This window comes from Chrysoperla carnea, chromosome 5 (assembly GCF_905475395.1).
Source record: "Chrysoperla carnea chromosome 5, inChrCarn1.1, whole genome shotgun sequence".
NCBI lineage: Eukaryota > Metazoa > Arthropoda > Insecta > Neuroptera > Chrysopidae > Chrysoperla > Chrysoperla carnea.
The window spans coordinates 67106536-67250714 of record NC_058341.1 but is presented as its reverse complement, the minus strand read 5'-3'; the positions used below and the strand labels follow the sequence as shown (position 1 = coordinate 67250714).

At 30.4% G+C, this 144179-nt stretch overlaps 1 protein-coding gene across 1 annotated transcript; it reads right to left on the bottom strand.

The window, feature by feature from the left end:
- Nucleotides 1–50127: 50127 nt before the first annotated feature.
- LOC123301349 lies at nt 50128–134780 on the bottom strand. Its single transcript, XM_044884086.1, has 5 exons — nt 134678–134780; nt 126853–127197; nt 125024–125147; nt 121616–121872; nt 50128–50374 (listed from the first exon to the last, which is right to left on the bottom strand). Exons 1-5 carry the CDS (start codon nt 134767–134769, stop codon nt 50128–50130), a joined length of 1065 nt encoding a protein of 354 aa, XP_044740021.1. The 5' UTR covers nt 134770–134780.
- Between the last annotated feature and the right edge of the window lie 9399 nt (nt 134781–144179).

The following is a 144179-nucleotide window of genomic DNA, read 5'->3' as shown; positions in this document are numbered from 1 at the left end:
AATTTTTCGACGGTTTATCAAATTTCATAAAATTTACAGAAAGTAAGTGCAGCCGTTTAAAAGTTGTGAACTACTTTTTCGAGGGTTTATGAAATTTCATAAAATTTACTAGATGCATCTCATATATTTCTATGCAACCATCATGTCACACAGCGAACGGTGGCAGGGTACAGGGTACTGCCCTAAAATAAGGATTCCGCACCAAAATAATAAAATTGACAAACTTGTGTAACAGAAGAAGTGACGTCATATGAAGTAAAGGAATAACACAATAATATTTAAGCGGGTACTTCACAGCAAGTTATTACTATAAATCAAACTCATACTGAAAAAGAAACTGTTAACGCTATTTCAATTAATTTATCGATAACTGAATTTTAGAATAAGTAATTGAGTTTCCATTTAAAATGAGATAATCTAAACTCAGTCTAAACGACTTTAATCTAAACAGTATAAATGAGATATTTTACAAATTTTATTTCAACAATGTTAGTTTAAAACACTATTTTATTGTAATATTTGTGATATATGCTATGAGCCAAATTTAATATGTAGCTTCACTGGAAGACGATATCATTCATCTTTTGAGCTTACTTTTAAAGGCTTTGGTTCGTATGTTGTAAATTGTTTGACCGATTTCGTTCACTTATGCACCAACAGATAGCATTTCAGCATGGAAACCTTTAAACGAAGTTCTATGATATTTGGTTAGGCTAGGTTATATTGGCTGTCCACAAAAAACATAATTAGGCTATTGAGCCCAATGTGATACCATATATGTGTTTTGCCACCGCTGATAATTTTATTTATCAGCTCCTCGATTATTTTCAAAGGCTGAGTGCACCTCCTTTATGCATCTATCTATTATGCAACTATCCTAGCATATCGCTAGGCATATCGCGGACGGAACAGTCTTAGTAAAAAGAGTACGATGCTCTGACGTACGTTTTGTTTCGTTTTTTGGGCGTGACTTACTGGCGCACTTTTCCACTTACAGTAAGCACTTATCCAAGACTGTTACTGCGAAACTAAAAAGAAACAAAACATACGTCAGAGCATCGTTCGCTTTTTATCGAGTCTGGGCAGATCGCGCTTACTTCTTCAGTCTATTCTTATATGTCTATGTGCATTAATCAACTCTTGACTATGATATTTCATATATGCAAAAAAAAAATGTTTAAGATATCTCATATACACTTTGTTTAATTTATATTTTAAATTCAGACAGTCTTAATGTAAAACCGTTGATAAGACATTACGCATGACTTTCACTATATAATTATTTTCTCCATACCCTTCCCCAACATTGTATGCTCAACTCTGATCCCTCATAGCTATTACACACTTAGTTAATATTATTATAAAGCCTATATTGTATATCGTATGTATAATATGATAACATACATACATATGGATAGGATAGACTCCTTCTATTACATACATATAGTCAATACGATTTGATTATATTATAATCGTATATTTGTGTTCAAGTATGTGTATGTATGTAGTCTCTACCTATTATAAGTATTAGTACAGTAAATACACCCAGATTTTGTTAATTTCTTCGAAAGTTTTCTCCACTACCCATAGACAGTCGTATTACAAAAAAAAAGAAGCTTTATTGGAAAATCCTGCTAAAGGAGACTCTATCAATCAATTTTAATTGGAATCTTTCTACAGGACACTTTATAGACATAGAATGTTATATAGATGTAATGTTCCGCCATAATAATGGTTGCGAGTTATTTGCTATTGATTGTGATTACCTAGGATTAAATAATTTAGGTTGACTATATTTGGATGAATTAGTTTTGGCTTGTTTTAGTGACAACAAATTTTTTTTTGAATATCAAATAAAATGCCTTTGAATAAATATTGCTGAAATTAATTCTGTAAATGTTATTTTACATGAATTTCCTAAGGCAAAACAAAATTAAAAAGAAATGGGAAATTAATCAACCGAAGAGAAATTTGTATGGCTACACTGGGATTTTCTTCAACAACGCACAACTCAAGATTGATCATTCTTTTTAAATAACGAAAGAAATCAGCTGTCGAAAGCACGCTTTAAACACAATAATACAAAATTTCTGCAAAATAAATAAATATGTCAGCGCATTCTATAATTCATCTATAATCATTTTATTCATTGAAAATGATCAGCTCTGGGTGACTTAATTTTTTTACGACCACAATATTCAAGGATAAAAACTGTACTGTATAAAGCAGAGTAAATACTCTTTGAAAAATTTCAAACGTGGGCATATATTGTCTTTCCTAAACTATTCATAAAGGAAGATTCAAATTGAGTTTCCTAACTTTAATTGTTTTTACCCGACTGAACGCAAAGGAGTGGTAATGTGTTTATCAGCTATATATATGATTCAGACGTAAATTGATTTGTGTTAACCTTGAGAGTGTTACTGAAGATATGGCTGTCACGAAAATTCTATGTGGCGACCACCAGACGTCATATTGTGAAAGGAATGTTTTTTTTTTATGTCAATCGATTTGTCTTAACTTTGCGAGTGCTACTGACGATATCGCAGTACCTAATGAAAATTCAACATGACGAGCAACAGACGCCATATTGTGAAAGGAATGTATGTGTGTTCCTATGTGGCCGATGTTTATGTAACGCAGTCGCTTTTTAAAGTGAAACTTTTTATGGGACGTTTTGTCATGAGAGTTAACTCGTAGAGCTAACAACATTGTTAAACTCCTTGTCTCTTTCTTATTACCATTTACTCCAGCAGAGTGAGAGAGGCCGTGGGACTTGATAACTGTACATATACCATTTATTTATTAAACAAGGATAGTTCAAACCTACTTACATTTAAATCTTATATGTCGATCTTTATTTATTAAATGTTATTAAAGTGAAACTTTTTATGGGACACTAGCGTTTTTATTAAACAAGGATAGTTCAAACCTACTTACATTTAAATCTTATATGTCGATCTTTATTTATTAAATGTTATTAAAGTACATATACCATTATAAAGTACTGTACATATACCATTTATTTATTAAACAAGGATAGTTCAAACCTACTTACATTTAAATCTTATATGTCGATCTTTATTTATTAAATGTTATTAAAGTGAAACTTTTTATGGGACACTAGCGTTTTTATTAAACAAGGATAGTTCAAACCTACTTACATTTAAATCTTATATGTCGATCTTTATTGATTTATTAAATGTTATCTGTATATATTGTTTTCTGTATATTGTTTTTATTCTCTATTATTTGTTGTTATCTGTATATCTATTATTTGTTGTTATCTGTATATTGTTTTTATTCTCAGTTATTGTCAATGAAGATACAAAAAATGTATGCGTCAGTCCAAAACTAACAGCGTCAAAAGTGAAACTTTTTATGTAATTCAAAAACTGTCAATGAGTGTACAAAAAAATACATTGCAGCAAAGAAAAATTGACTGGAAATTATAATAAAAATGATTTATAATAAAAATCAAGAAAAATCTACAGACTATCCCGAATTAATTACTACGGAAGTTTCACTTCTACGTATATGTATATAGTTTTATGTATATGTAAATAATAGTACGTACAAGTGAAACTTCCGTAGTAATTAATTCGGGATAGTCTGTAGATTTTTCTTGATTTTTATTATAAATCATTTTTATTATAATTTCCAGTCAATTTTTCTTTGCTGCAATGTATTTTTTTGTACACTCATTGACAGTTTTTGAATTACATAAAAAGTTTCACTTTTAACGCTGTTAGTTTTGGACTGACGATACATTTTTTTTTTAATTATTTATTTTATACTTTTTAGTGTCCCAGCAAAATAATTTATTATTTTAATTAAAGATAATTGAAAAAATACTCTCACACCAAGACTTGAACCCGGACTTCTTGGATTCATACCAAACACCTTATCCAATTGACGCAACCAAAAACCTGGCTTTCTTTGAACACTTTTTGCGCAATAGAACGTAAAACTTTTTTTGAGACAAATTTCAATGTTGTATGTTTAACTAAAAGGTTAATTTACTGTACTATACAGATACTCTCTATTTACAACTAACTTACACATACATATACTTGCCCATATCCATATTATATATTGAACCATATGAAGCGATGCAGTAGCATTTATTAGTCCGGTCGAAGAGTATCAAATGGATGTACGTTGATGGTATTATTGTTGTTACTTGTGATCCGAAAGACACAAAAGTTGCAAGTATATATATGTTTTCATAAAATCAATCAGATAAGTATGACTACATGCACTGGCTGATTTATAAAACTCTATTGCTGTTACTTACGAATCACTTTGCTTAAGAAATTGCAAAGAAGTCGCTCGCAAAAACATTGATCCTAGATAAATGAAACATTATTCCAACCACTTAACTCTATGTTTCGTTATTTCAGGAAGAGTGACAATGTTGCTTTGATCCAATGACTTTATTTCATATGGTGACAACAGATTCAAGTTTAGATTACACTTCTTGTTTTGGTTTTGCTTTGAAACTAGTTAATCTTAATGCACCATTAAGAAAATTCAGTTCTAATTGAGTATGGCAAGACCTTTGAGAAGGATGCTTATTTCAAACAGTCATGATACACGGTCAGTTTTGATTAAGTGGCTTTCCTTTCATAAATTGTGACATTGACCATTTCGGTTTATTGACCAAAGTTTTTTGTGAGTTCTTTTTTAGAAAATATTTTTTTTTTCACGAAAGTCACATAAGGCTGTACTTAAATTACGTAGCCCATTTGGAATGACTTTTCAACCCTACTTCCGACAAATTACGTACAAGTGTTGAAGGACCCCCTCGCCGTACCATAACAAATCAAAATAACATGATTTGATCTACCACCCCTAAAATTCTTATGTAATACGTAAGCACGGCCTCCAACTTGCTTAAGCATGCAATAAAACGAGTGTAGAAGAAGAGCATTTAACATTGCTTTAATCCAGGAATGCACTTGATTTATCATCATTTTCAGTAAAATCAGCCAAGCATTTTTTCTTATTTTTAAAGCTAGCATACAAAAGTTCTTGGTTCTGTGTGCGATTGAAAACGGTGCGGACCACAATTACAAAGATTGGTACTGTGAGTAAAAGAGGTATTACTTCTGGCTGCAGAAAAGATTTGCAATGAAGCACAATAAGGTACTACGAAAAGTACCAAACTGAATAATTCAATAGTCGAAGGTCTAATGCAGGAATAATTTCAAGTTGAGAAAATATTTCACAATGCAATGATTCAATTTAAACGATAATCATATCCTTCGTACTACGAAGCCTTTAATTTTGAAAATGGTTTATCTAATAAGAGATTGTGGGACAACGCGGATTTTTAAATTGATAAGTGCATACTTGTAATTTCGAGAGTCGCTTCCTTTTAATGAATCTACCAAACAAAAGGCTGCGTTTTCAAATGAGCATGATGATGCCATGTTTAAGTTATCGTTATAAAATATTTTATATCAATAAAATATTTTGACCGTCAAAAAAATAGTACAGTTGCATTAAAAATTTTTGAAAAATAAATGGTAAACAGCAGGTTAACGATTGGAAATGATGAAGGAGGTTATAAGGAATATAAAATAAGCCTATTTCCCAACAGGAAAATTGGAAGGTGTTGTTGGGGGGTAAAAGAGGAGGAAATTTGTTTAATTGTGTTTTCTGACTAAAGTTGCGGTTAAAATGAAATGTATCCAATAGAAAAGTGAAAGTTCCTGATCAGTCATTTTTAACATAACCTCAAAATTTCCGAGAAAATGGTGAAAAAGCATCTTTTTTCGTTTTTGTTTTCAAAGTATGGTATGTTTAGCAGAAAGTCTATGTCGCTTTAGCACTACCATAGCTGGGCAGACTTTGACTCTTTTGTGCTCTGAGTGACTTTTAGAAAAAAAGGTATGTTCCGAAGTGATATTCATGATACTCCTTGAGAGTATCTGCTTTTACTTGCAGAGTTGAATTACTCTAAAGAGTAACCGTTTCCAAACTGTGACTTAGAGCACGAACTATGGCTATATTTGATATCAAACCGCCTTGCTTATTTAAGTTGATATGTATATGTATATGTATATGTATGTTTGTGTGTATGTTTTCACATTAATACTTGTATACAATATAAAATGATTGGTTTGTTGTGTAAATATGTGTAGAGAATATTATATGTATAAGTTTAGCGGTGCACATAGCAACAACAACAACACAGAACCAACCAAAACATTACATTATGTAGTGTAGTGTAGTGTAGTCGAGAGAAAACAATTTTGGAATATATTTTTAACATACCATGGGTGCGTTTTCACTTAGTATTCGATGAAAATTGTTTGACAGATACAATCTTCTCGTTAAGTTACTAATACGATAGTTGCCTAATGACGAATTTGCCATATAACGCATATAAACGTAAAACTAGACTTGATTAAAAAACGAAGAAGTGATAAGCATTCAAAGATTGATTGCCCATCTCCTTTAAGCAAAACAAAGTTTTATATTTAATCTATATGGTGATACCGGACACTGACGTCACAAACCTATATCTTCCTCTTTATTTAATTTTAAACGTTCATATTTTGCGTACTTCTATAGATTTTCAAAAACCAACTTCACTATTCTGCCCTTGCAATGAGAATCATTCACCAAAATTTAGTCAACAAGCTTATTGTTGAAGCTCAAGGTATAAGGTAGGTTAGATGTAACCTTAGCCAGTTACGTCTCAGGATTTAAAAGCTTGCTTTACGTCTAATTTTAACTACAATACTAGCCATGGGATTAATTTTGCCTCTATTCTTTTCAAATAACGAATTTACTGCATTATATTAAATCAGCAAATGAAATAATGTGTATGGTGATTCGAATGGGATTAAGTGCGTTAACAACTTCAAGCTATATCTAACGATATAAAAATTTTATTGTGCAGAATATCAGTTTTCGACGACAATAAAGGGTGTACCATTTTAATCGATTATGGCTAACGGCTCGTTTTCGTTGCGAAGTTTGATGGGGGACATCATGTTTTGACATCAGATTGGGCTTTCTCGGCTACTTTAATCGTCAATTTAGATCCTCAAAAGTAATATATAGCAAAACACTTTAAATTAGATAGTTGATCCTCATAAGCGAACTTTTTACTTGCAAAATTTTTTCGAAAATCGTTAGCTTTCGTAGGAAATGCGAAATATGTCATTATAAATATAAATTATTTAGCCAAAAATTGTCAAGGGCAATAAATTACCTAGGCTTAAAAGTTATTAACATATATGAATGACCTTGAATGACGAATAACCTTAGACATAAAGAAAGCGTTGATGTGAAGACTTACTCTTATTTAGGTCTTATTTTTATTTAAAAAATATCTGAATCTAAAGTAAATAATTTTCCGAAACTTTATTTTTGTCTCAATCTTGCTGATGCCATTGATTAAAATTACAAATTTTGAGTTAACTATGAGAATAATCGATGTTTATGAAAAGCATCTTTTTTTTTTATAAACGTTCAACTTCATCTAAATTCCATACTTAAAATCCTTTACCTTCATATACGTAAAAATTTAAGAGATTTTAGCTACCAAGTACCCCACTTTTACGCCGATGAATTGATATTACTTATTTATAAGGTTGCTATGAGTTGTTTCGTATGAAAAGAAAGGTCAGCACACTAAATTTTATCAAAATCGCGCTATCCGTTCTAAAGGTATGGACGAAAACGATTTTAAAATTGCAACTCCAAGCTCCAACAGCTCCAAAGCAGAGCAACTTTCTCTAGGGCATGTTTCGCTAAGTCGACTTATTTTGAGCTAAGCTGTATGTGGTAGCGTGGTGTAGGTAAAGACCTTTTAACGAGACTCTTTATATCTTTTTTTAAAGCTATTTTCAGTAGAAAAACTAAAAAAGTGCAGAAATGTATTCTAAATAATATCAATTCCTATCCTTTACATGTTAAATATCGACAAGTTTGAAAATTTATAGCGGCTAACAGAGACGATCAATTGTCCTAAAAAGATTTGTACAGCTATATGTCGTTGAAAAGTACATTTTTAGAAATTTTCTTGCCAAGCTATTTTTAATCGCATGTCGTTAGAAATAACTTAATTTAAAAGTAAACGTTAAACACCTCCGGTTAGCCATCAACTCATTTGTTTAAAATAAATTCACTTAAACTAAATGTGAAATCTTTTTACGTTGCTCAAACAAACCGTAAAATTTGACGAGAGTTTAACAAGTAAACAAACAACACATCACTGACTCTAACTTCAGTGCGCTCGTACGTATAACCAACCATTAATATTCATCTTTGTATAACCTAACCTCATAATACGTAAGCAACAGTGTATCTTCTTATCCTTATTTACCATTTTATACTAGGTGTATCAGTCAGTATAGTAGTAACGTCCTTGAGGGAATTTGTGGATAAAAACTTTATTCCAAATTTTAGAAGATTCCAGAATAAATTGTTTTTTTTCCTTTTCAAAATTTTGAAAAATCCTTCACAAATTGAAGGGTAATGTGTTTGACCGGTATGTGTGTTCATCTGTTCCCTCCTAACTTCTAAACTGTTGATCATAATTTGACAAATGAGAAATCGTTGAAAGCGTCTTGATCGTCCGGACGTAATATGGAGGACTCATGAGAAGTCATGAACTGAAAACAAATTTTAATTTAATAATACCGACAACTATGCTTATTTTCTTTCTTATTTCTCAGTTTTAGATACCATGTTGGATTGTAACGTTCTGTTTTTTGGAAGACTTTGAAAACTAGGTGATGTGTTTGTAAGCCTAGAAATAATAGCATATGTATTTTTTTTCCACTAATAAAAAAAAGACTCTTGGCATAAATCAAAAAGCTTAGGTACTTTGAAAGCTTGTTTGTTAACGTTTAACAAGTAACTGTTTCTGTTGAGAAAGATAATGGTACATGACTATGACTCTCCAGTACTTCGTCATGGTTTTGAGGGTTGAGAAAACATTTACCATTTCCCTAATCTCTATAAGGAGACGGTGTTATTAATGAAACCTTAGAATTTATGATTTAAACAATATTTGCTTCATTATTACTATTCATGAGAAAATGACGGCTTGGGCTTGATTTTCCAAGTGTTTTACTTTTCGTTGAAAGCTGTATTTTAAATTATTTAGTTTCCAAAATAGTCAGAAACAGCACTTGTTAACTTTTGCACTTTCTCTTTCTAAATTCTCCCCGCTGTGCAAATGATTTAAATCCTACATACCATTGAAATACTTCGTCGATTCGGCATTATCCATTTTAACCGGACATTAAGATTGTACTTTTAGCGAGGAGGCTAAAACTTGCCATAAATCTTTCGACAATGAAATTCAACCAAAACAGGTGTAATTTTTTATGACATAATATAATTTAAAATGGCAATTCTGTTCCATAATAAAATTAATCTAAAACAACTGAAAACAAATAATTGACTGAGTTAATTGTAGAAATACCATGAATAGAAAATGTTGAATGACAGTACTTGCATTGTTTTGCATTAGTAGTTGAAGCTACCTGCAAAATTTCAACTGTCTATTTTTTATAGTTCTGGAGAAAATGGGCACCAAAGTGTTGTCCTAATTTGCGACCTCATGGGTAACAATGATTTTTATAAAAAATGTTTGGTAGAAAAGTTGTTTATATTTTTATAAGGAATATATTTTATATTTAAACTTTTTTTCGATCTCTAACAGTTTACAAGATGGGCCTTAAGGACACAAGACCTTACCCAATGTTGCACCTTTACGTACGTATTCAACCTCATTTCCTACGTCCTGAGCACGCTATTACAATTTCAGCTTGATATCTCTTTTCTTCTTCGAGTCATCGTGGTCGCAGACAAGCAGACAGTCACATTGACTGACGGGGAATCGAAAATGGACTATTTAGGTGAATTTATGAATACCTATACCAAAATTGTGTTCGTAGCACCAATATTTTTAAGTATTACATACTTGAGACTAAACTTAGTATACCTTGATACATAATACATATATATAGGGTATAACTATTTTTTATTGTTTAAAAATTCATTTGTTTCCTCTTGAATTTATCAATTTCAAGACTATTAGACACACATCGACAAAAATCTAACATATGGTATTTAATGGATTTGTAGACATGGAAATATTATAAAGGTTCTTTAGAAAAAAAAAACTGACAGGTAACCCAAAACTAATTTATTTGCAAAAAACAACGAAATATACTACCAGTGTTGTTTAAGTGCATACATAAGACAGTAGTAATATATAATTTTTTGTTAAAGAAGTACGTTTTTTTTGTGGTCATAAATAGTTAAAATGAAAAGGTCTTCTATACAGGGTGATTTGTTACCTTACCGAAAAATATTCACGCATGATAAAGGGTGTATTAAGATTAACGCGACGTTTGATTACTTGCCTATTTTCGTGGGAAAGTGTTGGCAATAATAAAGCAAAAACAGTGTTATAGCTTAAGAGTTAAGAGACAGTTTAAGAGATTTTTTAAATGGAAGGCTTGACGAAAAAACAAACGCTTATATAAACGCCTATGGAGGCAAATTTTAGAAGGCGGCAAATTGTAGGGGGCTCAAAAACAAAAAACAAGGGGGGGGGGAGAAAAAAGTCTCGAAACAAAAATGACAATATTTTAGTACTATACAATAAACCGAATATTCTAACATGATATATATGAAAAATTACTAAAGGCGTTGTAAAGTATACTTCTATGAATATTAAAAATTAGTAATATTAAATTAAGTAATTTTGACAAATGTTATTAGATCCATTCAATCAACATATAATAGGTTCCACCACTTAAATATTGCATGTTTTTTAAGTGCTACTGCGCGGGGACATGTTCATTTGCGCTTATAAATCCAGATCTCAGTGTTTTATTTGGTATACATGCCTTTTTATACCATGCATATATGTAATATGCAAGGCATACTAAGTTTAGTTCCAAGTTTGTAACGCATAAAAATATTGATACTTAGCAAAAAAATTTTATATAGGTGTTCATAAAATCACCTAATTAGTCCATTTCCGGTTGTCTGTCTGTTTCCGGTTGTCTGTCTGTCGTCTGCCGTCTTTCGACTGTCTGTCCGCCTGTCATCACGATTACTCAAAAACGAAAAAAGATATCAAGCTAAATTATAGCGTGCTTAGAACGTAAAAAGTGAGGTAAATGAGCAACATATGTCAATTGGGTCTTAGGTCCGTAGGACCCATCTTGTAAGCCGTTAGAGACAGAACAAAAGTTTAAATGTAAAAATTATTCCTTATAAAAAAATAACCAACTTTTGTTTGAAACATTTTTTCGTAAATATTTAAAGAACAAGCTTTTATTGTACTAAAAAGTAGAAAATATTTATTTCCATTAGTTACTCGTACATGACTATTTTTAAAAGTTAGAGGCGCTTCGTATCACCCTAAATATTTAAAATTGATCGCCTATTGCGTTTAAAAGTAGTCGTGTATGAGTGACTCATAGAAATAAATATTCTTTACTTTTTAGTACAATAAAAGCTTGTACTTTAAAGAGTATTTTTTATTAAAATTTTAGTATTAAAATTTAAAAAAATGAAAACATTCAATTGGCTGATTGAATGTCATTGCTGGAACTATTTCTCATAAATTAGAAGAGTTTACAAAATATTACATTATTACATTTTTTTGTAAACATCACCGTTTACCCGTGAGGGCGTAAATTAGGAAAAAGCGTTGGTGTCCATTTTCTCCAAAACCTGTGAAAATTCTCGAAAAACGAAAAAAAATTTTAGAACGCGGGCGGTGATTGCCATGATTGTGTTGCATCTTAAACTTTTCCAATTTATTAAAAATAATGTAATCACTGCCATTCAACACTTTTTATACAGGGTATTTCCACAATGACCTCAGTCAATTGTTGGGTTTTACTTGTTTTTCAATAGCATGACTGACGTCATTCACGGACTCTAGATAGTCTTCACAATAGATATCATGATGAACAAAATTCGTGATTTCAAAACATAAAATTTTTTTTTAGGTCTTTTATTGAAAGGCTCATTTCAAAACCCAGATCATATCCCAAATACCTATATTTTTTTGATTTTTTTTTCTCCATAAAATACGTTTCAATGTTTCCCCATATGCGTGGTAAACACAGCTTACAGTTTAGGATTTCTTTTAAATGGTAGGTAAGATAAAGAAAGTACGCGTTTTCACTGTGAAGATTTTAAAAAAAATAATAGATTTGGCTAAAGCTCGCCTTTTTCGCACAAACTATGGTTGGAATAGTGATTTAGCTACATCAAATTGGAAAAGATAATTTAAAAAAAAACAAACAAATGACTGAGTTAGTTGTTAAAATACTTTGTCTAGAAAATGTTGAATGTCAGTACTTGCATTATTTTTAACCCTCGAACCAAAAAAGAGGTGTTATCAAAGTTTGACCGCTATGTGTGTGTCTGTTTCTGTCTCTCTGTGGCTTCCTAGTCCCTAAACGGATGAATCGATTTTGAGTTTTTTGTGTCGTTTGAAAGGTACTTTAATGAAGAGTGTTCTTAGCTATGTTTCAAGTGCAAGTTCGTGTCCAGAACCACTAAAAAAATAGGCCATGTTTATCAAAATCGATTCAGTTAGAAGAAAGCTCTAAGGAAAAAGGTAATTTAACGGAGAGTGTTCTAAAATATGTTTCAATTGCGAGTTTCGGGTTCCGTACCCGAAAATTTGTCGAGGGTTTTAAAATTTTGTAAATTACACTGGTTAATAAATTAGAAAAGTTTATTAAGCTAGCACAATGGCTTGGCTCTTAGTATGTTTTTGAAATCGATAAACGAAACTATTTTGCAAAATGTATACCTAATGTTAGATATGAGTATCATTTCCGGTATTAAAAATAATAATTTAAGTCAAATATGTTCCGTGGACAAAATTATTAGTTCGTTTTTAATTTGCATATGTTGCATGCACATACCTATTATGATTTTGAAACTAATAAATATTAGACGAAGTTTGTGGATTAGATAGTCATGTCTTCCCTTACTTACAACTTGCTATTTTAGATTTTAATAATTTTTTCACCTTTCCGATAGAAAGACTTATTTCTTTTACCCGTAAATTGAGATAAAATTTTGATATCTGTAAGTTTTAAGTTGTCTTACAATGATTCAACACTATTTAAAAACAAGTGATAACAAACAATTAACTGAGTTAATTGTTGAAATACCCTGTATAGACAGTGTTGATGACGCAATCCTTTGTTTTTTGACGTCATGTAAATCAAAAAAGATATCCATTTTTAAATAGCCACACACATAAACAAAAATAAATAATAAACAAAAGATGTTTATTTTTTTATAAGAAACATTTTTTACATTTAAACTTTCGTTCTATCTCTAACGGTTTACAAGATGGGTCCTATGGACCCAAGACCCGATTGACCTATATTGCTCATTTACGAACTCGACCTCAGTTTTAACGTGGAGAGTACGCTATAAAAATTTATATTGCCATAATTATAAATACTATAAAATTTGCACCTAATTAGGAAGCTCGTGGGTAAACAGTGATGTTTAAAAAAAATGTTTTAAACAAAAGATGTTTATTTTTTTATAAGAAACATTTTTTACATTTAAACTTTCGTTCTATCTCTAACGGTTTACAAGATGGGTCCTATGGACCCAAGACCCGATTGACCTATATTGCTCATTTACGAACTCGACCTCAGTTTTAACGTGGAGAGTACGCTATAAAAATTTCGTCGAATATACCTTGGTATATTTCATAGTATATTATGGTATAAAAATGTATATGGACTAGGACACTTGACTCTTGTTCCTACTTTTTAGAGCGTAATAATTTGTTTTGGAATAGTTTTTTTTATTTATTTTGTGATTTTTAGTGAATCTGAAGTACACTAAATAAACTAATATTACTAACAACTAATTTGTCACTAAAAAAAGAATCATCGAAATCGGTTAGAGTGATATTGAGTTATTCGTCCATTTTTCGCGCAGATATATGAAAATTTAAGACTTATATGGTTTTCTCATGGATGCCATAGTCAGAACTGGAGCAAATTGAAATGGGATCACACGGGAAGCACCAACTTTCAAATCAAAAAGAAAAAGAAATATCCAAATTGGTTCACCCAGTCGAAAGTTCTGAGGTAACAAACATAAAAAAAATACAGTCGAATTGAGAACCTCCTCCTTTTTTGTTTGAAGTCAGTTAAAAATTTAAAAAAGTGAGATAGATAATATGACTGTATTGAAATAATAATGTTTCTTGCCCAGAACATTATTGATCTGATCGTCAAAACATATACCTACCATATAGGTTTGTTTTTTTTTGTATAAGTTAACCTAAGGCTATATCTATTATACCTAAAATACAGTGATGGATGTGAATATATAAATTGCATGTATGCTATTTACTTCCAATAAGCCCTAAACATGGGTGAGGCTCTCTATTGTAATATATCAAACTTTTGTTGTTATTTTTATTATTCATAGCAAAAAGAAGAAAAGAAACATGTTCTCATCTATAATTTTTAATCTAGTCAAAAATGTTTATAGCGAAAATGGTATGAGCATTAGGTAAGCTGCGGCCAGTCACGATGGCCAAAAGACCCATCTGAGAGCCCGATGAGACATGTTTTCTTTGAAATCTTATAAGTTTTAAATACTTCTATCATAGTTTTTCTATTTTTCTATCGAAAAGTATGACAATTTTAATTAAAATAATTTTATTAAATTTTTTGTTTGAACGGTTTTTTTCAGGCAAGCCTAATCCATTATTTTCCTAGTTAAATTATCTTTCTTCTTCCGTCAATTTCGATTGGTTAACAGATCGGTGTAGTTACCTATATTAACTTTATATCTGTTCATATGATATGAGCAGATCTGTTGGCCAATCGCAATTAGTATAAGAAAAAAGAAAATTTATTTACGAAAATAATGATGTAGGCTTGCCTGAAAAAAACGTTCATGGAACATATTTATTAAAATTATTTTAATTAAAAATAGCCTTGAATACTTTTCGATAGAAAAACTATGATAGGAGTGTTTACAAATAAAAACTTCATAACAAATATGCCTCATCTGGTTATCAGATGAGACCTTATACCGTCTCTTGTACTCAAATGCCTTACTGTGGTTTTAGTAAACTTTGAAAATTTTTCTATAATTTTCTTTCCTTTTGCCTGAATCTTTCACAAAACCACTAGTTGAAGCTTTCCGCAAATTTTCAACACCCTATCTTTGTTTTGTTCTAATTTTAGCCCTCACGGATAACCAGTTTTGTTTATGAGAAATGTTTCAAACAAAAGTTGTTTATTTTTTTTATAAGGCACATTTTTTATGTTAAAACTTTTGTTCTATCTCTAACGGCTTATGAGATTGGTCCTATTGATCCAAAACCTTGATCTATGTTTCTCATATACGAACTCAATTTCACTTTTTACGTCCTGAGCACGCTATAAAATCTTGATATCTCTTTTCGTTTTTGAGTAATCGTGTTGAAATTTGGACAAATAGGCGGACAGCCAACCGGAAATGAATTCGAATCAATTAAATTGTACTATTAGGCCTCGAAAACACACTTACAAGTTGAAAAAGTTGGCCTCGATAAAACAACTCAAGTATAAGTGATTTTATAAACACCTATACCAAAATTTTGTTCGTCGCATCAAAATTTTTAAGCTTGAAAAATTTAGGACTGAATCTAGTATATCTTGATGTATATTACGTATACATAGGGTATAATTATCACTAGCTAATTCTTACTCCATTGTTTTTGTTATTAGATTAAAAGCCATCTTTCAGTATGTAATGACAAAAACGGGAAATTAGTTTACTGTAAATATTTGTTATTTTCCCCATTTGAAAGAGATAGATAACCGTAATGAATGTGACATAACAGGAATGGTTGTAAAACTCTGAGATACAAAGAGCTCTTTTTGAAGGAAGGTATTTTTTGATGTCACTGTAAACAGTTTTCATTGTATACTAATTTTGAATTGTTTGTTATTAAAGTGGTTCGGCTGTCACGTAACTAGTCAGCAAGTCAACTAGTCAACTAGGTAATTTGTATGACGTAAATGTAAGAAAATGCTCTACAAATATCGTAAACTAGGCAATTTGTATGACGTTAATGTAAAAAAATGCTAAGAATATTGAAAAAAGGTCAAAAACCAAAGTTTTTTATGCTTTTTTGTGATAAATAGAATCTGTGAAATTTTCTTCATGATGAAAACATTTTTGAAGCTCATTCACACCGATTAATTTTTGTACAATGAACATTATTGTGAGTTCTTCCATAAGGTACTATGTTAAAAATCACAATTTTAAAATGAAATTCAAAATTCGGCCCACAAGAACCCTCAAAACTATGTTTATTGGGATTAAGACACTTTGAACTCGATTTGCAAATAAAAAAAACTTTTTTACTACATTAACAATATTTTTACTACATTAATTTATAGTTATTTTTTTACTTTTTAGTGCATTTTAATTTGTTTTGGAAAAGATTTTCTTTTGAAGTCGGTTTTCTTTTTGTTAAAAGTTTTTTTTATTTCGTGATTTTTAGTAAATCTGAAGTACACTAACTAATTTTTCAGTAAAAAAGAATCATCGAAATCGGTTAGAGTGATATTGAGTTATTCGTCCTCTTGTCGTGCATAACGAATGCAAATTTAAGTCATTTATGGTTTTCTCGTGGATGTCGTTGTCAGAACTACATTAAAATGAAATGGGACCTCACGGGAAGCACCAGCTTTCAAATGGTTAAAGAATCATTAAAATCGGTTCACCCAGTCAAAAGCTATGAGATAACAAACATAAAAAAAAAAAAATACAGTCGTATTGAGAACCTCCTTTTTTTGTATTTGAAGTCGGTTAAAAAATGGACATTCACCGTACATGCTCAGTCACAGCCGAACTACTTTAACGTTTATTTTATTAATTATTAACTTTACAATATTAGATTTGGTTTTTAATATTTTTTTATTATTTTTTTATATACTAAAAAATGGAAAGTCGTATAAGTATTAGAGTGTGGTTGTCCATTATTCATAGTTGCGTATTTTTTTATTTTTTGCTGACTTTTCTGTGCACATTCAAACACTACTAAACACTTTCTATTTTTTATTAACATTTAAATTCAATAATAGTTTATTTGCTGTATATAAACATTGGCACTCGTTAAAAAAGAAAGAACTGTTGATGTGCAAGTTAATTTATTCAACCATCTCATTCTTTTATTAACATCCCAGTATAGGAAGTTATTGTAATGAGACCGATTTTCGAAACCAAAATTTTCAGCATATCTTTATGCGTTTCATAGCCACGACAAGGTACTAACACCAATTTGGAAAGAGATGTATGTGTGTGTGTGGGTGCGTACGTACGTTCGTGATCATTTTATTCTTAGTTAATATCGCGCGAACAAAAAATGATAACGACTTCGTTGACGTGTCAATCGTTGCATATTAACGGAAATACGGTGCGAAAAGAATTCCATAACATTCGGTCAAGTCGTTTCTGGTTGATCGAGTTTTTTTTTTTAAATGTTTTTCCTGTTCGATAGACTTTGTTGAGGCGTAGACAGATCTCAGACTTCGTTGAGGTGTCGATCGAAGCGTATTAACGACAATATAATCCGAAAAGAATTTCAAAGAATTCGATCGAATCGTTTCGAGTCGGTCGAATTTTGTTTTTTGGATCCTACCTACGGCTTGTTTCTAATAGTTTTTATTTTTCCTAAATATTTTTATCGTAAATTCATATTCACAGTGCAATAATAAACTTAGTTGCGTTTGAAATAGGGATATCGAAAATCTCTATTTAATAGATTTAATTAGTAGGTAATATGAGAATATTGGTAAGTTATTTGTGCTGACAGTGCTGTTAATAAAGCAAGTACCTGAAAATATCACAAAGAAGGTAATTAAGACCTGAATATATCAGTAGTCTCTAACATTATACTCAATGCAATAGGACCCGTAACCTAGATCAATGCTCCATCCACAGATATGATGCTAACAAATAGTTTGAAGCTTTTAGAAAGGCGAGAAATCTTGGCAAATGAACAAAAATCTTCCTCCACATTCTCGCTAAGTATCAGTAAGTGGAGCAAGGCACGCCTGGCCTGGCCTCGCCCGACATCGCTACAACACGTTTTTTTGTGAGTCAATGACAACACGATAAACCGTGGAACGGAGAGGGTGCTTCGTTAAAGGATTAATACATACTTGAAACTTCGTCTACCAAACTTCTCTCTACGACTTTTTTCGAAAGTGCTGCGTTCTCAAATGAGTAAATGAGTACGACAACGTCATATTTAAACTATCGGTATGAAAGAAAAAACACAGCAGGGAATTTGTCGGATAACCACTTAATAACATTAATAATTATTAAAAAATAAGATATTTTACCCGACAAAAATACTGCACCGATGTGCTTATCTAGTTTTTGCAACATTTTTTAATAATTAATTATTAATGTTATCAAGAAGTCATAGTGTCCAACAAATTCTCTGCTGCGTTTTTACAGACCAATGGCTTAAATATCACGCTTTCAAAAAAAAACTCGCAGAGAGAAGTTTGGTAGACTCACTAAAAGTAAGCCACTCACGAAGCATCAAGTATATATTAAGTATTTTACAAAGCATCTTTTCTGTTCAACGGTCTATGGAAACCAGACGAGTACAGACAAGCTTCATCTTCTCATGCTCGTAATTACTTTTGTAGTTTACTAGCTACTGTAGCTTGTTATCCAAAGCAATTTTATTCAAAAGTTCTTGTTAGGTATTGATTGAACGGTTAATGTTTTAACACATTTTTTTCCAATCAACAAAATAATTGTTGCTGTTAAGGTTGATCGAATACGAACATAGTTTATCCTTTTGCTTACTAATTATGTGTCTCTCTACTCTCTATCGTTAGCTCACTTTTACTTGCGAGTATTTATGAATTAAATTCTTTTTATTAAGATAACAAAACCCTTCGACAATTTTTACAAACTCCAACTTAATCTACGAAAATAGATTTATATAAATAAAATTTTTCGTTTTTATCTATAGACGGTTAAGCAAGCAGGTTCAGTAAAACTTCGCTTTTTAATAATTAATGACACAAAAAACCTTCGTTCGATTTTTGTCAAAAAGTTTCCCTTTTTGTCCCATAAACCATAATTTATTAAAAAATTTATAATATTTTTTGTACAAGCTATACTCACAGAGAGATACTAAAGGAGTTGTGCCATTTTGATGTCAACCATAGCAATCAGATACTTGCGAAGTAAGAGAACTTTAGTCAGTATATTCTGCGAGAATAATCCGCGGGGGTGTTAGTTTGAGTCTACACAAACGAAACGGGCCAAAGGTGTATTTTGCATCCCGTAGTTTTTCTTGTTTGTGTTCGTACCGTGTGAAAAACAAAATGGTCAAACACGAACTGGGAAGCCATGGAAGAGGAGGCTGAGGAAAAAATGGAACAAGACATTTAGATCATATACCCTGTGTAATGAGGCAAGAGGTGGAAAACTATACGAAAAGAGAATAATTGACGCTTAAATAAAAATAATGAGGGGGAAAGGGAAATTATTAAAAGGACAGTTGCGCTATCATGGATAAAAACAAAACTGACTGAATCTAAAAATATTACATTTTGATTTTTAAGATTAATTTCTTCAAATAAACTTTCAAATTTACACAATGATTTATATCAGAAAATTATTGTTTTTATTTTGTTATTTCCATTTCTAAATAACTTTGTAATGATATTAATCAATTTCAAAAATATTTTTGGAATGGGTCGTTACAATCGAATCAAACTGTTCTAATAAGCAATATAGCAATGTAAAAGTTGATCAACAAACAGAAAATTTATGTATATTATTGTACTGTAAATAAATGAACAGTTTCATGTTTATGTAATATGATTTTATGTACCCATTATAAAATGATCGTCACAATTTTTAATTAATACCTATACAATGATGCTTAAAAATGATGATATTACACTCACATTTTTGTATCTTTTAGCTTTTGCTATTTAACACAGGCTACAGCGAATTTTGTCTGCATTAAATTACAGGATTTAAAAAATAGGTTCAGTATCACGTAGGTACTGAATGTAAATGCACAAAATCGTTACAAAAAAAGGACGAAAATTCCTCCATTTTAAGAAGAAATTTTGAGATTCAAATGTACCTATTAAGCAAATAGCTTGACACTATTAAAAAATTAATTAGCAAGACCGATCAGTTACTTTAGCAATCCTCTTGTGTAGCATTAAATACTTAATTAAAACCAAAATAAAAAAATAAAAATAAAATCAAGCAAAACAACAACAGATAAAGGAACAATAAACGAACAACAAACAGTTTATTCGCAAAAGTAAATTAAGGTAAATCCAATACAAAATATTTTCTTTTACAAGAATAATAAAAATTGCAAGCGAAGTTATCTGAGAGCCACTGCTTTTAGTAAGATTATATGTTATAAATGGGGAGTACTTTATAATTAATGAAAGGGCGAGCTAATTTTTATTGCTCATGACATTACCTTAAAATGCATATAGACTAGTCGCACAGTAAAAGGCGAATTTTGGAGGACCAAGAAAGAATAAACGAATAATAACTGTAATATATACAACATCATTATTTTTAAACAGCATTGTATACGTAAATAAAGGTATACAAGTTGCTAATAATAATTGATGATTATTTATTTCAAGCATTACTTTTTTACAATTAAAATCACTGTTTTATATCCATTCTAATATTATAAATGCGAAAGTAACTCTGTCTGTCTGTCTGCCTGTCTGTTACTCTTTCACGCACAAACGGCTGAACGGATTTTGATGAAATTTGGTATGGTGATAGATGATAACCTAGAAATGGTCATAGGCTATAAATAATCACACCATCGTTCTTAGGGGGTAGGCAGTAGGCAGATAACTAAATTGAGTTAGTGATTTTTATTCGTTTTTGTTGGGACTTTTGCTCTTTCACGTCTAAACGGCTGAACAGATTTTGATGAAATTTAGTAAGGTAATAGATGGTAACCTAAAAACGGATATAAGATCAAAATGATCACGTCATCGTACTTAGGGGGTAGGAAGTAGGCAGAAAACTGAATTGAGTTAGTGATTTTTTTTATGGTTTTTGCTGGGAGTTTTGCTCTATCATGCCTAAACGGCTGAACGGATTTTGATGAAATTTAGTTAGGTGATAGATAGTAACCTAGAAAAGGATATAGAATATGGGGGGAGGGGTAAAAGTGGGAATGTTTCCCAGCAAAGCGGGTAGTTCACAGCTAGTACTTTATATAAAACAGTGATAACTTTATTAAAATCACTGTATATATGAGGTATATTAAGTATAAAAGGTATATTAAGTTTAGTACCAAGTTTGTAACGCTTAAAAATATTGATGCTATAAACAAAATTTTGGTATTGGTGTTTATAAAATCATTTCCTTTGTCCATTTCCGTCTGCCTGTCTGTCTGTCTGTCGTCTGTCCGTCTGTCATCAGGATTACTCAAAAACGAAAAGAGCAATCAAGCTGAAATTTTTATAGCGTGCTTAGAACGTAAAAAGTGAGGTCAAGTTTGTAAATAAGCAACATAGGTCGCGCTTTTCAATAACGCTTCGCGTTATATTATCCGAACATGATGGTCACAAATCGAATGTAGTTTACTGGCGCGCAATTATCAGCGGAAAGGTGGTAAAATATATATATGGTATCACAACGGACTCTATAGCCTAAGGGTGTCCTTCGTGGACAGCCAATATAATCTAACCTACTGTAATTTTTGTTTCACAAATTTATTTTTCACTTTGAATGTTTGAAATAGGTTATATGAATAAATTGAGCTACTGACGAGGATTGCATTGCAATCGAAATATCGATATTTAGCGAAATGTAAGTTTCTTGTATGTTTTTTAGTTACATTTTTACCCCCGAACTAAAAAAGGGGTGTTAAAAATTTGACCGCTATGCGTGTGCGTCTGTGTGTTTGTCTGTCTGTGGCATCTTTGCGCCCAAACGGATGAACCGATTTTAATTTTTTGGTTTCGTTTGAACGGTAATTTAATGGCTAAGTTTCATGTGCGAGATAAGAGTTTTGCACCCGAAAAAACTAAAAAGTTGGTGATGATCTTCAAAATCGATTCAGTTTGGAAAAAGCATGACATATAATTTTAACATATAAATAATTACTATGGAAATGAATGGTCAAATAAACCTGGCTCAATTCATTTCGAAAAGTGAAATGATAAAATAATTTGGTAATTCCAAACAATAATTCAAAAGACTAAAGTCAACTCAAATATTTCAATTTCAATTAAAACATTCGAAAATTTGTCCCAAAAATGACAGCTCTCTAAGTATCCTTTTCATCTCATCTGATTTGACCATCAATTTGATATTGATTTAAGAAGGAGTGTCATAAGTTTAAAGTGTTTATCTCTGCGTCTATGTGTTTCTCTGTGACATCGTAGCCCTTAAACGGTCGAACCGACTTGATTGAGAATATTTTAAAGCTAAGTTTCCAAAAATCGGTTTGCAAAAAATAAATCGTATTTGTCGGAGTTTTTTTAAATTTTGTAAACGTCACTTGTTAAAATAAAATTTCTTAATATGCAATTTTATTTTGAGTATAGTGATATTTATTTCATTTGCTTTATCTCTTAAGGCTTTCATAGTTCTGACGTCATACAAGTTCAGAAAAATAACTTTTTAATGAGCTCTTTTTGAAGTGATTCTGATTTGCAAGTTGGGGAAGTTTTTAGAAAAAAAATCAGCTTTTGACGCGAAAGCAGAGGTCAAAGTCTTTTATTCATGGTTTTAACAATAATGTTTTTTAGAAACTAAATTTTAAATTAAAATATAAAATTATTTTAAAAAAAATCGTATTTAAATAAAACACAGGAATTTCCTTGAATCAATTTTCAATCAATTTTATTCAATTTTTTTTTATGGGTTATTCCATTGTTATTTTAAATCATAAATAAATTAGGTCATGTCACTGTTACATAACTCGCAATAAAATTCCTATAAAAAAATTTGTTTTTTAAACAAACAAAAATAATTTTTTCATACTCAGTTCGATGAAAAAAAATTATCAATCATTTTATTCATCATTGAAAACAACAAGTTCAGATGACGAAATAACGCGATAGTATTGTTTATTGAGGAAATACACTTTTCAAAAATAACTTTTTTTTGCCGACATAAGTTTATAATAATTATTTTGCCACTTACTTTATTTTAACCTCTATACACAAAAAGACGAAATTTCTTAATACTGAATGTTCCAAAGAGTCTCAAGGTTCCAAAAGTAAAGGATTTAATTTTATTATTTTATAAGTTAATTTTATTATTTTGACCTAAAAACAAGCGTATGACTGCGAAATTTTTCAATCCTAAATCATTTTTTAGAGTTCTGTCATGAAAAATGAAAAAAAAAATCCTTATAGGGTCACTATTGAGGCTGTCTTCTCTAATGTCACAGTCTATTTTCTCTCTGCCGATTTTCTCTGATAAACTAGTTCGTATTTTTGGATCTCTTTTAGCGGTAAATTAGAAGATTTAAAAAAAATATCAAGTTAATTACCATGAAAGACCTCATTTTGATTAATATATGAAACTTGGAGGTTATCCTACGATCCTAAGGAGGCTAAGTTTGTATGGGACAACAAACTTAGTAATTCCTTGGTCTAATTCTACTTATTTTGTAAAAACATTCATTGATGGAAGACGTGTTTCGTATTTTATTGAAACTCATCGAAGAACGGGGTTAAAAAAGGATAGAAAGTTATTTTGGGGGTGATTTGCATCGAAGAAGATATTATTAGTCATTTTTGAATTAAATACTCAACCGATTTTAAAAATTATTTCTCCTGCAGAGATTTACATTATCAGCGAATACCATGGGCTAAATTTGATTTTCAAAAATTAGGCTGCAATTTTTACAGCGTACTCAGGACGAAAAAAGTGAGGTCGAGTTTGTAAATGAGCAACATAAGTTTGTATTATTGGGTCTTGGATCCGTAGGTCCTATCATGTAAAAAATGTTCCTTATAAAAAAATAAACAACTTTTGTTCGAAAATTTTTTTCGAAACTGCACTGTTTACCCGTGAGAGCGCAAATTGTATAGTACATATGGGAATATCATATATATATGTGTGACATGTATGTATGTGTAATGTAACAGAGTAATTAACACTGTCTATATATGGTATTTCAACAATTAACTCAGTCAATTGTTTGTTTTCTCTTATCTTTCAATAATTTTAATTTGACTATATTTTATTTGCTATACAATTTACATGTAAACAATTGAAAATAAGTCTTAACAGCAAACTAGTCTTACGCCAAAATTATCCACTGTAAACGCTATCGTTGATTTGATTGTTCCTAACATTTCAACGCACCCGGCGAGTAGTAACTTTTTTAATGTTCTATTTTTCTGAATAACTGACAAATTTTAAATAAAAATTATCGCTTATTTTCACATTTAAGAGGCCTAGACAAAGTTTGTACGATATACGTGTGATATTGCATCATAAAAGTAAGCCCAATTCGTGAAATATGCTTTCGTTGTACAAATTTCGTATACGTCTTCTTAAACTCAGCTGTCAAATTATTGATTATATCTAAAAAGTTTACAAAGGCATAGTTTTGATTAAATTTGAGGTCGTACGAGTATATCACACCAAAGTTTTTTTAGATAAATGATTTATGATATTTTTATTAAATTTAAATTTAAATGTCCTTCACCAGTTTTTAATACACATACATACAAACACACTACAAACATACATATTATATATTGTGTGACACGTTTAGACATGTTTAAACAATTTTTTTTTCGTTTTGGTAAAGAAAAAGACCCTATTCAATTATGCCTTTTTTTCCACATGCATAATATTTTTTTTCTTCAAAAAGACATTTATCTTAAAATCCACCTGTGTCTATGTGTTGTATTTGTGTGTAAAGTGTATATTACTTCCATAATAATGTTTATTAGAATAATCGCCTGATGTTACACAGAAATATATAAACACGAAGTTGTTTGTGTTACACATGAAGCTAGAGGTTGCTGACAACTGACAGAAATAAGAAAAATGTTTTTTAACATGCAGAAATAGTTTTGATAGATAATTTTACATATAGAGATTTGCATTTAGATATTTTAAGTATAGTATAGTCTCGCCATCTATGGGTGAACTACCCGCTTCGCTGGACAACTTTAATTTTAAATACAACAAGTGAAAACAAACAATTGACTGAGTTAATTGTTGAAATACCATGCATAGTCAGTGTTGATTTCTTTATCACATTACACATACAAACATGTGACACATACATAACTGATAATCAAATATAGTACATATTATAAAATTTCCGCTTAATTGGCGCCCTCACGGGTAAGCAGTGATGTTTACGAAAAAATGTTTCAAACAAAAGTTGTTTAATTTCTGATAAGGAACATTTTTTACATTTAAACTTTTGTTCCATCTCTAACGGTTTACAAGATGGTTCCTACGGACCCAAGACCCAATTGACCTATGATGCTCATTTACGAACTTGTCCTCAATTTTTACGTCCTGAGTACGGTGTAAAAATTTCAGCTCGATATCTTTTTTCGTTTTTGAGTTATCGTGTCCACAGACGGACGGACGGACAACCGGAAATGGACTAATTAGGTGATTTTATGAACACCTATGACAAAATTTTTTTCCTAGCAACATTATTTTTAATCGTTACAAACTAAAATTAACTACTATGTATATATATTTCATATATACATGGTATAAAGATGATTGTGTTATATCCTTCACTTCATATGCCGTCACTTATCCTATTTTTGTTCACAATTTCGCCGATTTTATTATTTTGAAGCGGAATCCTAATTTTAGAGCAAATGTACTACCTGTACCCTACCACGCTTCGCTGAAGTACATTATGGTTGTATAAAAATAGATGAGAAGTATCTAGTAAATTTTATAAAATTTGAAAAACCCCCGATGAAAGAGTCCTGTCAATGGAAGTGAAAATTTAAAATTTTGGATTAACTGCGTTCACGCCTTCGGTCTTTGGCCTGATCTCCGGCCTTTGATGCTTTGGCCTGGCTATCGGCATTTAGCTTTTCGCTGCGCTCGCATATAGCTCTAATAAATACCTATTAACAATACCTCAATATTACCTAAATACTATTAAAATAAAAGTTACCATTACGAAAATAACTTTATTTACATTTACGCTATTATAGTTATTTAAGAACCTAAAAAAATTAGTATTGAACCACTTTTATTGATCAAAATAAACAACACCTCTACAACTTTTTACAGTTAATTCAACTTCCAAAAATTTCCAAATTTTCGAAAGTATTTTCTAGAATTTTTATTTTTCTAGAATATTTCACAAAACCCAACCCAAAAAAACCCAAACCAAAAAAAAAAAATCCAACAAACTTTTATAGTTTTGGAGAAAATAGACACCAAAGCTTTTGTGTAAGTTGTGCCCACATGGGTAAACAGTGATGCTTACGAAAGAATAGTTCAAATAAATGTTGTTTTTTTATAAGGAATAACTTTTATATTAAAACTTTTATTCTATCTCTAACGGTTTACAAGATGAATACTTTTTCATTTGATTGAATGAACCAAAAAATTCCATTTTAAAATGGGCATATCTCGGTCATTTTGAAAGTCGAAAAATAAACGAGAATGTGCACAAATACTTCGGCTAGAACTATTACGTAATTTGTAAAAAAACTTATTACCCCCCCCCCCTCCTAAAAAAAAAGGTTTAGGTACGCCCCTGAGATGTCGACTTTTTTTACGAAGTTTTTACGACCTAATTGTGAAAAATTTTTTATAGTTGCATTCATTTTTTCCTTTTAGATATATATTCTTTATCAATATAGACAAAAAGTTTTGTCTGTAAAAATTATTCCATTAGGTTATGTAAACGTAGGGGGCCATCCATAAATTACGTCACACCGAAAGTCACAACGAAACGTGACATCGTGTGACAAGTGGAAGACTTTCGACAAGTGCCACCTAACGCGCCAAATTAGTTTGAATGGAAAAAAATTTGATTTCTAAATATAAAATTGAAAAATATGTGTCGTCCAAATTTTGATATCTGTCGCGTTTATGCAGAATAAATTGGCTAAATTCTAACCTTCATGGAAGATCAATTGCAAGTACATATTGCAAAAGGGTGGAATGATATGGAATAATTACTATTTCTTTTAATGGAAGTAATATATGAAGATAAACCCTATATATAAAACAAGTTGAATTTTTTTTGTTTGAATTTGAATTTTAGAACGATGAAGATATGAGATGTTGATGGGTCGATTTTTCCGTCCGTCTATCTTACATTAACTATGTCCGTCTACATATACTATAGTATGTTGTTGAATATTGTTCTGTTCTGATGGTTTGTTGGTACCCTAATTTTATTTTTTACAGTATATACATTATACAGTGAATATAATATATGAGTAAATAAATATATACCTGGTTTTGGATTTTTTTTTTTTTGGTTTGTGTTACAACTTTTTGACTTGAACCTTCAAAAAATTATAGTTTGTGTGATTTTAAAATATTTATATTGATAGTATTTTTGTATTTTAGTTATCAAAGTAATCAAAATTCGAAAAATTGTGGTGTGCGATCAAATAATTTTAAGCTGAAACTATGGCGAATCTATCGAGTTAACGAAATCATGTTTGGAAAAAATTTATTTATTTTTTTGTGACACTTTCTATCTAATTCTTTTCTTCCGTACTTAATATTTTTTCTAGTCTGCTACGATTTGAACGATTTTGAGGACCCATCTACCACATTACTGAGTTTGCCGATTTTCGAAGTCAAGCGTAGTGTTTGAGTCAACGCTAAAATAACTTAACATCTCCAAAAAAACTACTGTAACCTCATATTTGCATCTTTCTCTGATAACTCTTCGAAAACGGAAGAAATTGAATTGCAATTCTGGAAAAAAATGTAACTTATAGTCATAAAAAACGTGGTAAATTTGAGAAAAATGAAGAAAGTGAATTGCAATTCTGGAAAAAGACTTATGACCATACAAAATGATGGTGAATTTTAGCCCGAAATTAAATTTACCACCTTTTTTATGATCCTAAGTTACATCTTTTTCCGGAATTGCTACTCAAGTCCATTTTTCGAGAAGAGTTATCAGAGGAAGTTGAAAATATTAGGTTACAGCGGTGGTCTTGAGATTTGAAGGTTATTTTGCTATATTTATTGTTCGATAACAGGCAAAATCGATGCAGAAATTTTTAACAAACAATTCTTTTTTTTTATTCGTCTCAATCCGATCAATATTAGCAGAGATATTAAAGAAAACGCTTCCAAAGGAAACAATGTAGAGATAAAAATTGCGTACAGAAAGCCACGAACAAAGAACAAGTTATAGCAAAACTTTTGAACAACAATGTTGTATTCAAGCCTCAATCAGTGTTGCTAAGTCAGTGGTTTTACCACTAAAGCTAGTGATTTTATTCTTTAAGTGTTTTTAGTGGGCAAATAATTTAATGTCATTTATGCGATTGAAAGTTTCCGGATAAAAATCGAAGAATATTCTGGTAACACTGCTGCCTAGTAGTTTTTTAATGGTTTTCTAACGTCTTCTTAGTGCCCTTGAGAATTGAAAGTTTTCAACACTAGACACAATAGCTACTGAAGGTAATCACGCCTGTACTCGCGTGGGTGCCTCTTCTCGCCTTTGATTCGAAGTCGGACAAGGCAAGTGATGACAGGCGAAACTTCTACATTCTCTTCTACAAGTATCACATCTACATTCTCGTTTCCCGCTGGATTTCGCGCTACTTCGCGAGCGTGCGGAGAGGGCTAAATATTATAGAACAAAGTTTTACAAACTTAAATAAATCTGGTTTTTTGGCCAAACAAAAGCAGTTACACAACGACGAAATTACCTTAATAATTGAGAAATTAATTTTAAAATTGAGAAAAACTCATTATATATAGAATATAACAGAAGGTAGGATAATTATTTTCAAATTAGTTTATAAAAATTAGAATAATTTAAAATTCAATTTTAAATAGCACTCCTTAAAAATATAAATATATATTGATAATATCACCCTTACTATAGATAGGTACTAAGAAGACACCACCCAATTCTTGGTATTAAGTAAATAATTCCTAAAAGTATAAAGTATATTCTAAAAAGAAATATAACTTGACTCAACCACAAGACGTTGAACAAAGGAAATATTATTTTATACATTTTAATATCAAATGTAAGTATAGGTAATGTAGGTATCGTTACAAATCCCTTTAAATAACAAAATGTGGTGAATTTGGTTATTAGGGGCCATATCAGTAGCTTTGTATTAAAGATAGGTAGTACCATTAAAAGCAAAAGCGCATGAGAATGCATACTTGGGTTTCAAGTTTCCAATTTATTCATTAAAAATTTTCTTTAGTCCGACGAATTAAGATTAATGTAGTACGATCGTCAAGGCAAGTAAAGACTTGTGGTTGAAATTATTTGAAATCCCATGCAAAGTCAGTGTTGATTTCTTTATCACATAACACATACATACATGTGACACATACATAACTGATATTCAAGTATGGTACATACTATAAAATTTCCGTCTAATTGACGCCCTCACGGGTAAACAGTGATGTTTACGAAAAAATGTTTCAAATAAAAGTTGTTTATTTTTTGAGAAGGAACATTTTTACATTTACCATCAAAATTTAAAATCAATATTATTTTTAACTTGTTTTCCCACCGTGCTCGTAGCTTGTACACTCTTAATTAGTCGGTAAAAACAGGTTTTTATTTTTTATTTTTTGTTTTCAATAATTATTTTGAATTTATATCGACTAGTTTTTCGATAAGACCAAATTTTTGTATGCCTAATTTTGGAGTCATTTATTTATTTAAATAGTTGGACAGACCCGCCCCCCCTTGTCGGGAACTCCCCTAAAATTTTCAGAATTAATTTAGACTTAGTCTAAATTCGTATAAAAAAATCAAGCCTTTTATCCATTATTGACCTGGCGCTCGTACATCCATAAAAGTTATCAGGAAATTTCAAATTTGTCTCAATGTCTAGATTAATTTTTTGTAATACGTAAAGTTATAGCGTAAAAATTGATCAATAATTGAAATATTCGTCATATTAGCAACAAGTAAAATCTTTCTGGCGAATAATTAAGAATAGCTAATTCATACTGATGTACTTTATAGACGATATACGCATTTATAATACAAAAATTAGTCTAGAAAATGGGGAAAATTTGAAATTTTATGTGCAGTTAAACGATTTGTTCAGAATTTTTTTCTAACTACTGAAATTCAACGCAATACTCTTTTCTTAGTTATATGCAAAGTACACAATGGCACCACCCATGCTAAAATTTTTCAGAATGGTACCACTCATTCTAAAATTTTTCTGGATGACCCACCAGGAATCATGTTGAACAAGTGAAAACAAACAATTGACTTAGTTTATTGTTGAAATACCATGCATAGTCAGTGTTGATTTCTTTATCACATTACACATACAAACATGTGACACATACATAACTGATAATCAAGTATAGTACATATTATTATAAAATTTTCGCCTAATTGGCGCCCTCACGGGTAAACAGTGATGTTTACGAAAAAGTGTTTCAAACAAAAGTTGTTTAATTTTTGATAAAGAACATTTTTTACATTTAAACTTTTGTTTTATCTCTAACGGTTTACAAGATGAGTCCTACGGACCCAAGACCTATGATGCTCATTTACGAACTTGACCTCACTTTTTACGTCTTGAGTATGTACAAATTTCAGCTTGATATCTTTTTTGAGTTATTGTGTCCATAGACGGACGGACGGACGGACAACCGGAAATGGACTAATTAGGTGATTTTATGAACACCTTTGACAAAATTTTTTTCCTAGCATCAATATTTTTAAGCGTTACAAACTTGGGACTAAACTTAATATACTATGTATATTTCATATATACATGGTATAAAAAGATGCTCCTATATGTGAAAGTAAGTTTAAGCACCATAGCGTCAGTTTTTGGCGGTACAGGTGAAAATATGAATGTCTGGTGACTAATGTCCCCACCTGGCAACACTGTAAGTGCAATTAGCCTTCTGAAATTATGTTCAATATTTCGCTTATGATAGATCTGGAAAAATAAAATCGAAAAAAATCGGCAAGAAAAAATAAATCTGGAAAAAATAGAAAACTCACTAGTTAGTTATTTTTTATAGCTAGTACTTATCAGTTAAATCTTCTGTATTTAGTGCCAAAATTTGTCCTACAGTTTTCTTGGGACTATTTTCTTTGCAAAAAAAAATATCGGGTGGATATCGTATACGATAATATCTCCGTTTTCTGTAAAAGTACCCAATGTTTGAGCGTAAGGGTTAAAAATTTCGAAACCCAACTCCTCTATAGTCGAAAAACTCCAACCAACTCCCGGGGTCTATTTTTACCAAGTCTTGTTTTCCGGAGTTCTTCAAAACTATTTTACGTTTTTCCTTTATACGCAGCGTTTTCTTTTATCTGCTGCATACAATACATTGTCTAAATTTGCAGATATTCTAAAGGAGGACCTGTTGAATGGAATTAAAAAGAGACAGAATTTCAACTGCTTTCTTCAAAGTTCACAAAAGTACGTTATCACTCGTTGAGTTAAAGTATCTTCGAATTGAAGTCAACAACATAATTTCAAACTTATTGATTTTCAGAGGGAAAACAATAACTTTCTATCAGAAAATAAAAATGAATCTTTTCAATTCCCTTTAAATAATAAAAATAGTTTTTTTTTATTTAAAAGGCTATAATATTAATGTATCAAATTTTTATTATGGATTTCTTAAAGAAATAAATAACGTTAAGGCTTTTTATTGGGGTGTTATATTTTATTAGAATTAAGGTATTTGAAGTTTACAATTCAACTGTGTAATCTTAAATCTTTTTGATGTTTGTATTTATAAGATGTGCAAAATACCTGTTTTCTAAATAAATAAAAATATTGCTGTAACAATAAAATGACTCCTAGTTTAACACAAATATTAGTTACAAAAATCGAAAATAAAGATCAAGGAGATCCAATTCATTCCAGTCAACATAACAATATAGAATAAACGGTCCGAAACATCGGACAAGACTTTATTATATTATAAAATTGATATATTATTATTCTTGTAATATTTTGATTGAAAGCAGCCAATTGTAAGAATTATTTAAAAACAAGGAAAAGCTTTAGTTTTTTAACTTCACTAATTTGGCTTAATTAAGTTTTATTTATTTCTTTATTTGATTTATTTGATAATGTGAACAATTTGAATAACTATACGATTTTATCATGCGATTTTTGAGGTTTTATCGCACTTGCACTTGAACGAAAACAGTATCAAACCTAGGACCTTGTTGATATAAACCCTTATACGAAGTTTTACTGCTGTCCTCCCAGCCTCTCCATGGAAAATCCTATTTTCCTGTATTTTGAAATGTTTTCCCAAGAGTGTGGGCCTTCTCGAATTTTCCCGAATATGCGGCTTAGACCAAACCTAGGAACACCTTAAGGTCTAGCCTTGTGCCTAGTTTAATCGAAATCGTTTGAGCCGTTTTTGAGAAAACCCCAAATAGAAAAGTTTTTCCCAAGGATGTGGGCCTTCTAGAATTTTCCCGGATATGTGGCTTATACCAATCCTAGGAACACCTTAAGGTCTAGCCTTGTGCCCAGTTTAATCGAAATCGTTAGAGCCGTTTTTGAGAAAACCCCAAAAAAAAAGTTTTTCCATAGGATGTGGGCTTTTTAAAATTTTCCCGGATATGTGGCTTATACCAATCCTAGGAACACCTTAAGGTCTAGCCTTGTGCCCAGTTTAATCGAAATCGTTAGAGCCGTTTTTGATAAAACCCTAAAAACCCTGTTTTGGTCTAGAGAGAAGTACCCTTAAAAAAAATCCTAAGGAAAAAATAAAAAATTTGTCTGGAATTATGACCAAACTGAACCTATGTACCGAGTTTGAGAAAAATCGGTTGAAAATTGAAGGGTCCAGCTTGGTAACAGACATACCGACATACCGACGGACGCAACATTTTTTAAAAACCACTTTTTTGGAATCAGGGACCCTCAAAACGTGTATTTCCGTTGAAACCCCGATATCGATTTTTTTCGATCACAATACTTTATTATATTTATAATATAATAAAGTAAAAAGAGTGTTTTCCTATTTATGTGAACAATATGCAAATTTCAGAGATATCATCCAGGGAATGATTATGCTTATTTGATAATTCAAGACTCCATTGGAAGGGAATTCGAACCATCACTGAAAAAATAAAGTAGACGATCATAAATCTTATAATCGATTTCCGTCAGAAAATGGAAGAGGCCAAGTTTATTGACTTTTTTCTAAATAAAAAAAATTTTTTTTGATGTATCATGTTTTTATAACGGACTGAAAATTATAAAATAGTTAACAGCTATTAAAATACTTGTAAGATTGGAAACGAAAACATAGGGCGCATGGAGCAGACACTACACTCTTTATAGTTTTGTATTGCATGCGCCCCATGTTTTTTTTCCAGTCTTGCAAGTATTTTAATTGCTTATTATTTTATAAGTTTTAGTCCGTTATAAAAACATGGTAAATAAAATTTTCTTTCTGCCTTTAATGTTATGTGAATGCATTGTTATCCACTTCTGAGCTGTCGTCCAAATTTCAAGTCTCTATCGGGAAGAAACCATAATTATTAACAAGGAAGTCGCGGATTTTTACATAAAACATATGTAAATATGTCACTATCGATTCATCTCATTTTTTATATATTATTCGACTCGCTTAATTTAGAATAGAAAGCACAGAAAACAAAACTATTTGACAATCATTTCAGAACGACTAGAAAATTGAGACAGCGTTTTCAATGACATTCCTAACAAACTTTGACGACGAACAAACAAGGACGATATTCAAATAAAAGGATAGTTGAATAAAATATGCAAAAATCACATGAAAAACAAAGCTAGCTATTTCCCGTAGCTTCTCTGCCGATAATGATTCATTTAAATTAAGGAAATGATTAATTCCCTCCAGACGCTCACAATATAAAAAGTAAAAAATTTTAAACACAAATCCACCAAATACTATCATTTAACCCACTTATCTTGGCTTAGCCCCCTGCCTTAGCACATTACTTGTATCCCTTGGACAATATTGGTAGGTGACAAAAATAATTATAAGAAATGTAAAACATGCCTTTGATATTGGGGAAGGAGATTTTTATAATAATCTTGAAATTTTCACGCCAAAAAGAAAAAAACCGCATTTTTCTAGCATATATAGAAGAAAAAAGATAGTTTTGGGAGTATTTTTCCCAATTTCGGATAGTTTCGACGTATATCTTAAAAGATTTCTGTTAATTTGACTATATCATTCGAAAATGAATAGGAAAAGTGAAAAAGATAGTTTGCATAGAAATTTTCATCAGCTAATTAGTTTTTATTTTCGCGAAAAAAGTATCTTATGTCTTTTACGAAATTCCCAATCAATCCAAATCGAAAATTGTTTTAGCGGTTTATGCGTGAAAACTTAACAGACCGACAGACAGACATAGCTAGCTACTTTCTCACTTATAATATTATTTAGAATTTAAATATCGTCCTTACTGATTATTCATCAATTTTAAGCTTGCGGCGAAATAATAAATATTTCAAATATCGCAAACGAGAAGTATTTGCATATGAAATTTTCGTAGAGTGAAATCCACCTACCAAATTTAGGTGGGTTGATAGGGTTTCAACCCACCCTAGACCTATTAATAGAACCGCAAAACAACAGAAGACTCAAATGGCGTCTGTAGACCTGATAGGCCGATGAAGGGGATTTGTCTATAAATTTTTATTTCTGTACCTAAACCTCAAACAGATCACAAAATAATTTTTTGTAGTTCGGTAGAGCTGCCTGGTGTCTTGGCGTCTTTGAATGACCTTAAATTGTTGATTTTGGTGGAAGTAAAAGGACATTTGAATGACCTTAAATTTTTGATGTGAGTGAGAATGACCATGAGCGAGTCCAAATTTGTGAGACTAAACTAAAAAAATGGCTAAATTGTGAATTTTTTGCAGGAAAACTAATTCTTTCATACTTTACTATCATACAAAATGTTGTTAAAAGGTCATTATTGACTTTAAAAAACAATATTTTCAAATTCTTTTTGAAAATTTAATTCTAATAAACAGGTTCATAAAGCTCAAAACTGAAAATTAAAACAATGTTTACATATTCCAGATGATGTTCAAGTTATTATGATCAATATAATACTTTCTTTGTTTGATATGTTTTTTAACTTCCAGAACATAAAACCTTGAGAATAGATTGTTTAAGGGTTTCACCCTTTTAATTCTTTTCTCCAGAGGGGGTTATTAGATATGATAATAAATTTCAGAATAAAAAACCTTTTATTTTATTATTCCTAATTCGTATACGGGTTAGACTGAGTGTGTTTTTTATTGTATGGATTATTTTTTATTTTTTATTCTTCTGTATATTTTTTTGAAAAACAATTTGTTTGTTAATTTATTTACATATATTTTCGCAATTTTTAAATAAAAATAATATCACGTTTCTATGCCGTTTTTAGGTTATATTATTTTAGATTATATACTACAAGTTCATGCTAAAATTTGAAATGACCCACCAGGAATCATGTTGAAAAATATGCTCCTGTTTGTAAAGCTAAGCACAAGGCCGTCAGTTTTGCGTGGTATAGGTGAGAATAGGCTTGTTGACTTAATTTTTTGTTATCACTTCAGGCGTAGAATTCTCACTGCATGGGCAGAAAAGTGAAATTGGTTTTTGAAAATCTCTAGAAGTAGGCAAAATATGAACATTTAAAATACCTTATTAAACAAACAGAAAGATATATAAGTTAGTGACGTCATTGCCCGATATTACCATAAAAATACATATAAAATACATACAAAACTTTGTTTTGCTAAAAGGAGATGGGACAACAATCTTTGAATGCTTATAATTTTACCATTTTTTAATCAATTTTAATTTCACTTTCAAATTTTGGCATGATATCAAATCTAGTTTTACAATTTATGCGTAATATGGAAAATTCGGCATCAGGAAACTGCCCTATTGAATATCACACTCTTTTGTGTATCACCCTTGCATCAGCAATTATGTTCGGTGTTGCTGGATATTAACTCTGCTTAAGTTTTAGAAGCGAATTACATAAATACCGCAAAGCTACTGTGCCGCGAATTAAATAAAACCGTTAACTTCGGTACCGTAAGGTTTTGATATCCTGTAAGTTTCCGAAGCCTTGCATGATTTATTTCTGTACGGTATTTATATAATTCACTTCGAACGGTGCAGATCTGAGACCACAAGGGATGTGACATTCATATTCTCGGCTGTACTCAACTGTACCTTGCAAAACTGACCCCATGGTGCTTAAATTTACTTTTACATACAGGCGCATCTTTTTCCAATTATTTTTGATGCGTCATTTCAACAGGTAATTTTAGCATGGACTTGTAGCCCATTACTAGTTTGAACTGCTATATAATTGAATTCAATTTATTATACTTTCTCTTTACAGATTATCTGGGAGTCCAGTGGTCCAATCTATTTCAAGATTTATCCATTCCAAATGAATAAAGCCTGCTTCGCACTTAATTTGAGGCACATATTGATGAATACTTCATAGATATCGAGCTTGCTCCAGTATTCACCCTTGAACAAACCATGGAGAAGTTTGCGAAGGACAATGTCGATGTCTATTAATTTTCATAAATTTCCGTCTTAGTATGCTATAGTTTCAAGTAGCACAAAACGTTTCCAGTGCCAAACTATTTAAATATACGAAAAAATGGATAAGGAAAATAGTTGCGACTTAAAAAGTTTAACTTTGATCCATTCGACATTAGTTTCTTTGGTTCGACAACTCAAACCGAACCTTATAGCCTAAGAAGGACATACAAGTTTTAGTGTCGAATAAAAGTTCAAGGTATTTATTTAAAATTCATACATGCTTTATTAGGTCAAGTGAAAGAAAAATATATTCCACGTTTTCTTTCAAATTTTATACATATATATATTTTTTTTTTATTGAAACATAAATACGCAAATTTTCTTAAAATAAACAAAAATAAATTTATATTGACAACAATTTAGAAACGTGATTTTCAAAATTATCAAATGAAGAAAGAAATGTAAAATTATATGTAAATAAATTAACAGGCGTTTTGAAAAAAAATAAAAAATTGTAAATACATTATAAGAAACATTCCACTCTATCTAGAGATCTCGGGAAAAACAAGACGAAATAATCCTGATTTTCAATAATTCGAGTTACAGTCGGCGGTCGATATATATATTTCAAGCAATCTCTATGTATTTCTTTTTGTCTTTAGAAATGTACTAATCACAAAACGGTAACTATTGGAACGGTCTTCTACGTTTGTATACCCTGTATATATGAAATATATATCAAGGTATACCAATTTTAGACCCAAGTTTGTAACGTTTTAAAATATTGATGTTATGAACAAAATTTGAGTAAAGGTGTTCATAAAATCACCTTCCAAGTTCCATTCCGTTTGTGTGTCCATCCGTCAACACGATAACTCAAAAACGAGAGAAGTAAAAAATTAAAAACTTTTGACTGAAACATTTTTTCGTCAACATGTGTGTCCATTTTCTCCAAAACTATAAAAACCAAGATTCGATTGACCTATGTTGCTCATTTAGAACTCGGCTTCACTTTTTACGTCCTGATCACGCTTTGAAAATTTCAGCTTGATATCTCTATTCTTTTTTGGTTTATCGAGCTCCCAAATAAACAGGCGGGCGGACAAACGGAAAAGGAGCTAATTAGATAATTTGTTAAACACTTATGCCAAAAATTTGTTTCTAACATCAATATTTTTAAGCGTTACAAATTTGGGACTAAATTTAGTATAACTTGATATATATTACATATATACAGGGTAAAAAAAGGTTTACTGGTTATGTATATAGGCCATTTCTTATGGTCTTTCACTAGAATCGAGTTTTAATGGTTTCAGACCCATCCTAGCGGGCAGTTTTCTAGAACCGGCAATTTATTATATTTTTTATGGTAAATGCAAATTTTGGAAATCTGATTGCAGGAATTACTTTAAAACAATCAAAAATATATTCTTCGAGGCAAAAAACGTAAGAAATTTCTCGCTTAAGCCCATTTCAGACTTACAGAACCCCTCCTTGACCCTGGATGAATAGCACTTTCTCTTCTTGTACTGGCAATCCGAATTGGAAGTGTCTTAAATCAGACATGCAAACAGATCAGAATAAAAAAAAAAGATTCATTCTTTTCTCTCGTTGAGATTAATTGAAAAAAATTTTCTAGTCCACTTCGATCGATTGAATTCACACAATTTCTTTCGAGAAATAGATATTTGATTTATTCAATCTCCTAATTCGATAAAAGTGTTTGATAAAAGGCGTGGTGGATCATTCTAAAAAATGGTTAATTTGTTTTTAAGTTAGCGAAATTATGAAATACTGACCTTTTTGGCATTATTGCAAAGTCAGTGTAGCAAAAAGGACAGACAAAATCGTTCCTAGTTGAATTTTTGAAATAGTTGTTTTATGGTCGATATGTTTTCTTCATTTCATCATAAATAGGCTTAAAAAGCACTTCCAGACAGTGCAAGTTTGTGTGATTTTACACCTATAATCTGAGGTTAACTTGGGGCGTAACATAGACACAATAGACCACTGATACGTTAATATTCGGCTTTTTATAACCTATAAAATGTCTCTGCAAAAATTAAACTTTCAGATTACGGTTGATTTGGACCAACCATGCCCATATGTCCAAGATCGTATTTAAAAACAAATGGTTAAAAATTATCTTTGCAATAGAATTAATGATTAAAAATTATTATTATGCGTCTTAATGAATTTTTAAAATATCTTAAAAAAACCAAGTATTTACTTTTTTCTAATCTCTAAAATATAAATATAATTTCCCCTGCAGATTTCTTTGTTTAAAATGGTTAAGTTCGAAATACATTAAATTTAAAGGAGGTACGATTAATTTTCCAAGCTGATGAGACTTAAAAACTAATAACAAGAATGAAGAATATCATGGGAATTCTGTAATAAAACGAGGAATAATGTGTTCCCTTCAAACAGAAAAGAAGAAAATACCTACGATACAGATTTTATTTAATTTAAAATTTGTATAGACTTTTTGTGTTTTTGTTTATTTAAAAATATTCTAACAATTTTTCTTCATTTCTATTAACAACACGATTGGTATTTTAAAATTGAAAAAATTCCCGTATTTGGTGTTTTTACCTCTATATAGACTACAAGCCCATGCTAAAATTTTTCGGATGCAAAGACCCACCAGGAATCATGTTGAAAAAGATGCTCCTATGTGTAAAAGTATGTTTAAGCACTATGGCGTCAATTTTGCGCGGCACAGGTTCAGTTCAGGTGGGAATTGAATATCACATCCCTTGGTGTGCCACCCTTGCACCAGAAAATATGTACAGAGTTGCTGGATACTAACTCTGCATAAGTATTTTAAGCGAATTACATAAATGCCGTACAGAAATAAATCCGGTAAATTTGGTACCGGAAGTTACAAAAAAATTTTGACCTCTCGTCAATATCCGAAGCCCAATGTGATTATTTATGTACGGCATCAATATAATTCGCTTCGAATAATACTTATGAAGAGTTACTATCCAGCAATGCGGTACATATTGCTAGTGCAAGGGTGAGGTATCGAGGGGTGTGATATTCTATTCTTACCTGTAATCACCTGTACCGCGCAAAACTGACGCAATGGTGCTTAAACTTACTTTTACGTATAAGAGCATTTTTTTCAACATGATTCCTGGTGGGTCATTTCACTTTAAAAATTTTAGTATGGACTTGTAGTCTAATACGTAAATGTATTAATATATTGGCAAAAGAAGAATTGGGCAAGATCAAGTTGTCGTTTTAGTATTAGAATTTGAGGAAAGATAGGAGCATATCAATTTTGAAGGAGCTGTATAAGTATAAGTAGAAGCGAACATGATAAAACTCTGCGCAAAGGTTTCGTGTTTGCTATTTGGTATTGGTACTCTTGAATGTCATATGTATCTTTTTGAGCAAAAATGTTATAAAGGAACGTTCTACTAAAAAGGAAATTCTAGTAGGCTTGTATGGAGTCCATTCGAAAGATTTTTTACTTAAGTATTAGAGACAGACGGCTAATTGAGAGGTACTTCTAACTTCTGTTTAGTTTGCTTAATTTAATATTTAGGAGGTGAAAGGGAGTGATTTTTCCATACTTGGGTTTTTGATCCTGATTTCATACAACCCGATGCCTCAATTAAAGTAGCCAAAGGGAATCATTTCTTGGGAAAATTTTTATCACTTTAAAATTCTTTTAAATGTATATTCCAAAAACGACAAATAATCTTCCTTTTGAGGTAATTTCAAGAGATTTACAGAGGTTTCTTACGAAACTATAATAGATAAAAGGTTTCGAATTGGTAGGTAGACTTGCCACCTTTCCAGATTTGATCGGGAGTTCTCGGAATTCGTTTAATCTAACCCGACTCCCGATATCATCAGAAGTTCAGTAAAAGAAGATTTTTTTGATTATTTGTTTCATATTCAGGTAAATTCCACAATTTTGAGCAGCTTTTATTTTAAATTACTTGAAACATATTTATTTAATTAAATATTTAATTACAGAAAAACGGAGTACACAAAACATCAAAAATATTGAACAGTATATTAATTCAGTTAATAATAATTACATTAATTTCACTATCTCCCATCTTTATGGTTTTTCTGCAACTTTCCAGAACTTTGAGCAGTTTCGGATCCACCCATAAGGGCATGATGGGCATACCCCTCACCTAAATATTCTAATGATTTTATGAGCATGGTGGACATGGCCATCACCTAAATAAACTAATGATTTAATAAAAAAAAAAAAAAAAACAATGACTCGCTTTGAATAGTTGATCTATTATTCTTAATTTTATACTAAACCCCTGGTAATTTTTGGGGGGGAATTTTTTGAATTCGTTTCAAAGTATGTAGGTTTCAAAAATCTAAAAAAATCATAGAAGTCGGTAGAATAGTACTTTTGGAAATCAATTTACATACCCCTATTAGATTCCGCTATCAATGATTTGAGATTGTCTCCGGAGTTACTCGAATAATTTCATTTGGGAATTTACTACCTGAACTAAATGTGGGTGTCAAGGACTAGAATATCGATAGTTACATTCAGTGAAAAAAGTAGTTCAGATATACCGGCGATTCAGTAATGATAGTAAATCAAATGGAAAACAGAATGTAAAAAAAATTCCGCCATACCAGAGTCGGTAGCTCATCTCGTTGAAACATGCGACCAAGGTTTGCACCTTAATATAAAAATGTTCTTACAAATATTAACAACTCTTCCGACCAGCGTAGCTACCGCAGACAGGTCGTTTTCTACACATCGCGGGGTAAATCTTGGTTGCATGACTCAACAGGACAGGGAAGATAATTCGGGCTAGTTCTTCCACACATCTGGATATCGAAGGCATTATCAACGCTTTAGCGAAAAAAAACGAAAGCTTGAATTTGTTATTTAAGTAAGCACCTAAATAAAATTATTTAATGTAAAATGTATACTAGCGTTTAATTAAATTTGAAGTTATAAAAATTTCATCAAAATTTGTTCAGTAGTTTAGAGTCTAAATGCGACGAGACTATGGTGTGCAAACACACATTTACTTTTGTAAGTTTTGTGATCCGACAAACTAACAAATCTTACAGGTTTGTTAAGTTACTAGTGCTCGACCCACGGTTTGGCACACTTGGGCAAATACACTGTACAAAATTTTGGTCAGGGCGTCATAAATTTTGTAAATGTATCCTTTTTAGAAATGGACTATATCGATCATGACCGAGTTCATACTTCGACTCTCATTGAACGATTTTCGAGTGGCTGTGCCCAACACCTTTATTAAAGGCTGGATCCGCGCCTGACTTTGAGGAGGTAGGCCTATTGGTAGATGGGTTCAAGTAATTGGTTGATTACTTCATTTTATAGCATTTTTATCTGATAACATTTAGGAAGAGTTGTGAGCTTAGCAAATTTTTTGAAGAAAATCTTTTCTATTCTTTTAAGCGTACATAGAGGTTGAGTGACATTCACACACAAAATTTTTTCTAAAAGAATTTTCTACCATATTTACATTTATTAGTAATATTTTCCCATATTTTTTGTGTCGACTCCTCGTCGTAACAGTCAGTCAGTTAGGCATAAGTATATACATATGAAAGAAAATATATAACAACAAAAGAAAATTCATGAAACGAAACGCAATATACAACAACGAAAACACGAAGCCCACCCATACCATCAATGTGGAAATAAATTCAAAAGGAAGTTGTAGTAAATATTGAAAATTATTAAAAAGAATTTTTCATATAAAAAAATAAATATGAGAAAATATTAAAAGACAAGTCAGTCAAAAAAAATATTTATACTTGAAATGTTATGATATAATATTTTATATGGTATGGTCTATGGCTCTATGGTACTATACATATATAGAGGGCTTTTCTCGTCATGTCGAGTGAGACCTATTTAAAACATTTATCTATTTACCAATAAATATATTAGTTGAAACCCGTTCGGTAATTGGGAAACCAGAAAAACATTAGTGTACCAGTGTAAAGTGAAAAATAGATTAAACATGCGAAAACAAACAATTGATTAAGTTAATTGTTCAAATACCCTGTATATAAAATGTTGAATGTCAATGCTTGCATTCTTTATAATAAATCAGAAAACTTTAAAAAATCAACACAAGTTTTGGATTTCGAAAATTCCACAAAATTTTTTGTTTTTCGGCACCACTAGTTGAATCTACCCGGCAAATTTTTAACTCCTTTTTTTTTATAGTTTTCGAGAAATTGGACACAATAGTTTTGTTCTAATTTGCATCCTAACGGGCTAACAGAGGTGTTTACGAAAAAACTTTTCAAATAAAAGTTTCAAATTAATTTTTTTATAAGAAAAATTCTTTACATTAAATTTTTCTTTTGCTCAACAGTTTTCAGTACCCAATTGACCTATGTGATTCTTTTACGATCTCAAACTCACTTTTTATAAACTAAGCACGCTATAAAAATTTCGACTAGATATCTCCCTTCCTTTTTAGTTATCTTGCTGACGGGCGGACGGACAAGCGGATATACAGAAATGGACTAATTAGGTGACTTTATGATCATCTATACCAAAATGTTGTTCTTATGATCAATATTCCTAAGCGTTACAAACTTGGGGCTAAAGTTATTATACCTTGAAATATATTTCATATATACAGTATAAAAATAGATATTTGTAAATTGGTTTAAAAAAATAAAGATAGTTTTTTTTTAAACGGTAAACCTATTTTAAAACTTCTTTCATCTATAGAATGCTAAATTTTCAGCAAGTAACGTGGTTGTATTTTTTTTTTCAAAATTGGGGTTCCGCACCAAAAGTTAAAGTCTATTAATTAGTGAACAAAAATGAGGGATTACTTTTGGATGATTTTTTTCCACAACGTGTATTTTAACATAATAACATTCAAAATTAATTTTAACTTTTTACAGCACATGTTAATTGGTGATAATGTAGCATTCTATAGGTGAAATAATTTTTGATATCGATTCAGTAGTGAACTAAAAATGATGGTTTGTATATATTTTCATACAAAATTTCATCCCCTATTTCTCCCCTTTCAGGGATAAGTTTCTAAAAGTTCTTTCTTAAATGACACCTACAATATAAAATCAATATCCTCTCGAAAATTCAAACTGATATTATTAGCGATTTAAGCTGGGCGTTGATAAATCAATCGGGACATTGCCTTTTCGCCACTCAGATTATTTCCTCCCTCTGAAAGGCTTCTCATTTGAAATCTGATATATATTATAATCGTAAAAGTTTGGATGGATGGATGTTTGTTACTCAATCACGACCAAACGGCTGAACGGATCTGGATGCAATTTAGCACAGAGATAGGTTATAGTCTGGAAAAGAAACTTTTTACCCTGGTATAATATATAGTTCCCGTGGAATAGATTTGTTTTAAGTTTTCATACAGCACAGTATTGATATGATTTTTTACATATAATAGGTAGTGGTGATTTAGGGGTCAGAAAATGACATAGGCTACTTTTTATCCAGACAAAATGCACGTTTCCTATGGCATAGTATACAGGAGCCGTGTTTTTAAATGGGTTTGATAAAAGGTCGTGAAATAGATTTTTAGAGCACTTTTCTCAATAAGGCTTCATTAGTTTACACAGTAACGATAAAAACTCTCAAAATCTTTTTTAATCGCGGAAACAATGTGAGCTCCAGCTAGTGATATATAAAAACAAACATTTTTTACAAAAATCCACAAAATCGAAGCTACTGCTATTGAGGACTTCCGAGTAAAACCATTAATTGATGCAACTAATTGGTTGGACAGAGGACATGAATGTTACTTTTTAATATACAATGACAGTATTGGTATAAAATACACTCAATATAGTATACGTGTGATTTCCCCCCCAGATACACACACATGCAGCACTGAGTACATACATACATATTATAGACATGAACACACAGACAGACAGAGGAATGGATCGTCATGATATCAATTTTGTGAAGATAGATGATAACTTTTTACTAATGACACACTGTATATATGTATAATATTTATTTTATACCTTTTTACTAAATATATAAAATATGTATGGTACATTATGTTTTCAGGGATATCATTTTACTTAAAGCTTAAAAAAGCATCCTTTAAGCCTTCAACAATCTCTCCGTATTGTTTTGTTGGTCAAAATCAGGCATGGGAAAGGAGTGATTTACAGAGGAGACGTAAAACTGAAAACATCGAAACTAAGCCGGCACAAAGATGCAGAGAAAAAGATTTTGTTGCCGGTTGTCGTAAGCTGTTATATAGAAAAAATAACAAATGCCGTGAAAATATAACCATTAATAATTAGGACCATCAAAAAACATTCAGAACCGGAACATTTGTTGAAACAAAATGTCCAATTTATAAAGACAATCATGTTTCATTGTTAGCTGCGAGATCATGGAGTTGCAAAATTTTTTGTTGTTTTTAAGATCGCGCTATAATCAACTGCAAAGTTTGTGATTTCGAGGATCAAAGCATGTAAAACTTACTGTCCCTTCCAGTTATTTTTTACGATATTAAAAAATTCTATCGATAGAATTAAAAAAAAAGTAAAAGAGTTTAAAGGAATGTTTTTAGAAAAAAAAAAACATAGTACTACTAGTCTAAGATCCCAATTAGGATCGACCTTCACCCATCTGTTTACCGGATGAAAGTTATTTTTTATGAAATATAAAATGTTAACAAATATCCCTGCAATGGGTTGCCTATAAAAATGTGGTCCAGACTACTTTTAGTGAAAATATCAAGAGTAAAATTTTTAGAAATTTTTCACTGACTTGCATATCTTACGAATTTTGATCTACTCGAAAGTAAAAGCCATAAAGAATATGCAGCAGCTATGTTGTTTGCCTTTTTTCGTTCACTATTATCGCATTTATACAAGTTGAAAATAGTAATTACGTGCATCTGTTAATTCATTGACTCGCATATCTAAATAAAGATAATTTTGTTACAATTACGGTGGCATATGATTGGCCACAAAATATTGGTCAAAAATAATGTTTACAAGCTTTCCAAGTTTTGATATTTGTATTAAAAATGGTCTGGACCATATTTTTTAAGGCAACCCGTTACAGGAATATTTGTTAATATTTTACATTTCATAAAAAATAACTTTCATTCGGTAAACAGATGGGTGAAGGTCGACCCTAATTCGGATCTTGTACTATACGTTGTTTTGTTTTCCAGATCTTTTTTGACGTAAATTAGTCAAAATTGGGAGCTGAGGCATTAATTATCTCTTGTTTTAAACGGTCAAAATTTCTTAAACTTTGGGATGTAATAGCAAACCTTATTAAGTTCTTAAATTTAATTTCTCGTCAAAGTCTGTTGAAAATAAATTTTACTGTAGTAAAACATAGTTATTTCAAATACCATTCTGAAAGTACCTTAAGCTCGCCATACTAAAGAAAGTAGTTACAGACAGACACACAATTTTTTATCGATAATGTTATTTACTTTGTTTGTATTTTTTGTGGGATAAGAAGCTAAAACGATTAAATTAGTAGAGAAGTTAAAGATAGAAATGTTATGTAAAAAATTCTCTCAACAATATTGATAAAAAAGTAGGAGAAAAGGAATGTTTTTGAATAAAAAAAAATAGCACTTGATTTTGTTTTCGAGATTAATTTTGACGAAAAATGACAAAATTGGGAACTTAGAATTACTTATCTAGTGTTTTAAACGGTCAAAATTTCTGAAACTTTGGGATTTAATAGTAGAGCCCTCGCTATTCATCTGTGAAAAATTCGAAATTCTGCCGAAAATTGGGTTTTACTATTGTTTTAGCACAGGAACAGGTACGTTAAAAATTTGAAGAAGATTCTTTGATTGCCTGCATCTGATAAAGTTTTCATCGTTCTGAAGTTTTATATTCGTGTATCCTTTGTTTTAGCTATCTCTAGAAGAGATTCTGTTCTATTTCAGGAAGCTAAACTATATTCCGGCCTCTGAACATAACGATCGATTTTCTTCAGAAAGGAAATATTGAATCTCAATAATAGTCTTTCTGAGAAATCTAGTATAGAGAAATCTAGACTATATTTGATAATAGGCAATAAATATTATTTTCGAAAATTTATTTGGTAAAATTTTTTCATTTTACTAAACAATTGTTCAGTCTTAGTTACTACTTAAATTTCAGTACGTAATTTTTTATTTGCTATCGTTGTAGATTAAATATGAGCACCGGACTGGCGATGAAAGAACGAAGAATAAAGCAACTTTATTCTTTCAAGCTGATACTTCTTTGCTCTTTTCCTAAATCAGTCGGGTGACCGTGTTTAGCCTGTAACAATAGACAATTAAAAATTTACTTACAGCCACATAACATCTTACTAAACAACCCACTAAAGAAACTAGGCAAGCAGTTTCTTCTTATTCGAAATCTTGCCCTGCTTTCAATTACCACATAAATAAAAAAAATTTGTCTATACCCGAGAGTTAAGAACTACTTATGTCATTTCCATTACCACACGCATTTTCAACCAATTACATTAGCTAAGTTTCTGTCAAAATCTAAACTAATTAGCTACTATAGTAACTTTTTTAATGTTTTGGTTTTTCAATAGTCCAGAATATGGCGCGTCAAAAAATCCATTTACCCTAACTTTCTGCCACGTGGGAAAGAAGCTCCTGAGTCGATGTGAAGCATTTTCTCTCATAGGACATATGCATGGCAACCGGCCATTTTCGAGATAATGGAGGCTATAGAAATGCGAGGAAAAAATTGAGTAAGAGTCCACTTTTTTTCCTCTGGAAGGAATGTTAAGTCAAAGCATCCATTTTGTATAGACTGAGAAAAATCGTGGCAGACCAAACTTAAAGGCGGTTTCGGAAGGGGTGGGGTTGAAGTAAACCGGATCAACTCAAGCTCGATTTCCTGCTACAAAATATACTTTTATGAAAATAGTAGCAGACATCGCAGACTGGCAGTATGACGGTAATTTGAAAACAAACGTAAGATAATTCCCAAAAATTGCTTAAAACAGTGTAAAATAAGTAAAAACTGGAAAAAATTTACTGGCAAAATACTAAATACTTAAAAAAGATTATGTCTTTATTTCGTATCGACCAGAAATATTTTCACAGCGCCAATGGGATGACAATGAAATTTTTTTATTTAATCGTCGCCAGTTATTGTTCCTCATATATTCGGTCGAGGAACTGTTCTAGTATTAACAACAAGATCGTTTGTGTACTAATCTAACTTTACATGAAACATCTCTATAAAAATGGTTTATTTGCTCATATAAAATAATGTTTGTTGCTCCCTTCACGCTCATGTATGTATGTATAAATATACAGTAGTGTCCCCTTATATACATCATAGCATTCGTATACATATATATGTATGTTTCTTTCTCTTCCTTATATACTTAAAGGTAGGTAAATACTCTCAACAACAAAATCACATTTCCCGACTCAACATATAACATTAAATTTTATAACACACACACACACACACCTACAAACACACATACCCACTTCTACATACATATACACTTGACGATGATTCTGGTTTAAATCAAATGATGCTATCTCACTTCAATATTTTAGTGTTCATGTGGATAGTTAAGGTTATTTCTTTGTTTCGTCATCTCACTTTAACACATACATATTTTGTATATGTTATAAACCAAAAAATCTACTAATGTAATACACATAATATTACAAAACAACATCGTATACCGAAAAATAACGTCCATACAGAATATTTAAGGATAAAATATTTACGGAGACTGGTAATATTGTTTTACGATTTGATAACGAAATGAAAAAATTTGGTAACGAAAAGTCTGTGTATAATTCGATCCCAGCAACAAAGATGGGAATAGAAATATGGGAGCGGGTAGATTAGCAAACTTAGCAGCGAGTAAGGACCATGTGAAGATTATGATTACCTAGATTATTTTACTGTATGTGGCAATATGCTTTGTCTGTTGCTGGGAAGAGAAATATGGGAACGAGCAGATTGGAAAATTTAGCAGCTTGGCATACCGTTATCACAAAGAGAGATTATTGTACTATGCCTTGAAGCTTTCATACATAGATTTGTGTAAAATTCGATCCCAGCAAGTCTTTAAGTTTGGAACACAGAAGTTGTTGGAAGCTACACATAATCACAAATAACTGATAAGATTGTCGTTGTATAAATAAGACTGACGTAACTATGAAAATTTTTCTTAATTTTTCTCTTCACGAACTTCAAATGAACATTTCCTGTTAAAAGTACACTACAACTTGTAAATTCCAGATTTTTTGACACATTTTGAAAAATTTTAAATTAATATCCTTCGAGGCGTGTTACTTGATTTGCATTTTGCAAATCCTTGGACTTGTGCGCTAGTATATTATTTTTTTGACAAGTGCAGTATCGTAATAAATAATTTGAGTCAACAATTTTCTTTTAGGTCATTAGATAATTTTCTTACGCGCGTTGAGATTCCTGTATGGCGGTATGATCTAAAAAAAAATCGTACCTACTTGAAGTGTTCAGGCAGACTAAACTTCAGATGTGTTCAGGCAGATTTTTAACCTATATCAAAAAAGGGGAAATTTTTACTGTTTTGTCGTTTTGTTTGACAAAGTTGCGTTCGGTGCCCGTGGTCATTAACTTATATTATTCATTGGGCAAAGAACTATCGGGTTAGACACAAGTTCTGATTTATAAAGTTACGTTGATAAACTTTGAAAGGCTATATCTCGGAAACGATTGAGTCTATAGAGTCAATAAAAAACTTGTCCTTTAGGGTTATAATCGTCAAATTCCGAAAAAGCCTAAATTTTTACGATTTTTTCGATTATTGACAAAGTTGCGTTCGGTACTCGAGGTCACAAACTTGGATTATTCATTGGACCAACATCATAAACAACTCCGTAAAAAGTCAGAAATAACGGATTTGACGCAAACTATCCCATACTTTCAGACGACAAGGTTACTGGGTTAATTTACAATATTACCATTTGGAGCCATAGGTTTCTTTATCCATGGCCAAACCAAAAATTAAATTCTATTGGCTTAACTCTCCCTTGAGTAGGTCTGCATTGGAATGGTGAACTGTTCCCCAAGTTTACCGTTTTTAGCAATCAAAATAACTTTTCACATGTTATTGATTGCAACTAACTTTGGCGTCATGTCCAATATATCTTCAGAAGAATGTCAATATATCTTCAAGTCGGTATAATTTTCAGCATGTGATGTACTTCTTAAATTAATGAATCTTTTAATTAGCTTCTGAAACTGTTTACGACACTAACAGTGAAAATAATCAAAACTGAAATTGTTAAAAAAAAAGATTATTTACTAAAAAAAATAAACAATTTTTTGAAAAAATAATAAATACTGGATGCATAAGGATTCATTTTTTTAAAGAAATTCTTCAGGTTTATTTAATGATTCATCAAAAACCATTTTCACTTCACTACTTGAAATTGAAGAGTTTGATGATTCTTCTTCGGCTTCCTTTTTTGTTTGCTCTGCTATTTTATCTGGACACATTGGTTTAGAATATTTTTTTATTTCTTTTGCAATTATTCTTTTCGATTTTCTTTTGGTTTTTTCCAGATCGAGGCATGGATCTTTTTCATCTAGAACTTGATACACAATTGGAACACTGAAACAAATAATTGGCAAATTTTAATCACTTGAGCGTAAGAAAAATTTGATCTCAATTACGGGAAAATAAGATTTTACGTAATAATCAAATGAAAGATGTCGTAAGATAGGGACAAATTTGGTGGCCTTATGTCAAGGTGTTAACTCTTTCTAAAAATGAAAAACGAATTTCAAAATTCGTCCTCTTCTTAGTAAAAACCTATAGAAATTTTTTATTCCGGCACAGAGATGTATAAAAAGGTGGACACCGTAGCCAGTCATCAGCTTGTAATCTTAACCTTGACAAAATGTTACAAACTATGCTTCCGATGGCGTTAGACGAAACTTCGATAGCGTTTACTTTGAATATTTACTTTGCGTGTATGGGAAATAAAGGAACTAACCTATATACTCTGTGCTTAGGAAATTGCCATATTTAGAAAGATTATACGATGCATTTAAAAAAAGTTTGCATTCAACGTTCCTATAATCAGAACCATTTTTATAAGAATGCTTAAACGCTTATAATTATTTTTTGGCCGATTACCTAACTCCAACTGTCATTCATGTATGAAAGATTATTAATCCAACTTCTTCGCGCGTGTCTTCTATACAATTTGACAAAATTGTGATTGGCGACAATGTTTTTGTTAAAGTAAATGGTTAGTACACATAAAAAATTATTTTAATTATGAAATTTGTTTTCTTCTAAATACATAATAACTTTGAATCATGGCAACAGTGAGAGATTTTATGTTTTAATTGTTTAATTGCAGAGTTTGGTGGGGGACATCATGTTCTGATATCAGACTGGACCTAGTTCTCTGGGCTACCTACATGAATAGTCAATTCACATCCTAAAAGTTAAGAGTTTAGTCAATGGTTGTTAGGGTTAATAGAAGACATTCGCCTGTTTCCATGACTTTGACCTGAAATTTTAAATTTCAAGGTCAGTTGACCGTGGCCTATAAATGATCTTGAAAAACCTTGATTTCAAAGTTATTACCTTACCTTTGACTAATAAAACAACCAGTGATACTAGGTCCAATCTGATGTCAAAACATGATGCCCCCCATCATACTCTGCAACTTTTGCTCTAGTTATTTTTTGATTGGTTAACTACAAAACCAGCTATTAGCCATAATAGATTAAAATGGTCTTCAGAGATATAAACCAAAACGCTTTCACTTAAAATGGAGGCACTTACATCCTCTTTTTTTGTAAGGATTTTGTGCATTTACATTCAGCACGTTATACTGAATCTGTTGTTTTTTGACGTCATGTAATTAAAGAGAGATAGAAAATCATGCATGCATGTCACACGCACGTGACTGATATTCGAATATAGCACATACTATTCAATGTTCGAACTTAATGTGCACCATCACGGGTAAACAGTGATGTTTTCGAAAAAATTCTTCAAACAAAAGTTGTTTATTTTTTTTATGAGGAACATTTCTTACTTTTAAACTCTTGTTCTATCCATAACGGTTTACAAAATGTGTCCTACGGGCCCGAGACCCAATTGAAATTGACCTATATTGCTCATTTACGCACTTTACCTCACTTTTTAAGTCCCGAGCACGCTGTAAAAATTTCTACTTGATATCTTTTTTTGTTTTTGATGACAGACGGACAGAAAGACAACAGGAAATGGATTTATTTTGTTCATAGCATCAATATTTTCAAGCGTTACAAACTTGGGACTAAACTTACTATATCTTGATATATTTCATATACATGGTATAAAAATTACTTCTGTAATTTAATGCAGGATAAAATATTATGTAGTCTGAATTAATCCTACTATTTCAAAAATCATTGTGGTTACTATGACCGCGGCCATCTAGTTCCTATATATGGAAGTAAAAAACAATTTAAAAGGCTCTTCCAGTGATATTATGATTATTACAGAGTGACTTACTTGTATTATAGTATAGTATACTATACGATAGTATAGTGTAGCATTACTGTACTTGTGTACTATTATAATATATGCTACTGCTTTGCTATGAATAGTTTAGTATTTTGGGTGGATTAAATAATGGCAGAGGATTGGAGATGAATATAATATAACTGTTAACTACACACAATATTCACACTTATACTAGAGAGTAGTACATATTCGATTGAGTTGCTGTTAGTTGTATAAGTGTGTAACGATAATAAATATAACAATTTTCTTATTTGGTTTTGGTTTTGTGAAAATTTAAATACTAACCCATATTTTATATTGACAACTAAACCCCTAACACCACCCATAATATACTACACCAATACCACTTAGTAAGCAAACAATATTTGAATAACTAAAGGATTTCAATTATTTTATTTTCGATATATTCTATTTAGTCATGTATCTATAAATGTGTTAACTTAGGAAGAATACAAAATACAAATTTATGTTATTATGAAGTAATTCAATTAATCTATAAAACGGATGAGAAAATTGCTACCAGAAAACAAATTATATGTTGTTATCGAAGTGCACAAGCCAAGAAATATGGCCTTTTTTGTTTATGGCTAATCATGCGATATTTCAAAATATTTTCAAAATTCAAAGATTTGTGAATCTATTACTTATAACTTCACAATATATCAGCTTTAAAATCGAAAAAAAAAACTATAAGCAAATGTTAAAATGATTATTTTCGCTCATTTTTTCAAGTTTTCTTGGCACCTACGCATCCAAATCATTGGATGTCAATTTTTTTTAGTCGCAAAAAAACCGTTTTTTGACTTTACCGAATTTTTTCGGTTAACTTAGCCATTGATTAATCGAAAACAATAACGTTTGTTGGCTTGTTTCCGTCTACAACAACGTATTTTTTGTTTTCTGATAGCAATTTTCTCAAAATTAATATTAAGCCTACGTAGATTGTTTGAATAAGAATTTATAATGGGAAAAAATTACTAATTATTATTTGAGGCAAATTAATAACTTCCAAGGCTACGATTAAACGTAGCAGTAGACTTCCGAACGTCCTTTAATGATCTTACAAAGTAAATAAATCTAAACCTGGCATGGGTACCGGGACACTGCGACATTCCAGGAAATTGTGAAGCCGAAGAGCTTGCTAGAAATTTCACACGGTTTTTGGACACAAGCATCAATAGCCATCCGGGAGTTTCGTTTGAGAACTGCAAGCTGCCCCTGAATGATATATTTTGAGAAAGGCCAATTTTGATGGAATGAGAGGAAAGGCCAATTTTGATGAATACATACCTCATAAAGTTTCTATAAGTAGGGGGAAAAATTTGTTTTAGAAATGAATGGTGAATGAAAATAAATAATTTTTTGATTACTTTTGGCTAATTAATAACTAAGAAGACTATGGAAACGATTAAACTTACTACTGGACTGCCCAACGTCCTTAAATGAGTTGATGGAACAAATTAATGTAAACTGGGCATGTGTACCGGGACACAAGGAAAATCCAGGGAATTATGAAGCCGACGAGCTTCTTAGAAATGACCTAGGCTGTGGCGCACGATCATAAACCATCTGAGAATTGCAAGCTGCTCTTGAATGTGGGTATCTTAAGAAAGATCCGTGCCTCCAATCCTCCATCTGAGAATTGCAAGCTGCTCTTGCTACATAACAGATATTACTGCAAGCAAAATCGTTCCGACTATTACTACACATTGGCTAAGATGTAGGCACGCTGAACGGCCATTGTCTAGCTTTTGCCATGAGGAGATGGACTCACTTGAGCCAGCCTTTCTTTGACGACCTCCTCGAAATTAAATCCGTTAAAACACTGCTACTATTCTTAAACAGCTCCAAATGGTTCATGAAGTAGTGGTCAGAGATGGGCTATCACTATTTTCGATATCACAAAGAACCCTATGTGTAAGCATGTCTCACCTCAGGACAGCCCCTCTAACCTTACCTAATCGAAGGATTCGGTCTAAGCCTAGGCCTTGCACATAATTTTTCCTAGCATTCAAGACTAAAGAATCTTGATATTCTTAATAAATGATGGTTTATTTATATTCGCCTTTCTAATTAATTAAGAGTTTAGAAAGCAATATGTTAGCAAGAAAAACATTTAATCTCCCTCTAAATCATACAAAACATGGGCCAAGATCAAGTCTTAAGTGTGCAAGATCAAGAACAAGGCTAGGTATATATAAAAGCAAGAATGAGTGTGCAAGACTTAGAACTTCAAGTTTGGACTGTATGTATCGTTTGCACAAGTTTACAGGCGAATTAGTGTTTACTAGCAGAGGAAACGACAAGTGCAAGTGTTAATTAAAATCGTTGATATTTACTAAGCACTAATCAACTACTTCTAATTGCAGATATTATTGCAAATGGTCAGTGAAAAGTTTAAACGCTTAGTGATTGCACACATGTGCCTTGTTTGTCACTAGTACTTTTCTGTAAATAACACGGCAGTAACAAAGGTGGTGTAAACTACGCATTATGTCGATAATGAAAATCTTGCTTTACTGATCTTCTTTTAAACAATTGTCGTATTTATAACTTCTCTACATTTTATAATCTAACGTTAACCTCATTAAGCGTAATATTTTAATGATACTAACTAAAATTAATGATAAAAAAATTACTACTAAAAATTCATAGTTAATAATAATAATAATATAATATTCATAAAACAACAGAATAATAATATCAAAATGCATTAGGGACTCTAAAAATGTTATTTAATTTATTAAGTGTCTTTGTTGCCAGCGATGGTAAAATTTATCACTGAGACGAATATATTAGTTTTATAAGACCTAGTGCTGTTTTACTCAGTAAGCCCTAATCGTAAAATCAACATAAGGTAAACGATATATCAAAAAGGATTCGCTAGAAATTCGTGTAAAATAAGTGTAAAATCTGTTTCAAGTTTCAATAAGCATATATTAAAAACGGTAGTTTGTTTGGTCAAACCATAAGGTTTAAGCGGTTTATAGACTTCATTGCAGCACTGGAGAGATTCAAAGAATTTGTATACCCTGCATATACATTTAGCAGCACAAAATTTGACTTAGATATATTAATTACTAGCTTGATACCCGCCCGTTTCACTGGGTTTAAAAGTAAAAAACATCGCTTTATAGCCTCCACCTCTCTTGATGTGCACAGTTTTCAATGTTGTTAAATGTAAAATAGTCATTATTCATTGAGTCTATCAGAAAAGTTGGCCATGAATGGTTTACCATTTACTATTTTAAATTTTTTCAGAATACTTTCATTTATGGTTCAAAATGATGATTATAGATCTACTCCATCTATAATCATCATTTTGAACCATAAATTAATAATTTCTGTAAAAATTTTAAATAGTAAATGTCAGATTAAAGTAGTTGTCTTGATATTGGCATATCGACAGAAAATTCTAAATTTGTGTATACTTATTAGGAATATGATAAAACATTAACCAAAAAAATTTGAAGTCGATTGACCGTCTCTAACTCGAGTTAAATACAATTAAAGTTCGTATATTTAGCATGGAGAGCATAGGAATCATAACACCACTGAGATGTTGTAGGCTATTTTAAAGGTGAAACGTTTAGGCCGTCCAAAATAACTGAAAATAAACGATTTCATGAATTTATTCAAATGCAAAAAAAAAAAAAAACTAAAAAAAGGCAGGTTTCGGTATCTAATTTAAGACCCTACTTTAAGAATCTGCGCGTTAGTAGGGTCTTAAACTAGATGCCGTAACCTTCCTATTTTTAGTTGTTTTTTTGCCCTTGAATTAATTCAGGGAAAAATATTATTTTGGGCGGACCTGTTGGTCAGATACATTTTAACCGCTCATGGTCTAATTCTATGTGTCCATGTTTTTCCATAATAGCTTAAAATGCATCCTAGAAGAAATTTAATTGCTGAAATAATCATACGAAACTTTCCATTATGATTGCAGGGCAGGCAATGGAGATGTTACCGTTTATTTAAATAATTAATTAATAAAGTACAGTAGTAAAGTTTAAATTTATAGACTTTTTTAATATTTAAATCTTTTAATATTATATTTTTAGTAACTAAAACATATGCAGTTAAATAAACATAAAAATAATCATAAAAAAAACACCACTAAAAACCATTTTTTGAAAGAGTAGTAGAAAAAAAAAACCCGAATGCTTTTAACTATTTTCAGTTTATTTTTTAATGTGTATTTTATTTTATTTTTTTAAATAATAATATAAAAACAATATTCGAAAATGTCTCCTAACTTGGTTTTATGCATGATAAATGTCTGTTTCGCTGTCAATCTGTTTTGTTTTGTTTTTGTACTTTTTTTAATTCGATAAGCCTCAACAGTCAACACTCACTCAACAGGCAACCATTTTAATATAAAATATTTTTAAAATTCTGAATTTTCTACTATTCTTGATTTGATTTGATTCCTAAGAACGACACTTATATTATTCGACTGACTAAGTAAGGGGTTCTGAGGGTTATTATTGGTTTGGATTGCACAATCAATTTGAACCTGAAATATTTTACCTTGGAGGCAGCTATATCAGGGTACAATGAAGGGTTGTTTTTTGTCTAATAAATCATTCAATTGCATGAAATTAACCAAATTTGGTTGAAGGCAGGTTCAGATGTCCACATTACTACCGAAAAAAAAGTCTCATAAGTACCCAGCGTTTCAAGTAGTCGCGGAAGTGGCTTCTAAAAAGGTAGAAATTTTTCCATATAAGGTTACTGCGTGAATTACGTGATGAATGACATAGGCACGTAAAGTTATTTATTGGAATTAGTGACACCGCATATGATCAAAGAAAATACTTGCATGAGGGCAGCAGTATCACCACCTGAAAGGAACAATTTCATCGATGGGACGTAATCCCACCATCCATCATTATCAAATACTTCCCATGCCAAATGCCGTTTACTCCTCGTCGCCAGTGTTACATATATGATATGAACTTGTGTATGAATAGGAATCGACGATGAAATTAAAATCGTTATTATATTTATTTAATAAAATATTTACATGTATATTGGTAAATATAAAGAATATTAATACTAAGATTGTATAAACATTATTATTCACAGTTCAATCGATAGCAACAAATTGACAAAACTCAATCGTTCCATCATACTTGATGCAGCATAGCATCTAGCTTTTGCTCAGTTATCGCTGCAACTGTACCGTGTTTACGCCGGATTCAAAACTGCGCAGTTTTCAATCTACACGCAACGTTTTATCTGCAACGTGTTGAACTGTGCAGACAAAGGTTGTGCAAGACATTGTTTGTGGACCTGCCTTTAGACAAGATTTTTGTGGATTATCATGATTTTTAAACCAAGATTAGTCCAATTTTTAATGAGCGCTTCGTGAGCGTTCCGATAAAAACGTTCAAAACGAGTGTCAAGTATTCGCTCAAGGTTATTCAATCTTGGTCTAAGCTTGTGCGTATTTATGACAAAAAAACTTTTTAAACGACAGCAGCTCTCTGATAATCGGAAAGTTTTTATGTATTTTATATCAATATCGTCCACATACATACTAAAAGAGCATCTATAAACCACGTCCCCGGTCAAGATATAGCCCTGGAGCCCGTGACAGACAACTGTACACGGATTTTGAAATTTCGCATATGAACCAATTCTTTTTAACGATAGGTACAATATGGACTAGGTGTGCCAGGGTTTATTCCGGCAGGAATATTTTTTGCCAGGATTTTTTTTTTTATTGGTGTGACAGATATTTTTGTCAATTTTTTAGCTGTCACGCCGAGATCTTTCGAAAGTAGAACTCAAAACGAACAAATAAAAAAAGATGAAAAAAACCGATTTGATGAAAACATTAAAAACCGATGTGAGAGATCTTTCTGCCGCGATAGGTGCTGTTACACCAAATTCTCCTGAAAAAAATTGTAATAATTAAAAATATAAAAAATATTTCTGCCAGGATAAACTCTGGCATTGATTCATATGCGAAATTTCGAAATCCGTGTAAGTACAGTTTTTACTATCACGGGCTCCCCCTTTTAATAGAGACAGTTTAGCCGAATAATGACCCGAATAATTATTTTTTGTAGAATATTCGTGAATAATCCGAACATTGTCGTCCCTATAATTTTACACAATACCGTACGATAATACAAACTCATAATATACAGCCCATAAAGCTTCAGTGTTATGAGTTTGTTTTAATTTTTTGATATAAAACAAAAATAACAAGTGAAAACAAACAATTGACTGAGTTAATTGTTGAAATACCATGTATAGACAATGTAAATTATCATGTAAGTTAAGAAAGAAAATCATTCTCACACACAAAATAATAAGAGTAACTTTCTTCTCACTTCCTGACTGGATAAATACATAAAAAAAATACATAAATAATACATGTAACGTATAAATTTCATATAAATACAATACCCCGTATGCATACTATACAACATTCTAAACTCATTTGCTCCCTCAGGGGAAAACATTATCTTTACGACAAAAAATTTTCAAATAAAAGTTATTTATTTTTTTATAATGAACCTTTTTTTCATTTAAACTTTTGTCCTGTCTCTATCGGTTTACATGATGGGTCTCAAGAACAACTAAACCAAAAAAACACCTATACCAAAATTTTATTCGTAGCATCAATATTTTTAAGCTTAACAAACTTGGCACTATATCTTTATAAAATAAACTTAGATACCTTTATAAAATAAAAATAACAGAAAGCTCTCTCAATTATATAATAGTTTTTATTTGTCCATTTTCAGTAGGTACTCTAAAGTATACTCTGATATGTAGATGTGAAGCTTTTTCTTAACATTTATTAAAAAATATTCATAAATAGATTTAAGTAGTTAAGGACCCAGGACAATTATTATCTATAGACATTAAATTTTGGATTTTTCTATGGGGATAAATTATGTTCAGGAATGTAGAATTATAATTTATTGCAATTCTTTACATATGCAGTACTTAAAAGTTATGCACTGTTAAACAAAATCTAATAAAATTTAGAAATAAATTTCTAAACCTTAGAAATGTACATTCAGTACGAATATTAAGGACCTTAAAATACTAAAAACCATAATAAAATACTTTTATAGGTATATATGTTTATCCTTGAAAAGATCATATACATAAATATAAAATATATTTGGTAAAATCGTAAATGATAATCATAATTATCGTATATATAACTTTAATAATAATATGGGGATTCTATAACACAAAGCAACATAATCATAACATTAATTTTATTATGCCATGCTATGCTATGCGATACGCTATGCTATGCTGTTCTGTGCTTTATATTGAATACTAGCAGTTAGCATCTAGCTGTGAGTTAGTAGATGCCTTGTTGCTATTTTATGTGCTATTTTATTAGTTTAACAGTACAATATAATAGAAAAGACTCTTGAGTACCAGAGCTCCATCACTAAGATCATATTTCCCCCTCATTAGTTGCTTCTTATAATAGATCAATATCTGAATGACTTTGATGATATCTGACGCTTTATATCTTGAGTATTTTTTTTAGTTAAAAAGACACAAATTTTATTACTGATGTAAAAACCGTTTAATACTCCAAATAAATACTAATTTGAATGTCTCGGGCATCATAAAATATTTCACGGCCATCTTCACTGATATACTCAATGAATAATTACTATTATACATTTAAAAAAATAGAAAACCATACATATATTTTACCTGTGTAAAACAATCCTTACCATTATTTCGAGTATATAGAAAGGGGATAAGCGATCTTTACTTTTAAACCCAGCGAAGCGGGTGGGTTTCACTCTAAATGCATAAGTCTATATTGTCAAGAAAAATATGACAAAAAAATAAACTTCTCTTTTATATCACATATATTATAACGTATATAAAACTTTACAACGCATTTAACCAAAACAACTAAACACACCCATCAAAAAATTCATCAAAAAATATCAACAGGATTCATGAAATCAGTCATTCATAGTAGATAATACTATACAGGCTGGGGCTGCATATACTATAAACAATGAGAATGTTAGTACCAAGTGCAACCATTTATTTATCGTTTACGCTTAAGGAAGACTTGCACTGTATCTGCTTATTCCATCATGTTAGATTTAAATTGCAAAATACTTCGCAGAAAGTCAAATTTAGCAACACAATATTTTTTAACGAAGTGTGAGCATGACAACAATGTTTGATTTAAAGGCTCAAAAATTGTTTAAAGACAGAATTTTACTCAAAGAATATGTGGTTAAAATTTCAGCTTAAATCGATATAAAATACTTTGGCTCCTATGGAGGAATCTCAAAAAACGACATATTTTGAATGTTTTGATAATTTTCACTTGGAATGAATGAAAACAAATTTAAAAAAAACTTTTTAATATAAACATATAAGCAATGGCATAGAAAAGAAAAAAACCTAGTGTCTACTTCCATATAAGGGATGTAAGAGCAGGGTAGATTTAGGGTTGAAATTATTTTTATCTTATTTTCAACTTTGTTGATGAATTTTGTTATAAATTTATGAATGTAGACGAAAAATAAGAATAAAACTTTTCTATATGTGCCTTGGTTTTCGAAATATCGAAAGTTAAATAATTAAACAAAATTTTCAATTTTCGATATTTTGACAATTACGCCAGATATCAAAAAATTGTATTCTTACTTTTCGTCTTATATTGTCTAGTTATAACATAATTTATCATCAAAATTGATAAAATTTGTTTTTTAAATTTGTGCCCCCATTACCGTGCTCATACATCATTCAAATTAACTATTTAATTTTTTTTCCCCGATATTATTATTTAGGTATAACTATAGTTTCTTGGAGGCAGACTTTTTTATCGTGCATATCGACGGTCTATATTTAAAAACGACCGTTTACATTCCTATTGAACTTTTTCAATGTATGGCATCCTGTGTATTCGCTGTCAAAAGTTTATAACTGAATAATTAATATTTTCGAAGGCAGAGATTTTTATTACAAAAAAATTTTTTTTCGTAAACCATATAATAAAACAGTTATATCACTACATAGTATAAAACAAAGTCGCTTTCTCTGTCCCTATGTCCCTTTGTATGCTTAAATCTTTGAAACTACGCAAAGGATTTTGATGCGCTGATTATTTATTTTTTGAATGCGCTGATATTAAAAATTATCTGTATGACTCAACAGTTTGTCGCCTTCAAGTAAGTAGTCTTTCTCATATCAAATTATGCAGGTAAACCCCTATTTTAAAATGTTTCACTGTGCTTCATTAGCACTATTAAAACAAGATTCGAATAATTTTCAAGTCTGGATACCGACATTTTCATACGTCAAGTATGATAAAAAATGTACCGGCTATTAGAAAAATTTTCTTTTTCTAATAGCCGGTACATTTAATATTCACTGCAATTGAAACTAGTTTCAATAAAAAACAAAAATATTTTCCTCTGAATTATTTTCTAAAAATCAATAATTTTAGTGTAACTAATCAATACACTTTTTAAAAAAAATCACTAAAATAACGGAATGAATTCAAAATAAATCTGTGTAATTCGTTCCGAAATTTCTCTTCGAATAAGATACGAATATTACGTCACTGTACCCCATCTATCTCTAGTGAACAGTTTTTTTTTAATATGTCGCGCCTGACCATCTTTTTACGAGCATTTATCAAAAACGGACCCTAGTATCCGATTTTTATACCATGTAATATATCAACGTATACTAAGTTTAATCCCAAGTTTGTAATGCTTAAAAATATTGATGATACCAACAAAATATTGGTATAGGTGTTTATAAAATCACCTAATTAGCACATTTTCGGTTGTTTGTCCGTCCGCCCGTTCGTCTGTCTGACAACACGATACCTCAAAACCGAAAAAAAGTGGCCAGGACCTAAAAAGTGAGGTCGAGTTTGTAAATAGGACCCACCTTGTAAACCTTTAGAGATAGAACAAAACTTTAAATGTAAAAATGTTATCAAAAAATAACTGAACGGAAGCTAGCAGACAATTCTAGTAGACAAATTTATTATCCTCTCTAGAATATACGAAATTCCCTGTACATCATTAAAAATTTGAAAAACTCAAATATAATTGAAAATAATAATTTGTATAAAGTTTATACTAAAATAATAATAAATTTTAAAAAGGTTCAAGTCTCTAAAGTGGTGAAAATGTCATTCATAGGGACTGTAAATAAAGAAAACTGAAGCTAGCAGACAATTTTAAAAATTCGTTTAAAGACATTTATAAGCCTTGTACAGCCTTGGGATATGTGTAAATTCCTTAGAAAGTACCACTCAGAGGCCTTTTACCCTAACAATTTTCATTAAAATGGATTAATTATTTACTATAAAAGATTTACTGAACGTTTAAACTTTTTTTAACTACCACAACCCTTTGTGTAGGGACTTTAAGTATGGAATATAGGAATATATGAAAATTCCTTAAAAGGTACCACTCAGAGGCCTTGTACCCTAACAATTTTCATTAAAATGAATCCATTATTTACTAAAAGAAATTTACTGAACGTTTAAACTTTTTTTAACGACCAGAACCCTTTTTATAGGGACTTTAGTCGAAAAACTGAAACTAGCAGACAATTTTAAAAATTCGTTTAAAGACATTTAAAAGCCTTGTACCCTAACAATTGCATCATTACCACTGTCTATACATGGTATTTCATCAATTAAATCAGTCGATTGTTTGTTTCCACTTGTTAAACATTAAAATCAATTAATGAGAGTCCGTGAATAAGAATAACTTAATCTACTCATTCTGCGTGGATAAGTAGTTGGTACCGCACGCATTTTTAGCCAATCAAGTTATTCTAATTACTCTCAAAATCTAAGCTTATAACTAGTAAATTGTAGTTTAAAGTTCTTAATGTTCTAGTTTAATCAACAACATAATTTTAGACGCGTGGATAAAATTTTGTACGATATACGTGTGATATCGCCCCAAATTTCGCTTGCGAACGTTAATAATGCTCTCAACCACTCTTAAACCACTTGTATCGTAAATATTTAATAGAAATGACAACAAGTAGAAAAGTATTAACAAAGAAAACATTAGTTCTTTCAAAAACAGACTGAATTTGATGAAATTCTCATAAACAAAGAAAAAATCCATATTTTGATGAGCACCATCATTATACATATATACACCATCAAATTAGTGCACGCTTTTTTCAAGACAAAGACTTTGCGTATGTACAGCATATGTATACATTCACTAATCAACAACTATCTATCCCCAAAATAAAAAAAAAAACCTATTAAAGTTGCCACTTTCACATTCACTATGACAATATCATAAAATAGAAAAGGAACTGTCACAACAACAACAAGCATCAGTTTTATTACCAAATGCAAAATAAACAGCTGATTTTTTTTATACATAATATAAATATGACAACTACTATATTACTACAATCATTTTAGCTTCTTATTCCACAAAAAAATCAAACAAAGTAAATAGGAGCGTATTATTGATTTAAAAAAAAAACGGGTATTCGAATCCTGCAATGCATGATGGGAAATGTGTCCAGCGTTTGACATATTAACTGTCAACTAAAATACTTTCATGCTAACTCTCATAACTCCCATAACAATAAATATTTTTATTATATTTTATGGAGATATTTAAAGTATAATTAATACTGAGAACAAGCAAATTAGTAATATCATTTAAAAAACAGGTTGTTTATAATATTATAGCAAAAATCTAGACAATTTATTTGCGAACAGTCTTTGTAGAAGTTCGTACCCATATATGCACTTCGAGAACGAAAAATAACCAGATTTTGGTTCTCTGGTTGCACCGTTCTTTAGCAAGAATGTGAAGCCGCAAGGAAATGAATTCTTCCAAAACTTTATCGCGTATTTTGTGGCATTCAGGAAAGATAAGTGAATGTTTAACAGCATTCTTGAATACATCGTGTTAAAAGCTCATGAACATTCTGCAAATGCAGTAACGATTTTCCATAGCTAGTGAAAAGTTCTTCGGTTTTTTATCCAGAAAATGATATGCTGGCTTAAAAAGGACATTTTAAGTGACTACGATTTATTACATCTGTTCAGTCAAAGCTTGCATTTGATAAAGGTACTGGAGAATTAATTGCTCTTTCATATACTACGCAATCAGAGAACGAAAAAAATACTGCCCAACTACAAAGATAATATAGTCCATATTTTTGAATTTCTGTTAATTCCCAGTTACCAAGTATTTCGTTGATATATTGTGTTTCATCAACTAAACAAGGAAGCTCTTTAATTTTTTGTCGCAGAAATTCGAATATATTATTGTTATTATTATATATATTCGAATATTAGAATAAACGTTTAACAAACTAATTTTAATTTTTTATTAAAAAATTAATAAAACAATTAATTATTAAAAAATTTATTTATTATTATGGAAGTTGGCATGGAAGTACCTTGGTTGACAGTTGGTTAGTATGCTGGACACATTCGTGGCGACGAAACCCCATGAATGATTAGTGTACGAGTTTTGATTAATACCAATAGTTGAAGAACGGAAGCTTATTCCACGATACCAGTTTGGGTTCAGACAGAAACACTCATCAAGTTCATCGGATACACATCATTGAACATGCACTTGAGAAAAAGAGTCCGTTCTGCCATTTTCCTTGATGTCACTCAGGCGTTAGATAAGGTTTGGCATGAAGGCCTCAATAATAAACTGTGAAAGGTCCTGCTAATAAACCATCAGCCATACCTGCTAAAAATCATACCTCATCAAACGTTACATCAGGATAGAGTAAGAAGATGCCTTTTCAGAACCAAAACCTATATATGCAAGACTCCCGCGAAGGAGTGTTCTTTGTCCACTACTATACGTCTTATATATCAGCGATCTCCCGGAAATTGAAATGAATACCACAGCCACTTTTGCAGACGATACAACGGTATTGACAGTCGGAGAAAGTAACATTAGGTCAATCACCAAGTTGAATCGATCAATATCTAGCATACAGCAGTGAACAGTGAAATGGGGAATCAAAATGAATGAGTCCAAATTGGTACATATCGATTTCATCAACAAAATGATTGACTATATACCAGCTTATCTCAATGGCAAAGTCATTCCTTATGTCAATGAAACAAATTACCTCGGTATGAAGCTTGATGCCAAGCTTCGGTGGAAAAGCCACGTCAAAAATGGAGGGAACTTCTTCTCAAATTCAGAAATATGCACTGACTGATGGGGAGGCGGTCAAAAATGTCAATCCGGAACAAGTTTACACTATACAACTCAGTCCTTAAACTAGTTTGGACTTATGGCGCACAACCTTGGGGGTGCACGGCTCACCACGAACTTCATAGCGAAACTATTAACGATGCTATCAAGCGCATGCTTGCATCATCTTCACCGGCTAATATCTCACGTCAACGAGGAAGTTGCGCGACTCATTGACACAAGTGATATCACTAGAATACTAAAAGGAGCTAAACCACTTGAGCTTACTAGTGAAACAATGCAGTGAAAGCAATATTATCATAGGAATAGACAAAACTCTGTGATGTATCTAAGTTTTGAATTTTTACTCTTTCAATATAATATTGTTAATAAGTTATTACTTAGAGCAATAGATTTTTCAAAAAAACTTCAACAAATCCAAGTAGACAAATGGAGACATTTTAATCGAAAGTATTCTTGTTGGTTTTTTGGTGTGCACTTAAGAAAAGAAAACTTTGAACGCCAATTTTCCTTTAATATGTATTATTAAAAGTAAAAGATGATCCTAATTGAGTTTCCTAACTTCCTAAAAGAAATAGTAAAACTCTCGAATTGTAATATAAACTTAGTTAAATTTTAATTAATTGAATATTAAGAGTACTCCATTTAATAAGAAAAAAGATGTCAGGCAAATGCTCACCTCTGGACCTTCTGCAACACTTTATTCGCTTCACATAAGTTTCTATGACTCTTCGCAATTGTCGTGGGGTTATTTCGACCATAAACGCACGCTAAATTGATACACTAAAAATACATCATCATCTAAATAAATTCGAATTTTGATGATGATGAGTTTTTTGTCAAAAAAGGCTTAAAATATCTAACCCACTTCTTTGCAAGTAGTAACAGCTTTTAATTTTATTTTCTAAGATTCTACCTTAGAGACTTAATGAGAGACTTTTCTACTTCTATCAAACGCTATTATATTTGTTTTCCATAACTTCCAGATAATAATTTTAAGAGATTTGTTAAATAACCTATTTAAAATGATTGTAGTACACTCATACAAAATAACATGACTATTTAGTACGTACTAACATTATAGCAGTATTTTGTTTTTCTTTGTTTGTTTGTCCTTTATTAATTTATATACAATTATATTTGTAATAAATAAAGAGAGAAGATATATATATGGATGAAGATAATATGGTGATGTATATAACAAAATGGGTATATAATATTATTGGTATATAAACCCAACAAGTTATATATTTATTATATACATACGCAAACAAAACGTTATTATTATCCAACATTTGCTTCTCTATATACAATCGTTGTCAATAAAAATTAACTACCGTAGTACGTAGTACGGTAAGTTTACGTACGACTGTACTGTACTGTATGAGTGTATACTGACTATAAAGTATAAACTCAGAGTCAACTCATATTGTTTGTTCTCTTTAATAACCACGTAGACAAGCATATATTTGCGAATTAATTTCGAAAAGTTATATGCAGAGAAAGGACCCAGCAAGTGTACACTAAGGTCTATTGTATATATATATACATATCTTTATTTGACATAAATAAAAATAAACTACACAAATTGCACAAATTATTAGATCAAAAAGGACTATACATGTTGAATGAAAATTAAACAAAAAATAAGAATAATCTTAATTATTACAACCATAAAAAATAAAAATAAAAAACATAATAAAATATAAAACATGGGCGGTTTCAATGTATGTAAGCGTTTCTTTTATTTAAGATAAACCTTAGAAAGGCGACCACCGGCTTAATTTTTTCAGGCTCAGAAACGTTTAGTATATCTTCCGCAGTGTACATTTTAAACTTATTAATATCCTGCTTTTCTTTTCCTTCTACCCACGGACAGTCTTCTATCAAATGATTCACACTCTCAGCTGCATTACACAAAACGCAAACTCTTACTCCATTAACTTTCCCGCTATTCCATCTAAAACCAGGTTTATTGTATAATTGGTAATTCGATACTATACGGTAGTTGCACATAAAAATGTAAAACTGCACTTGATACTTTAGCAAAATTTGAAAGTGAAATTAAAATTGATTAAAAAACGAAGAAGTTATAAGCATTCAAAGATTGTTGCACATCTCCTTTTAGCAAAACCAAGTTTTGCATATATATTTCACATTTATGTCCTTCCTTTTTGTTTAAAGGAATTTTAAACGGTCATATTTTGCGTTCTACTAAAGAGTTTCAAAAACCAACTTCACTTTTCTGCCCGTGCAGTAAGAATTCTACACCTGACGATACTACACCATCTACATGATCGACGATGTTGACAATATGCTGAAATCGAGTAAGCACTATTATTAACTTTTTCAAACCTGTTTCGACATTACGTGTCGTAAGAAAACTAATGGGTTCTGACCAAGTATTTTACTTTTGTACAATAGCTATCAATTTCAATCTCTCTCTGGTCGATACTTATCGAATCAGAGAGAGTACCCCTCCAAAAATTCAAAAAAAAAACTACCGCTCTAAAATAAATCTCTAAAAATTGTACTAACAATGCCTGTTTCGTGAGATAATGTAGTAAAAAACATTGAAGCCCCGTCATTTTCAAATCATGTACATATGAAAGAAAAACTACTAGAACCAATTGTTTCCTAGTTTTTTTAACAAAGCGAAAAGGAATTTTTGCTTTTTCATGTGGTGTGCTAATTTTCTCCCGCACTGTTTTTCGTTCGAAAATAGTAAATTCCCCATTATCTTGGTTAAAATTGACTTTTAGCAATCAGATTACAATTTACTTATGACAAGTAAATTTTAAGCCCAAAATAGACATACTAAAAAAATATCCAATCATGTGAAAAAACGTCAAATTTTGTTTTTGTTGACACTTTTGATTAAAATACACACATATATAATTTTTTTGCATGTTAATTATAATTTTAGATACCTTAAAAAGGTAAAAATATAATGAAATTTGATTTCAATTTTTACATTTTGAATAATTTTTGTCCCTCTGACGCTACTAAATTCTGATCTAATACTAAATACATTTTACACACAAAAATACTTGATGTGTACCAATTAAACGTTTCTATTGGGTTCCTTATTATACTTAGCTGTTATTACTTCAGACTAGAGAGAATTTTTTTCTGCATTAAATTACAGAAATAGGCGGGGGAAATGTCTCTATTTTAAGGAAAACCGTTTTGGGCTATATCTCCATAACCGTGAACTTAGACCAAAAATGGTAAATGTCTTTACTGTAGATAATTAAATTTTCTGTCTTTTTTGTCAAATATTTTTTCACTAACCGTTTATGACTTATACGACTATGACGATTTACTTATTGATTATTTGACCGACATCTCTTCTAATATTTGTTTAAACAATAAAATGCTAATAATTAATTTATAAATTTTCTAAAACTTTTACTTTAAACTTTTCTTTCTAAAATTAATATTGTTGAAGATATTACGCGTTCAATATTGCTTTGCAGCTACAAATAATTGAATTGATTTTTTTTAGCGCATGACATTTAATCTGTATACATCGCTTAATGCTAAATGCATTATAATCACTGATCTCTATACATATACCTGGATAGAGGATCTATATACAGTGTGATGCATTTTAAATGAAGATATGCTTATATTTTCGTGATTTATAGGAATATCTATGAGTCACATTTTTTCAAATGCCTTTTTTAAGGGCAAAATGCGCATTTTTAATATTTTCATTATTTTGGACCACACTCATACAAGTTCATTGAAATATTTGGATATAAAACACTATTAAATTATCAATTTATCCAGTTTTTAAATTCCATAACACACTGGTTATAGATGTTTATTTTTTAGTTTTATAGTGTGCTATGGAATGTAAAAACTGGACAAATTGATAATTTCATAGTGTTAAGTATCCAAATATTTCAATAAACTTGTATGAGTGTGGACCAAAATAATAAAAAAATTAAAAATTCGCATTTTCTCATTAAAATCGGAATGTTCAAAAATGTGACCCATGTTTAACTGTGTAAAAATTCAAATCGACATTCCTGTAAATAATGAAGATATAAGGATGTCTTCATCTTAAATGCGCCACACTGTACATATATGGCATTATAAAAATTGTTTGTGTTTAATATTGAAGCATTCCCATCGCCCCAGAATTAGTGGCTGGGAACTTAATGAAACCATTGTACGAAATATAAATTTGTTATGATTTCAAACGAAGTATAGTTTGTTAAATATTCGCTTGTACCGTTTGATTGCTGTAGTTCTATCGACTCTTAGAAGCGTTGGATTATACTTATAATTTTATCAATTTCAATACATGAAGCCTCTATCCAGTTATATGGAGATCAGTGATAGAAGTCCAATATATATTTATTACACAGTTCACATACAGAGTGTGTGAATCTATTTTAATCTATAATGGCTAATTGCTCGTTTGTTAGTTAACTAATCAAAAAACAACTTAAACAAAAGTTGCCGAGTTTGATGGGGCAATCATGATCTGACATCAGATTGAACCTAGTTCTCTGGGTTTTTTAATGGTACGTTTAGATCTTAAAAGAAAAGAGATATAATTACACTTTAAATTAGAAAGTTGATTCTCATAAAAAAACTGACACTTCACTAGCTTCGGAAGAAATGCGACTTTAACACATGTCATTGTTGCATTTAATCGATCGAAAATACGCTAATAACAGAAAATGCTTTAGCTAAAAGTTGTTAAGGGCAATAAAGGATATTCGACTTTATAAATAACTTAAAATTCAATAATGACATATTTTTAAGTCGCATTTCAACTTTTTAATTGAAAGTGTTAACTACAAAACGAGCTACTACCCATTAGAGATAAAAATGGTCCTCCCTGTATAATACATTGATTTATTATTTATATAAATTGTATTGACTAGCAAAATGTTTATTAATGTTGTAATTTTTGATAAAAATGACCTTGGAAAGGTATAAATAAGTTCATAGAAAATCAAAATATAAAAATATACAAATTTTGTGTTACATAGATCAAAATTAAATAAAAATCAAAGTATAAAAATATGCAAAATAAGAACTATTTTTATTATTGAGTAACTTTAACAATATAGTTATGGCGGATGAGTCAAGGCAGCATGGGCGTCCGGCATAGTTCTGGCGGATAGCCCAATTCAATATTGTAATATAACTTATGTTAAGAATGTATCAGCATGACAACAATGTTTGATTTAAAGGCTCAAAATTTGTATGTAGGTAGTCTTTTACTCAAAGAATATGTGGTTAAAATTTCAGCTTAGGTAACCGTGCAAATTTTTAAGAAAAAAGTCATTAAAAATCGATATAAAATACATTGGCTCTTATGGAGGAATCTCAAAAAACGACATTTTTTGGAAGTTTTTGATAATTTTCATTTGGAATGAATGAAAACAAATTTAAAAAAACCTTTTTAATAGAAAGTAAACATACTAGCAATGAATTAGAAAAGAAAAAAACTAAGTGTCACCGTCCATATAAGGGATGTAAGAGCAGGGTAGATTAAGGGTTGAAATTATTTTTATCTTATTTTCAACTTTGATGATGAATTTGTTATAACTTCATGAATGTAGACGAAAAATAAAATAAAATTTTTCGATATGTGTCTTGATTTTCGAAATATCGAAAGCTAAATAATTAAACAAAATTTTCAATTTTCGATATTTTGAAAATTAAGCCAGATATCGAAAAATTTTATTCTTACTTTTCGTCTTATATCGTCAATTAATAATATAAATTTATCATCAAAATTGAAAATATCTATTTTTAAATTTGTGCCCCCACTGCCATGCTCATACATCCTTAACATAGATAATATAGTACCTATACAATACAGCATTGTTGTAGGCTGTAAATGAGATGAAAAGTAGTGTCATGGAAATACTAAATAGCGGTATTGACCGCCGTATGCTATCTTTGCCATAATAGCATAAATTTTAATAACAATACTTTAACTGTCATTTACATCCTGAAATTTACACTATACACTATTAAAAAAAGAACTGAACTAATGCTACAAAAGCTGGCGACTCCCTCGAGAGTTTATTTTAAGATGAGTGGATTTTGAATTTTTTTTCACTGTCTAACTTCGGTTATATGAAGTACGAATTCACCTGAAATAGAATCTTGAAATTCAGCTAAAATTTAATTTTCAGTCGCACTAAAAGTATTTGAAATTATTATTTTTTTTAATTATAATACTATCTGAGACGGTACTAGCAACGGTAAAAATTTCTGGAAATTATAATTTATATTGCTAAAAATGATCCAAAAACTTATCTTAAGATAATTTTAAAATCAGCAATTTTTGCAGCTTTTTGAAATGCTAGTAAATGCAACTGCTCTCAGTTGCCACATACAATAGGAAAAGAAACATCTAAAATCCAGCCGCCTTGGCATGAATTTTTTCGTGATGTTTCGTAATACCTCTTATTATATTACCCAATAAATTAGACCCCAATTTCTATAATGTAACATAAAAAAGTAAGTCTGTTACTGCTTTGTAAAGAAAAATTGCTAAATATTTTATATACTGTTTAATTTATGCTTGTACTATTCTTAGGTAAATGAGCTACTTGAGATCTGACCGATAAAAGGTATTCGTACTAGATAGAAACTACGATTTTAATATATCTAAATATAATTTCTCCTTATTGTGTTTTCACAAAAAAGTTTTCAAATACTCTCAAAAATTTAAATAAATTTTTGTACTCTGAGAGTGATTTCTTGAAATGTATAGACAGTCAATTATAGTCAATTATAGATGTAATTAGGCATTTTTTATTATTTCAGTTCTGAATAATTGTTACTTGAAACCGTAGATGCCACTCCAGTAAATAGTATCTAAATTAAATAATATAAATTGTCACAGAAACGTTGTAGGTATTAAATTTTCAGTAGATTCATAATTGACCAGGTTCTTGTTTTGCTTGTGGAATTTTGTATTAAATATTCACAAAATGTGGTAATTGGATCATTTGGGGAAAAAGATCATTATACGAAAAAAACCTATTTGCACATTGCATTCTTAATGCATCACACATAGCTTTAAGAATGAAAAATTGAAGCCCCTCTAGAGTATTCTAGACATACAAATTTTTAACAGATTCAGAAAAAACTTGTTTCCTTCCTATTGAATATTCTGAACTTCACAGAAGTCTCGATAACATTTATTGTATAATTTTCTATTGACTGATTAAATAAAACGTATCTATTATGTATATTAAATTGAATTTAAATATCGAACTACACGGGAATTATTTTTATTGTATTTGAAATCGATCTAACAGCATGTCTTAACATGTGATCTGACTAACTTTTAGATCAACTACCTTACATAGTTAGTATATGATCTAAGACTCATTTCTAGTAACGTGGTTATGAGCGTCATACATTTAAATTTTGAATAATTTCGAAGTTGTTAACGTCACAAAACGTTTGTAATTTTTACATGTGACATTCATAATATCAAAATTAACATGTCACACGTTATCATATATTATTTTAGTATAAATTTACTGGTCTTGCTATCTACGTGCCTACGTGTTTTTGAAAAAAATTTTAATATACGCTCAGAAAAGGAAGCGCAATATTTTTTGTTTCGGTAAAATTTTCAGTATTTGCAGACATATATCTTTGTGATCCTTAGCTCTTTTCTATTGTACCAGAGCTCATTTTAAGAATAAATACCCTATGTCCATCGCGTGACATTGATTTGCTAAATTTTAAACACCAGAAGCTCTCTACAAATACAATATTTATTTTAAATATTATAGTATCCTTTTTTTGTGTTGTTTACTTTTAATCATTTTACGATATTTATTTACATAAAAAAAGTAAACTTAAAAGTAAACAACACAAAAAATAATATTAAAAAAAAATTCGATAAGTTGAAAAAATTCTGTGTCTAGAGCTCGAATGGTCCAATTGGTAGGGTGCTTGGCACGAATCTAAGATGTCCGCGTTCGAGTCCTGGTTTGAGTGTATTATTTTCAATTCTCTTTAATTATAGTATTCATTAAAATAAATTTCGTTGCAATTTATTATGTCTGAAAATGAACTATTGAATTTTAAATGTTCTGGGGATACAAAAATGTGTTCTTCTGTCTATTACGCGACCAAAGTTTGATAGTTTATTTCGAGTACTGTGTTGTCAGATACTAAAGCTAGCCGTAGGCCCTGTTATTTGAACTATATCTAATTATGATTGATAAATTATTGTTATATTGTTGTTTTTTATACCCTGTATGTACGAAATAAATCAAGGTATATTAAGTTTAGTCCAAAGTTTGTAACGTTTAAAAGTTTTGAGGCTACGAACAAATTTTTGTTATAGATGTTCATAAAATCACCTAATTAGTCTATTTCCGGTTGTTCAATTGGCTCTTGGGTCCACAAGGCCAATCACGTAAACCGTAAGAGATAGAACCAAAGTTTAAATGTATAAAATATTCCTTATAAAAAAATAAACACCTTATACAAAAATTTTAAACATTTTTTCGTAAACATCACTGTTTCAACTTAGGTCAATTGCATCTAAGCAGGACCAATCTTGTAAACCGTAAGAAATAGAACAAAAGTTTAAATGTAGAAATTTATTATAAAAAATAAACACATAAAAAAATTGAAACATTTTTTCGCAAATATCACTGTTTACCCGTGAGGGCGCAAATTAAAACAAAACTTTGAGGTCCATTTTTTCCAAAACTATAAAAGATAGGGAGTTGAACATTTTCGGAATATTCAAAAATTAAGTAAATGGCGTCCGAAAGCTGCCATAATTGTGTTGGTTTCTTAAACTCGTCTAATTTATAAAAGAATAATACAAGCACTAACATTCAACACTTTCTGTACAGGGTATTTCAGCAATTAGTCAATTGTTTGTTTTCACTTGTTTCGATTAGAGTAACTAATATTATTTATATTGGATAGAAAATTTTTATTTCTGAAATGAATGCCAGGTAAATATAAGTAAAAAAGGCCTTTTTCTTCTAAAATGTACGTTAAAATTGCTCTGGTAAATTTTCATGGAACCCTCATTGAACTTTCTATCTCCATTTTAGCCTTTTTAATTTTTGTGAAGCTTTTTTTTGGGTTTTGACCACAGTTTGTGAAAAAGACTTCAGGATGATTTTTGAACGGAAATATTTGTGAAATATGTGTTACCAAAACGTTTGTTGATTTTTTAGATTTTGCGGCTAAATTGGTGCCATTCATCATCTTAACTATAACTAAATGCCTAACTTAAATCCTGGCTCGGAATTAAATTTCTTACAATTGGATCTTCATAAACTATTTTCTCGGATCGATATTTTTCCGAAAAAGTGGTGGGGGCGAACCTATATATTCTATTATATTGTTTAATATTGATTTTTTTTCGTATAAACGATGATAAACTAATCAGTTGAAAATTGAGATTTCATTTTTTTTGTAAGGTTCTTTTTTTTTGGGAAAAGGAAAAGGGGGTGTAAATAAAATGTATAACTTTTACAATGAAAAAAATTAAAATTTATTTTTTTCCTGTACACTTTCCAAAAACGGTGATGCTTTGATCTGACGCTAGATTTTCGTCACTATCAATAACGACTGCATCGAACGGTTCTCTAATTGCGACGATGTTCTCGCACGTTTCTCTCCCGCAGTTGTGGCTTAAACAGAACATTTCGATCCTCAGGTAATAAACTATTTATAGTGTAAAATTGAAAAATAATAATTATATAATAATAATGAGGTTTAACCTCCGCTTCATTAACATATACGCCTATAACAGGGGCCACCCACATCATTATTTATTAATCTTTATTTATTAACCACATCCATTTATACAATCACATTGACGATGTAAGCGGAGTCGGTTACTTCTTTCTTATCCAAGCAACGAGAATTTGATCAATTCTACCGCCCCTTTAATTATAATTGCTCACATTGCCGCTGCCTAAATGAGTTATTAACAAAAATTTACTCTCTCTTTTGAGGTCTAAATCGGCAAGGATCGATCCTACGGAAAAATTGTAAGAAACTTAATGCCAAACAACTTTGGTAATCACCATTGAAAACAAACGAGTTATTCAATAAAGAAACATTCATTCTCAAATTAAAAATGGGGAATGACGCAACAGGGTAGAAATCAAATATTAATTTGTCTAGGCTAATAGTTTTTACGATCTATCTTTGTGGAAAAACAATAAAGCCTGTATTTTTTAACGTTAATTAAATGGAGTGCATTAGTTGGAACACATGATATTAATCTACAGAACATGTAAATGTATGTCATGAATTAAAAAGGAATAGCAATAGAAAAATGCAATAATTTAGATAAAGATAACAATAAGTTGTTCTTTATGCTACGATTAAAATAGTACACAAAATTAAATAATAATTGTAATAATAATTATAAATTAAGCTGTGAAAAAAAGATTAATGGCATATTAAAAAAATATATTATTTAAAAAAAAGAAGCAGTATTGTGAATGTTTATTTTTACTTTCTCATATTAGTAGTGAAGTGGTATACTCCAATGAACGAATGTCAAATAAAGCCGTAGAATTCTACTTTCGTGTCCAATACTAATTTTAAGCATAAAATATCCGTATCTTGTATGTATGTATGTATGTACTAGCTTGATACCCGTCCGCTTCACTGGACTCATAAGTAAAAAACACTGCTTTATAGCCTCCACCTCTCTTAATCTAAACTTATTTCCCTTCCATAACACTGGAAGGGATTGTTTTACACAGCTAAAATATTTGCACAATTTTAAAATTTGGAAAGTACAAGTCATAATTCATTGAGAATATCAGAAAAGAAGGCTATGAATTGTTTGATATTTACTCTCATAAATTTTTACAGAAATTTTTAATTTATTGTTTAAAATGTTGATCATAGATGGGGTAGTAAAATATCAGATTAAATTTAATTTTTTTAATTAAAAAAAAAAAATATATATATATAAATATATATATATATATATATATATATATATATATATATATATATATATATATATATATTTTCACGCAAAAACTAGCAAATGGGTTTGAATAAACTGTACAACAATATAGCTCATGTGTTATTCTGATGTATGAGCTATATTGTTGTACAGTTTATTCAAATTCATTTGCTAGTTTTTGCGTGAAAACGTAACAAACAAAACAACAAACAAACAAACAAACATCCTTACTTTCACATTTATAATATATAGGGATAGGGATGTATGTATATTTGTTTGTAAATTAATTTATTTCCTCGTATCATCCAAACAGCTCGATGAATATTTCCAGATTTAAGGTATCGTTATATTCGTCATAAAATCCTAGTGTCCTTAGGTGGGAGGTTGAACAAAAAAAAAAAAAAACAAAAAAGAACAAAAATAAAATGACAGATTTTTGTGCAAAATAGAAATACGTTAATAAAAAAAAAAAAAAAAAAAAAATTAACCAAATGTCTCGAATAGGTTATCAAAATAAAGGAAATTAAAAAGGGATTACATAAACGTATATAATTAATATGTTACATTTAATTAGGAATAAAGTTGCTATGTAAATTACTGAACTGATTTCTTTCTCTTCAGGTTTTATTTAACGCAGTCGGTTTTTTAATTTTTTTAAAAGATTATCCTTAGAACAGGCTTAGGCAAGAATTGAGCTATCATGTTATGCCAATTAAAGTTTAGGAATAAATTTCGATTTTCTTCTTAAAAGAGATTGAATTTTAAGAAAACTAAAAAGGAAACTTCATACAGTGGACTACATTAAAATCTGATGTTATCTGATCAAAATACAGATAAAAATCTCCAAAAAAGCCGTATTTTTAGCCAATTTTCGGTTTGATTGGTACGTATATATGTAAAAGTAAAAACTTTAGCCAACATTTTGAAATTTGAAGTCGAAAGTTATTTTTATGCATTAATGTATAAATATTATGTTTTAAATGGAATTGAAAGTTATTTTTATGTTAAAAATTGAGAATTTATCAACTTCAAAATGACCCGGCCAGTTACAGACTAATTGAATCATTTGAGTATTGTTCGACGAAAATCAGTGTTGTAAGCGAAAGGGGAAGTTAAAAGTCTTTATTCACTGGATTAATAGGTATACTTTAAAAAAGTAATAATAGACTGGTCAATTTACATTTTTCGAGCCAAAGTCAAGATACAGCAAACCAATACATGTAAAAAGTCGTAAATTTTCCGTAGAATTCAATGCACTATTTTTTTACACTTTTAAAGTATGGAATGACATTCAAAATGGCTGCCAAAGTTGATCAAAAACCGTTTTTTTTAGGTTTTTTAAAAAAATACGCTTTGTATCAAAAAAATTTTCGAACAAAATTTTGATAAGCTCAAAAAGGTAATTGTGAGCTCCGTTTTTCAGCTTTTAAAATGGCTTTTTTGGAGTTTTTCCAAACATTAAACTGTTAATATCTCGAAAACGAAGAAGTTTACGAAAAAATTACAAAGAATCTTTCTGACGTTAAATGACCCATAGAACCCTAGAGTAACTTTTACTTGATTCATGAAAATGCCATTTAACTGTTTCTGTGGTGGGTGGGGTGGGGGGGGGGTTATTGTTATACCAAAATTGGACCAATGAGGTTTCTGACAAAATCCAGAATATTAATCTGTAAGCTTTTCTAATCAAGAATCAATTGACAAAATGCAGTACTCATATTTTGCACACTCAATCCCATCCAGCGCCCGCTCTAAATCTGCTTTCGTGTTTGTTATACATATTATATTTTAATACCCTGTATAAATTAAATATATGCCCACGTATAATAAGTTTAGTCTCAAGTTTGTTTTAGTCTCAACACTTAAAAATATTGATGCCATCAACAAAATTTTGGTATAACTGGTCATAAAATCACCTAAATAGCTCATTTCCTATTGTCTGCCCGCCTGTCTGTACGTGATATCAAGCTGAAATTTTTATAGCGTACTCAGGACGTAAGTGAGTTTGAGTTCGTAAATGAGCAACATAGGCCAATTGCGGCCTAAGCCCGTAGGATTGATCCTCAATACCGTAAGAGATAGAACAAAATTTTAAAATGTATGTATGTTCTCCAAAACTATAAAACATATGGAGTTGAAAATTTCCAGGTGGCTTCAAATAGTGGTCTTGTGAAAGATTCTTGAAAAACGAAAAAATAATTCTAGAAAATACTTTTGAAAATTTTCAATTTTTGAAAATCAAAACAAATAGCGACCGAAAGACCGCCATAATTGTGTTTGTTTTCTAATTTAATAAAAATAATGAAAGTACTGATATTCAAAACTTTTTATACAGGCTATTTTAACAATAGCTCAGTCAATTGTTTGTCTTATTTTTGATATTTTCTTTGTTCTTTTATTGAGCTATTCTAAAATACCCATGGGATCTACTGGTACTTGAGTAAAATGAAAAGTTCTGCTCACTTTTTGCTAAAACCTGATTGGAATATGTACATGTGTCAAATATCATACATAAACCATGAATTAGCAGGATAAAAGTTAATAAACATTAACAAAATTAATAATTGTTAATTACAGGAATCGGTCCATATAAAAGTTAATAAATAGACAACTTGTATTATGTATATGTTATACATATGTGCCCTATTGTTGTAAGATTTAAGCACTTTTTAGTTACGATTTTGATCTGCTAAATAAATTTCCTGGCCGTGTATTTGAATTTATTTTTATGAAATATTGAAAAAATAACGTCCCCGTAGGTAAATGCTTGTATGTCCTGTTGTCGGTAGGTCTGGTAGGCACTGTTTGTAATGACCCAACCATTGACTTCCGTCCGTGTATATAAGTTTGAGCACTCTAGGCATGATTAAATAGCCTTTATTACTGTGGTTGATGTAATCAGTAGATATTATTTCATTTCGATTTTGATCCGCTCTTTTTAATTGTGTCTTTTAAGCTTTTTAGCACATAGAAACAGCCATTTCTTCCTTGTTCCTTGAGCATATTTGCCGGGTTTTTCTCAATATGACCGAATTTTTGTGTGTGAAAATAGTTCATTTTTCTTGACCTTTAGTGGTCCTAGAGGAAGAGGAACAAAATAGGGAACTGTCCGTCGGAAGGTCCTGAAAAGTAACGGCTAGTAAAATTAAAAAAGGTTTCAGTATATTGCCTTAGAAAAAAGTTTTTCTTCTCACTTTTTAAAGAATAATTGATTTATATTTGACAAACACAAATCTCAAAGGAAAAGATTTTCTTGCGATTGGGTTTCCTGAAAATCAATAATGGAATAATTTCGACCATAGTCAATAATGTTTTGCTTTTATTATAAAGAAAATTAAAAGCTTTTTTCAAAAAATTATTTTATTGTACAGTCTGTTACACTTAAGATGACGACACCCTCATATTTTCGTTAGCTATCGGAATATCTATTTGAAATTTTTCACTGTCATACAGAGCAATGGGTCACATTTTTTAAGATACTTAACCGAAATCCGAATTGTGAACTCAGCCTACTACAAATAAACAAATATGATCGAATCTTAATATTTTGCCTAGCGTCAGAGATGGTTAAGAGATATAGGAAACAATTATTAGAAAAAGTTGCTTAGAATATTTTTTTACACCCTAATACCGATTTTCATATCAAAATAAGCATTTTTAATTTTGTCATTATTTTGGTCTACACTCAAAATATATTATATATATGTATAATATTTATAAATCGATTTAAATTTTGATTTCAGATCTTGTCATCTAACCTCGCACTTTTTCAAATTTTAATGAATGATACATTGCTTTAATATTTTCACTCTCAAACATTTCACTCGAAAGATTACCGAATGGTTGACGCTAGTGCTGACGGGTTAAACAGAAATAAAACTTTGTAATACAATTTAGTATTTTTCCTGCAGTAAAACATTGACGTATAATTCACCTAATAATAAATAAAAAAACAGCGTATAATATTTTTTTAAACACATGTAGTCAGTATGGTGTGTTTTTAGGGGTTGATAAATCGATTATCTTAAACTGATTATTCAACTTTACTTCCTTCCACATAATAATTACATACCATATAAACTGAATTTTCATTGTTTTACATACATATGAACATTATACAGTGCAACTTGTTCATAGCAGATATCGAACGAATTATTCATTAAATAATAATAAAAAGTAGCATCAAAATCATAAATGTAAATAAATATATAGGTTGTACCAAAATCACCGACCAAATATATTCCTTGAAACAAAATTTTGAAAAGAAAATTCCTTCAAAAATACCAAAAGTTCTGCATCGATTGAACTCAAATTTTTACACGATATACAACCCGCTTAGAGGTAGATTTTTATCTTAACCAACGGCGCAAGTGGGATATGGAGATGGAGGGGGGCGGAAATGGGGATCAACAATGGCATAAATTCAAATTAACCCAAGTGAGGGTATCAAATAAAAGAGCATGGCGTGTATAAAAAACTGTAAATTGCATGGAAATCTGTTCAGCCGTTGTAAAAGTTGTGAACAATGGTTGTTATCGGGCAGTTATTGGGGGTTGAACAAAATTTACAAAATTTGTTAAAATTCTTATCTATTTTCACGTGATGGGTTACAGCTGTTTTTTTATGACGTTCATGTTTTGAACAGAGTTTTGAGACATTATCGTTTCAGAACATGATGAATTTCAAAATAAAAAAAATGCTTTCCTTAAGAATTTTTTTTTTTTTGAATTCATGATTTTGATTTTCAACAAAAGAATTTGTATTTAATTTTTCCAATTAATCAAAAATGATATTGTTTGTTCGTATATTCATTTCGTTCGTATATCTGTGTGTCTGTCAGTGCCATCGTAGTTTCTAAGCGAATGAACAGATTATGATTTTTCTTTGTTTGAAAGTAATTTGATCGAAAAGGTTCTTGGGTGTGTTTCAAGTACGCAGTTATCTTCTATAGTAAGGCCACTCTAGATCAATTATCTTTCAAACAATCAAAATCGAATTTCTCAGACCTGATTTTGTGTCGGGGTTTCTTTTAATTTTTAATTTATGACACTATATTGAATTTTTTGAACAAATACAATACAAATATTCTTTTGAAAAAGAAGATAAAAGAATATAAGCTTTTGTTTAAAACATTTTCAGTGTTTCGTTTTTTTCAGCTGAAAACATTTTTGATGAACAAATCTCGAACCATTTGTAGCCAGTAATGTTTTTACCCGACTGCGCGATGCAAAGTAATGGTAATGTCTTTATCAGTCTATATATGTATGTATGTGTATTCTTCCTATGTGGTACACTAGAGACCAAACTCGTGGGTCGATTTTGATGATTCTTACGTCAATCGATTTATTTAAATCTTGAGACGATTACTGAAGATTACTGGCTGTCATAAAAATTCACCAGGCGATATACTATGTAAAAGAAAAAACGGAAAGACGATGAACTATGTTAAGTGGGGTATTGTTGAATACCTATTAATTAAATAGACAAATCGATTGACGTAATGAACATTGCTCAGGCATTTGGTCTCTAGGGCGCCACAAAGGGCCAAACATACATACACAGTCTGAAAATTATTAGCTATTGAAAATCCTAACTAAAAAGTGTAAAATTAATTGATAAAATTAAAAAACTGGACTGTGTTAAATAAAAACTGAAAAGAAAAAAACAAGTCAAGTAGTTTATACAACGACTTTAACGATCGGGACTATTAAAGTCGCTATTTAAACTATTGGACTGATATTTTTATACCATCCATATAAGTAATATCCAAGATATACTAAGTTTAGTCCCAAGTTTGTAACGCTTAAAAATATAAATGCCACGCACAAAATTTTGCTATAGGTGTTCATAGAATCACCTTATTAGTTCATTTCTGGTTGTCCGTCCGTCCGTCTGTGGACACGATAACTCAAAAACGAAAAAAGATATCGAGCTGAAACACAGTGTACTCAGGACGTAAAAAGTGAGGTCAAGTTCGTAAATGAGCATCATAGGTCAATTGGGTCTTGGACCTGTAGGATCTATCTTGTAAACCGTTAGAGATAGAACAAAAGTTTTAATGTAAATAATGTTCCTTATCAAAAAATAAACAACTTTTGCTTGAAACATTTTTTCGTAAACATCACTGTTCATCCGTGAGGGCGCCAATTAGGCGGAAATTTTATAGTATGTACCATACTTGAATATCAGTTATGTATGTGTCACATGTATGTATGTGTTATGTGATAAAGAAATCAACACTGACTATGCATGGTATTTCAACAATTAATTCAGCCAATTGTTTGTTTTCACTTGTTCTGTGTAGTTTTTATTTAACGTAGTCGGATTATTTTATTTTTTAAAATTTATTTTTTTATAGAAAGTATAGAATTCGCTTGTATGAGCTTATTTTATAAACAATTTCCACTGTAAATGCTTTTATATAGGTATAGATTATTTAAAACTGATAATAAATAAATATATCGGGCGTTCATTGTATTTTAAATACATTGTACATAATATTTACAGCTTTATAGAATTGACTGAACTGAACTGAACTCAACAACTTGGAGGTATGGTCTACGTGACAGAAAGCTTGTATGTGCTTTTCATGTTATTAACGTAAAAATGAATAAACATAAAATCACCTCATCTCCACCTTCAACTCAGACATACAATACATAGAGTAGTAGTACATGCAACACAAGGTTTTACATCAGTACATAATAATATCATGTCAATTGATAATTAATTATTTACACATATTCAACAACAACAACAACAAAGAGAAGGCTTTCTTTCTCAATTTTTATAATTTACAGCAGCAACAAGTAAGTATAAATATAAATAATTTTATTATTAATAATATATTTTGAAATAATGTTTGTTAAGTTTATATTAAAAAATTACACCGGAAACAGTTCATTATTATGTTTTTTTGTGTCTACCTCTATATATTCATTAAAATTATATACTAGTAGCAGTTAACTCACCCGCTTCGCCAGGCTTACAAGTAAAAACCCTCGCTTTATAGCCGCCACCTCTCTTGATCTCACTTTTACCCATCCAAAACGCTCGAAAGGATTGTTTTACACAGGTAAAATATATGCATAGTTTTAAATTGTAAAATAGACACAATTCATTAAGTATATCAGAGAAGATGGCCATGAATTGTTTGACATGTACTATTTTAAATTTTTACAGAAATCTTTAATTTATTGTTCAAAATAATCATAGATGGAGCAGTAAAATGTCAGATTAAAAATTTTTTTCTAAAATATATCTTTATAAATTATAGCTCATGTGTTATTCTGATGTATGAGCTATATCATTGTTATGTGTTATTTAAATCCATTCATTAGTTTTTGGGGTGAGAGCGTAACAAACAAGCAAACAACCAAACAATTTAACTTTCACATTTATAATATATATAAGGATATAAGGATAAGAATAGCAGCTAACCCACCCGCTTCACAAGGCAACTGCAATTTAAAATACAAAGACTACATGGCGTTATAAAATTTCATTTCATTTGCCATCACTTATTCTCGATAATTTTTTGGTGCGGAGTCCTAAATGTTTTGAAAATAAAATACAGCCCAATGTTACTCACTGATAATGTAGCTTTCCATAGATTTATCCAAAAACTATCATCCGTTTTCTACAACCACAATAAGAGTTAATTTATCAAAAATCCATCCTTAAGCACAACTCATTTACAAGGCAAACAAGAGAAATTTACAAAATTTAAAAAAACCCCGACAAATTTTCTGGGTACGGAACCCTAAATCATAAGCTAAGGACACTCTTCATTAAATTTCCTTCAAACGACACAAAAAAATCAAAATTAGTTCATCAGTTTAGGCGCTACGATGCCACAGGCAGGCAGACAGACACACGTACATAGCAGTCAAACAAGGATGACAATAAAATAATTTAATTTAGTGATCAATGGTGTAGTGCCTATGTTATTCGCTCTGCACGTGGAATGTTAACCGATCAAAACTCAGTTACGTTGTTAATATTTTTAAAAATTCTATTTTGTTATCAAAAGTTTACAAAATTTTTAACTTCTTTATTGGTTGTTTGAGTTTTATTTTTTCGATATTTAACAATGTTTTCCTTCGTAAATTTAACTTTTACCATCACAATATCGTACTCAATATGATTATGCGATGATTTTCTTTCTCTTCTTCGTTCACTATCATGTGACGATGATTTTTTCTATATTTAGACATAATTACTCGATTAATTAATAAAAAATTTTAATAAAATAACAGAATAAAAAATTTTTACGTTTGACTTATATCGCACAAAGAAGTGTTATGATGAACATGACGGAGATTTTTATGCCAGGAGAATGGTGGTAATTTTGAATTACTACTCTGAAATCGTGGACAACCAGTGATACTACAAATGTTTTCTTATACTGCAATCTTGAGGATGAGCTTCGAAGTATAATTATAGTTTATCAAATTAAAAAACACGCTTTATTGTATTGAAAAGTAGATAATCATTTTAATAGTAATGTAAAATTCAAGGAGTAGAATGATCGGTCGATATCTGTCAAATCAGCTAATTTAAAGAAAGCAAGTAGAGAGCACCACCCGCTGAATATACATTATGATTAAAATTATCATATGCTTTTTAGTGCAATAAATCGAGTTGTTTTAGTTTTGTAAACGAATATTTATTACTTGGTTGATATCCGCCAGCTTCACTTGGCTTAAAAGTAAGTACCACCGCGATATAGTCTCCACCTCTCTTACTCTCACTTATCCCCCTTCCATAACACTCGAAATAGGGGTAGAGGCTGTTTTAAACAGGTAAAATATATGTACAGAATTCAATTTTTTTTATATGTTATCTAGTCTTGATTTATTGATTAACAGGTCACCATGATTGGCTATGGTTCAAAGTGATACTCAAAGATGACGTAGTGAAATTTCATAGACTAAATACAATTATTTTAATTTTTTTTTAAATAAATTAAATTTTATTTATTCTGATGTATGAGCTATACTATTGTATAGTTTCATTCAAATTCATTTATTAGTTTTTGCGTGAAAACAAACAAACACAAACATCCTTACTTTCACATTCATAATATACCATGTGTGTTTGTACCATCTAGGCACATACATACCTCTAGTATGACAGAATACATTCGTTTAGTAATGCATCTAAGCAAGAGGAATTATATACATGTGTTGTAAGACTACAGATACGATACGGCAGAGTTTCTGTTGTATGCATGCAGAGAGTGGGAGTTTTGTTGCATAGACATACTAAAGTCAGAAGTTGTGATGATTGATGAACTTACTAGTTATCTGTAACTAAAAAAGTCCCACTCTCCAAGCGTCTTCCAACTAATGTTCAATACATATGTATATAATACCTCTGGCTTAGATGCATTACTAAACGGATGTATTCTGTCATACTACAGATATGCGTATGCCTAGATGGTACAAACACACATAGTATAGGTATGTCGGATATGGATACATTTATGTAGCCTCATTTCTATAAATAACATTATGATAACGAAGTTAACCTTAGTAAGCTTTTACTCACAAACAAGCAAAAGAAAAAGTTGAGATTAATCATACAATTATTTATACAGACATTTTAGAAGCATTTAGCTTCTACATAGAGGTTATGTGGCGTAAACATTATATTATTTTTGTATGTAAGTAGCTAGAGCTCTATATACTTAATTAGAGATGAAAAATTGTTGATTAAAAGTCCTTCGTCGTCGTTATGAAGAGAAAGTTTTTTTTAATGTAAAAGTAACAGAAAATATGATTAGGGAACGTTTGATTAATTAAAATAGGAAAAATATTATTAACTTTTCAAAAGAGAGTGGATAAATGCGGAGTAATGTAGAACGTATTCACGTGTATTATAAATCGCATTATGGATTACTGGCTAAAAAGATATTTTCTGGAATTTTAAGCAGTTGTTATGTATATTCATTTTGCATTATTTCCAAGAATTAAATAATTATATTTTGTAGTTTTATCTTCTCAGATACTGTAAATGTACAAGATTCCGACATAGGTAGACAAATCCTCATCAAGTTTTCTAATGAAATGAATATTTTATACAAGACAATGTATAGTTAAACAAACTTGGAATACTGGAGTAAAACTAAGCAAAAAAAAGGCTGATAAGTGGATTAAAAGTTCGAGCAGCGAAACTTTGGGGTTTTTCTTTTCACGTCAAAATAAGTATTTTTTGAAATTTTTTACTTTCGCGGAGTGGTGCAACATGTCTAACCAAGAAAATGGCGTCTAAAATGGAATTTTTTTCAGAAATTTTATCATTTTTATTTCATATTCGTAAGAAGAGACATCGGTGGATATCCAAATTTGGTAGGTTTGTAGTCAATGTTAAGAACTACTTCTCATATTTTTTTGGGGTAGTTTCGTTACTTCCCCTACCAGTTATATATATATGTATACATACATATGGTAAAACAGTTCATTTGACTGTAACTTGAAAAATATTTGACTGATTTTAATGAAACTAATATCAATAGTAGGTTTTATTACTTACAACTTTCGGTTAAAATTTTAGCGAAATCCGTCAATAGTTCGTCCAAAATTTCCAATTTAGTGAATTGTTTAAAATGGCTGCCATTTTATGAAATTTTGTCCCAGGGGGTTAAATTCTTTCAGGGGGTTAAAGGGGGTTTTTCTGGAAATAATTGTTTGGGGGGTGTATGGACTGGCTGTTGCACCATGACAACATTGTTTGATTTAAAGGCTCAGATTTTTTTTAAATAATATGTTATTAAAATTTCAACTTAGACATCCTTGCAAATTTTAAGTAAATAGTTGTTAAAAAAATTGTAAGTAAAAAAGGATACCCACACATAGGTACATACAGGTCACACGTATAATTGACATTCTCATAAAACACGTACTATACAATTTGCGCACTAACAGGTAAACAGTGTTGTTTACGAAAAAATATTGCAAACAAAAGTTGTTAGTTTTTTTATAGGAAACATTTTTACATTTTAACTTTTGTTCTATCCTACGAACCCAAGACTCAATTGACCACCAATGTTGTTCATTTACGAACTCGACCTGACTTTTTACGTTCTTGAGCACGCTATAAAGATTTCAACTTGATATCTCTTTTAGTTTTTGAGTTATCGTGTCTGCCGAGGGTTTTCGAGGTCGATGATCATGAACTCAAGGTTAAAAAACAACTGAATACGGTTGCAACCCCATTACCCCTAAAAGTGACAATGATAAAAAAAATGTAGAAAATTCAAAATATTTATCATTGTCACTTCTGGCGGTGGTTTTAACGTCGTTGCAACCACATGCTTTTTGACTTTGAATTTACGAAAAGCGGCCCCGAAATTTACCAAGGCACTAATTCCGAAGTGAAATTAAGAATTTTCTGAATGTTTATCATTGTCATTTCGACGGGTGGTTTTAATGGGGCTGCAACCATCCTCAGTTACTTTTTATCCTCGAGTTCGTGATTAGCAACCCCAAAAAAACCCCAAAAGGCGATATTAGAGGATAAATTTTAAATTTAAAATTTTTTTCTTTGTCAATTCCGGGGGTTGTTTAAATGGGGTTTCACCCGTATTCTGTTGCTTTTAATCCTTGAATTCATGATCAGCGACCTCGAAAACCCTAGGGAGATGATTTTCGAGGTGTAATTTTTGAAGGCCGAGGTTAGTGCGGCTGAATGTTCCTGAAGGTTTTTGAAATCGGAGCTGTTCCACCACTTTTCCATATTTGATGGTATTTTCCGGCTTATTCAATGTACTAACACATGGTATAAAAATCAATGCAAATCGATATAAAATACATTGGCTGTTCTGTTATGAAGAAATCTCAAGACATTTTTTTTCTTGTCTTGTTTGTTATAAACTTTTTAATGAAAGTAAACATATTAGCAAAGGCATAGAAAGGAAATAAAACAAGTGTCTCTATCCATAAAAGGGATGTACGAGCAGGATAAATTAAGGGTTGAAATATTTTTTATCTTATTTTCAACTTTGATGTTGACTTTTACTATAACTTCATGAGAGTATACGAAAAATAAGAATAGAAAATTTTTTCGATATTTACCTTGGTTTTCTAAATATCGAAAGCTGAAAAACAGCGGAAAATTTTCAATTTCTATTGAAAATAACGGTAGATATCGCATTCTTACTTTTCGTCTTATATCGTCAAGTAATAAAAATGTAAATAACATAATTTATGTAAATAGCATAATTCACAATCAAAATATCTCAATCAAATGGACAACAAAGTTTTTCTTTAATTAGATTTTAAAAAACTACATATCTAAATGGTTTTTAAATCAAATTTTTGAACAGAAGAAAAAAATTATCTTGATTTGCAATTATAAACTCATATAATTTATGCAAATTGCCAATTTTTAATTTCTTATAAATCAATTTAAGTCACAAAATTTCCCGACGGTCTCGATGAATCGAATACCGAAAACCGCATTCAAATTCGACTAACTGTTCAAATGTTTCGAATTTTGACCCTATTTAGTGTTTCGTTTCTGCGACTATATGTAGGTATGTACAAATGTGATGAGGAATGAGGTTAGTCAAAATGGATTCGAAAATGCTCAAAATGAGTATTTTCCATTGAAGCCTTAAAACGGAATTTTGCTGCTTTGTGCAAGACAAGGTATAAACAGCGCTATAAACATACACAAAAAATTATAATAATTGTATACATAATCAAAGCGCACGAGTGTAAAAAATTTAAATAAAACATTATTAAAATATGATTTTTGAATGAAAAACAAATTATTTTGAAAAAAAAAAAATATATATATATATAATATACGTAAATTTTAAATATATAGGTCATTCTAATTAAGATACTTATTTTTTAAAGCAAAGTGTCCTACATTTCATGAAAACATATTTTCAAAACAACAAAAACGAAAAATATTGTTACTGGAGTAAATCTAAGCAAAAAAAGGCTGTTATATGGATTAAAAGTTCGAGCAGCGAAACTTTGGGGTTTTTCTTTTCACATCAAAATAAGTATTTTTTGAAATTTTTTACTTTCGCGGAGTGGTGCAACATGTTTAAAAAACAAAATGGCGTCAAAAATGAAATTTTTTTCAGAAATTTTATCATTTTTATTTTATATTCGCAAAAGGAGACATCGGTGCATATCCAAATTTGGTAGGTTTGTAGTCAATGTTAAGAACTACTCCTCATATTTTTTTGGTGGGGTTTCGTCCCTTCCCCTCCCAGTTATATATATATGTATACATACATATGGTAAAACAGTTCATTTGACTGTAACTTGAAAAATATTCGATTGATTTTAATGAAACTAATATCAATAGTAGGTTTTATTACTTACAACTTTCGGTTAAAATTTTAGCGAAATCCGTTAAATAGTTCGTCCAAAATTTCCAATTTAGGGAATTGTTTAAAATGGCTGCCATTTTATGCCATTTTGTCCTACGAGGTTAAATTTTTTTTTAAATTGTAGCATTTTTTATTATCTTTCGATTTTATAATAAGTGACTTACCCGTAAAATGACTCCTTGATCCATATTTTTGCGAAAAACGTAAAATTTAACACTTTCTGGAAATAATTGTTTGGGGGGTGTATGGACTAGCTTTGGGGGGTGTTTTTTGCTTTGGCATGAGAAAACTATTTTTAAAAGAGGTCTATATGGTTTAAAGCAAAATTTTTAAGTTTTAACCCCCGCGCTGTAAGGGGGAAGGGGTGTATGAAATAAATGTATCTTAAAAGATTTTAAAAAGAGGTCAAAATAGTTTAAAATGCTAAAGTAACCCAAAATTTTAGCTGTTTATATTAATATAGCACTTTTTACAACATCCACCCCTTCCGCTCCCACTTTCATATTTTTTGCAAATTCAAAATTTTTAGGACGTATAAAGGGGTTTTTGGGGTCGCTGATCTCGAATTTAGCAATAGATTATCAAAAACAATTGTATAATTTTTAGGGGGTGTACTTATTTGGGCCAAAAGTTCGAGATGAGCGACCCCCAAAACCCCTTTATACATCTTAAAAATTTTGAATTTGCAAAAAATATGAAAGCGGGAGGGGAAGGGGTGGATGTTGTAAAAAGTGCTATATTAATATAAACAGCTAAAATTTTGGGTTACTTTAGCATTTTAAACTATTTTGACCTCTTTTTAAAATCTTTTAAGATACATTTATTTCATACACCCCTTCCCCCTTACAGCGCGGGGGTTAAAACTTAAAAATTTTGCTTTAAACCATATAGACCTCTTTTAAAAATAGTTTTCTCATGCCAAAGCAAAAAACACCCCCCAAAGCTAGTCCATACACCCCCCAAACAATTATTTCCAGAAAGTGTTAAATTTTACGTTTTTCGCAAAAATATGGATCAAGGAGTCATTTTACGGGTAAGCCACTTATTATAAAATCGAAAGATAATAAAAAATGCTACAATTTAAAAAAAAATTTAACCTCGTAGGACAAAATGGCATAAAATGGCAGCCATTTTAAACAATTCCCTAAATTGGAAATTTTGGACGAACTATTTAACGGATTTCGCTAAAATTTTAACCGAAAGTTGTAAGTAATAAAACCTACTATTGATATTAGTTTCATTAAAATCAATCGAATATTTTTCAAGTTACAGTCAAATGAACTGTTTTACCATATGTATGTATACATATATATATAACTGGGAGGGGAAGGGACGAAACCCCACCAAAAAAATATGAGGAGTAGTTCTTAACATTGACTACAAACCTACCAAATTTGGATATGCACCGATGTCTCCCTTTGCGAATATAAAATAAAAATGATAAAATTTCTGAAAAAAATTTCATTTTTGACGCCATTTTGTTTTTTAAACATGTTGCACCACTCCGCGAAAGTAAAAAATTTCAAAAAATACTTATTTTGATGTGAAAAGAAAAACCCCAAAGTTTCACTGCTCGAACTTTTAATCCATACACAAGGCGTAATTTCACTCTACTATGTATGTCTATCTTATGTATAAAATTGAGAAATATAGAAGGGGAGTTGAATTTGATTAAAAAAATAACGTATAAAACATCCGCACCTCCATGTTAACGTTTATTAAAAGATATTCTTTAGATGTGATTACTTTAAGTTATTTATTGTATAACAAAAGCAATTATATTTAGATTATATGTAGTGTAAGAGAGATGTCTATTATACTTATACAGATTCACAGATTTCTATTATTATTATTTATCGTACAGAATACATAGAGTACAACATACAGTATAGTTCAAACTATTACTATATTTGAACAAATGAAAACAAACAGTTGACTGAGTTAATAAATGAAATACCATGCATATTCAGTGTTGATTACTCTATCACATTAAATATACATATACATGTGACACATATAGAACTAATATAACTGATATTCCCATATATTACATACTATACAATTTACACCTAATTTGCGCCCTCACGAGCAGTGTTGCCAACTTTCAACTCTAAGTCCCACTAAACAGGCGATAGAAAACCACTAAAAAACACCTAGAGAGCAATAATATTGCTAGAAATGATATTAAAATATTAAATTATTTAAATTATTTTCCCACTAAAGGTAGAAAAATAGTAGAAAAAAACCACTAGTTTTAGTGGTAAAACTACTAAGTTGACAACACTGCTCACGAGTAAACAGTGCTGTTAATGAAAAAATGTAACAAACAAAAAATGTTTTGTTTTTTATAAGGAACATTTTTTACATTTAAACTTTTGTTCTATCTCTAACGGTTTACAAAATGGGTCCTACGGACCCAAGAGCCAATTGACCTATGTTACTCATTTACGAACTCGACCTCACTTTTGACATCCAGTGTAGGCTATAAAAATTTCAGCTTGATATTTCATTTCGTTTTTGAGTTAGCGTGTTGACAGACAGACGGACAGACAACCAAAAATGGACTAATTAGGTGATTTTACGAACACCTATACCAAAATTTTGTGCGTAGCATCAATATTTTTAAGCGCTACAAACTTGGGACTAAACTTAGTATACCTTGCATATTACATATATGCATGGTATAATATGTATGTGTGCTAAGCATGTGTATTCATATACCAATCGTTCAGTTTACACATAGGCATAGACATCTTTCACGAGTATGACAGAGTACATGCGTTAAGCAATGCGTCTAATTAAGAGGTATTATGGATGTTATATAAAATAATATAAAATTGCATAAGTATGTCTTATGCCTCCAAGCGTCTTACAACTAGCTCAACACGTATCGAAACTTCAACACATGTCTATAACACCTCTTTCTTAAATGCAATTGCTTAACGCATGTATTCTGTCATACTTGTGGTATTCCTATGCCTAGATGTAAACTGAACACTAGGTTTACTACTATTGTATGATGTAGTATACAAACGTTTTACAATATGATACTAAAACAACAGCCTAAAGATATTTCTAATGACATCAAAGACTCAAAAAGCAGTTTTGTACCAAATTTTGCATAAAAGATAGTTTTCAAGTATTAACCGTTTCTGTAAGCTGATATAAGTTTGCAAAGTTGTCGATATTTAACACGTAGTCGATGACGACATTTTTGAACATTTTTGTTTACGGTTTTTGCTATAGAAAATACCTAACCTTTTTATCACAGATTATTAAAAAGCTTTTTACGAAAAGAAAACCGACTTCAAAAGAAAAACTTTTCTAAAACAAATTAATATGCACTAAAAAGTAATAAAATAACGATAATGTAACGAAGTTAAAATTATTTTTAGTTTTGAAGTCGGTGTCAAGGAAACAACTCTGGCAGAACAGTTTGTTAGATTAGCTTGGCTAACACCGACTCCAAAATAACAATAATTTCAACTACATTATATTATCGTTATTTTTTGCCTTTTAGTGCATATTTATTTGTTTTAGAAAAGTTTTTCTTTTGAAGTTTGTTTTCTTTTTGTTAAAAGTTTTTCACTAAAAAAAACTAATTTTTCACTAAAAAAAGATCAAAATTATCGAAATCGGTTGGCGTGATATTGAGTCAATCGTCCTCTGATCGTGCATACTTAATGCAAATTTAAGACTTTTTTGGTTTTGTCATGGATGCCGTTGTCAGAACTGGACCAAAATGAAATCGGACCACACCTGAAGCACCAGCTTTCAAATAGATAAAGAATCATCAAAATCGGTTTACCCAGTCAAAAGTTCTGAGGTAACAAACATAAAAAAATACATCCGAATTGATAACCTCTTACTTGCTGCATTATCTAAGATGTACACAGAGGTCAAAAATAATTTGTAAATTATGCTAATTTTTCAATTTTTAATGTTTAAATTTGTTAATCAGATATTTTTATGTAAAAATAAAAAAACCTTCGAAATTGTTCATACAAAAATAATAATTTGTTTACAATAACAATAATAATCACCATAAAACCAAATCATAATTTATGAGTTAAAATTATCATTTGACCAGAAAAAGAGAAAAACAAATTTTAAAAAACCGGTTTTATAATTTTTAATAGATTGATTATTGAATAACACATAAACAAGTTTTAAATCGTTCTGTTTCTGTGTTTTGTCATGTTTAGTCGCAGAAACGAAGGAATAAAGTTCGAAAAAATTTGAACAGTAAGACGCATTTGAATGGAAATATTGTGACCCAATTTTATTTATAAGAAATTAAATATATGCAATTTGAAAAATAATATGCATTTTATTATTATATTAGCCATAAGTATTAAATTCACAATTCGGTTAATAGGGATGAAAATGATTTCAAACTTGTTTGTCGGGGATGTTTGGGTCGCTGGACACGTCAAAACTGATATACGAGACGATGCCGAAGGTACCAATCTCTGGTGCCCGGTTCTGTTAAACTCTCTAAAAACCCCCGAGTAACAAGCTTGGACCGATTGTATAACGAATTTCTCGAAAACTCCAGGAGACGAAAGGTATACCGTTTATCTTCGGCTCCAGGTAACTTGGAAATCAATTCTGTGGCGATGTTCGTGCTCAGCAACCCTAAAAATCCCTAAGTAACGAGTTTGGACCGATTAAATAACGAATTTCCCGAAAACTCCAAGAGACGACGGAGATACTATTTATCCTGGACAACAAAAACCTTTTAGACCAATTCTGACGCGATATTCGTACTCAGCGACCAAAACAACTTCAGGGAACAAGTTTGGAATAATTTTCATCACTATTAATCGAATTGTTAATATAGTACATTTACGGTTAATTTAAATGCATATTTTTAATTTCTTGTAAAGCAATTTTGGTCACGCCCTGACGCTCTAACGAATCGAATTCCGAAAACCGCATTCAAATCCGACTTACTGTTTAAATTTTTCGAACTTTGACCGTTTTTAGTTTCCTCGACTTTGTTGAGTGTATCTGTACTCACTAGTACTAGTGATGTAAATAGATGTCATACACCCTAAAGTAGTTGGGTACTTGGGTCACCCTAGCAAAATATTAAGAAATCTTCAAAACTTTGCATATAAGATATTTAAAGCTTAATGCACATGCTGTTAAATTTAGACAATTTACCATACCTAACATGAGATAATTGAAATTAAAAATGAAATTTTTAACACACGTAAAATGTGAGAAGCGTAGGAAAATTTCGATCCCGTAACCCCAGTCAGAGGGGGGTATGCCAACCCCCAAAATTGAAATAGTTCCTCGAAGGCTTTTTCGATATGGCTTATTTACGAAACAGGCACAAATAGGTAAAATTTTGTCTACCCACATTCCTGAAACCAATGATTTTTGTAAAAACTTAGGGGACGTATATCACACCCCTCTAAACGAGGATGATTGGACAAAATTTAGTACAAGTACTGTCACATGAGATTTATTTAAAAAAAAATTAACATCATTGTTAATATTTAATCTGCCTAAATTCCACAATTCCTCTATTTAATCAATCGAGTGCTCTTCTACAATTCGAAATATCTTCTCTTGGCGGCATCTTTTTGTCTATTGCATGGAGTAGAGCACAAAAAATTTAAAATCTAGACAACCATGGTGTGACATTCTTTTGACAAGGCAACCTACTATTGTTTGACAGAGAATAAAATTAATACTGATAACAGTATAATTATAACGTGCGTCTGTTTGTACCTTAAAATTTCATAGTTATACTAAAAGCAAAGTAAGTGTAATATTCTCTCGGCTAATGCTCGATTTTCGCCAATTTATCAATGTACATATTATGTAACATATAATCCTTGTCATCATCAAATAACAGATGAGGGTATATATTTCTTATACCGTATCGTTTGCGATATTTTCTTTAAGAAGCAAGTGATATCTTAGAACGGGAAAAAATATACGTTCTCTAATTAGTAGTTGTATTCAAAAAATAAACTACAGTAAATCTGTACACTGAATGGTATACACCATGGGGGTTATAATGAAGGAGAACGATCGCTATAGAAAATATTGTCCCCAAATTATTGACAAAATAAGTGAGGCGCTGTGATCGCTAAGTTGTCTCATTAAAAGTGGGCTGTTGTGCGCTAATTTCAAATGATCTATCAACGTTTAATATACGTGTATATAATATCATTCAATTATTATTTACTAATGAATAAATTATAAATTATCTATTCTACTTTATAAATTTGTCTATACTACTTTATAAATTTGAATGGTACTAACTTCATCTACTTGTACTCATAAACAGCTAACTTCGCAGATACTACTTACCGACGACAGCGCGGCCGGTGGCTGAAAAATGAACTATAAATTCTACAAACTTTCAGGGACAGAATGCTTTAGCGTGTAGCGATCGTTCTCCTTCTGTATAACCTCCATGGTATACACTGTATACAATTATTAATTAACATTATGACGTTACACGATCTTTTACGAACATTTTTTCTGTCGGACGTTTTCGTTTCTCTTTTGAAAAGTGCTTATAAAACTGCAACTTTAAAATTATAATGAAAAATAAAAAAAATAAAAACAGTTTTGTTATAAAACTGATATGTTTTTAAAGTTCTGTGTCCAAAAAATAAGGTGGCATTTGAATTTAAACTACGCGCGTTTGTTGTGCATTATGAATTCCTTCCTCCCAGCCAAACAGTCAACAAGGGATATTATTTGAACGTTATGCGTCATTTGCGTAACGCTATCCACCTAAAAAGGCCGGAATTGTGGAAAGAAAATTCATGGTTTTTACACCACGATAATGCACCATCCCATACTGCACTCATAATTCGTGCTCATTTCGTCAAAAACTTAACTCATATCGTTCCGCAACCACCGTATTCACCTGATCTGGCGCCGTGCGACTTCTGGCTGTTCAGTAAGCTCAAAACGGTCCGGGGACACCGTTTTGATACGATAGAGGAGATTCAAATCGCAGCGAAGACGGAACTGAAGGCAATCCCGGAAAATGACTACAACCAGTGTTTCGAAGATTGGAAAATCCGTTGGCATAAGTGCATTGCATCGACAGGAAATTACTTTGAAGGGGATGGAATTGATTTGGAAAAATAAATAAAGAATTTTCAAAATAAATACAATGTCACCTTATTTTTTGGGCACAGTATTATATATCTTTCCATTTTTGTAAAAAAAAAAAATTAGTTTCAAAATCCCAATTCTCAAAAAAATTTTTACAACTTTTTGTCGATAAAAACTACATATTTGAAATTCTTCGTGCAAAAATATTTGAGTCATATTTCGTTAGAAATACCTTAACACTTGGTTTAAAAAAAACTGGTAAAAACATTCTCTTTTTGTCGTTATAAATGATTTAAACTATATAAGGTACTATTACTTATTGTATAATATTTAAGATTTTGTTTATTTCAAAAACCTACACAAAACAATTATTGACCTCGAAGATATATGTCATTATTTTGCATTATCATCCTAATAGAAAATAGAATAAACATATATATAAACAACAATATATTATAAATGCGAAAGTAAGGATGTTTGTTTGTTACACTTTCGCGCAAAAACTAGCGAATTGTTTTTAATGAAACTGTTCAGCAATATAGCTCATACTTCAGAATAACACATAATCTATAATTTATAAAGATTTATTTTTAAAAAAATTAAATTTTATCTGGCATTTACTATTTTAAATTAAAGTATTCTGATTCTGTTTAAAATAGTAAATGTCAAACCATTCATGGCCAACTTTTCTGATTTACTCAATGAATTATGACTATTTTACATTTAACAAAATTGAAAACTGTGCACATCAAGAGAGGTGAAGGCTATAAAGCGTGTTTTTTACTTTTAAGACCAATGAAACGGGCGGGTATCAAGCTAGTATATAATATATTCGTGAAAAACTTTATGTAATATTAGCAAATTTATTTTCTCAAACTTTTCCCCAAAATCACTGAAAACAAACTTTTAATAACATTTAGTTTATCGTAAATAAAACTACTTCTTTAAGACGAGAGTATACACAAGCCATTATGGATATTACTTTTAGAAACCAGATCAATTACTTTCTTATTAAGTCAACTACTTAATTATAGTAAAATTTGTTTTGTATACTTTGATAATGATACAAATTTTGATTTAAATAGTATCTACTGGGTGATTCCACGAAAAAGTGTACCATGTATGGACATAATATATTACTGTTTTTTAACCCCCGAACTAAAAAAGGAGTGTTATAAGTTTGACCGCTATGTGTGTGTGTCTGTGTGTTTGTCTGTTTGTGGCATCGTACAGATAGCTGAACAGATGAACCGATTATATTTTTTTTGGTTTCATATGAAAGGTAATTTAACGGAGAGTGCTCTTAGCTATGTTTCAAGTGCGATCTTACGTTTTCATATCCGAACAAACTAAAAAATTGGCGATGATCTGCAAAATTGATTCAGTTTGGAAAAGGCATGACATTTCATGTTTAGCATATAAATAATTACTATGGAAATAAATGGTCAAATAAACATGGCTCAATTCATTTCGAAAAGTGAAGTGGTAAAATAATTCAAAATAATGATTCAAAAGAACAAAGTCAACTCAAATATTTCAATTTCAATTAAAATATTTCCAAAAATTTGTCTACAAAATTTTTTGTTAGCTGCATGAGATATTTTTACTAAATTATATGTTTTAGAATGCGCTAATTTCAGAAGTGCTGGCCATTTTTTTCTATCACGTAAGGTTTTTTCTCTGGCTCTACTATCCCATAAGCATGCGATGCATGAGTATTTAGTATAGTCTGCCTGCTGACCCAAAATCATTTCAGAGTATTTCGAAGTCCCCACAAACCATCCATTGATGGTCCTGATTTTTTTTTTTCAGGATAATGACCAAATTGTTATAGTTTTCTTCCATATGCACAGAATACCTCATACCCTTTCTAGCTTATATTGAAGTAGTTTTGTGCATGTTTTTTCCATTTTCAGGAAGTTTTGACATTTATCTTAAAATTTTCTGTTAATTTGACTCTATTACGCGTCGAATGAACAAAATCCCATCAGTCTAGTGTGAATAGAAGTTGGTTACAGATTATGCCTTTTCTAATATATGTATAAGCTAATGCTGTGAATAATCTAAACCTAACTTGATAAATGATTGGTTCCCCCACAGACTTTCATTCCCTATTCCTCTTCAAGTTTTCTTTTCGGAAAAAAAATATCCAATATCCTTTCTCAAGGTCCTATCTATCTCTAAACCGGAAATCATCAAAATTTTAGCGGCTTAAGTATGAAAACATATCATACAAACAGATACAGTTACTTTCATATTTATAATATTAGTTAGGATAAAGGCAATTTTTGTTTCATAAATAATCAATAAAATACAAATATATTTTTATTACTAGCTGTGAACTACCCGCTTTGCTGGGCAACATCCCCACTTGCACCCCTCCCTCCACATTTCCTTGCGTGGGATAACAGTTTTGTAATGTACACGTCATGCTCTTTTATTTGATACCCCACTTAGGTATATTTGTAAATATTCGATAATTCCTTCCCACTTTCTCGCTACACTTTTCTACCCTCCGAAGGTTAAAAGTAGATAAAAACAATAGATCTTTGAAGCTGGTTGTATATCGTGTCAATATTTGAGCTTAATCGATGCACAACTTTTTTATTTTTTGAAGCATATCCCTTTCAACCCCTATTTCAACCCCTTACTCTACTATAATATGGATGTATTATACATAAAAACCTTCCTCTTGAATCACTCTATCTATTAAAAAAAACCGCATCAAAATCCGTTGCGTAGTTTCAAAGATTTAAGCGTACATAGGGACATAGGGACATAGGGACAGAAAATGCGACTTTGTTTTATAATATGTAGTGATTACTACTAAAACTACGTGAATCCTTTTTATCATACTTATTTTCAATGGAAATGCTATGATCCAAAACCAAAACGACTAAGATAATAAATAATATTGATTTTTTTTAAATATTTGCATGTAACAAGTATAAAATGCAAAAATAAATACGTGAAAAAATTTTCATATTTTCATTGATTTTATATACAAGTTGTATTTTAAGACCCTACAAGTGTTCCATCAAAATTACTGAGATTTTCATTTTGCAATGCGAATACTAGTTGGAGTTCAAATTCGGATGCCAATATAAAAAAAAAATGTTTTTATATAGGTTTTTCGTTGATTTTCGTTATTTCGTTGATTTTATCATTTTTCTTAGGATTTTATTATCGTAACAGTTCATTCAATAAGAATTATTTAATGTAATTGTGTCAGATCATCAAACAGAAATTGTCGAAATACAGTTATACCTGTCAATCAACGCTGTCTATATAGGGTGTTTCAACAATTACCTCAGTCAATTTTTTGTTTTCACTTATTAAAAAATTTTTAAGATGACAGCGCTGCGGTCAATTCAGCAGTCCTACCACCTACAATGCTCCATGCCAATACCAAAGTTTTGTTAAACGAATCATTATTTCTTAGCGCTACCAACTTGGGAAACACTACAATCTAAAACTAGTATATACAGTGTGTCGCATTTAAGATGAAGGCACCCTCCCATTTTCATCATTTATAGGAATATCAATTTGAAAATTTGCACAGTTATACAGGGAGATGGGTCACAATTTTTAAGATATTTCGCCGAAACCTGAATCTTGCACCAGAGATGGTTAGAGATATTGAAAAAAATTATTCGAGAAAGTTGCTGGAATATTTTTTTATGATCATGTAACGATTTTCATGACAAAATTCACATTTATAATTTTTTCATTATTTTGGTCTGAACTCAATTATTACAAGTTTATTGAAATATTTGAATACATAACACTATTAAATTATCAATTTGTCCAGTTTTTACATTCTATAGTTATAAAATTAAAGACCAAAATAATGAAAAATTAAAAATACGAATTTTGTCATGAAAATCGGTATATTGGCATAAAAAAATATTCTAAGCAACTTTTTCTTATAATTTTTTTCGATATCTTTAACCACCTCTGGCGCTCGGCAAAATCTTAAGAATTTGCCCTATTTGTCAATTTGTAGTAGACTGAGTTTAAGGTTAAGGTTTCTACTAACTACCTTAAAAAATGTAACCCACCCCGCAATATTACTGTGCAAATTTTCAAATTGATATTCCTATAAATGACGAAAGTGTGAGAGTGTCTCATCTTAAATGGGACACACTGTAGATTTCATATACAGCGTGTCCCCGGGTAGAGGTCGCTATACTTGTAAATTTTCTTCGCTAAACTTCAAAATAATGAACAGGGTAGCCAAAAAATTTAAATCACTATTTTTCTTTTTGGTAAACTACCCTTCCTTTTTACAAGTTGACAAAATGTTATTCAGAAAAGTTGCTCGCAATTAACAATAATTATGACTCTATACAAAATATCACGAAGGTGCTTGTACTTTAATTATAGCGTCAGTTTTTTATTTGAACAAAAGTTGTAATTACAAAAAAACGTAAGAAAGAAAATAATAATAAATCAATTAACATGTACTATTCGAGAGTGTATTTTTTTTTTTGTGGAAAATTAAAAAGAAAATTTATTTTCTCGGATAAACATTCACTAAGAATGGAATTGTTGGAAAGATTTTCTTGTAATTCAGTCATAAATTTGAATTTTGAGTCATAATTGTTAATTGGTATCAAAAAATAGTGATACCAAATTTTTTGCTACCCTGTACAGTGTTAGAAGTTTACAGTTTATTATTTAGAAGTTTTAAATATTTCTACATACTTTTCAGAATAAGCAAAATTTTTTATAATGAATTAATTTTTTTCTTAAAATGCAAAATAAGAAAATTTACAAGTATAGTTACCTCTATCCCGGGATACACTGTATAACAAGGTACGAAAATTGTAATGGGATAATGATTTTCAGGTATTTTTAATATTATTTGATAGATTTAAAAAAAGATATTTTTTTCGTTTTTCAAAACAAAGTGTTATTCTCGAGTTCTTTGACTGTTCCCGTACTTTTTGAAAGCCATGCATATCTGGAAATTGTAGATATTTAGTTTTTATTAGAAAAGCGTATTCTAATACTCTAAAATCGTTCATTCCATTTTTGTTATCGCACTGTGCGTAATAGTAAAACAAAACAAAAAAAAAATCCAACAAAATTGTTAAACTATGCTGAAATAATGATTTTGATCGACAATGATGTAATAAGACTTTATTGTGTATATGTATGAATGAGTGGTGGAGGTTGATGATAATATTAGATTGGGTCGAGATGCTTGGTGGTTAATTCGTATATACAGGGATGGGGTTAGGAATTAGGATACAGTAGAAAAATCTAATAATGTATCGTCAATATTTTGAGCGTGAGTATGTCGTTGATATAATCCATAAAGCCCATCCTGTATATTTTTAATAGAACAAAAAAATGTTGTTTGGAACGTTTAAAGCAGTTACGAGCTTAAATGATAAATAATATTAATTTTTAACTGATTTCACGCATATGAAATATTATATTACTTAAAATATTTGCTAACGGCATAAGGTTAAATAGTAGTTTTGCACAAAATTTGGCTAAGAGGTAGTTTCCAACAGCATTAACCGTCTCATTTTTGATAAGAGGCATGATGTTTTTTTATATGAAGTTGAATTAAGCCTAAATCAATTCTGAAAATTTTAAGGGGGGGGGGGAGTGACCTGATTATTTAAATAACTAAATGACTTCAAAATTAGGCATATTTAACATGGTCTTATGGCAAAACGGTAGATGGATGATAAGTTTTCATAGATTTCTTCAAAACTAATTAAGAAGGTATTAGCACGGTAGAGGAGACACAAAATTAATTAAATTTTGTTTAATTATTTAGCTTTCGATATTTCGAAAACCAAGATAGATATCAAAAAATTGTATTCTTAATTTTCGTCTACATTCATGAATTTATAACAAAATTTATCATCAAAGTTGAAAATATGGTACAAATAATTTCAACCCTAAATTTAATATTGTCTTGATGCTCGTACAACCTTAAAAAAGTAACGGAATTGATTCAAATTTTGGATTATAAAACTTACTCTCCAAAGCGAAAAAAATGATATCCTAAAATATCAAAAGCCAGTTGTATTAAGAAATTTTAAGAAGTAGAATTTCGAAGAATTAATAGGGTACTTTCGGTAGTGAAAAATAAATTATAAAACTTGAAAAAAATTAAAATTTATGTAAAAATATACTTAAATATTCTGATTTCGAGTCATAAAAGCACATTTTTCTTTTATAATATTAAAATTAAAATCGTAATTTTTAAACTGTATATCACAGTGACCTAAAACGCGGGCAACCCCTGATATGATGTCATATCGGTATGAATCATAGACCATCAGGGTATAATATGTCCATATATAATAAATATTTATATTATTATTATAATTAGTTGTCTATGAACATATCTGTCAAACTTATCTGTGTTATTTCGTGTAATGATACCGATATCACGTCATCAAATTGGATGCCCGCGTTTTTGACAGTTTAAAAAAGGTTTATTTAATTTAAGTTTTTGGAAAGGAAGCATGTGTATTTTTCCGAAATAAATTTTCGGTGACTTTTTATTAGCAAAATCAACATCAAATCAAATCAAGAAGTTTTTTTCAAATATAGTAGAATACCCTATTATTAAGATTTTCGCTTCTCTCTGTTTTTAAATATATAAATACAAACATAGAAAGAGATTTTTCTTACATTATTGATAGCAGAATACACTGGTTCGAACCTTACTTAAAAAAGCCTAGTTTGTACTCTACGTTTGACCGTTATTTTTAACGAAATAATATGCAATTGTATGAAGAAAAATGGTACAAGAAGGATGAGTATTATAAAAATAGACATTTAATTTCCATAAAAATCTCGTACAATGAAAGGCAACAACAACAACAAAAAAAACTCTACCACGACCGAAAACGAAACCCTATTTATCTATATATGTTAGGCATTTTATTACAGTTAAACATTTAAGAAAAGAAAAAAATATATAAAATTATATTGTTATGGCCTGACTTTGTTATATGTCCTTTTTTGCACTGTATGTGGCTCACATACCCCCATGTACTCTTGTGTCCTTTGTCAATTTTCACCCCCTATCTCATTTCAAGCAAGCACCACCAATCTTCATCATGAACCCCACTCGTCCTAAATATAATAATATGTGACAACTTTAGTACGACTTACTGTGTTTATTGTGTTAAAGAAAACACATAAAAAATATATATTCTCCGTTAAGTGTGAATATATGTGATAAACTCTTCACGCAAAGGATTCTGTAGGTACTCTGAAATACTTCTGATATCTTATAAATGTGAAATTTTGTGAGGATGAATGAATGCATCAAACTACTTATAACTGCTACCTCATAGGTATATATTTTAAACATACAGGACATGTCACATTTGAAAGTTACAATAATTCGGCTATTTTTTTTTAATCTCAATTATATAAGTACTAGCTATGCTTGCTTCTATACATAATTTAACGGGTTGTTTAAATCATTCTAGTCAATCCGAACCAATTCCTATCCCTATATATTCTACAGAATGTTCGATTTACATCTAGGTATATAAATATCACATATGAAAGAGTACTTGCGTTAAGCAATGCATCTAAGTAAGAGGTATTATAGGTGTTATATGAAATTGCAAAAGATCGTGGCTTATCTGTTGTAGTTCATCTATTCAAATAAGTAACTCCCACTCTCCAAGCAACTTACAACTATCTCAACGCATATCAAAATTTCAACACATGTATATAATACCTCTCACTTAGATGCATTGCTTAACGCATGTATTCTGTCATACTCGTGATATTTATATGCCTAGATGTAAATCGAACATTCTGTATATGTTTCCCTATAAATGTTTGTTTGTTTGTTTGTTTGTTTGTTTTTACGCTTTTACGAACAAACTACCGAATTGATTTGAAAGAAACTGTACAACAATAAAAGCCATACATAAGAATAACACATGAGCTATAATTTATAAAAATATGTAATTTTTTTAACTTAAAAAAAAATTAAATTCAATCTGACAATTTACTGCCCCATCCATGATCATAATTTTGAACCATATATTAAAGATTATTGTAAAAATTTAAAATAGTAAATGTCAAACAAGTAAACGACATCTTTTCTGATATCATGTGCATATATTTTAGCTGTGTAAAACAATCCCTGCGAGCGTTATGGAAAGAGCATAAGTTAGATCAAGAGAGGTGGAGGCTATCAAACGGTGGTTTTTACTTTTAAGCTCAGGAAACAATATTTTATATATTTTTAAATAAATAAACAATACGTCTTTCAAAATTCGTTAAGTTTCTTTGTAGACCATTTGTGTAGTGACTTTATTTACGTGTTTAGGCCGTTTTCATTGTGCCCCTGTTCATTAACTAATTAGTGAATTTAGTTTAGATCGTTTTAGGTGTGTTTATCAATATATTTGCTGATTTTTTTATGGTATGTACTGAGTTTATTTTAGTGTTTAGGTCTTGTAAATCGTGACCATTCACGAACTAAAATGGTTAGATATTGCAATTAACTTACATCAAACTAGTAAATAATTGTTAATAATAATGTTAATATTAAAATAAATGCTATTTTGTTTCAAATATTGAAATAAATTATTGTTTTGATAATCTTGTTATTTTATTAAAAAAAACTTCACTTTATTTTATTAGAAATAAGCACAAAAAACTTAAGAAAAATGATAAATTGAATAAAAAATTATTCAAATTGTACCTAATTCCCGCCATTTTTTTTAATAAATAGTTCACTGTAAGTGACTTACTTCAGGGGGCTTTTTGGACAATATTTCATTTTCAGTAGAGTTGCCTGTCTGTCAGAAAGGTGAATTTCCTGGCTTTATATCACAACGCCAAACATACCACAAGTAAAAATTTGAAAATATCTTAAAAATAAATCTATAATTTTACAAATTGATGCTACAGAAAAATAACAAGCCACGAGTGTCGTTTTTTCTGAAGCCAAATGCGGCCATAAAGTGCACGTCCTTACGGCTAGAGAATACAGAAGAAGATATTTTCGGATATTTTCTTTTTTTAATTATATATTGTTATTATATTATTATTTTTGAATTCCACCATAAAATCATTTGAATGTTTGGTGTAATTTTTTATGTGTAATATTTTTATCAAAATTAAAGTTTCTAAAATTTAAATCGAAAATAGATAAAAATCGATATACTATATTTATTTACAAATTGGATGTGTATGTCAAATAAATAAAGATACTAATTTTTTTGGTACATCTCACTTCTTATTATAAGCCCCCTTTCTTATCAAAGATATCATTTTCTTTCCTGTCGTAACCCATAAAATTTTATTTGTTTGATGTCAATAAATATTTTCCTAACAAATATCACAAATAGTTCTAATGTCATTATTCCATTCATTTAGAAATGTCGAAACATTTCTGTTGGCCACCTTTTACACAACTAAAAAAAAAATAGAAATCAACAAACTGTGTTAAGTTTTTCTTCATCCTTCGAAACTGATCGTTCTTAGTATAATAAATACAGCATTGCAGCAGCAGGCAGATTACGCGCACACATATACTCTCTTATTATTTCTTGAAGGATATATCCTAATAAAACGTAAAAAAATAGTATCGTTTTCATGAATATCATCACCAAACAAACCAATCCCAAAATATATCTACATGTGCAGAAAGATAAATTTAGAAAGTGTTCAATGATTTTCACAACAACAAGATACCTACTGACTTCCCTCATTTTTTATACTCAATTTTCCAAGTGGAAATTTATGATAGTTAATTTTTTTTCCAAGTCAATATTTTGTATTAAATGTTGTTGTTTAACTTGAATATTTGTTCCAAGTGATATAAAGTTAAACAGTGAACAAACTTGATAAACAATTTGAAAACAAACAAAAGTATGGAAAACGAAATGATTTAAAAAAACAAAAAATTGACTAAGTTAGTTGTTGAAATACCTTGTATAAAAAAAGTTGAATGTCACTGGTTGCATTATTTTAATAAAATATAAAAGTTTAAAAAAACAAGCACAATTATGGTAGCCTTTAGAATGCCATTTGTCTTGGTATTGGGAAATTTCCCGGAAAAAACCGATTCAGAATTAATTAGCATCAGGAAAATATAGATTTAAAAAAAACAGACCTATTAAAAACAGATTGATTAATTATTACGACAATTCCTCGCGATATACAATGTAAGCTACAAGAGTAAAAACACCCGAAGACCAGTACTTGCTCGACCACATTAGAAGCATGGCCAACTCTTGGATCAGTGAGTGAAAGCAATCGCAGGGTTAACCAAAAAACCCGCGGACCCGTGCTAACTCGATCGGATTAAACGCATCGAATTAAAAGCAAAGGTATTAAAGGCAATATGATCCGAAAATAATTTTATAATTTCGGACGAGCCGTTTCGAGTCATGCGAGCATTTTCTTAAATTTTATTCTGATCGATATTGCGCGAACATAAGATGATATCGGCTTTGTTTAGGTGCCGATCGAAACGTTTCGTCAAAAATATCACACGTTAAACTTCTGTAAATCATAACTTCTACCTAATTTTTTTAAACCTAATTTGTAATGAATGCACTAATTAATTAAAAAAAGTTTTAGATTATGTGATTATTGAAAGATGTTTGAGAGCAAAAATATTAGAGCAGGGAAATAATCTAAATAATTAAATTCATTTTAACTAATTTCAAAGTATTTCTATCACAAGTATTTTTAATTTGAGTACGACTTATATTAAACTAACGAAAGTACACGAACAGGACCGAAAATTTGTAAAGTTAATGTTTTTTGCTTACATCTTTACTCTCGTAATGAGAATAATTATCACAAAATCAGAAGAACTTGAAAACAAAATATTTTTTAAAACTGTAGATTTGAAAAAATCTGAAAAATTCATAATTCGAAAACAGATAACAATATGAAGATAGTGTTAGTAATTCAAAATATTAATATAGCGCTTTGATAGGCTGCGAGACCTAGAGGGAAGACGGTTCCTTTTTCCGGTCTCTTTTTTAACGATCAATAATTCACATATTATATATACGTTTCCTATGCTTTTAAGCCTCTATGTTATATATAACGTTTTTGGTAGCAACACAAAGAACATATCCACATACTTACAAAACATTTATTGCTAATGACCAAATTGTTGGTAATCGGTCTTATTTGGAATACATTTGTCGCTTAGTTGGCGACACTTTCAACCGCTGATCTCCATATTACTTCAGTAAACGAAGAGAAACAAGTGAAATTTACAAAATTAAAAAAATCAGCGAGAAATTTTCCGGTTATGGAACCCCATAAACTCGACCTTGAAACGTATCTAAGAACACTTTCCATTAAATTATCTTTTTTCTTTGAGAATTCTGCAATCCGAACCGATTTTGAGGATCATCGCATGTTTTTTAGTTGTTGCGAGTACGAAAAAGTTTCAACCAGATATACCATTTGAAAAATCAAAGTTGTTTATGTTTTAAATCGAATGTGAGCAGAATGCTCATAACGCGAGTGATAACGATTTAAAAAGTACAAATAACTCAATATAGTCTTTATATTCAATATTTTTAGGCTAGTAACAACAAATATTATGTTCACTCATATATCTATCTCTATCTCTATCTCTATCTCTATCTCTATATATTATAAATGCGAAAGTAAGCATGTTTGTTTGTTTGTTACGCTTTCACGCTTAAACTAGCGAATGGTTTTTAATGAAACTCTACAGCAATATAGCTCATATATCAGAATAACACATGAACTATAATTTATAAAGATATATTAAAAACTAATAAAAAAATTTAATTTAATTTCACATTTGACATTACCATAAATTACAGATTTCTGTAAAAATAGTAAATATAAAATATTTCACGGCCATCTTTTCTGATATACTCAATGAATAATTACTACTATTATACATTTAAAAAGTAGAAAACCATACATATATTTTACCTGTGTAAAACATTCCTTACCATTATTTTGAGTGTTATAGAAAAGGGATAAGCGAGAGCAATCTTTATCAATCCTTACTTTTTTTTAAACTCAGCGAAGCGGGTGGGTATCACTCTAGTAATTCTATAAATGTTATTTTCCTCTATTGATTAAAAATGTTCTGTTACGAATATAGAAAAGAAAACAACGAAACTATAATCAAATATGAAGTAAAAATAAAGAATCGTTCTTATGGAAACAAATTATTACGATTAAATATTTTTTATTCGTTCAATTAAACACGATCAAATTTTGATAACGAACTATGACTACCTCCAAGACAAAACGAAAGCAAAATAAAAAAGGAAATCAATTTTTACACCATTTAATTCGTCTAATTATTTGTAATAATAAATAAAATACAATTTGGTTATATATTTTTTAGTCATATTTATAGGCTTATATATATTCCGGAAAATATAGACTTATGCACTGCTTCGTAGGTCAACGGCGAAGGTTTATTGTATATTATTAATTCCTTCTATAATCCCTTAGGCATGCCTGGAGTACTCAGCTTAGCGTACTTTAGTGCAAGGTCAATATTTATAAGGTATTAAATAATTATTTTAGTATTATTTAATGAATAATAAGGTAAAAACAATCGCAAAATAGATGGGGATTCACAATTGCCCCGTCTATTATAGGTCTTTTTTACTTATTTATTCAAAGTAGTCCAAATGTAATAAAATGCTCTAAAAATATCGTAAAAGCGTCAAAAACCAAAGTTATTTTGTTTTCTTTTTATAAGGTAAAATTTTTTTGCATAAACAGAATCTGTGATAAATTTTCTTCATGAAAACTTTTTTGAACTTACTTTTGGGCAGATTCAGTAACCCCCTTTAGATCGGAAGGATTGAAAAGTTATGTGGAGTTGTATACCATGCTGATGTATGTTATAAAGGGGGAGGGGGGTAATTCTTTTTTGGAATTATGTTCCTTATCCAAAAAATGTGCATCAATTTAAGACGGCCACAAAATCCAACGATGTGTTACCTAGGAAACTAAAATTTTTTTGATCGATTCAGCTTTGAAAATAATTTACAATCTGTCAATTTATATTTTTTGTCCACAATTTATGTTTTTCATTAAAAAAAATGCGCTGTTAGTTATCGGAAGAAGTTAAACATAATAGAGATAATTTAAAGTAAGAACAAAGAAATTTTATGTTATGTCATAATAAATATCTTATCAAGCCAAATGAAGGTAATGTAAGCACAGATTGGGTTGACTACTAAATCAGAAGTATGTCTTTTTTAAATTAATATTACAATTAATTCATAAAGTATAGTGTTAAAGTAGCTTTAATATTTAATTAATTGTTCAAACAATAAAATCAAAGCAAATTCTCTGAGTAAAAAAGTAAGCGCTACATTTATAATATAGAAAGATACGATGGGAATATAGTTCCGAACGGGTGTTCCACGACACCTCTTGTTTTTAATTTACAGCCACTGCAATTTTCAAAGCCAGAAGGTTGGGTAGAGCCACGGAAATAGTTTTTAGCGGGTTTAAAGGTTCACTAAACACTTCTAATGTTAAGAATATGCATTTTAATAGTGTCATCTCTCCATTAAATGAGGGATAATATGACCTTAGTGACGGATCCCTGGTGCTCGCGAGTTTTTTCTCTTTGTGTTATATTTTTTAATGTTATAATACACAAATATATATATCTTTTGTTCTAAATAACGACCTATGTAAATATAGTATAAGGTTCAAAATTTATTGTTATTATGTTTTTTTTTGATAATACCTATATATTTTTATTATGTTTTTATTTTATGTGTGTTATAATACGGGAAACGGTATACCAACTTAAAAGCATATTAAAATAGTGTGTTTGTGTGTTTGTAACAATGGTAGAAACACAAAGAACATAATATCCATATACTTACAAAACATTTATTGCTAATGACTAAATTGTTGGCAACCGTGCTCATTGGGAATACATTTGTCGCTTATTAGGTATTACTTTTAACCGTTGATTTTCACATTAAAAAACCTAAACTTGCATTTGAAACATATCTAAGAACACTCTCCATTAAATTACCTTTTTCCTTAGAGCCTTCTCTAAACTGAAGTGATTTTGAGAATCATCGTCTATTTTTTAGTTGTTCCCGGTACCGAACCCTAAACTTTCACTTGAAACATAGCTAAGGACACTAGCCATTAAATTACCTTTCAAACAAAACAAAAAAAAATTCAGATCTATTCATCCGTTTAGGCGCTACGATGGCACAGACAGACAGACACACACAACGGTCAAACTTATAACACCCTTTTTTTGGTTTGGGGGTTAAAAACGACGAAATCGACGAAAGTTTTCGCAGCACCGATTTCGATGAAAATTTGGGACTTTGTTCATCCTCTAGATCAAAAGTTATATAGTACTGACACGTGGAGAAATATATGTTAATTAATATACGTCAATTAAGTGAAAAATTTGAAATTTTTGCACTTTTTAAAATACTATCATAAACCTTGAGAATAAAAAAAAGTTTCAAGTCTTTTGCACGAAATTTAATTGAGTTGTAATTTATATTTTTCACGAAAATTTTTGAATTTACCACGGGAACTAAAATTAATCCTTACCGCTTTCCAATTTACTTTATTTAGAACAACAAAAAGTTCTAACAGTTTCGAATATATAGTTTTTGAAATATTGCAATTTAAATGCAAGAAAAATTTTCGATTAAAAAATAAACAAAATGTCTTTATTGTTAAATTAATCGAAAAACAATAAAATTACAAAAAAAGAAATTAGAGAGCTAAAATTTAGCTCCTTTTCCGCAGAAGATCGCAGCAGCTATTACCACTTAGATATCAGTAAGACGAAAATGTGGTAGTAAGGGCTTCATTTCAACTAATACTCGGCGAGGATACTTCATGACAGTGTGCATCAAGGGTGACATATCATGACATAACTGTAGTAGATGTTCTGTTCCTCTCTTAAAACTTAAATGTCAATCGAATGTATGAGCGTTATATTTATTTGTAAGTATATGATAGATTTACAGAGAAATTACGAATTATGATTGTATAAAAAGGAAAGGTATGTCTTTTATATGATTGTATAAAAAGGAAAATAATATTAAATAAAACAATATAATATAATATTGCTATCTTATTTCCACACCTAGTAATTGTCTTTGTTTTTACGAGTCAGTATAATTGCATACGGTATCCTTTTTTTTTAAATGAATATCAATGATTCGAATATTATTATTAGAATAATGGACGAAGACACAGAGATGTGGTAAAGGGGTGTGGGGTAAAATCTGCTCGTGATATGTAAAATGTCCGCTCCTTTTCCAACATAATTTAATATAATTTACGTCATCTAAGAAGTAAAAATTGACGTGTGCGTATCTGGTCTAAAAAGCGAAAAACAGAAATTTAAAAAATCATATTTTTTGTTTTGACATTTCATAAATTAGGGTGGAGGAGATACAATTTATGGACATCTGTTAATATTAATGTAAGTAATGTTAAGTTTGGAGTTTTTATTAAATAATGTAATTGCCTTTACATTAAGCAATATATTATATAATAAACAAATCCTTGCTAGTCCTTACTTCTAGCTTTAAAAATTATAAACTTGCGTGTCACCTGTTTCAATCCCTTATACTTTTCAACTCCTATATACCCCAATAAAAATATTATTCCATTAAATAGTAGTAGTCCTTTCTCAGACTCTATACCATCTCAGTACCAAATTTTATTTAAATCAGGCCCTTAGTTTAGGCGCGATTGCATAACACACAGGCAGACAGACAGAGTTATTTTCACATTTATAATATTAGTAAGGGCTAGCAAGGATTTATTGATTACATAATATATTGCTTAATGTATGGGCAGCAAATACATTATTTAATAAAAACCCTTAACTCATTATTACTTACATTACTATTAACAGATGTACATAAATTATATCTCTTTCATCCTAAGTTATGAAATGTCAAAACAAAAAATATGATTGTTTTAAATTTCTTTTTTTCACTCCTTAGGCAACGCTTAGTCCTCCACACACTTCAATTTTCACTTCTTAGGTGACGTAAATTACATTAGAAAAGAGCGGACACGTTACATATCACGAGCAGATTTTCACTTTCACCCTTGTATTCTCCATCCTCCGCCCTTTACATAATGACAACAAAGTTGGAAGGACTACAGATCACGAGCAGAACACGTCTCTATCTCTTAGTCCATAAGCAATAGTTTAATATTTAAATTAATTATCTCGTCCGATTTTTCAACAGAATTACTTTGGAAAACTTTGAAAAAAAACAACATACTTTGGAAAAAAACAGAGTGTAGGAAGTTTTGAAAAATTTGTTTAGAACCTCAGATTCAGACCTCACTTGCAATATTGAAGTGTATAAGTGTGGATAGGTATACATATACAACCCAAAAGAGATATTAACTCGTAAAAATGTGTATTTGTAATACCTTTTAAAAGTATTTTTATATCTTTTTGTTTTTCGTTATAATCAAAAAAGGATATATAACGTTCGATGATAAAAGGACGTAACAAAAGATATCTTAAAATTCTTTTTTGTTTTTTAAACATTTTGATAGAAAGTTGATGTTTAAACAATGCCAGATCGGTAGATTTTAACCAAAAAAATTAAATGATAGAAAGCAATCTGTTCCTTAGAATATTCAAAATAAAGAGAGTCCTTAAAAAGGTTTAAAATAGCTGTTTTTTTATGGATTTGGACAAAACAAAAAATACCAATTTTTAACGTTTAATTTAACGCCGCGTAGTAACAATCACTTCTAAAAAATTGAAAGCGGAAAAACCGCAATTTGCGGTATAGGGAGATGTGATGATCCGGGAATCGCTGACTAACAAATATATTAATAATACACGTAAAAAAACTTTAAATGTGTCTTGCTCGAAATGTGGTTTTACAAGAGGTTCACATGATTCTATCTGACAAAAAATGCCCATTTTTTCACAAAATATTTACAATTTATTTTAAACTTTAACTAATTTTGACAATTATGAGGTTAGGTTAGGTTTTATTTTCTGTCCACAAAGGACACACTTAGGCTGATACCATATTTGTGTTTTACCACCTTGTCCTCTGATAATATCATTTATCAGCTCCTCAATTATTTTGAGAAGCTGAGTGCATCTCCTTTATGCATATACCTTGCACTACGCCAGCTCATCACACCTATTAATTAAATTAATTTTTGTTGTAACGGCGGGAGTCGAACCCGCTACCCAAGTTTGGTCAGAAAGTGTACTCTTCAAATTTATGCAAGTGAGAAGTCGAGCTAAAAAATCATGAAAGTAGGCAAAAAAGTATTGGATGTTGAGCTATCTTTTTAGATTTTTGTTCAGTAACATTTTTTCCTAAGTCTCGCCGTTTTTTCCATAAAAGCGAAAAGAAATTCGTTATTCGATTTGATATTGACAAAATAGACGATTATTGTGTGGTTTTGATCAAATATTTAATTGAAAACCATTGTATCTCATGTTTTAAACAATTTTTGCCCTGCAACTTTTTACACATAACATCGCCGTTTTATAGATGTCGGGGTTTAGGCTAAAAGTCGCTTTTTAGGCTAAAACTTTGTTATCGAAAAGTTTGGTGATGTGTGAAGTATTATCGAGTGGTTTTGATGTAATATTTGATTGGGAAACCATGATGATTTTATATTTTCGACTTTTGAGAATTTAAAGATACTAATTTATAAAATTTCAAACTGCCTTATTCATCAATGAATAAAATAATTTACTTAATCATAAAGCCATTGAAAGGACTTCAATCGGTCATATTTACCACGCCATGGTTTTTAGTTATCTAATATAATTCGGATGATATTTCGAAGGTGAACACCGTTGCATGCGTACATTAACAACTATACCACTCCAATTAATGTTCAAACTTAGTTGTTTTCCTCCCTTTTGTTTTTTTAACGATTATTAAAAAGTTTTTATTTGAAATGTGTTTATATAATGTAGGTGGTAATTAAAGGCACTCTTTTTTTTTTAAAGAAATCTCAAAGGAATTGTAGTTCTGTTTTAAATAGCGAGGAGTATGAATTTACCTTTTATGATTACTTGCTTAAAATATGTTTCGAGTATGCGTTTGTGTTTTATGGGGGATGAAAACTAAGCTCATGTGTTGACTAGGGTTCTATTACACACTCACCATTTGTGCAAAAACCTCATAATAAATACTTTTTTTTGTGTGCAAATTAACATATTTTTGATGCATCAATAAAATAACAAATGAACTTGGAGAACATAACATAAAAATAGCTTCCATTAGTAGAACTAAATTGAAACAATAACTGAGGGATCCAAAAGTTAACAAGTGAAACCAAACAAGTGACTGAGTTAATTTTTGAAATACCATGTATAGACAGTGTTGATTACTCTGTCACATTACACATACATACATGTCACATATATATAACTGATGTTCCCATATAATACATACTATACAATTTTACAATTTGTGCTTAATTTGCGCCCTCACGGGTAAACAGCAACTTTTACGAAAAAATGTTTCAAACAAAAGTTGTTTATTTCTTTATAAGAAACATTTTTTACATTTAAACTTTTGTTCTATCTCTAACGGTTTACAAGATGGGTCCTACGGGCCCGAGATCCAATTAACCTATGTTGCTCATTTACCAACCCGGCCTCACTTTGTACGTCCTGAGTACGCTGTAAAAATTTTAGCTTGATATCTTTTTTCGTTTTTGAGTTATCGAGTTTACAGAGGGACGGGCGGGTGGATGGACAACCGAAAATGAACTAATTAGAAGACTTTATGACACCTATACCAAAATTTTTTTCGTAGTATCAATATTTTTAAGCGTTATGTATATTTCATATATACATGGTATAACAACGAACAACAGTCGCGAATCTATTACATTGGATGTGAAAATTGTTCGCAGAAATATCTAGGTCAAAGTATTACAGGATATTACAGGAAGACAAATTATTACAGGATTTAAAGATTATAACATATGGGATACGTAAAACATGGGAAAAAATTATGTTTAGCGTTCACGTTATCGAAAATAGGCATAAAATTTTTAAAATCAGTACCCAATTAGATGCTTAGTTGCTAGTGAATTATATGCTTATGAAAGCATCTACATTCAAGAACTGAGTAATGAAACAATAAACTTGGATAAGGGACCTATTCCAAATTCGGATTTAATACAAATTGCAAAGTCAAGGTTGAATTTCTAGAATTGGTAATAGATTTTGAAAATGATAAATTATTTATTTTCATGATTTATTTTTAATTTTAATTTTGATTTTTTATTTTTATATTTAAGGATGTATTCGCACGGCAGTGGGGGCACAAATTTAAAAAATTGATATTTTCAATTTTGATGATAAATTATGTTATAACTTGACGATATAAGACGAAAAGTAAGAATAAAATTTTTCGATATCTAACGTAATTTTCAAAATATCGAAAATTGAAAATTTTGTTGAATTATATAGCTTTTAATATTTCGAAAATCAAGGCACATATCGAAAAATTTTATTTTTCTTCTACATTCATAAAGATATACTAAAATTCATCATCAAAGTTGAAAATAAGTTAAAAATAATTTCAACCCTAAATGTACCCTGCTCTTACATCCCTTATATGGACGGAGACACTTGGTTTTTTACTTTTCTATGTCATTGCTTATATGTTTACTTTCTATTAAAAAGTTTTTTTTTAATTTGCTTTCATTCATTTCGAGTGAAAATTATCAAAAACTCTCAAAATATGTCGTTTTTTGAGATTCCTCCATAAGACCCAATGTATTTTATATCGATTTTCAATGATTTATTTCTTAAAAATTTGCATGGATACCTAAGCTGAAATTTTAACCACATATTCTTTGAGCAAAAGTCTACCTGTAAAAAAATTTTGAGCCTTTAAATCAAACATTGTTGTCATGCTCATACATCCTTAAATGTCAAAATTGGGTGATAAAATACTAGAACATTTTTATGATGTGGATGGAGTCGGTTACTTCGTTCTCACCCAAGCAACGACAGTGTGATCAATTTACCACCCCATTAACTATTTTTAACCAAGACGAAAATAACTATCTAATAGTCGAATTCGCCAAAAGTAATTCAAAATCTTTGAATTGAAAATATAACTGGTTAATGAAGTCAGGAGGGAATTTCACTTTGAAAGAAATTTAGAAGGCGATTTTGCCATCGTATTTGTCACCAAGTTCAAAAAGGAAATATATATCCGAAATTCAGCCATCTTAAAAAAATTTTCGAAAACGTTACTAGCTTTCTTACCAAAAAAATTGTGATTAAAAAATTATACAAAATAATGCTTTGGGCATCGAAGTCATCAAAGATGTAGGTAAGCCCATCAGCCCCCATCCAGTGACTCGGAAAAGTTTAATTCCGAAGTTCGCAAGATAATCAGCTGCAAAATTCGCGATTTCCCCATTCAAAGCATGTAAAACTCCCTGTCCTCCCAGCTATTTTTTACGATATAAGAAAGCTATCTCGACAGAATTGAAAAAAAGTTGGAGAGTTGAAAGGAATGTTTTTAGAATATAAAAAAAATATATCAGCTTTATTATTCGAAAAAATAATTTTTCAAAATTTTTGTCTCAATCTTGCTGCTACCAAAGATTAAAATTGCAAAGTTTGAGCAAATCATGAGAAAAATCGATGTTTATGAAGAGCACCTTTTAGTAGTAAACAGTTAACTTCATCTAAATTTCATACTTAAAATCCTTTACCTTCCACCTTTACCAAAATCCCACATTTTAGGCCCATGAATTAATATTACTTATAAGTTTGATATGAGTTGTTTTGTATGAAAAACAATGTACCATACCAAATTTATCAAAATCACGCTGTCCGTTCTAAAGTTATGAAAAAAAAAGGATTTCAAAATTTTAACTTCAAGAGCGTATAGCGCCCACACGGAGCAATATTTTTCTAGGGCATGAACTAAGCTATATGTGGTAGAGCGTTATAAAGATATTTTATAAAGTTATTTCCATCTTTTTGTATGAAAAAAACAAAGTGGTAATTCGAACTTTAAAGCTGTAACCCTAAATTTAATTGGCATAATTGTGGTCAATAATTGAACTTAATTAGGTAATATAATTTGAAAGTCAGCCAATTATTATTAAAACATTTAACCGACTTAAAAATTACGACAATTTAATTTTTGTATTCATTTAACACTAAACTGTTTTTAATTAAAGTTTTTTTTAAAATATTATTTTGAATAAACATAAATTTAACTAAGTATGAAACAATTGTTTTTAAAATAGAAATAAATTAAGCAATATAATTGCTTAATAATAACATAAACGCAGTCAGTTAATGCTTTGATGTCACATACAAAAATATAAAACTCATATGTTTTTAAAATGAAAAAAAAAAAATTAAAACTATAAGCATAAATGAACAGATATTATTGTAAGGTTATTCGCTACGTAGAAAATTTATTTATTCCTAATAGTTTCTCTCGTTTATTTTGGACATTCCAATATCGATCGACAACTTTGGGCCTTAGTGGCTTTTGGTAGTTCGAAAATGGCAAATCTCTACTCGAGTACCTATATTTTTAAGATCTCAGCGCCACGATAGTAACTTTTTATTAAGTCACCCAGCTGATCATTTTCATTAAATAAAAAAATTATAGAACGACTATAGAATGCGTTGACATTTTTTTTATTTTTTAGAAGTTTTGTATAATTGTGTTTAAAGTGTGCTTTTGAGTTTTGACAGCTAATTCCTTTCGTTTTTTTAAAATATTACTCTCCGTGACTTTTGCGTGTTTTGTGTTTTTATACCATGTATATGAAATATACTAAGGTATATTAGTATACTAAGTTAGTCCCAAGTTTGTAACGCTTAAAAATATTGATACTAAGAAACAAAATTTTGGTATAGGTGTTCATAAAATCATCTAATTACTCCATTTCCGTTTGTCTGTCGTCTGTCGTCTGTCTGTCATCACGATTACGCAAAAACGAAAAGAGATTTCAAGCTTCTGAGCTTATTATAAATTTTCTACTTTTAGTTTCAAAGCGTTACTATTATAGACAATAATAATAGACCTTTTTCATGAAAAATTGAAATGCTTTTTGTTAATTTTTTATGAAAATATAGGTCGAGTAGAACCTGTAACTCGAAAATTACGCATTTTAACAATAAAAACACCATGAAAACAATTTTTAAAAGTCACGATATTTGAAAAAATTTAAAACCATTTTGTTTATCTAGTTAGCTGTGCTGTCAATTAGTAACAATTATATATTTTCAAACACTTTTTTGATAGTTTGCATTTTTGTTTATTGAATAACTCGTTTATTTTCAATTTAACGCGAAAAATAGTCAGAATCAAAATTATTTGAAATTAAATTTTCAACAATTTTGGTTAATATTAATTTTTCCTAGGATCGATATTTTCCGAGTTAGATCTAATAAAAGGTGGTTGTGAATTATTGTTTGTTGCATAACTGGTTTATTAGTAATTTTACACGAAAAATGATAATAGTCCAAGTTATTTGAAATTAAATTTCGTACAATTTTGGTTCTTACCAATTTTTTCCTAGGATCGATATTTTTCGATTAAGACCCGAAAAACTGTGGTCGTGAATTTTTGTTTCTTGCATAACTCGTTTAGTTTTCGTTTTACACGAAAAATGGAAATGACTCAAGTTAATTGTAATCAAATTTCCTACAATTTTAGTTTTTATCAATTTTTTCTTAAGGTCGATATTTTTCGATTTAGACCTAAAACAGGTTCTCATGAATTTTTATATTTCTGGTATAGCACACTAACCGCACATCAAAAAAATACAATTTACAAAATTGAAAAAGCCCCAGACAAATTTTTCGGCTAGGGAACCCTAAACTCGCATTTGAAACATATCTAAGAACATTCTCCATTAAATTGCCTTTTTCTTAAAGCCTTTTCCAAACTGAGCCAATTTGGGAGATCATCGCCAATTTTTGGGATGGGATACACTGACACAAAGTGCCCGTTGTGATACCCAATAAGGATTGGCCCATCCGCAATCACTACTCAATGAACCATTTGGAGCTGTTTAGAAATAGCAGGAGTACTTTAACGTCAAAGGACTTAAAAAGTCGGAGAGGTTGTCAAAGAAATGCTTGCACAAGTGAGTCCATCTCTTCATGGCAAGAGCTGGACAGTGACAGAGAAGATGAGAGAAGATGATACGTCGTCTATTTCTCCCTACACTGTGACAGCTCCTGCAATAATCGCCATGCACAGTGTCCTGTAATAACCGTTTATGTGTAAAAAAGATATATTCTTCCGTCACAATTTCAACGAGTAGAATTCATAAGATTTCAAAATTCGTAAATTGAGGTTCTTTTATTAAGAACGATTTTTTGTGCAGCATTTTTCAGATAAAAAAAAATTAGCTACCTTACAACATAGACCTGTTGCGATTAAGGGGTTAATCGCAACAGGTTAAGTAACCATGAAGGGGTTTATTGGGTCGATTGGATGAATGCAATTTTTGCAACTTCCAATAAAATTATTACCGATCAAAGAACATAAGAAATGATTTAAATCTCTTCTCAACTCTTTCATAGCCACAGAACCCTTGCTTGCAACTGGAGTAATAAAGCGATAAATGGAAGGGATATTATATTTTGTCTCATATATATTATAGCGGAATCTGCGACAGCAAAATTTTGATTTATCTAACATAAATTCGGCTTCAGGATTCATTCTTTCTAATTTTCTATATTATTTTAACCAAAAATATCATAATTTTAGCCCATCATTTTCCTTTTTTTTTTAACCTCTGTAGCTCAGTTGGTTAATACGTAACCAATTCCGTACGCGCTTTGCCAATGGTTGCGGGTTCGATTCACACCGTTATAACAACAATTTATTTAATTAATAGCTATGATGGACTGGTGTGGTGAATAGTATATGCATAAAGCAGGTGCACTCAGCCTCTCAAAATAATTGAGGAGCTGATAAATGATATTATCAGCGGAAAAGGTTGTAAAGCTCACAATTGGCTCTTTATCCTAAGTGTCTCCTTCGCGGACAGTCAATATAACCTAACCTAATCAACCCTATTATTTCTGCGTAAAGAAGAAAATTTTGCAACCGATCCCAAAAAAAAAACAAAATGTTTATTCTTAACAATTATAGTTTTGAGTGATCGAGTACACTCAAAAAGATTTTATTTATAGACAAAATATACTTCAACTCAGTGAAACATTTAAAAAGACCTCCTTTGAGAATATTTATATTTTATTTTCATGTAGGGTATATTTTTTTTTGCTCATATATTTATCATGTCTATTCGTTAATGTTTTTAAAATATAGTGAAAACATATGTTTAAAAGGATTCATAGCGTTTTGTAAAACACAGAAATAAAATAATTTTTAAAATAGTTTTTATAAAATATTTTGTTATTTTGTACAAATGTTATCTAATCTAAAAATATATGTTTTTGAAATAAAAGTATATCGTAGGTGTACGGAAAATTTTTATGTTTGGACCTACGGTAACCAATAATATATTGGTAATCACTTTTTATTATGCATGCAAAAAACTATAAACATAAAACAGTTGATAACATTTGCTATTTAAGGGTAACAGTGACATCTATACGTCGTATTGTAGAACAAAATATTAGTAGACATCTAGGTGTGAATGTGATGTACTAATGTAAAAACAAAATTAGCAGAGATACAAACCGAAAAGGTCCATTTACTTGATGTTGTATTTTACGTGGTACAGCAACTGTTGGATCAATTAATTTTTGTTCCGGTAATGTTTCATCGATAGCTTGTGAAGTATGTAGAACTTCTTGAAGTGGAACTTCATGAGGTGGAGGCGCAGGTGGTAATGAACTATAAGGCATGGTCTTGATTTTTGTAAACATGCTTCTATCGTAATCACGTTGAATAGAAGATATTGATTTGGTTGATTTTTGTTTTTTCTTTTTGAGTACCTTTAATGAAAATATCTAATAAGCAATAAGTATGTACTTTAATAGAGAGTCGTAAAGTATAAAAATCGTCATATTTCGGAATCTATTACCAGTCAATGAATCTTTAACAAACTGTTCGTCTGCATTGTTTAAAGCTTACTTAAGTTAAAAACAAAAATTTGTGCGATCATCGGTTTTGAGTCCGTAGGACCCATCTTATAAACGTAAAAAATGTTCTTTGTAAAAAAATTAAAACTTTTGTTCGTAACATTTTTTGTCAATCATGATATAGTTTACTTGTGAGGACGCTAATTAGGTCAGAACATAAATTATACCAAGAGGCTAACTAAGCTAATAGCTAATTAAAATTCTTAATTTAAAAAATATACTACTAGAAATTGTACTAGATCCAAATTTACTGAAAATACAATACTATCGTGATAATGGTATGTTAGCTGATTTCTTATCTTGATGATTTAAACCTACTTCTTTCCTTCATTTTATCCGCTTACTTTTCCCATAAAAAACACCTACTTATAAAAGTCAATTAAAGTAGCTGCTCGAAGCTTCTTCTTAGGTGCAGAGAACATATAAATACTTATTTTCTGGCCTTACTAGTACCCTCACGGATAAATTATGATGTTGACAAACATTTTCCACGAATAATTTGTTCGAATAAGAATACTCATTCGATAATTTTAATCATCATTTACGAATAATTTCGTTATTCTTATTCGTTATTCGCCATACGAATAAATTTAGACTATTTCTGGTGTAAGCAACATTCATCAATATGTTAGCAGCAATTTTTTTGAGATGTAAGTTCATATGTGTAAGAATCAAGAATACTGAATAGATAAGTTAGTACAGTTAAAGATGTTACAAATAAAGGAAAATAAAATCAAAGCGCCCGCATTTTGCTAAAATCTGGTGAAATGAGTTTCTTAGGTGTCAAATATCATTCGTAACCCATGAGCTAATAATAACTTTGATTGGCTTAAACTACTTTTATTTTGATTGTTAGAAGGGATTTACGAAAGAAAGTGTTAAATGGTATTCTGTGAAAGTATTTATTATACCATGTATATATGAAATATACATAGTATATTAAGTTTCGTCCCAAGTTTGTAACGCTTAAAAATATTGATGCTACGAACAAAATTTTGGTATAGGTGTTCATAGAATCACCTTATTAATCCATTTCCGGTTGTCCGTCCGTCCGTCCGTCCGTCTGTGGACACGATAACTCAAAAACGAAAAAAGATATCGAGCTGAAATTTTTACAGCGTACTCAGGACGTAAAAGGACAGGTCTAGTTCGTAAATGAGCATCATAGGTCAATTGGGTCTTGGGTCCGTAGGACCCATCTTGTAAACCGTTAGAGATAGAACAAAAGTTTAAATGTAAAAAATGTTCCTTATAAAAAAATAAAAAACTTTTGTTTGAAACATTTTTTTGTAAACATCACTGTTTACCCACGAGGGCGTTAATTAGGTGCAAATTTAGTATGTATTAATATAGGAATATCAAAGTGAATATCTTTTGTTATTTACGTGACGTCAAAAAAACAAACGACTGCGCATGAACACTTGCGCATTATATGAGAATATCAGTTAAATATGTCAGATATGTATGTATGTATGTGAAATGTGACAGAGTTATCAACACTGCCTATACATGGTATTTCAACAATTAACTCAGTCAATTGTTTGTTTTCACTTGTTTTACCTAAATTTTATGTATAGTTTATATTTTGTAAGCAAAAAATTCAAATAATTACCACACATGACAATTCGCACCAAATTCTTAACGCATATACATCTGTAACATATATTGCGTATAGCATATACTAGCGACCCGCCCCGGCTTTGCACGGGTGCAATGCTGATACTAAATACACTACAGAACAAGTGAAAACAAACAATTGACTGAGTTAATTGTTGAAATACAATGTATAGGCAGTGTTGATAACTCTGTCACATTTCACATACATACATATCTGACATATTTAACTGATATTCTCATATAATGCGCAAGTGTTGATGCGCAATCGTTTGTTTTTTTGACGTCACGTAAATAACAAAAGATATTCACTTTGATATTCCTATATTAATACATAATATAAAATTTGCACCTAATTAACGCCCTCGTGGATAAATAGTGATGTTTACAAAAAAATGTTTCAAACAAAAGTTTTTTATTTTTTTATAAGGAACATTTTTTACATTTAAAATTTTGTTCTATCTCTAACGGTTTAGAAGATGGGTCCTACGGATCCAAGACCCAATTGACCTATGATGCTCATTTACGAACTTGACCTGACTTTTTACGTCCTGAGTACGCTGTAAAAATTTCAGATCGATATCTTTTTTCGTTTTTGAGTTATCGTGTCCACAGACGGACGGACGGACAACCGGAAATGGATTAATTAGGTGATTCTATGAACACCTATACCAAAATTTTGTTCGTAGCATCAATATTTTTAAGCGTTACAAACTTGGGACGAAACTTAATATACTATGTATATTTCATATATACATGGTATAAAAACTGTGAACGTTGTATATAATTACGACATCACATTAGAAACCTCAAAAATAGCAGTACTTTTCTACTATTTAATGGATGTTATTATACATATAATCCTTCCTCTTGAATCACTCTATCTATTAAAGAAAACCGCATCAAAATCCGTTGCGTAGTTTCAAAGATTTAAGCATACAAAGGGACATAGGGACAGAGAAAGCGACTTTGTTTTATACTATGTAGTGATGATATGTAATACAAGTTATCTATCTATTATTTTTTTAAGTTAACTTTACATGGTTTATTTCATTAATTAACAATTAATTGTTTATATTAACAAATAGAAACATTTGCACCACTAACTCATGGCTCAGAATGATATTTGTGACATAAGAAACACGTTCCATCAGATTTTAGGGAAAAGCGAGTGGTTTATTTCATTTTCTTGATTGATATACTAAACTATTCAATTTAATAGCTTCCTGTTCTAAAAAACGTAAATGAAAAATTCTCACCTGCTGGCCGTACCTAAAAAAACTACGAAGAAAACTCATAAATTTTTTCGATTCATGCTAATATAGAACGGCCAAGTGAGATTATAAAAAAATCATCAAAATCGGAATTGCCTAAATAATTAAAAAGTTACCTCTTCGAAAGCTATTTCTGATTTTTCTTTCGGTAATCGTTTGTCTCTTGATGCAGAACTCCCACGGGGATTTCTAGTATCTTTTTGTGCAGTAGTCTTCGCTTGTTCATCGTAAATTTCACAACTATTAAACAAATAAAATGGCAATTTTATTATAGATACAGATGCTTACTGGCTGACCTTAAATATTAAAAAGAAACTGTTTTAAACCGCAGACAAAATTGATTTAAAAAATGTATTTACCGACTAAATTAATCGGTTACCATGATGGCAGAATTCTATTTATTTATAGGGTGATCCAAGTTAAACAGCAGATCTTCATAAAATGTTAGAAAACGTTAAAGTAATGACAATTTCTCTAATGCACTTAAGGTCGGGAATTGGGAGAGCGTCCTTTTCTATAGTCAGGGTGTTAAGATTTTGGAATAAAAAGAATATTTTTGTGAGTATTGCCAAAATGCCTGCTTAGAAAAATTGAAAATTCCATAGTATGAGCTAACATCCTTCAGGATTTAAAGTATATGATAATAAATTACGAAACAAGCAGTAGAGACATGGGTGCCACATCACTCCTTTTCGAGACAAACATCTTGCCACTGATTTTACCATGAAGTACTCCAAGACAATTTCAGAGACGGTATAAAATTGACCTTCACCCATCTGATAATCAGATGAGACAAATTTTTAATGAAATTTTATTGATTGATAAACAACAGAAGAAAGATAATTTAATTGCGAAAATAATGATATAGGCTTGTCTGCAAAAAACCGACATAATTAAGTTAGTACGAGCACTAAGGAAAGTTTAGACTTGTGGTTGAAATTATTTATACCTTAATTTCAACTTTGATGATGTATTTTGTTATAACTTCATGAATGTAGACGAAAAGTAAGACAACAATTTTTCCATATATGCCTTGGTTTTCGAAATATCAAAAGCTAAATAATTATACAAAATTTTCAATTTTCGATATTTTGAAAATTACTTTAGATATCGAAAAATTTTATTCTTACTTTTCGGCTTAAATTGTCAAGTTGTAACACAATTCAACATAGAACTTGGAAAAAAATATATTTTCTAATTTGTGTACCCACTACTGTGCTCTTAGCGGGTTTTGTTTTCAATAATTTAGTAGGGTTTTAACTTTATAGTTTAAATCGTTTTTTTTTTTTTTTTTAATTTCCACCGACTAGTTTTGGAGAAATGTATGAAAACATATGATCCATCCACCATTTTCCCATAAGGCCAATGTTAAATATGCCTACTTTTGAAATTATTTATTTATTTAAATGATCGGGCAAACCACCCAAAAATTTTCAGAAATGATTTAGACTTAATCCAATTTCATATATAAAAAAAGCTAGCCTTTTAACCAAAATTGCCCTGGCGCTCGTACATTCTTAAAAAGTGAAAACAAACAATTTTCTGAATTAATTTTTGAAATACCATGTATAGACAGTGTTGATTACGCAATCGTTTGTTTTTTACGACATGTAAGCAAATAAATATAGTCAATCCCTTAACTTTTAGGATTTAAATTGACTAAGCAATCCGGAGAACTAGCTGTCCATTCTGATGCCGAAACATGATGTCCTTCATCAATCTCTGTAACTTTTGTTAAAGTTATATTTTGATTGATTGACTAAAAAACCAGCTACTAGCCATAATAGATTAAAATAGTCCATCCTGTATACATCCGCGGGTTTCGATAACAATTTTTAAAATAAAAATCAACAATTTAACTTAAGCTTTTTAAATTTCGGCGATTAAGCCTAAATCCGCCACTAGATTTACCGTTTGTATCATAATAAAACAATTAGAAACTTACGGATCTGCTAAATCCTTTTCATTAACGGATGCATATTTGTCTTCTACTTTTGGTTTTTGTATGATAGGCACTGCATATCCTGCCCATGTGTCACGTGGTGATGGTGCTGGAGGTTTATCTGGAATCCATTTATAACTATCTGTGTAATCAATTTCACCAGGGTCTCTTGGAAAGAATGCCCATTGAAATAATTGTTTCCATGCTAAATACGCACAATATCCAGTAAATAATACTGTTTGTTTTTCTATGTATATTTCATAGCATCTGTCCAACACACCATTTATTAGTTCTTCACGTATTTCGAATACTGTTAAATCACGTCTTTCTCCACTAACCATTTCCGACCTTTAAATCAACACAATAAAATTTTATCAGGTCAAATTAAATAAAAAAATATGAGTGAAGGAACAAAAATTCGCAGCCGGCTGAAATTTGGTTGGATTGATCAAAACATCATCATAAATGAGATCTAAAAAGTCCCCATTGATTTTTCGTTAATTTCAGCAAAACGGTAAGTTTTATCATAAAATTAGCACAGACAAAATTTGTAGATCAAATAATTGACTATAAAAATGTCTTAATACTTTTTTTCCTAAGAGACACCGTTTCTGAGATATAACGATTCAAAAAGTTGGAAGAGTGGCAATCGTCATAATATGTATAAGTACACCACATACATCACTGAAGCTGTAATAAAAGTAAAAATATTTTTCTATCGGTCAGCGTAACTTACATATATAGTAGAGTGAAATTACGCCTTGTGTATGGATTAAAAGTTCGAGCAATGAAACTTTGGGGTTTTTCTTTTCACATCAAAATAAGTATTTTTTGAAATTTTTTACTTTCCCGGAGTGGTGTTTAAAACATGTTTAAAAAACAAAATGGGGTCAAAAATGCAATTTTTTTCAGAAATTTTATCATTTTTATTTTATATTCGCAAAAGGAGACATCGGTGCATATCCAAATTTGGTAGGTTTGTAGTCCATGTTAAGAACTACTCCTCATAATTTTTTGGTGGGGTTTCGTCCCTTCCCCTCCCAGTTATATATATATGTATACATACATATAGTAAAACAGTTCATTTGACTATAACTTGAAAAATATTCGATTGATTTTAATGAAACTAATATCAATAGTAGTTTTTATTACTTACAACTTTCGGTTAAAATTTTAGCGAAATCCGTTAAATAGTTCGGCCAAAATTTCCAATTTAGGGAATTGTTTAAAATGGCTGCCATTTTATGCCATTTTGTCCTACGAGGTTAAATTTTTTTTTTAAATTGTAGCATTTTTAATTATCTTTCGATTTTATAATAAGTGGCTTACCCGTAAAATGACTCCTTGATCCATATTTTTGCGAAAAACGGAAAATTTAACACTTTCTGGAAATAATTGTTTGGGGGGTGTATGGACTGGCTTTGGGGGGTGTTTTTTGCTTTGGCATGAGAAAACTATTTTTAAAAGAGGTCTATATGGTTTAAAGCAAAATTTTTAAGTTTTAACCCCCGCGCTGTAAGGGGGAAGGGGTGTATGAAATAAATGTATCATAAAAGATTTTAAAAAGAGGTCAAAATAGTTTAAAATGCTAAAGTAAACCAAAATTTTAGATGCTTTTATTAATATAGCACTTTTTACAACATCCACCCCTTCCCCTCCCGCTTTCATATTTTTTGCAAATTCAAAATTTTTATGACGTATAAAGGGGTTTTGGGGGTCGCTGATCTCGAACTTTTGGCCCAAATAAGTACACCCCCTAAAAATATTACAATTGTTTTTGATAATCTATTGCAAAATTCGAGATCAGCGACCCCAAAAACCCCTTTGTACGTCATAAAAATTTTGAATTTGCAAAAAATATGAAAGCGGGAGGGGAAGGGGTGGATGTTGTAAAAAGTGCTATATTAATAAAAGCATCTAAAATTTTGGTTTACTTTAGCATTTTAAACTATTTTGACCTCTTTTTAAAATCTTTTATGATACATTTATTTCATACACCCCTTCCCCCTTACAGCGCGGGGATTAAAACTTAAAAATTTTGCTTTAAACCATATAGACCTCTTTTAAAAATAGTTTTCTCATGCCAAAGCAAAAAACACCCCCCAAAGCCAGTCCATACACCCCCCAAACAATTATTTCCAGAAAGTGTTAAATTTTCCGTTTTTCGCAAAAATATGGATCAAGGAGTCATTTTACGGGTAAGCCACTTATTATAAAATCGAAAGATAATTAAAAATGCTACAATTTAAAAAAAAAATTAACCTCGTAGGACAAAATGGCATAAAATGGCAGCCATTTTAAACAATTCCCTAAATTGGAAATTTTGGCCGAACTATTTAACGGATTTCGCTAAAATTTTAACCGAAAGTTGTAAGTAATAAAAACTACTATTGATATTAGTTTCATTAAAATCAATCGAATATTTTTCAAGTTATAGTCAAATGAACTGTTTTACTATATGTATGTATACATATATATATAACTGGGAGGGGAAGGGACGAAACCCCACCAAAAAATTATGAGGAGTAGTTCTTAACATGGACTACAAACCTACCAAATTTGGATATGCACCGATGTCTCCTTTTGCGAATATAAAATAAAAATGATAAAATTTCTGAAAAAAATTGCATTTTTGACGCCATTTTGTTTTTTAAACATGTTTTAAACACCACTCCGGGAAAGTAAAAAATTTCAAAAAAAACTTATTTTGATGTGAAAAGAAAAACCCCCAAGTTTCACTGCTCGAACTTTTAATCCATATAACAGCCGTTTTTTGCTTAGATTTACTCCAGTAATATACAAGTTTACAAGTTTTACTTTATATTCGTTGGCGTGTGTAGTCATGGTAGAGACAATCAATTCGACGCCAGCGCCTACAATGGATAATTTTGTCCTAAAGGTGGCTGTTATGACTAATTTTCAATTCTTTACATGTAAATGGTATAGTAAATGCCAAGTTAAAATTATTGAAAAATAGCAATTAATTAAACTTGTTGCATTAGAAATTGTGAAAATAAGAAACGAAATTGTATAAATATTTTTATACCATGTATATATGAAATATACATAGTATTATAAGTTTAGTCCCAAGTTTGTAACGCCTAAAAATATTGATTCTACAAAAAAAAAATTGGTATAGGTGTTCATAAAATCACCTAATTAATCCATTTCCGGTTGTCCGTCCGTCCGTCCGTCCGTCTGTGGTCACGATTACTCAAAAACGAAAAGAGATATCAAGCTGAAATTTTTACAGCGTGCTTAGGACGTAAAAAGTGAGGTCAAGTTCGTAAATGAGCAACATGGGTCAATTGGGTCATAGGTCCGTAGTACCCATCTTGTAAACCGTTAGAGATAGAATAAAAGTTTAAATGTAAAAAATGTTCCTTACAAAAAAATAAACAACTTTTGTTTGAAACATTTTTTTGTAAACATCACTGTTTACCCACGAGGGCGTTAATTAGGTACAAATTTTATAGTATGTATTAATATAGGAATATCAAAGTGAATATCTTTTGTTATTTACATGACGTCAAAAAAAACAAACGATTGCGCATCAACACTTGCGCATTATATGAGAATATCAGTTAAATATGTCAGATATGTATGTATGTGAAATGTGACAGAGTTATCAACACTGCCTATACATGGTATTTCAACAATTAACTCAGTCAATTGTTTGTTTTCACTTGTTTATATGTAAATTCACATAATTATTGATTTTAAAGAATTTAAGTTTTAGTTATTTGTTACAAAATATTATTAAATTTTCCATGTGAGCAATATAATTATATTTCCATGCATAAAATCATGTGACGATTTCAACTATTCACACTTTTAGAATCGTTATATCTCAGAAACGGTGGCTCTTAGGAAAAAAGTATTGGGACATTTTTATACCATGCATATATGTAATATGCAAGGTATACTAAGTTTAGTCCCAAGTTTGTAACGCTTAAAAATATTGATGCTACAAAATTTTGCTATAGGTGTTCATAGAATCACCGAATTAATCCATTTCCGGTTGTCCGTCCGTCCGTCCGTCTGTGGACACGATAACTCAAAAACGAAAAAAGATATCGAACTGAAATTTTTACAGCGTACTCAGGACGTAAAAAGTGAAGTCGAGTTCGTAAATGAGCATCATAGGTCAATTGGGTCTTGGGTCCGTAGGACCCATCTTGTAAACCGTTAGAGATAGAACAAAAGTTTAAATGTAAAAAATGTTCCTTATCAAAAAAGAAACAACTTTTATTTGAAACATTTTTTGGTAAACATCACTGTTTACCCGTGAAGGCGCCAATTGTGCGGAAATTGTATAGTATGTACTATACTTGAATATCAGTTATGTATGTGTCACATGTATGTATGTGTTATATGATAAAGAAATCAACACTGACAATGCATGGTATTTCAACAATTAACTCAGTCAATTGTTTGTTTTCACTTGTTTATATTTAATTATCTGATCTGCAATTTTTTTGTGAACTAATTTTATGATAAAATTTACCGTTTCATTGAAAATTGCGAAAAACTCGTTTTTGTGACCGTAATGATCTAAATGATATAAATAAGCAATCATACAAATTTCATTTCATAATGGGTTCAATAATACAAAACAAAGGGATGCATATCAAAGTTTGCATTAGCATACTCTATATTCTAATGGATTAAGAGCCAGGGCAAAAAAAGTTTTTTGAATTTACTAAGTCTGACAATTTGAGGATTGGTTATAGTAGCGGTCAGTCAAGCGAAGGACAGGACAGGGGTCAGATATATGCTATCGAAAACCGTAAAGTTTTACGTGGTACTAAAATCAATTTACTAAAGCTGAAAATTGTTATACAGATTGTACCCCTATCCCTATATATTATAAATTTGAAAGTAAGGATGTTTGTTTGTTACGCTTTCACGCCAAAACTAGCAAATGGTTTTTAATGAAACAGCAATATAGCTCATACATTAGAATAACACAAGAGCTATAAATTATAAAGAGAAAATAAAAAATTAAAAAAATTAAATTAAATCTGACAAATGATCATCATTTCGAACCATAAATTAAAGATTTCTTTAAAAATTAAAACAGTAAATGTCAAACAAATCATGGCCACCTTTTCTGATATACTCAATCAATTGTGACTATTTTACAATTTAAAAATTGAAAACTGTGCATATCTTTTAGCTGCGTAAAATAATCCCTTCAAGTGTTGTGGAAGGGGGATAAGTGAGATCAAGAGAAGTGGAGGATATAAAGCGGTAATTTTTACTTTTAAGCTCAGTGAAGTGGGCGGATATAAAGCTAGTATTGCATATAAATAACAGTCATGATTGTAAGTCAGTTAGGTGTTAGAACAGGGCTGAGCAATCAGCCCCTTTGTTTATGAACAGTAAATACATCATATTCATTTATGACTGTCATAACTGTTATCTATTCGTTGTGTGCGTAGTCATGGTAGGGATAATAAAATCGATGCCAGCGCTTTAAGTGAAAAATTTTGGAGATAAAGTGGGCTGTTATGACTAATTTGCAATTCTTTACATGTTAATGATATAGAAACTGTCAAATTAAAATGATTGAAAAACACTAATTAATTAAACTTAATGCATTAAAAATTGTGAAAATAAGAAATCAAATTGTACAAATATTATTTTTCAAATGTTAATTATCGTAATTATTTATTTAAATTTGTGAAACAAGAATATTAAATTTTAAATGTAAGTTTTCAATGCAATCCACACAATTATATATGCATCCATTAATTCTATAATTAAAGTAGTGTATCGTTGTCATGGAAACGAAATTCACGCTCGGAGCGAATATGCAATATACAAGCTGTATAACAATTTTCAGCTTTAATAAAAACATTGAAATACCACGGAAATCATAAATGAATATGATGTATTTACTGTTCATAATCAAGGGCTGACTGCTCAGCCCTGTTCTAACACCTAACTGATTTACAATCATGACTGTTATTTATATGCAATATACAATCTGTATAACAATTTTCAGCTTTAGTAAATTGATTTTAGTACCACGTAAAACTTTACGGTTTCGATAGCATATATCTGACCACTGTTCTATCGTTCGCTTGACTGACCGCAGTACGTGTGTCTACACAGCTACTATAACCAAACTTCAAATTAACAGCTATAGTAAATTCAACGAATTTTTTTTGGCTTGCTCTTCCATTATAATATATACAATGTTTATAAAAATAACATAAATTGTGAATAGTTTTTCCCGACTCTTTTTTCAGGTGCCTATTAGTCCAGTGCTATTTGGTTTTTACCTCGGAACCCAGTTATAGTGAATGGATTTTGATTTTTTAGGCTTTTCTCAATTTTTTATACTTATAAGTAAAAAGTTTACCTATATCCTGTGTATATGATATATTTATCAAGGTATACTAATTTTAAACCCAAGTTTGTAACGCTTAGAAATATTGATGATACGAACAAAATTTTGGCACAGGTGTTCATAAAATCATCTAATTAGTCAATTTCCGGCTGCCCGTCCGTCCGCCTGTTCGTCCACCCGTCTCTTCGTCGGTTATCACGATAACTCAAAAACGAAAGGAGATATCAAACTGAAATTTTTATAACGTTCTCAGGACGTAAAAAATGAATTTGAGTTCGTAAATGAGCAACATACGTCGATTGGGTCTTGGGTCCGTAGGACTCATCTAGGACCCATCTTGTAAACTGTTAGAGATAGAACAAAAGTTTATATAAAAAAATGATCCTCATAAAAAAATTAACAACTTATGTAAAAATTTTTTCGTATTGTTTATCCGTGGGGACACTCATTGACACAACACTTTCTATACAGGGTATTTCATTAATTAACTCTGTCAAATGTTTGCATTCACCTGTTTTTTTTAACACCTGCCCCATGAAAATGATGCTACTTCTAGTATAGTTCATTATATTTACAGCTACATTTATTTTTAACATCTCCTCATGGAGAAGAATCTTTCTTAACCGTACCGTTAAGAAAGATTCTTCTCCACGAGGAGATGTTAAAAATATACACCATATACATAATACCATATACACAAGATACCATATATCCTCAGAGATACCATATACACAATAGGTATATTTATCAAGGTATACTAATTTTAAACCTAAGTTTGTAACGCTTAGAAATATTGATGATACGAACAAAATTTTGGCACAGGTGTTCATAAAATCATCTAATTAGTCAATTTCCGGCTGCCCGTCCGTCCGTCCGCCTGTTCGTCCACCCGTCTCTTCTACTTTTTACTTATTAGTATAAGAAAATCAGAACATCCAGAAAAATCAAAATCCATTCACTATAATTGGGTTCCGTCATTTTTTATTTATAATGACTACTTGCCCTCGACTATATGTGCTGTGTACACCTTGCACCGCTGACTCAACCCTGTCTATTAGACAAAATAATTATTCAAAATTTTGGAATTTTAATATTTAATTAATTATAACCTTGGTAGAACTAGACTAGAACTAGACCTTGTCTAGTTCTACCAAGATTATAACCATAGTAATACCTGTGATAACAATAAATTTGAAATAAAAATTATTCAATTTTTCGTATGCCCATAAAATTTAATGAAATAGAAGAAAGAGACTTAAAAAATGTTAAAATTTTCGTGATGTGCCCTCAATGTCTTTTTAATACTGTCGTGTTATCAATATTGTTACTTTTAGTTATTCTTTACTCATTTTCATATATATAAAAACAATATGTCATTTACAACAAGAGTGACACAGGACGCTACTGCTGGTAATAGTAAATGGTTTGAAACTCAACAATATTAAAATGTAAATAAAAATATCATCATACAGTTTTCCGTCTGGAATATCTTTCATTGTGTTTCTGATTGATGCATGTGGTACTCCTTTTTTTGAAAGTCTTCCTGATTTTCCACTTTTCATCGTTTTTAATAATTATGGATCGACGAATATGCAATAATGTAAAAATTATTTATAAAAAGTAAAATAGTTTTGTAAAAATTGTAACTAATACAAAATTTGTAATAAAAACATTTGTATCATGGCATACTGTTTATTTTTGCTATTTTTATACTAGCGTTTTCTTAATATTTTTAGAAAATTTTCATTGAATCGTATAATAGGTTATGTTAGGTTAGAGTGACTGTCCTGAGGTGGGACACACTAAGACCATAGGGTCCGTTGGGATACCGAAAAAGGGTTGGCCCATCCCCGGTCACTACTCTATGAACATTTGGAGCTGTTTAATAACAGCGGGAGAGCTTTGACGTCGACGGACTTTAGGTCGGAGAGGTCGTCAAAGAGAAGCTGGCTCAAGTAAGTCCATCTCCTCATGCCAAGAATTGGGCAGTGACAGAGAAGATGAGACAATGTCTCCTCTTCCTCACCACTGTGACAGCTAGTGCAATAATCGTGATACACTGCCAGGCCCAAGCGTTCAGCATACCTGCCGCCCAACCAGTGTCTTGTATTAGCCGCAACAACTTTGCCAACAGAGGCCCTTGGAAGTGACATAAGATCTTCGGAACGCCTGCGATTGTACTCAGACCATATCCATCTTGTAGTACCACAAGTACGTTCCTCCCTATATCTAAGATTGGCCTTTTTTAAGATATCCTCTTTGAGGAGCAACTTGCAGTTCGCAAATGAATCTCTCAGATACTTATTGATGCTTGTATCCGGCAGCATTGTGCCATTTCTAGCAAGCTTGCCAGCTTCACAATTTCCTGGAATGTCCCTGTGTTCCGGTACCCATACCAGGTTAACATTCATTTGTTCCGCCAGCTGATTTAAGGACGTACGGTAGTCCTGTGCTACCTTTGACGTTAGGTAGACTTAACTGAAGGATTTAAGAGCTGCTTGGCTGTCGGTGAAGATTGTAATGTCTCTGTACCAAAGGGTGTTCAGTCTTATACATTCACATACCTCATGAATAGCCGTCACTTCCGCTTGTTACACGCTACAGTGATCCAAACATATAATCAAAATACACGATTTTTTAAATGTACGATACTGCAAACAAGAATTTTCCACAAATTAAAAAAAAAAAAAAATAATTTTTGTTTGTTTTACTTATCAAATTCGTTATCAGTGATCGAAAAATACTCCAAAACGATACATCACACAATCCAGCAATCATATTTTGCCGAAAATTTTAACGTTAATATTGCGGAAAACTGACCCAAAAAATATATGGAAACTTAATTTGGGTGCACTTTATACTAGTTGAGGCGACTTTACATTGGTATAATAAAGTTAAATTAACTCGGAAAAAAACGCAACATGTATACATAGATTTTCCTATGAGAAAAATGTATACTTTCTTATTTTAAAAAATAGTCAGTTAAAGCTTAAGATCTGAGGAGTATTTTGCCGTAACACTTTTTTGAATTCGATCAAAACTCGCAGAGATAAAAAATTTTGAAATTGGCCATTTTTAGCCATTTTTTAACTTAAAAATGTTGCAGTTTTTCCTAAAAATCACAAGACTAAAAAGTGTTTTAATTTTCCCGTTATAAAATGCTTTCTTAGATAGCATTTTATAAGCAATATAAAAAACAACAGTTTACTAGTTAACAAATTAATTTGTTTATAACAATTAATAACCCCCCCCCACGCAGAAATTTTTTTTTACCTATTGACTCCTTTTGATTCAAGGTTTACGAAAAGTACAAACATGTCTAGTCGCATTCACGTTTTCAGTGATTGGTCAGTCATTTTCATTTCCACGCACTTGGGACAGAAAGGGTCAGCCGCTTTTCTCTTCGACCAAAGTTCTCTCTACGACTTTTTATTACGCTTTCATTAACTACATACGAATGTTAGTATGTTAGTATGTAACGCAAACTTTGAACATAATTTTGACCCCCTTATTATTAGGACCTATGACAAAACAATAATTTAATAAGTTTGTTTGATTATCCTGGTCAGGATTATCAGGATTAACGATTTCAATTTCTGAAATTATTTATTTGCGCTACCACCATATTTATATTGAATTTTTGTTAAAAATAAAAATTTTATTGTAAACAAAAGCGTGGGGTGCTTTTTAAGATATTATCAAAATCATAATTAATCCTTCTATTCATATCTGTCAATAAAATATTTATAGCTATTCACACTATGCATCCCACGCTTTTTTTACAATACAAAACATTTTTTTCTTATTTACACTATTCTTAATTCAAATTTATTAAAATTTATTTTCTATTTTTTAGTTGGATTTTCTATAAAAGATATTTCTAAAAAAATGCTTTGTAAAGAAAAAGTTGAAGTTGTATATCTAGTTGCAATGAAGTTGTACAACAAACATGTAATTTGCTTTGAATACTTATGCAGAGCTCTAGTATCCAGCAATGCCGTACATAAGTATTTGATGGTGTAGGGATGAGATACCAAAGAGTTTCACCCCATTAATATTCTCGCCCGAATTTACCTGTACCTCGCAAAACTGACGCCATGGTGCTTAACCTTACTTTTACATACAGGAGCATCTTTTTCAACATGATTCCTGCTGAGTCATTTCACCCCAAAAATTTTAGCATAGCCTTGTAGTTTATACAGCAAAACTTAGAAGTACTACTTTTTACTTGGACTATTTTTTCAGGGATTTTAATGGGAGGGGGTATACATTTTCCGGGGTATATTGTCACATACAATCATCATTCCATTTAAAACTTTCTTCAAATCATTATTTTTATTTTTTTACTTCTACACCTCCAGTAGCAATTTCCAATTAATACGTTTTGAGAGATTTTATATAGAACATATGCCCGAAACTCGAAAAATAGGTTTTATTGAGAAAAACTTCAATAATAGCAAGAAATATAAGAGCATTTTAACTTAGAAAATTGTTCTTTTTTAAAATTTTATCGAAAACGAAAGCTCTTACTTTTTTCAAAAATCGATTGAAAGAACACCCAAAACTGTATTCAATTTGTATCTTAACTATTCGACTTTGAAAAAATTAGATGTTTCAAATAGAAAATGTTAGCCATTTTGTAAGGAACAACTTTCTAATTTAAAGTGTTCTGCTATCTCTTACCAGTTATGAATCAGAGTGAATTGAACCTGAAAGCTTATATAGTTCAAATTCAATGCTCGCATAAGATATAACCTTTGAGCGAAAAACTTTTTTAGTATAAGGTTTATAAAAAAAGTTAATCGTTATAAAAATCTCTGCTTTCGAAAATATTAACATTCAGGTATTTACTGTTGACATCGAATGTACAGAGTGCCACAAATTGAAAAAGTTCGATAGGAATGTTAATGGTCGTTTAGAAATGTTGACCAATTAGAACAGATAGTAAGGGAAATGGCTCAAGAAATCACTATCGAAATATGTAGTAGTGAATTTAAAGAATTTTGTAAAAGAACAATTACATGTATGGAACGTGAAGTAGGATACGTTGAGGCAGAAACGTATTGAAGATAACAGTTGTTACTTACGTCAACAATAGTATTTGTATTTGTAATGTAATGTATGAAAAATGGATATTCTGTACATGATTCTGTATTAATTATTTTGTTACATCAACAAATCAACAAATAACCATTTGAAGTACGATGTACTGGTTAATTACGATAACGGATAACATGTTTTATAAGTAAGATTTGCAAAGTTTATTGTAAAAAGTGGTCAAAACATTCTCATCGTTGACAATTCATTCCTAAACAGTTCAGTTCGTTTTTATATCGCCCTTCGTGTTCCATACATGTAATTGTTGATTCATAAAATTTGTTTAAAACACTCCTACATATCTCGGGAGTGATTTCTTGGACCGTTTCCCTTATTATCTGTTCTAAATGGTATTCATTACAAAACGACTATTAACAGTCCTATCGAACTTTTCTAATTTCTAAACACCCCGTATTTGCGATGTCAAAAGTGAATAGCTGAATGTTAATATTTTCGAAAGCAGAGATTTTTATATAGAATTACTTTTTTTCGTAAACGTTTCCCATATGCCACGCTGTATAATACCAGCTAATCTGAAATTACTGACTGAAATCTGTCATTTCAGCAGAATGATAATAATAGGTCTGCGGCCAAGCGTAGTTTTAGTGAGTCATTTTAGAACGGCTGAAAATGCCATAGGTGCTGCCATTACCGCGTCCTCAATCGTAAACCTATTCCGCGTTCTGAAAGCTGGGGCTGGGAAAACTGATGAAGTGCTAAAGAAGTATCTTCTGTCTCAAGTTCGAAGTGGTACCAGAAAGGATAGAAGAACTGTTGTATAGCATAAAAGACATCGAAACCACGATGCAAGTCACTTTTGCAATTTCATATAACATCTATAATACCTCTTACTTAGATGCATTGCTTAACGGATGTACTCTGTCATACTCGTGATAGTTATATGCCTAGATGTAACTCAAACTAGTGGTATATATTGAATATTCCATCACTCTGGTTAATCCTCAGAGACAATAAGTAAGTCAGGAAAAATAATTTCCTAGAAGAAGTATCCAATATGATAAAAGTAAAACCCACAGTAATTAAGGTAAGTGTACCATATTACGGGATGTTAAGGCATAATGCACTTTGAAGCTGATTATTGAAATAAATATAAATATTTCCACTATAAAAATTGATTTGTCGTATAAAATAATTTATTGAGAACCAGTTTTGATCATTTTTTCACGCCAAAGTCTTTAATTTATAGTATTAAACGTTAATTTTCTGGACTTCGAGTTTGTCTCTAATTCCGTGATAAAATTTGGCTTTGAACCTGATTCCGGGAATGAAAGTACATAATTCCGGGATACACACTTAACATAGGTAAATTAAAAAAATTGTTTGTTTAATGTAATTAAGATTATTGATTATTATACCATGCATATATGAAATATACATAGTATATTAAGTTTAGTCCCAAGTTTGTAACGGTTAAAAATAATGATGCTAGGAAAAAAATTTTGTCATAGGTGTTCATAAAATCACCTAATTAGTCCATTTCCGGTTGTCGAAAATGTAAAATGTTTTTAAATTTACTGATTATAATTCTGAAAAACTCTGAAAAAGTCTTACTCTTACTTTATTTTGCAAACCAAATTTTCATAAAATCTTTGATTAATTCTGAAAAAGTCTTCTAGGAGAACTCAGAATGTTTCTTCCGAAAGAGTCTCAATCTATTACCATTTTCTGTCATTCTTCATCATGAAGTTCCATATCCTGTTACAGGATCTTGGAGACCACTCTATCCCATTGACTTTAAAGTATTGAATGATGTAAAGAATGACAGCTATACGTTTTTTAATTTCGCTTATTTGGTCGTTATTGCAGGTGAATAGTGTTCCTAAGTAGTTTATTTGGTTAACTTGCTCCAATTTTATGCCATTACATTTTATATTAAGTGTTAGTTGAACAGATTCTTTACTGAATATCATACACACAGTTTTTTAACATTGATTTTTAAACCGTATTGGTCACTTACGCGGGTTATTTTATCCACGATAGCTTGTAATTCACTTTCACTTGATGCTAGCAGTACTGTATCATCTGCATATTTTAGATTATCAATTATTTTACCATTAATTTTCACACCAATGTTATGTTCACTTAAAGCTTCTTCTATCACTTTTTCAGCATAAATATTGAACAATAATGGTGACAGAACACACCCTTGTCTTATGCCATTAAATGAGTGATTAATAATTTATTTGATATTTTAACTTTTTCAGAGATAGTTTTACTTCACATATTCTTTTTCTGAACTTCAAACTAAATATTTTAGAGCTCCAGAACAGATTTATTTCCACAAGAGTTGAGATAGAAGCTACATCTTGACACTTTATTGAAGCCAAAGCCCTCCGTTTTCAGAAGGCAGGTAAGGCTTGCGATTGAGGACGAAATGAAATATTCTAACACCTATGAAATTTTCAACCTTTCTGAAATGATTCACTGAAACTACGCATTGTCGCAGAACTATATAGTAAAAAAAATACAGAAATATATTTATGTAATTCGATTGCGTTTATTTTTGGTTTCATTTCTTATTAATACAACATATCCGTACGTTTTTAATGTGCGTATTGGCAGTAATTACAGTTATTTTTTGTTTGTTTAAATACACATATTTTATTATTTGTATTTATTTCAAATTTTCTTGATATGATATCTAATGGAATCTTAAATAGATTCCAAATCGAAAAAAAACCTTTTTTTGTCATTTGCTCTAATAAACACAAATGCATCATATTTATGGGACGAGTTACCAGAAGTTAAATGTTTTTATAAATTCTAAACAATAGTTTTTTTTTTTTTTTACTATTACGACGCTTTCCTTAAAGGTTTTTGTGTTACCTAATTTTGGAAATTTTTCACATTCATAAAAAGCATTTGGAACTTTCTAAATATCGTTTGTTTTATATAGAAATAAAAAATTTGAATTTGATAAATTTCATTTTTAGATATTCTCTAGAAACATAAAGGCATTTAGTTTTTTTTTCTTTTATTAATCTAAAAATACTCTCCTTCCAAAGCGATTTATTTTCTCTAAAATATAGAGTTATCAGGTAAGTTTTTCTTAACTCACTCCTCAATTTTGCAAGGCTCTTGTTTATACTACAATGAATTTTATACTTTTTACTTCATTTCATTTTTTTTTTTTATAAAATAATTTCACTCTTTGGTTATAAGGAAGTTTTTCAAGAGCCTAAAACCAAGTTTTATCGTCCAGGAAAAGTCAATCAAAATCGATTAAGGATTGTGTCTTGTTTGCTTGAATTTTTGGCTTCACATCAAACCCTTATAATTTTTGTTGAACGCTATAACCCTTCTGTCATACATAAATTGAGAATTCCCGCGGGGCGCAAATTCATTAAATACAATTAATGACTATATTTTTGAAAGATTAAATCATTAGAAGTTTCTTTTTTCTTTTTATGAAAAAACTAACTGACCCGGCGAACTTCGTACCGTCTAACAGTCAATGAATGTCGTGATCGCTGAGAAATTAATACTTGAAAAATAAAGAAGACCATGTTATTTGCTCATAATTTAGCATTCTATAAGCTAAATGACGGATTTTGAAAAAAAAAATCCCTCCTCTTCGCCGGGGTGAGGGAAGAAGATTGAAAAATCCATTACGGCTTATTCTCATACTTACCAAATATACAAAAAAAAAATTTTTTATTAAAATCGGTTGTACCGTTGTGGAGGAGTGCAACCACAAACACCGAGACATGACATTTATATATATTAAATAAATAAATTAAAGATTTAAGAACAATATAGACCCCGTAAAATCCGCCACGAATGTTCGCATGGGAAATTGCCCGATCCCGTTTAAAAAATGCTACCGACTGTAAAATTGCAGGTGGGCAACCCGATAGGATATTGTTTAAACTAATTTTGTTAACTCATAAATAATATTGACCGAATTGCTTCAAAAATTTTTTTATCATATAATTGCGATCCAAGTTAACAAAAAATGTTCTTTAACATTTTTCTCTAAACCCTCCAGTTTTCGAATGAAAATTCTTAAAGTTTAAAAAAACCCGATTTTTACGATTTTCTCCCCTCAAAAAGTATATGAAAAAATCACATTTTTAATATGTGTAATATTTTATGTAAAGCTTTTTTTCCGATTTTTGCTTTTCCGAATTTAGGGAGAATTGCGTTGTGGAAAATGAAATTTTTCGCACTTTTGTAGTTAATTTGACTTTATTTCGAGTCGATTGGTGAAAATTCCATCTTTCAAGAACAGAAAATCGTTATTTTTGGGTGGTTTTTCTCGCGCTAACAATGACAACCAAGCACTTAAAATGCTTAAGCAGAGCTTTTTTTGAAAACCTTTCTTATTTAAAATAAGATATAAAGAAATTTTGATCTTACTTAGAAAAAATTCTCGCGTTTGGAAAAAAAACTACTTACATTACTGACTAAGATTATTGTTAACTTAGTATAATTCCCTCACAGGGAGCGAAACCTTAGTTCACAACATATGTTAATTTAAGGTATATGGCGAACTATAATTTCCCCATCTGTGAGTGAATTAAACAAGTTATCAGAAGTTTTAATTCTGAAAAATTATAACTTTTAATTTTAATATAATAAAACAATAATGTGATTTTATGACTCAAAATCCGAATATTTAAGTATAGATTCATAATTTTTTTTTACTGAAAGTACATTATTTATTTTTAAGGCAATATACCTTACTAATAATTGAGATCGATTCAGTTTTTAGTTGGCAGACTTTGAAAAACGGTTTTGATTTGTAATTTATGCTACGATTTATGGAATTTTTGTTATGATTTATAAAATTAAATCAATTCTATGCTTTTTATAAAATTTGTTAATATACTTACGATGTATTTACGAAATACTACATTATCGGATTGGCATGTAGTCATTTCACAATTGGAAACTCAAAAAATCCAATTCGAATACTCTTGGGATGATCCTTTTACAATAAGAAATAAAATACATATTTCTTATTCACATTCTATCCTTTTCTTTTATAATATAAAACGACTGGAATTGAAGATCAAGTATAAATTTCACTGAAGTATAACTTGATATATATTTAAATATAATTCAACTATCTATATATTTTTTTTGTTATTTTTATTTTTTTTTCTCTTCTGAATTTTATTGGCACAATTATTTAGAACATATTTTGTTTACTAAGTAAATAATATATTTTTTAATTACTTTTTATTTTATTTTATTTTATTTATTATAAATTTAATAAATTTTATTTTATTCAATTTTATGAAATTAAAAAAATCAGGCAGTGATATATTTTCTTTTTTTTTTTTAGTATTAATATCTATTTAAATCACTCTAATGCCCCAAAAAAGAGCTCATAAGACCTTAAATTGTTATTTTTTATTATATATCAGTCATTCCAAACATTATTTTAAGTTTTTTTGATATATATAAATTTGTTTTTTTTTTTTTTTTTTTTTTTTTGGATTTATACAAATATTTTTGTATATATTTTATTATTTTTGTTATATATCATCAATTATTTGATAATCTAAAAATTTATAAAAAAATAAACAAAATTTTTTTAATGTAGTTAACAGAATACAATTTTGAAGATTCAATCGTTCAAATAAATTTTGAAACATAGTTTCGAATATTATGCACGATTCAAAATAAAATTGTAGCACCAAAAGAACTATCAGGTTCAAATCGACATTATATTTTTCACTTACACATTTGATTCTTGTTTTAAATCAAATCAATGAACTTAATCTATAAGAACGGCTTCGACTTCGATTCTTTTTTTAATAGTTTTTGAAATAAAACTTCTTTAGGCACGCTTGACTTGTCAGCTTTCGGAGGAATTGCGACTTAAGAATATATCATTATTGCATTT

Bases quoted from the DNA above. Each gene is read 5' to 3' on its own strand.
- LOC123301349 (XM_044884086.1), bottom strand. From the start codon at position 134,769: ATGAAAAGTGGAAAATCAGGAAGACTTTCAAAAAAAGGAGTACCACAT. The intron at 127,198-134,677 runs GTATGATGATAT...GTTGATTTAAAG, and splicing joins GATATTCCAGACGGAAAACT to GTCGGAAATGGTTAGTGGAG. The intron at 125,148-126,852 runs GTAAGTTTCTAA...TTTGTTTAATAG, and splicing joins GAAAAGGATTTAGCAGATCC to TTGTGAAATTTACGATGAAC.